The 144,179-nt window shown below is 40.7% G+C and overlaps 2 protein-coding genes and 2 long non-coding RNA genes across 8 annotated transcripts in view; 2 read left to right on the forward strand and 2 right to left on the reverse strand.

Moving 5' to 3' along the window:
- Nucleotides 1–20,101: 20,101 nt before the first annotated feature.
- LOC137211868 (uncharacterized) lies at nucleotides 20,102–21,838 on the reverse strand. The gene is made up of 2 exons (XR_010937248.1): nucleotides 21,655–21,838; nucleotides 20,102–20,311 (listed from the first exon to the last, which is right to left on the reverse strand). It is a non-coding gene; the product is annotated as an uncharacterized lncRNA (long non-coding RNA).
- Nucleotides 21,839–23,818: 1,980 nt separating this feature from the next.
- Nucleotides 23,819–54,813, reverse strand: LOC137219785 (uncharacterized). Its single transcript, XR_010941244.1, has 3 exons — nucleotides 54,519–54,813; nucleotides 51,282–51,393; nucleotides 23,819–24,132 (listed from the first exon to the last, which is right to left on the reverse strand). It is a non-coding gene; the product is annotated as an uncharacterized lncRNA (long non-coding RNA).
- A 5-nt stretch (nucleotides 54,814–54,818) lies between these two features.
- NPL (N-acetylneuraminate pyruvate lyase) lies at nucleotides 54,819–92,195 on the forward strand. 4 transcript variants are annotated; one of them, XM_067728860.1, is made up of 13 exons: nucleotides 54,849–54,918; nucleotides 56,192–56,286; nucleotides 59,157–59,241; nucleotides 68,749–68,822; nucleotides 69,961–70,048; nucleotides 73,180–73,237; nucleotides 79,273–79,348; nucleotides 81,000–81,092; nucleotides 81,858–82,006; nucleotides 82,139–82,185; nucleotides 84,750–84,834; nucleotides 88,589–88,628; nucleotides 91,592–92,195. In XM_067728860.1, exons 2-13 carry the CDS (start codon nucleotides 56,244–56,246, stop codon nucleotides 91,774–91,776), a joined length of 1,023 nt encoding a protein of 340 aa, XP_067584961.1. In that variant the 5' UTR covers nucleotides 54,849–54,918; nucleotides 56,192–56,243; the 3' UTR covers nucleotides 91,777–92,195. The 4 variants fall into 4 exon arrangements, with proteins under 4 accessions (XP_067584962.1, XP_067584961.1, XP_067584963.1 ...); XM_067728861.1 differs by lacking the exon at nucleotides 56,192–56,286 and having other exon boundaries at nucleotides 54,819–54,918; XM_067728862.1 differs by lacking the exon at nucleotides 88,589–88,628 and having other exon boundaries at nucleotides 91,592–91,769.
- A 9,219-nt stretch (nucleotides 92,196–101,414) lies between these two features.
- Nucleotides 101,415–144,179, forward strand: part of DHX9 (DExH-box helicase 9) — a 54,777-nt gene continuing 12,012 nt past the window's right edge. Inside the window, exons 1-17 of one of the 2 annotated variants that reach the window (XM_067728856.1) lie at nucleotides 101,415–101,555; nucleotides 104,102–104,234; nucleotides 105,544–105,684; nucleotides 117,924–118,038; nucleotides 121,062–121,174; nucleotides 121,776–121,924; nucleotides 124,303–124,349; nucleotides 125,875–126,011; nucleotides 126,297–126,386; nucleotides 126,492–126,653; nucleotides 126,792–126,869; nucleotides 127,403–127,594; nucleotides 135,597–135,738; nucleotides 136,183–136,265; nucleotides 140,416–140,572; nucleotides 142,685–142,785; nucleotides 144,110–144,179. The exon at nucleotides 144,110–144,179 is cut by the window's right edge and continues 144 nt beyond it. In XM_067728856.1, the coding sequence (XP_067584957.1) occupies nucleotides 104,124–104,234; nucleotides 105,544–105,684; nucleotides 117,924–118,038; nucleotides 121,062–121,174; nucleotides 121,776–121,924; nucleotides 124,303–124,349; nucleotides 125,875–126,011; nucleotides 126,297–126,386; nucleotides 126,492–126,653; nucleotides 126,792–126,869; nucleotides 127,403–127,594; nucleotides 135,597–135,738; nucleotides 136,183–136,265; nucleotides 140,416–140,572; nucleotides 142,685–142,785; nucleotides 144,110–144,179 (1,888 nt within the window). In that variant the 5' untranslated portion in view covers nucleotides 101,415–101,555; nucleotides 104,102–104,123. Of the gene's footprint in view, nucleotides 101,556–104,101; nucleotides 104,235–105,543; nucleotides 105,685–117,923; nucleotides 118,039–121,061; nucleotides 121,175–121,775; nucleotides 121,925–123,329; nucleotides 123,458–124,302; nucleotides 124,350–125,874; nucleotides 126,012–126,296; nucleotides 126,387–126,491; nucleotides 126,654–126,791; nucleotides 126,870–127,402; nucleotides 127,595–135,596; nucleotides 135,739–136,182; nucleotides 136,266–140,415; nucleotides 140,573–142,684; nucleotides 142,786–144,109 lie in introns of those variants that run through there. The other variant, XM_067728858.1, reaches the window with a different exon arrangement.

The following is a 144,179-nucleotide window of genomic DNA, read 5'->3' on the forward strand; positions in this document are numbered from 1 at the left end:
CTCTCTTTTACAGAAAGTCTTCTTTCTATAGTTTTAATCGCCATAGTATGGTGTACTTATAAAAATAAAGTGACCCAAATAAAACTGGGCCATCTTAAGGGACCCTCCTCTCACCTTGAATCCAATCTCCACATATTGACAAATTAGAAAAACAGGTGCACATTCACAAATCTGACTGTAAAAGCATCAGATGGAAATAAGATGTTTTTATGGGAAAGTATAATGGATTCAGAGGTAGGTGTGACACCTTTTATCCCAAATCAAAACTTCCTTAAAATTGCTTTTGAAAAATCATTCTTCCCCACTCCGGATTCCTCTGGCAGTGACTGAAATGTTCCCATGTGTCCCACCAACCCAGGTTCTCTCTGGTCTCAACATTTCCTCTTCATTTCCCATCTGGCCCAGGTGTCTCATTATTATACCCAGCCCTCTGTTCTCTCTGTCTCCATCCTTTCCTGCTCGCCACCATCAAGGCCAGGAGCTGAGCAGCACCAAGCAGCCTTCCTCCTGGGAAAAGAGTATTAACACTTAGGATCATTTTTCCTCGACCACAGAAATCAAAACCAGAGAAAACAATTTCCTCTGAGAAGAGAATAAAAAATTAGACTCTTTCTAATAATTCATTTACTAAAAGGAAATGCATTTTTACAAGCGATATCACAAAAAGAAGAAGAAAATTGATATAGATGCAGAAGAAATAGCAGGATACCTTGAGACAAGAAATATAAAGTTTCTGAAAATTTTCAAAATCCAAAGGAAAAAACTTTTTTTCATTTATGTAGATCGGGGAAAGAGGAAAAAACATGTTGCAGAGAAATCAAAACTAAAAGGATATGTTTCTACAATTCATAGCCACTGTTGTTAATGAAGGGTATAAAATGTTACATACTCTAATTGAATTGCTCACAAAATTGGCTTTTCCCTCTAATCTCCCTGTCTAATCTGACCACACCTTATTTTTTCTGGTCTAATTTATTTCACTTACTCCAGGCTCCAATCAGAGTAGGCATAATTGGTCTTAGTTTCTGTGCTATTCACGCAATTTCTGCTTCTTCAGATGTTTCTCTTTTAAATCATCTGATAGTTTTATCATTGCTGAAAACTTATCTTAAATATTTTATTCATCATTTAACATTTTTCCAAAAGATAAAGGAGACCTGAAGAGAAAAAAGCCTTTCTTCACTTTTCTTGTTTTTCTTTCCTTTTTCTCCCTTCAGGCCTTCATAATTTCTATTTCAGAGTCCCAAAAGTTGCGAACAGGTTTTGAGAAATGAGTGAATTTAACCTCAGATTATCACAGGAAAGTGACTAGTCATAAGACAGCAGTGGGCCTACCTGGTGTAATTTGAGACTGTTGAAAGCTCTTTCACAAATATCTTCACTAACCTGCTCTATGACCTTAAATTCCTATTACGTAAGAGTATTTCCTTATTAAGCATTGGGTTTTCTCTTAAAATGAAACTAACCGTGGAAGGGATAATATTTCATTTCTCTGCTCAAAAATCATCCATTGATTCCTCATGAGCTACCAAATAAATTCCAAGTTCCTCAACTGGTCATTCAAAGCTCTCAGAGATGGGCTTGCCCTGCCCCCTGCCTTCTCAGCACCATCCTCACCCCCTCCCTCAGAAACTCAATATCCAACAGGATGGCTGCACTGCCTCCATTGTCATATGGGCTTCTTGCCTGTGTCTCTGTGTGTCCTCTCCTCTACTTATAAGGACACCAGTCACTAGATTAAGGACTCATCCTACCCTAGCATGACCTCATCTTAACTAATTACATTTGTAAAGAACCTATTTCCAAATAAGATCACAATCTGCGGTCCTGAGTGGGCATGATTTGGGGGAAACACTATTCAACCAATTACATGCTCCAAAACTTAGCATCTTAAAATGATCAATATGTGTGATTTCACATCCTGGTTTCATGATGATCAGGAATCCAGGAGTGGTTTATCTGGATGGTTCTGACTCAGGTCTTACAAAGTTACAGTCCTGCTGTCAGGCCTCAGGCCTCAGTTTTTCACCACATGGGCTTGGTTTCATAGGCTGCCTGAGTGTTTTCATGACAAGGAAGCTGGCTTCCCGCAAAGTAGTGATCCGAGAGAGATTGAGAGAGAGACAGAGACAGAAAGACAGGGAGAATATGAGCAAAGGAGTAAGAGACTGCCCAAGGCAGAGGCTGCAATCTTTTATAACCTAATGTCAAAAGTGACACACCACGACTTGTGCTGGATGCTACTGGTCCCACAGACCACCTCTGGCCCAATGTGGGAGGAGACTACACGAGGGTGTGAAAACCAGGAGGCTGGGCTCCTTGGGGGCCATGTTGGAGGCTGCCAGCCATAATAGTAATGCAACCCAATATATCATGAGACGATTTTTAAATGTATGTAAATTATTCCTTTGGGTGCCTTAATTTCAGATTAATTTTGCATTTTATTTGGAATTGTTGACGATTCTAAATTTTAAAATATTATGGAGGTGTGTCATGAAGTTAATTACAAATACAGACCCCAAAATATACCAGATGCGCACTATACTTCCCTGCAGGGCCGTTGCTAACTTCTGTAGACCCAGACTGGATGTGTCTTAACAATTCTTTGCACACTTCTTAGGCCAAGAAGAATACCTGAACCTTTCCACAGCTTCAAAACTAGGAAAACCAGGGGCTTCCCTGGTGGCGCAGTGGTTGAGGGTCTGCCTGCCGATGCAGGGGGCGCGGGTTCGTGCCCCGGTCCGGGAAGATCCCACATGCAGTGGAGCGGCTGGGCCCGTGAGCCATGGCCGCTGAGCCTGCGCGTCCGGAGCCTGTGCTCCGCAACGGGAGAGGCCACAGCAGTGAGACGCCCGCGTACAGCAAAAAAAAAAAACTAGGAAAACCAGCTAGTCACCCAGCAGAGCCCTGAGAAAGAACACATAAGAAGGGACATGCTGATAGGAATTCAGGTGAGTGATAGGTCTGGGATCCAATAGCCCCTCATATGAGGGGGAGCAGTAAAAGGTGCTAGGGTGGCTATGGGACCCCCTGAACCCTAGCAGTGGGGAGAAGGACATAAAAAAGAAACTTGCTGATATATGGCACCGTGTTGCAGGGTGGAGTCTGTATGGCTGGTATTCTAGAAGTAGTGTGTTTTCAGTAGATTCTACGTCTAGAACTCTGGTGGGCTCAGCTACACAGCGACGCCCGAAGTTAAGGTCGTGTGCCTTAATCAGCCAGGCTTTCCCCAGTCCCAGGCAAAAGAAAGACACATTAATTGAGCTTTAAAAATAAATAACATATAACCCCATTAAAGTAACAGAACATTAATGTTAACAATTCATGAGTAACTAACATTTGCACACGTTTTAAAGGCTGCACTACAGAGAAGGTAGTTAATAAATTATGAACGCTTAGGTACAAGTTAAACAGCTGTCTCAGCTTCCACAACTGCTATTAGCACTGCTTGAATTTCCTCGGGATCTTTCACATCTGGGCCCGAGACTCCTACTCAGTGGCTTCTCAGTAGCTTGCAGTTTGCAGTTCTTTGTTAACTGCAGTAAGCTGGCAGTGACTGCCCTTAGGAAAGAATTTCATTTATGCCTATGCAATGCCAATCCCAGAAAAACCTTCAGGTTTCTAAACCTTTGTTTTAAAGAAAATGGCTTTGGGTTTTACTAAGCTTTCTCGGCAGAATGCTTACAAGTATCCACCCTAAGTAACCCTCTTTTCATCTAAGGGTAGAGCTAAGTCTATGAAGCGCCCCAAGGCGCCCCAATGCTAAAATGTCACTCCACTGAAATTTCCATTCCATCACAATCCTCCCCAACAAAGCCAGAAAGTAATGCACTCAATGTTAAAGAAACTCTAAAGTTGCAGCCATTTTCATGGTCACTCTTCCAAAGGGAGAAGGAACCTGGTGAAGGAGCCCAGCTATAGCAGCCTGTGCATTGCAGCAGGTCCTTGACCTCCAGGAGCCCCTACAGCCAAGCATGAGGCTTTTACTAGGGGCATTTGTTATCTTGGACACTCCTGGCTGAAGCTGGCTTCTTGGCTACCTGAGACCATGCACCTTCCTTTAGAAGTTGGAACAGTAAAAGGTGAATCTCCCATCGGTTCCTCCCTCTCCCTCATTCCAGCATCCCCCACCCCACCCCAGCAACTGAAGATAAGAGCTAACTGTTACTGGACGCCTTCCATGTGCCAGGAACCCCATCTAAGTAATTTTCAGATGTATCTCATTTAAGAAATGACACCTTAGCTAAAAGCATGCATTCAAGTCAAATTGTCTGAGTTCAAGTCCTGCTGTGCCGCCTCCTAGCTGTGTCACCTTAGATAAATGACTTATTCTCTTGCAGCCTTAGCATCTTCATCTGTAGAATAGGCTAATCATACCCATACTTCGTAGGACCATTGAGAGAATTAAGTGAGTTAATATAGAGAAAGTATTAGAGCAGTGCAATTTAAGTATTGGATTAATATTTCTGGACTGAAGATGGTTTATGATGAATTTTGTTTTTTATGATTTGGAGTTTTTCTCTTCATGACATTTCAAGGCAGTAAAATCGACATTCTGCTTTTTATTCATTCTCATAAAATGTGAACAATTTCCAACCTTTACTTGAGAGACTCATGACCTAAATGGAATTAAACAACTAAAAAATAATAAATACAGTTCTTACAGGCTATTTTGTTTAATGTTACAAATTTTAGAACACCAAATAATTCTATAAAAATTGGAATTCTGGGGGCTTCCCTGGTGGCACAGTGGTTGAGAGTCCGCCTGCCGATGCAGGGGACACAGGTTCGTGCCCCGGTCTGGGAAGATCCCACATGCCGCGGAGCGGCTGGGCCCGTGAGCCATGGCTGCTGAGCCTGCGCGTCCGGAGCCTGTGCTCCGCAACGGGAGAGGCCACAACAGTGAGAGGACCACGTACCGAAAAAAAAAAAAAAGAATTGGAATTCTGATATCATCTATTCTATATTTCTCTACCTTGTATTATAATTTATTTGATGTTATAAATATTTGTAGGTTCTGAAAGCACATGGTTTTCTCTAAAGTAATTTAGCTAATATGTCCCATTATTATACATATTGGCATTCTTTCAATTTTAGTAGCTGTTTTTATGTATAAAATTTCTCAGTAGCTGTTTTTATGTATAAAATTATAGTTCTCACAGTCATGTTAGTTTTTTCAGAATTTTACTCTTGCAGAAATAAATATATGTTTATACTTCATTTGACTGAGAGATTTAACTGAATAAAGCACATAAAGAGATTTTCTACTCCAAGTCACATCTGGAATAAAACTTACCTTTATTTGAATGTTCCAATATCTTGATACTCCAACATTAACAACAAATCCAAAAAATTTGACGTGTTCCTTTTACAGATATTGGTATGCTGACATTTTATGACGGTAAATAAGTGATTACACAACCACTGTTCACACACAAGCTCAGGGACATCACAAATGATATTGAAGTCGACATTCATCTATCAGAGCTTCAGAGACTAAACCTGAACCAAAGGTGAATAGCGTGTTTAGCTAAATACTAAAGCCAGTGTGTCTCTAATATATTAGAATAGCCTTCAGTCATGAAGGATGATAGTTTAAAACTTAAAGATATGGGAAAATGCTCACGATAGCATCAGAGTACATAAGAAAAAAGGATATTTAATTAAATAACTAATCTGATCCAGATTATTTCCATTTGAACTCTCTTTAGATCCTGAAGAATACTCACCCTAGTGGGCACAGGTAAAGGATATTTGGCATAAGGGTAAACATTGGGCAATACAAAGAGAACCAGTGAAATCCAAGAGCTGAAACTTAATGGAGCTAAAAAAGAGGAAGAAAAAGCAAAAGGGTAAGTGTGCTAAAATCTTCATCTAACATGGCAGGGTATCAAGAGGTAGTGTCTAAAATTGACCGAACCAGAAGAGATGTAAGGATAATCTTTATAAAGATTCAACAAAGGAAACCAACAGAAGAACTAACAATAATTGCATTAAAATTAGAAGAAAAAGAGAATGGTATGATATTCCTTTTAATAGAGGGTACTCAATAGATAGATCCTAAAATAACCAATCAAAAATTAGCATGCAAATGTATTATTTAGAAATAGAAAGGTAACTATCAAAAACACTAAAAACAGAGTCACTTAAAGATGGTTGCCTCTGGGAGGTGGGAATGGGATGAGGCAAGACACCGTGGCCTCTTTTATAAGGCTTTCTGCACGATCCTTTGAAACTCAAAGTTCACGTATTACCAGGATAAAAAATTTTACATGAAATGGCTAATTGTACTAGAGATTTTCTTCCCCTGGGACATTTATGTCTGCACAGATGATAAAGATGTTGGCTTGTTGTAATTTCATCTCTCTTCACCCCAGAATACCTCGAGATGAACAAAAGTGGTCTGGGTGGGTGAGGTCCTGACAGAGATTTCTTCCATATCAGAAAGCAGCTCTTTTGCCACAACCGTCCAGTCTGCTCCCTTTCACTAGCTATGTTAATTCTGATTATGGGCAAAAGTGGGAAACTTCCATTTATATTTAAAAATCACATCCTGTCTCCAAAGACAGTACAGCGAAATTGTTTCTCATTTACATTTCGTAACTCCCTCAGTCACATAATAATTCATTATTCTATGAAAATGTGCAGTAGTCTGTAAACGTGAATGGCTTCAAAAACAAAGCATTCTTAAAAAATATAATGTCCTTCCTTGCCACATAAGTCAAACCCTGATAAAGCTACATTAACATACTGATCAGTGAATTTTGCACATCAAAATTTTTATATAGATTTAACACAATTTTCAGCTTTTGTTTAATGAATATTTAATTTGGAAAGCTATGAAATAATAGGTAATTATAGCTCTACAAGAACACATATTGACATGTAGTTTAAAAGACTACGAAAGGTGCCTTGTGCTTGCAGTGAGTTTATAATTTAAACACAAAGAAAAATTTTAAGGTTGCCAATCAAATATTCATCAGAAGAATGAATGCACAGAGGATCTCACTTCCTTAGGGCATGTCTGCAAAGGAGATACTAAAAATAACATAGGAGCAGGTTTGGCAGACCTTGCTTAGGCAAAATTCCAAACACATCCAAAAGGAGCTGATGAAGAAAAACAAAGTTTCCCTATCTTGAAAGCAAAGGCAACAGCATATAAGGGTCAGGTTTGGAAAAGATGGTGAGGACAATACACAAAGGCCTCAGAAGTAGGACAATATGGGCAAGCCCAAGAAACTGAAATATTATTTCCCCACCCTTTCTTTTAATATCTTTTTCTTAACATGAGCTGTCCTCCAATATCTTCAACCCTGACTCATGATGGAACCCAGGTCCCTCTTGCTGTCCATAAGAAACTCATTCACTCTAATGTGTAGGGAGTAAATGGGTTACACCCCTTAGGTGGGCTTTACATTTTTAAAAAGCCCAAACAATGCAGTAGTAAAGTTGAAAACACGTATACCCTATCATCCCCATCAGTAATCACCTTTTCTTGCAAAGAGTATGGTCAGGTTTAAAAAAGAAAACTTTAGAGTCCTTCCAGCAACTTGCTCCCTACCTTGCAAAGGAAGTCCATAGGCCAGAAGATCTTAAATTTTTCACATGCTTTAAAACTTTCTGGAATGCTACAACCGACCAGCCCCATTCCCTGAGATTCTGAAATTCTGATTCAGCCCCAGAAAGCTGCATGTTTACCCAGCACTATAAGCAAGTCTGACATAACCCATCCCCTGACCCACATTTGAAAATCACTGCATTGCTCTATTTACAATAGCCAGGACATGGAAGCAACCTAAGTGTCCATCGACAGATGAATGGATAAAGAAGATGTGGCACATATATACAATGGAATATTACTCAGCCATAAAAAGAAACGAAATTGAGTTATTTGTAGTGAGGTGGATGGACCTAGAGTCTGTCATACAGAGTGAAGTAAGTCAGAAAGAGAAAAACAAATACCGTATGCTAACACATATATATGGAATCTTAAAAAAAAAAATTGTTCTAAAGAACCTAGAGGCAGGACAGGAATAAAGATGCAGACGTAGAGAATGGACTTGAGGACACGGGGAAGGGGAAGGGGAAGCTGGGACGAAGTGAGAGAGTGGCATGGACATATATACACTACCAAATGTAAAATAGATAGCTAGTGGGAAGCAGCCACATAGCACAGGGAGATCAGCTCGGTGCTTTGTGACCACCTAGAGGGGTAGAATAGGGAGGGCGGGAGGGAGGGAGACACAAGAGGGAAGAGATATGGGAACATATGTATATGTATAACTGATTCACTTTGTTATAAAGCAGAAACTAGCACACCATTGTAAAGCAATTATAATACAATAAAGATGTTTTTAAAAAAAAAGAAAGAAAGAAAATCACTGCATTGCACTAAAAGACAAAGGGGTTAGAGAAACCTTCATTTCTCTCTGCTGCAGGAAAATCCACCAGGGCAGGTTTTCTGAAGAATTTCTCTGTCTTGCATTCTATCTTCCCATCCTCGCCCATGACTTGTTTTGAAAAATTCTCAAGGATCCTTAATTGTCCTTTCATTCCCCATCACAGGCACTAATCCTCTTGCAAACTGGCAGCTCCTTCCCACACACTCAGAGACACCTGTAGCCTCTGGAGATCTAGATAGGAGCTAACCCAATAATCCTTCATCTAAGAGACATAGCGCCACACTAGTATTTTTAATTTCTCCAATTTGTTTTTTCCTGGTTGACTGATTGGTAGTTGGGTTCCATCTTATTTCTTGTTTACCAGATACTATAAAATCATTCCCTTTTGCTTATTCCCCAAGCCTTGTGTCACCCATCTGTGCCCAACCTACCTCAAAGAAAGAGGGTAAACCACCAACTATAGTTAAACCATTACCTTAGAACTAGAAAAGGTGGAAAAGTTTTCTTCCAGATGGAGACTCTTGAAATTACTGCTGAAAAAATACCCCTCAATCTGCTTTTTTCCCCCAAATCCGTCCCAGTTAAAGTAGCACTCCTTGTTCTCAGCATTACAATGAGCACAAACACAGGCATACTGAAACTGTGTCCCAGTCCTCAGTTATGAGACCGTCACTCGGGTGGTCTAGCATATTCTCATGATTAACAGATTGCCATTTAAAGGAAAACATATAATTTATAAATCCTCTGAAAGTTACTTGAGAATGTCTTTAGACTCCCAGGGTTCTACAGATCACAGTTTGAAAACACCAGTATAAGAGAAAGAATTCTTATCTCTGCCACTTGTTGCCTATGTGACCTTGTTTGTGGTACCTAATCTCTCTGAGCCTCGCTTCCAACTAAAGCAGATTGCTCAATAAAAGGCTGCCGATATTAGTACAGTACAGAGGATGTACTGCATTGGGAGACACTGAAGTCTGGAAGATGAGTTGGAAAATTATTGCAATGGCCTCGTTGTGAGCAGATAAGGGATGGGACTAGATTACCAGCAGTGGAATGAAAAGGGCTAGCTCCAGAAGACTAATTTAGGAAGAATCAACATTTGTGACTGACGTGGATGTTTTCCCCAACTATACTCCCAGGATGTTAACTGGTGTTTTGTGAAAACTATGATTCCATCCTTTTTTTTTTATTGGTGGAATTTTTTATTCCATGAAAGCACTAATTACACATGAAACTAGCCAAACAACAAATCAGTTAAATTACTTCATCAAATGCTAAAAATATGATTCCATCTTTGAAGACATTTGGGAAATTTTGCTGTAAGGTAAGCAAAGAAATCCTGATAAATCTTATTCCAGAGTAATATTTGCTGGCTCTACAACTCCTAACCCCTATGAAATTAGAAGTAAAAGTCTGTTGCAGTTCACGCTCTCTCTCTTCTCTCTTTTACACACACACACACACACACACAAACACACTCAACCCTATAGCAGTACTTAGGCTGTCCTAGTGCTCTGAGTTTTCTTGTAGGATGCTACATTCCCCATGCCTCAGTCAGAACCTGCCCAGTGGCAGGCACTAAATAACTATTTTTTGAATTAATAAACAATAAGGCAACAACAAGGTGGTGGAATTTTAAGAGTCTAGGAAGGACTCATACCACTCATTCCAAATTCTTTCTTCTGATGGCTAATGTTAAAATGTCAACAATGGAATTTAAATCCTTTGGCCAAAATCTCTCAGGAGAAGATATGGCTTCAGCAAAAGTATTCTCAGACTTACCAAGATGGCAGAGAACATGCAAGTGATGATGTTCATTGTGAAGCACCTGGGCTAGAAATAATGTTATTATTAGAAACAATGTTATATGTTGGTTAGATTGACAAATATGGATGTGCTATAAGAGAAAAAAAGAAAGGCTGCTTGAGTAGACATCCTTGGACCAAAGCCTTTGACGACAAAAGCAAGATGGCAGCCATAGCAAAAAGAATCAAGGTTTCCTCACCCTGGCAACTCCAAAGATGACTTCCTGTGCTGCATGCCTCAGGTAGAGTCCTGGCTAGACAGCCAAGTGTTACTGTGGCTTCCCAGAAATCACAAAGTGAAGCCATCAACAGCTTAATCTAACCAAGTTGAAAGGTCACTCTGGGAATTTAAAATATCCATAGGAAAGCTGAACTCCGAAGCGAGTACATCTCATGGTTCCAATAGTCTGCTCTATAAAAGGACTTAACAACAGAGGATGCTCAGTATCCAAATGCTGTGGTTATAAGCAGTGACTCCTCATAGTGTCTGATCCATGTGCTATAGAGTGCTTTCTGTTAATTAAATCTCAATACAAATTTGTGGCGAGATTATTTGTCCTGTGTTTCAGAGAGTCCCAAATGTGTTGGGTAAGAAACGATATGCCATGCTCAATATTCTAGGAAATTAATTACCTGGGGGAATTCATTAAAGGCTGTAGAGTTGTGATGCTGAATTTTAATATCCATTTGCTATTTTTTCATTGGTTTTGTTGACTACCTAAACTTGTTAGCTGACACAGGACCTCAGGTATCAAATGCGTAAAGGATATTGGCAGGATAGGACAAATAGAGCCAGCAGGTAGGAGCTAAGCTAGGACTGGGATTTGGGCCCAGGTGCAAGCTTGGGCCAGGACAGGACTGGGACAATGCATTGGAGTGAGTCTTCCGCATTTCTCTAAGCTGAGGCCACAATGCAGCACCAGGAGGCTGGAGACAGCTTGAAGATTAAGGAAGCAAAGCAGATATTGCTAAGGATGATGTCAAGGGTCAGCCAGGGTTCAAAGTAAGGAGGAGAGGAATGAAGTCAGATCTACCTCCAGTACCAGGTGTTCATCTACACTGTCCAATAAAATTAGGAGTATATACAGTCACAGCATCAACAGACTAACAGAGATGCATAAAGCCAATAGTATTCTGTTTAATGGCGTGGCTAGAACAAAAGACACAGCCTGAATACCAAATGATTTATTTTGGCTTCAGATTTAGGTAAACAAAAAACAGGTCAGTCACAATATAATCTGATTCTCTACATTCATAGATAGGTATTGATTTGACTGGAAGCTATTCAATCATAATGATGATTGTTATAATTTTTAATGCCTGATTTATGATACATGCAGCAGAAAGAGCTTTATGAGGTCCAAACATCCCACCTGAGAAGAGGTGATATTGCCAGTTAAAAAGATTGGAAGATTCTCATCAATAAGCCACAGGAAAAATAACTGAAGGAATCTTGGGCTTGTTACAAATATATTTTCAATAACGTGATACTCCTACATCCTTCTTTGACTTTGTGGTTGATCCAAATAATTTTTCATGCATTTTAATATTGTCTCATTACAAGGTATGGTTTTGTAAAAATTAGGCTTGACCAAGATGATCTCTCTGTAATAGAATCTACTAATATTAACTAAGGAGGTAAGGGAATAGACCTAAATATCCAAGTTAGGAAACAAAGGCTTATTTTGTATTGTCAGCACTCAGAGGATGTTAGGAGGTTCAGAGCCTATGATTACTTAGTGCCAAGTCCATAAAAGGTCAGGATTTATTGCAAGTTGAACTTGGTATTTTCTAAGGCAATGCTGTCTATAGAAATATGTGAACCACTAATATGCTAATATGAGCCACATATGTAATTTCAAATTTTCTAGTAGCCACATTAAAACAGGTTAAAAAAAAAGAAGTGAGATTAATTTGTATGGTATATTTTAACAAAATATAGCCAAAATATTATCATTTCAACATATACTCAATATTTTAAAATTATTAATAGTATATTTTACATTCTTTTTTGTTACACCAAGTTGTTGAAATTCAGTGTATATTTTGCGCTGACAACATATCTCAGTTCAGACTAGCCCCAAGTCAAGCGTTCAATAGCTCCATATGGCTAGTGGCTACCATAAGGGCAACAGAGTCCTAAGACCTCAAATGGGTAGTGAAATTCAAAAAGAAAAAAAACACTTATTGAATGTATATGACAAATCAAATTTTCAAAAACATCAAATTGTTTTAACATATATTGTATTACGTTGTTTAGAGACTATTGTAATTATCTGTAAGTAAAGTCGCTGCTTTATTGTTAAAAAAAAAAGAAAAAGGAAGGGTTTTTTGTTTCCAAATTAAGAAAATATTAGTTAATTTTTAATTAGTTAATTTTTGTGGTAGAATGTGTCAATCCGACAGAATTTGAAGACCAATGGTTTGGAATATTGTGGGTCATACACAACTCTGAAAACCCTTGAGAGCCAAAATGGATGGGGCCGGGTGGGAGAGAAGGAAGGAGGGAGCAGTGGGTGCTTTGACAATGACAAAGAAAGGACCTGGGGTGGGGGGCATGGGAGGGGCTTCATCTCCACTGCATTTTGCCAAGAACCAGTTTTGATGTTGAAGAAGTTTATGGCTCTACACAGCTTTATTGCACCAGTTTGCAATTATTTATTGCTCTGGCTCTCCTTATTCACAAGAGACACATCTGAAAGCGAGGCTCATCTACTCATTCTGATTCGCTTCATGACTGAGGCAGATCACCACGGCCCACCCCACACAAAAGTATGGGCAGTGACCTACAAAGGCCCTTTCTGACCCCAAATGCCTCTTCCACTTCCCACTGTGATGCCTGAAATCCACAGAGAGCCTTCCTTTGGGTAAGGAGAGGGTTTCCCAAACTTCAACCATTTGATTACGTTGGTCCTTGTTTCTGCCAGGTCTGGATACCACCTGTTCTATTATTTATTTAACATGGTTTTTTTAAACCAACTCCTTTTTTTTCTCACAGAAATAATCTTATGAAGCAAAGAAACTCTATATCACTACCAAGAAGTAAAACCTATAAAATTGGCCATAAATACTCTAAAGATAACAAATACCACTGTTACACTTTAAATGGTCACATATGTAACACCCCCAAATCATCATGCCTACCACCAGTGGTAAAATTACCACTTATTAGGAAATACTGGGTTAAGTATTTCCAAATGCTTTAGAAGGTGACGGCAAAAGCATGAATATCATACAGCAGATGTAGCATTCATAAATAGTTAGGAAAACTGCTTGAGCAAGGAATTTTGTTTATGTTAGCATTCTCATCTTTATTGTGCCTAAGAATCGCCTGGGAAGCTTATTTAAAATATAGGTTTCTGGGTCCCACATCAGATTTTGTAGATTTAGCAGAACTGGGTTGGGTGTAGATATAGGCATTTTTATCAAACCCTTCAGGTGGTTTGGATTTAGTTGGTCTGCAAAGCACCCAAAAAATCCTGGGACACAGCACTACAAGTCAGTAAGAGACGTGAAGCTATGTCATGGACAACAGTACCCTGGGGGACCAGCAGGACGCTAATAGAGAACAGATGCACGAGGAGAGGGGAGGGATCTGAAGAGCAGCTCCATCAACTCCCTATTTTGTGGAAGGGCCCTTTCAATATGACCAGAGCTTAATGCAACAAATCTATTCCCTTCAGTATAAACCCAGCAACAAAAGCACTTCAATAGATATAAATAAATCATATATATCAGCCCTAGATGGAACCTCTCTGTGGGTGTCTTGGATTTTCCCTCTTTCAGAAAAGATAAAGGTCATGTGTTTATTATGTTTAGGGTATTGGGAATCTATATAAAACTTCCACTTGATCATGATAGTTTACGTGAAAGATGTGAGATTTAAGGTCAGTGTAAAAAGGAGGGGTAGAGATTACATGCTTGGACTTTTCCCGCAAACTGTAATGAATCAGAATGGATCCTATAGGAAATAAAGTCATTCCCAACAAAAGCCCTCCAGGTAAATGCTGCTTTGGCAAATGAAGGAAACCAGAGACAGAAAAACCTCAACAGGGACCCATCTGCAATTTGAGATACTTTCTGGTTTCCCCTTATCTCACACCAAATATTGTAGGTTGTTGTGTAGGAAGCTTCTAAGATGGTGCCCAGTGATGCCTGCCTCCTGGTATTCATGCCCTTGTGTAATCCCCTCCCCTGAAGTGTGGTCTGAACCTAGCGACTTGCTTCTAATTTATAGAATAGAGCAAAAGTAATGGGAGGAGAAAAAAAAAAATGTAATGGGAGGTACAGCTGAGATTAGGTTCTACAACTGTGACTTTCATCTTGCTAATGCTCTCTCTCTGGTTCTTCCTGCTTGCTCAGTCTGATGAAACAAACTACCATTTTGTGAGATGCCCTACAGAGAGGTCCATGTGGCAAGAGACTGAGGGGCTTATATCAGTTCCTATGGCTGCTGTAACAAATGACCACAAACTTGGTGGCTAAATACGACAGAAATGTATTCACTCCATTCTGGAGGCCAGAAGCCTGAAATCAGTTTCACTGGGCTGTAATCAAGGGGTCGGCGTAGCTGTACTTCCTCTGGAGGCTCTAGGGGAGAATCTGTCCCTTAGTTCTTCCAGCTTCTGGTGGCTGCCAGCATCCCTTGACTTGTGGCTGCATCACTCCTGTCTCCGTGGTCACATTGCCCCCTCCTTTCCTGTGTCTAATATCCCTCTGCGTCTCTCTTATAATGATACTTCTGATGGCATTTAGGGCCCACCCAGATAGTCCAGGAAAATTTCCTCATCTCAAAAGTCTTAATCTCATTCATTAAAAATTTTACCATATGGTAAATTTTATGTCATGTATTTTACCACAATTAATTTCTTTCTAATTTTAAGGTAACATACACATATTCCAGAGATTAAGACCTGATATCTTTGGCGGCCACCATTCCACCCACTACAGAGGCCAGTTCAACAGCCAGTGAAGAACTCAGTCCTGCCAACGACCACATGAGTGAGCTCAGAAGCAGATTCTTCCCTAGTCGAGCCTAGAGATGACTGCAGCCCAGATGAAGCCCTGAATGCAGCCTGTGGAGACCCTGAGCCAGAGAACCCAGCTAAGCTGTGCCCAGAGTCCTGACTCACAGAAATTGTGAGATAATAAAGGCTTTTGTAACCAACTATGTTTGCAGGTATTGTTATACAGCAACAGATAACTAACAGTTGCTTTGCTCATGGCTTGTAAAATGCCAATTCATTACATTGTATTCACATCTATCTAGGATGACAAGCAAGCCAAAACTATCTTATTAATGGAGGCAACTTAAGACCACAAGCTATAGAGTTGGAAAAAGCCCACCTTCTGCATGACCTTAAGCAAGGTCTCTGAGACTTTGTTTCCACTTGTGTTAGATGGAGTTAATGATACTTTCCTCATTGTGTTGTTGATAATATTTCATGACATATGTAAAGCATCTACTTTAGGATCATACTTTGACATATAGTAAGTGCTAATAAATAGCAGCCTATACTATTTTTATATGCCTTAAGAAAAAATATATATTGGGACTACCCTGGTGGTACAGTGGTTAAGAATCCGCCTGCCGGTGCGGGGGACGTGGGTTCGATTCCTGGTCTGGGAGGATCCCACATGCTGCAGAGCACCTGAGCCCATGCGCCACAACTACTGAGCCTGCACTCTAGAGCCCACGTGCCACAACTACCGAAGCCCACGCGCCTAGAGCCTGTGCTCCGCAACAAGCAAAGCCACCGCAATAAGAAGCCTGCGCACTGCAACGAAAAGTAGCCCCCACTCGCTGCAACTGGAGAAAGCCCGCGTGCAGCAACGGAGACCCAGTGCAGCCAAAAATTAATTAATTAATTAATTAATTTTTTAAAAAAGAAAATATATATTAAAATGAAATAGAATTAAATATATTTTAGACTTATCATCTCAAATTTTTTAAATGAAATAATCGTTTCTCCAAGGCCAATTATTTGGTGTTACTTAAAAATAAAATCTAACATCTCCTACGATGTGTTCTCTCATCTCCATAGGCCATGCCGGGGGCACTCTGAGCACCCTTTTTATGGTTGATCCTGTTTGAAACATTAAAAATAATTAATATAAAATATGGAATCAGGAAATGGAAGAGATAAAGAAATCAAGACCAAATTGTTTTAGCTGGAGTCAGTGAAACATTTCTTGACAGAGAGAGATGGTGCAATCACTCACCAAGAGAAAACTAATAAAGGACCTTGAAACCAAGCATAAGTCTGGGAAACTGTTCAGAGATGGATGGCAGGTCCATTTAGGTGGCAGGGTCAGAATGAAGAGGCTGTAACATGCCTTGGAGGGCCAGGAAGATAGTCTCAGAAGCAGTCTGTGGGGAAAGAGACTGAAGGTTAATGATAAGGGACATGGAAAAATGTGGAAGATGGAGAGTTAAATGGACATCCTCTCTCTTTCATGGAAGGTTTAATCTGGAGTCTCATCCCTGGACTTGATAAGCACCTAACCTCTGCTCTCTCCTCATCCCTGAAATAAGGAATCATCTGGATCATCTCCCAGGTCCCTTCTAGCTGACATTCATGGCCACTGCCCATGTGAAAATGGATTATTCCCTCACACATGTGCTCGGCTTACCGATGAACAGTGAAATACGCTGGGGACAGTCAGCTGCTATTCTGCTTCACTTTCTGCTCTTTTTCTGCTGTAAGTTATTACTCATTTAGGAAGAGAATCAGTGCTTAATATGTGAGAGAAAAAGACTCTGAGACATGGCTTTCCAAGGAGCTCTGCAGAGTCTGGGACAATTTATCTTCCCCCTAATGCTGACGGTAAGAGTCACTGGGACAGCAGACCTGAGTACTGAGATGGAGGACTGATGTGCTTTGGACGGGGGGTATGATAGCACCAACAGTCACATCCATACACACATGTTTTCTGGAATTTGGGGGGACTTATTTTTAAAGGAGAAAGGAAAGAATAAGTCAAATTGTTTATTCCTTTTCCAAAGTATTTTATATTTACTAGCTTTTTATTTGTGCCAGAGATGAATATGCATGCGAAAAGGAGGTGCTGAGGATTTCCTTGTTATCTCCGTGTTTTTCAGGCCTCCCCTTCTTCCGTAAGCCTAGAGACCATCTCAGCAGCCCTGGTTTTCCTTTCCTGTCAGCCTTGACAGCTCCCTCTCAGTCACCCAGCCATCGGGCAGCCAAGCGCTGGCCGCTCCCCCAGAAGCCTTTGCAGGAGCCAGCAGTTACCTGGCAACAGCGACAGTCTTCGAACAGGAGACAAAACAGCAGCGGACACCAGAAAGAGCAGTTCCTTCCAGAATCTAAAAGAGGAAAAGAGAAGGGAGGCAAATGGCTCTTTTTATCAATGGCTTTTTATCCCCGCCCATGCTGTTCTCCTGAATCCCCAACTCCCAATCATCACCTGGTAAAAATAGCCTCCAATTGGAGAGTTTAATAACAGCCGCAGAGGTTCATATGGAAGATTGTACTTGGGTAGACTCAGTAATCACACCCTCCCTTAAACCCCCTGTAGAATGCTCAGGAGTTAATCAACCTAGTTTCCATCTGTGCACATGCTGTGTTCCAATCCAAGGACTGGAACCACCTAATTGTCCCTCCATGGTAGCATCCGAAATTCTGTGTACTGAGAAGCACTGACAAGCAATTATCTCATGTCTTGCCTCCTTAGCCACAACTCTACGGTGAGTGGTACTGGGTCGGGGAGGGGAGGTGCAAGTGGATAAGCATACTAGCTAACAATAGCTAACATTTACTGAATGCTTACTCTGTTCTAGGTGCTGATCTGAGCACCTTTAACTTTCAAAACGGTCCTATGAGATCAATAATATCATTATCTCCATTTTACCGATGGAGAAACTGGAGCTCAGAATGACTAATTGTCAAATGTCATACATCTATTAAGAGCAAGGCTAGGATTTGAACTCGATTCAGTGTTTGAACTCATGTCCTTCATCACCTTGTTATGTAGCTAAGAGGTGAGAGACTGTAGGATTTGCTAAGAGGGTGCCTGGCTGGATGGTAAGGCAGAGATGAAAATTACTAAACTGTAAAAGTCAGGGATAAAAATTAATTATGCTAAATTCACCTAATAGAATATACTGATCAAAACTTTCTCCTCAGTTAAAGTGGGATTGTGTAATTATAAGAGAGGCTGATCAACCCCTTTTAGCAGAGTCCTGTGAAACTACTGCGTAAACTCCCACAGGCCTCAGAACACGTAAACATAAACCTATGGGGAAGATACCCCCTGAGGACTCTGTCATTCTCATCATTCTGTGATTCGATGGGAAAAGTAACATGGCCGCATGAGTCAGCACAAACAGAATAGGGTGTGGAATGAGATGACCAGAACTTCAGTCTTGGCTTGGTTGTCCATTCACTTTGTGACCTCAGAGAAGTCAATTCCATAAACATTCTATGTCTTGCACCAAGTGCTGACGTAGGGCCTGAGAAAACAGGAATTCCCAGACATGTGTCATGTTCTGAAGCGGGGTCACAGTCTCATGGAGCAGGAAGAATTGTGGACAATTTCTCACATTTTCCTTATCTCTAGACTGAGAAGACTAATTGCAACTTCTTTTGTTGTGAGCATAAGACAAGATAATGGTTGTGAGAAGGACTTTATGGACTACAAAAAAGGCTTGCAAAGTTAGTAGTGATTATCAATGCTAAGACTGAGCTCTTAAAATAATTCACAGATATTATCATCATGGTTATTACCCTGCATGACCTGACTCCTGCCAACCTCTCCAACTTTATTTCCCACAAGTGCCCTGTTCCGCTTCTTGGCTACACAGGCCAAAAATATTCCTGCCTCAGGGTGTGCACTGCCTGAGGTGTACTTACTCCAGTCACCTGGATGGCTCATTCTCGGAGGATCCAGAGAGGTCCTCTCTATTCACCCTATCTAAAATAGAGAACATGTGTGCACACACAGACACACACATATACACACTGTGCACATACACACATGCATACACACATGCACACATACAGACAGGTATGCTATAGCTATATACACTCAGACACACACACACAAACACATATACACAGATGCATGCACACATCACTCTCTATTTCCTTATCCTGCTTTAGTTTTCTTCAGCATGCTATCTCTTCCTAAAGTTATGTTTTTACAGGTTTGCTCACACATTTATTACCTGATTCTCCCATTGGAATGTAAGCTCTCTGAGGGCAGGGACTTAGTCTTGTTAACATTCTATTTCTAGTGCCCAGAGCAGTTTCTGAAGTCTTGTTAACATTCTATTTCTAGTGCCCAGAGCAGTTTCTGACTCATATCACAGCTCCATAATTTTTGAGATATAATTCACATACCATACAATTCACCTATGTAAAGTATAAAATTCAGTGGTTTTCAGTGGTATTCACAGAGTTGTGTGACCATCACCACAACGGATTTTAGAACATTTTCATCCCCTCAAAAAGGAACCCCATATCCATCAGAAGTCACTCTGTTCCTCCCCTCAAAGTCCACACTCCATCCCCAATCACTACTCATCTACTTTCTGTTTCTATGTATTTGCCTATTTCTGGACATTTCGTGTAAATAGAATCATATAATATGTGATCTTTTGAACATTAAAGTTTGATGAGTGAATTAAAAAAATGTTAAATCCAATTTTTGCCACACTCTCTAGATATCAGTAGCTCCTCAGAAAGTTTCCTTCCATGAGTTTTGAGCAATCTATTATCCAACCTAACAAACAGAATTCGTCTGGCAAAAATATAGCAAAAAACCTCATTTATTCATAGTGCACTTTTTGTTTGTTTTTTAATTGTGACTTTTTGATATAAGCTTCCCTTTGCACTATCAACAGAAAAAAAGGCAAAGCTGACAGCAAATAAATACTTGAAATGAAAATCTGAGGGGCCTCTTTATTTACTTAAGAGACCAACTGTTTCCAAACATTCTGAATTACAAATGATTTGATTCTCATCTAAGAAGAGGCCAGCAAGTCTCGTGCCCCGATACGTTGATTACAAATCATTCTCTATTCATTAAAGCAGGACCTTTATCAGGCAACTTCGGTAGACATAATTCCACACATCCATGGACCTGAAAGTCGTAAAATAGCCTTTTATCATTTACAAGCATTTCATAATCAACTTCACCAACCAAACTGCCTTTCCCCTTCAATTATTTTAAAATAGTGAAGTTTTAGTGCATAAATACACTCTTCTCCAACGTACACTGTTAAATGATTTCTCATATTTGATTCACGTAAGAGTAACTGACATCAGTGTCTCAATCGAACTGTGAATTAGAATTGGAATGGAACTTAAGGTCATTGGGTATAACCTCTCACCCAATGCTGGAGTCCAAGCCATAGCTTCCCTGGCTTGAATGCACCCCAGTGATAGGGAGCACATCATTAGGTATGGAGGTATCCCCCTCCATCATTCCAAACAACTTTAATGCCCAAGCATGGTTCCTTATAGTAAACTCCCCATGCATCCTGATTTAAAGATTTTCCCCACATGACTGTCTTCCTTCATCTACCTTCTTTTAGTCCAAGTTCTGCCCCCTAAGGTAAAAGAGGGGAAGCCTACTTCTTTCTGCCCAGGGAAGTGAGTCCCCTGAGTATCTGAAGACAGCTTGCCTCCTTCAGAATTCTTCCCTGAGCTAAAACCCCCCAGGCCATCTTACAGAGTGGTTTTTAGACCCCTGTCTGCTGCCACCTCCCACCACCCTCACCTTTCTGATCACCCACCATTGAAGCAATTCATTGCTGTGTGTCAGTACAAATATGCAATATAGGCACCTATGAACCTTCCCAATGAAAAGGGGGTCAGACATGCCTCATGTTCATAGCTGAAATACCCTCTTAAATGCAAACACCATATATATGAATTGCTGAGACCATACAGATAAAATTATCCATATTGAGGGACTTCTATGGGCTTTTCATATTCATTTGTGGGTCAAGGACTTCTTTGAGCTAAAATGAGCAGATCCCATTTAAACAAAGGACGATATCCATTCAGGAGCTCTGACCTGAATGTCCTATCTTTAGACACATGTAATTTCAACCAAAGTTATCATGAATCAAACCCGGAAAGCCAGAGCTATTTCAGCAGCTGTGAAAACAAAAGCAATAATACCAAGCTACTTGTACCCATTTAATTTGGAGCTTTCCTGAGGAGAAAAAGTAAATTTTGGTATGCTTCCCATTTAAGGATGCCACACAGAGAATGCTTTGCGTCTTCACAAGTCCTTCCAGAGGGTATCAGTGCCAAAATATAAGGGGAAGAACTGACAGCCTATTTTTGTCAGGGCCACAGAGACACTATCTTCATGAGAATACTGCAGTTCAAGGTCTGATCTGGTTCCATCCTATCCATTCAAACACAATAACAAGTTCACCCACAAATAACCAGTTTGGGAGGCTTGAGTCTCACCAACTGTGGCCACTCCTTCATTTCCAGCCAGGGAGACAACTCTGGTACAAGATTAGAAAACCAGAAGCATCATGGAGTTTCCTTCCAATAGGCAGCAGCATGCAGAAAAGAAAGAAGGCATTGAAAGTTAGTCCAAGCAGTATTAAATCACAGCTCTACCATTGCTGATGAGTAACTCTGAGGAAGTGACTTAACCACCCTTAGTCTGCTTCTTTGTCTAAAAATGGGGTTCTCAATACTTACCTTAAAATGTTGCTGTGAGGAGCCATGTATGAGAATGCACATGAAATGTATGTAGTAAGCAGGGCCAGGCATATAGTAGGTGCTCATTAAGAGTGATTAATAAACAAATTACAGATCACAAAGTTGTTTGCTGAAAGAATTACAACAGAGGATGTGGAATATGTTTAATGGCTCTTTTTCTTGGGCTATAAGAAAGAGCTTAATGAATTGTCCCCTTTCCACTCTGTCTAAAGAACTGGGACCAGTCAGCTAGAATGGCCTGCCCTCTTTCCTGGACAACAAAGAAGACATAGTGACACTTACCAAATTTTCTATTTTTAAGCTCTGTGAAGACCAACACCCTTCTCTGGCACTTGTCATGGTAACACTACCATCTTGACATCAACAGTAGTTTCAGACCACTGACTTTACAGAGGATTTTTCTTTCTTTATAATCAAAGCCCACTGGCTAAACATTCTTTATATATTAGGCTTAATTGCTTCCAAAGGTTGTCTAGGCATATTTTTTAAAATTCAGTCACAAGAGGTAACATTTTTTCCTTGGAGTATCCTGTTCTTTCACCAAACTCATCTCTTTGGGGACTTCTCTGTGGACTGATGGCCCCCTGGAAATCCACCATCAGTAAATAAATGTAGATTCTCAGTTTTTTTTAATTTTTATTTTATATTGGAGTATAGTTGATTAACAACGTTGTGTTAGTTTCAGGTGTACTGCAAAGATACATATACATGTTATCTATTCTTTTTCAAATTCTTTTCCCATTTAGGTTATTACAGAATACTGAGCAGAGTTCCCTGTGGTATACAGTAGGTTCTTGTTGGTTATCTGTTTTAAATATAGAAGTGTGTACATGTCAATTCCAAACTCCCAATCTGTCCCTCCCCACCCAGTAACCATAAGTTCGTAGACTCTCAGTTTTATCAGTCAACACAAATGCACTCTGGATGTCTTTATGCTAATGAAATAGGCCATATAGTCCATGCTTTTAAGTGAGTTTGTCCTCTAATTCCTGCCCATCCGTTCTAGGTCATTAACCCCACAGATGAGAAAACTAAGACCCAGGGAGTTCCTACCCACCTAATGTCATCTGTTAGGCTAAAGTCTAGCTAACATAGAGACAAGACTTCCAGGACAATACTCCCTCCATTCTGTCCCACCTCTTGCCCTCACAACACAGTCTGGGCTGAGCCACCTGATCGGACACTCTTTTCTTTTTTTTTTCCAAAGATTTTTTTTTTTTGATGTGGACCATTTTTTTAAAGTCTTTATTGAATTTGTTACAATATTGCTTCTGTGTTATGTTTTTTGGTTTTTATGGCCGCAAGGCATGTGGGATCTTAGCTCCTTGACCAGGGATTGAACCTGCACCCCCTGCACTAGAAGGCAAAGTCTTAATCACTGGACAGCCAGGGAAGTCACTGATTGGACATTCTTGAGGGATTACCTTGCTTCCTTGGCAACCAGAGGAGGCGGCACATCAATCAGGCCTGCTCAGGGATGGCCAATGATTCAAGGCCCTGATACAGAATATCCCCAGGTGGCTCCTCTCAGGAACTGCCTTTCCTGGCATGGGTGGCCTGTTGTCTCGGGGGATGTTTGGTCAGACGGGACAATGTCAGCTTTGTCTCGTCTCCTTCATTAGAATTTCCTCCTATTGTGCATCTACAGAAGGGAACTGACTATATGGCAGAGTGACTAAAGAAAGATGCTAAAGTTGGAACTGGGGACAGTCCAAGTTGGCAGCCGCTGAATCATGAGGAGATTCTATGCTGCCACTTGTTCCCCCGTCAAGTTCGAGTGACTCGGTTGTTTAAATCTTGTGGCAAGACACCTGGAAGCTATTTATCTTTTTCCTAAGGACTCATTCACAGGGTAAAAATGTAATAATGTTCATTTACCATCACTCTATTGCCCTGAAAACCAGATTGCTGCTAATTCAACGTGGTGCTGATTCAGTCATCATATCACTGAGGCAACATTCTTCTGCAATAGCTATTTATGTCCCAGCACCATTTGAAACACCCTTCAGATCTTTTTTGAAACGTTCGAGCCCCACAGAGGCAGCCTGATCTGATGAGAACAGTGTCGGATGTGAGTCTAAGGACCACATGTCTGAAGGTGAGCCAACCACCTTGGGGTCATGCCTTCCCAGCTCGAGTGATACTTGCCTTTTCTCCTCAGACTTGTTTCAGGACAAACCAGCTCACCTCAGCTCTGGAACCGTCCCCTGCTCACTATAGGCAGGAAGAAGGTGGAGAGACAGGTCAGTAGCTGAACATCTGATAACATTTGCTCCAGAATTGTCAATGGCCTGGCATGAGAACTCAATCATCCTGCACGGCTTCTCTGTGCGTCGGTTTCCCCAATCAAGAATGAGGATATTTACCCCACGTTGAAATGAGGCAAATAAATGATGGAATGAGGATAATTACACAGTAGTGCGTAATTATTAAGTGGGCTGGACACCCAGCCAGCATGGAGCCAGTAGAGGGGCAATACTGTGAGCCCATTTATACGATGAAAAAGTCCTTGGGTTTGCTTCCCCCCCCACCCTCTCCTTCCAAGGTCCTGCTTCCTCCCCCTTCCCAGTTACCACCGTGAGAGTAGCTGATAAAATGCTTATGGAGGACTTCAAGCTCCTGGTAGATCAATGCTACATGAATAGAAAGTTTTATTATTATGCAAAACACTGGAGAACCGGCTTCCCCAGAAATCATCACACACCAGGCAGAGAATAGATGAAATAATTTCCTTTTCTTACTTCTGATCTCTGGCTGAAAGCTTCTCAGTCATTTAAGGAGGATTTAATCCACTAGTGGACTGTCCCCATTTGAGGACTGCAGGGCTAAAGTTAGTACTGACCTGAACATAACAACCACAAGGGGGAAGAGACCACAGTTTCTCTCTACTGCTGCAAACCAGTCACCTGCCAGTTTGCACACTTGTTCCTTTCCCAGAGTTTGGGGGACACAGTCTTCCACCAGGATTTCTCCTTTGAAATACCTTCAAGCCAAAGCAGGCTTAGGAAAAACTGCTCTCTGGCCCTTCTCCCCACCCTTGATTTTCACTGCTTTTCTTCAAAGGACCTACTCCTACTCATTGGCACAGGGCTTCACTCTCGGCAAGTTATACTGTAGCCCCTTTAAAGACCCTCTTGTAAACAGAACCAATTTTAAGGCTCTGGGGAAGAGTCTTGCTAGGGGCTGAAGAAGAACTTTGGAGGCTAGCGGACCTACTTTTTCCCTTCGAATTGCTCCATAAAAGTAGCTGCCAGTTCCAGCCTTCATGATAGTCCATTTTTAAAGGCTACAACTGTATGGTCCAGAGAGGAAGGACCAAGAGAGGGAGTAGACACAAGGGATGAAGATTAACTGATTGAATTGGGGGTGTTTTGCTTAAGAGGGATCTCTCAAGGAGCTGCATGGGTGTTTTCAAGTATGTGAACGCATGTCATTGCAGTTTGGTTTTTATGATAATAAACAACAGAAACTCATTCAAGCGAGCTCAGGTAAAACAGGATTAGTACAGAGCTTCTAAGGAGACTCCTAGGGATATCCAAGAGATGGAACCATAATAGGCTTGGGCCTCCTAGAAGAATGGTGAGAGAGTGGGTTTGAACTTAAGGTGGTCTAGACACTACAGGAGCAGAAGCTCAAGTGCCTTCTTATAGAAAAGTCACCTTTCACATGACTCATCTGGCCCCATCTGCTTCTTCCTCTAATAGCTAACAAATGCTTTCCAAGTGGCTGCATTTAAATACCATTGAGTGAGAATCTCAGTGGCTTGACTTACTTTTTTAAAAAGACTTTCTTTTTCTAGAGCAGTTTTAGGTTCACAGCAAAATTGAGAGGAAAATACAGATATTCCCCATACACCCCCTGTCCCCACCCATGCATAGCCTCCCCCATCATCAACATCCCTCACCAGATCAGTACATTTGTTACAACTGATGAACCTACATTGACACATCATAATCACCCTAAGTCCATAGTTTACATTAGAGTTCACTCTTGGTTTTGCGCATTCTATAGGTTTGGACAAATGTATAATGACACGGATCCGTCATTACTGTATCGTACAAAGTATTTTCTCTGCCTTAAAAATCCTCTGCATTCTGCCTATTCATTTCTCCTCTCCCACCTCCAACCCCTGGCAACCACTGATCTTTTTATTGCTTTCATAGTTTTGCCTTTTCCAGAATGTCATATAGTTGGAGTCATACTATATAATTCCAAGTGTGTAGCTTTTTCAGTTGACTTCTTTTACTAAATAATGCGATTTTAAGCTTCCTCCATGTCTTCATAGCCTGGTAACTCACTTCTTTTTAGCGCTGAGTAATATTCCATTGTCCGGAAGTACCACGGTTAATTTATCCACTCATCTACCAAAGGACACCTTGGTTGCAAGTTTTGGCAATTATGAATAAAGCTGCTATAAACATCCATGTGCATATTTTTGGGTGGACATAAGTTTTCGACTCCTTTGGATAAACACCAAGGAGCAAGATTTCTGAATCATATGGTAAGAGTACATTTAATTTTGTAAGAAACCATGGACTGTTTCCCAAAGCAGCTATACCATTTGGCATTTCCACCAGCAGTGAATTAGAGTTCTTGTTGCTCCACATCCCCGCCAGCATTTTGTGTTCTCAGTGTTCCAGATTTTGGTGATTCTAATAGATGTATTTAATTTACATTTCTCTGATGATATATGATGTAAGCATCTTTTTGTGGAGTACAGGCTCTAGGCTCGTGGGCTTCAGTAGTTATGGCACACGGGCTCAGTAGTTGTGGCTCGCGGGCTCTAGAGGGCAGGCTCAGTAGTTGTGGCGCACGGACTTAGTTGCTCCGCGGCACGTGGGATCTTCCCAGACCAGGGCTTGAACCCATGTCCCCTGCACTGGCAGGCGGATTCTTAACCACTGCACCACCAGGGAAGCCCCCATTTTTTAATTAAATTGTTTGTTTTCTTATCCTTGAGTTTTAGAGTTCTTTGTATATTTTGGAAAACAATCCTTTACCAGATGTGTCTTTTGCAAATATTTTCTCCCAGTCTGTGGCTTGTCTACTCATTCTTGTGACATTGTCTTCACAGAGCAGAAGTTTTTAATTCTAACAAAGCCCAGCTTATCAATTACTGGTTTTTAGCAGACCACCCAAGTGGTAAGTTATAGTCTAGTTATAGATTGCCTGGCTATGAATCAGGGATTCATCTCTCATCCAATCAGCTATAGCAAGAGGGTGGGGTTAAGTGGTATTAAAAAAAATTACCCTGCCCTGGCAATCTGGGCTATGAGCAAGGCAGCAACAAGTTTTTCTCGAAAGAAGCACAGAAGGATGGGCGAACTAGCACGGAGGTAATGAGCATATAAGAGGTACAAACTATTAGGTATAAAATAAGCTACAAGGATATATTGTACAGCTTGGAGAATATAGTCAATATTTTATAATAACTATAAATTAAGTATAACCTTTAAAAATTGTGAATCACTATATTGTATACCTGTAACTTACATAATATTACTGTACTTCAATTTGAGATAAAAACGAGCATAATAGGTCCTGGAGTCATACTGCTTGGTTTGAATTCCTGCACATCACTTCCTTACTGGATAAACCTTGAGCAAGTCACTCATCTCTGTGCCTCAATTTGCCCATCTGTAAAATGGAAAAATAAATAAGGTTATTGAAAGTATTAATTAGGCAATCCACATGAAGCACTTAAAATAGTGTTTAGCATAGAGTAGCACTCAATAAATATTTGCTACTGTTTTTCTTGCCAGTATAGTGCTTCTCCATAATGTGAATACCCGAAGAGCTTTTAAAATGCAGATTCTGATTCAGTAGATACAGGGTGAGACCTGAGATTCTGCATGTCTAATCAGCCTCTAATCAGGCGATGTCAATGCTCTGGTCTATGGCTCACACTTCAAACAGCCAAGCTCTTGTACCCAGGACACGAGGAAGAAGGAAGAGACAATTTCTAGGGAAAAGAACTAGAATAAAAGTCTTTAACGAAAAAAAGCAAACTTCAGCTCAAAATAAAAAAGAACTTTCTATCAAATAAAATCATCCTTAAACGGAATATATAGGCTGTTTTGTAAGAATGAGTCCCCTCTCTGGAAGCAGGGCGGACTTCTCCAAAGTACAGAAGGCAAGCGCCAAAGGCCCGTGATTCCTTTAGGGGCCCCCAAAAAATGTTTTAATTTTGATTTCTTTTAAAATCATAAGAAAAATGTGTGTGATAATAATAAATATATAATAATGAATCCAGCCTGGATTATAGTCGGTTTTATTCCAGTGGAATCGTAAAATATAATTTTAAATATTTTTTATGAAGCAGAAGGACTACAAAGCAAATATGCCTGGGGCTCATGAAAGTGATAATGTGGCCCTGACTGGATGTTTTCACAAGGATTTAAGCATGAGATAAAGAATGGAACCATAAGGCTCCTTCCAACTTTAAGAGTCAATATTTCTTTAAAATTCTATGACCTTGCACTAGGTCTGCTAGTCACAAACCTCACACCAGCAAAAGTTCACTTCCTGCCTGTCCCACATTCTCACATAGAGACTAACATTGCTTACTTACCATTGTCAATGAATTAGCATTTTACAAGCCACCCCTGGAATTTATCGTCTATCTCTACCTTCTCCCAGTTTGCTTCCAAAATAAAGTATGATTTTTATTTTTACAAAATACATTTGATTCCAGAAGTATTTTGCAGATATTTCCTCATTTATACATAAATCACTTTGTTGAAGGAGGTGGAGTTTTGCTTTGTTTTCACTTTTAAAGAGGGAAACGAAGCCAAGAAAAGATTGAGACCTGTGCTTTGAAACTCAGTGGGAGATAGAAAATATGTGTCTAAGATGATAGCTATGTTTATGATGATTATTTTTAAAGCTGTGGGTGTAAAACATAGATTAAGCACTCATCAGTCACTTAGGAAGTGATTCTCAACCATTGATACAAAATGGAATTATTTGTGTAGCCTGGATCCTCCTGCAAACATTCTCAGAATATCTAGAGAACAGAGCCCCAGACCCACATTTTGAAAAGGCTCCCTGTGTGAGTTCTGCCATTATGAGGGTTTAAAACCACTGTGTCACAGACATGAAGAATACTGCAGAAGCCCAGGAAGGAGAAAGTTCCAAGGAGGGAATGGTTTGGCTTCTGAGGCTGCACAGAGATGCAGTAATAATGAAGATGGAAAAACATCCTTTGAATTGGAGGGGACATTTGTGACTTTGGTGAGAAGAGAGACCGTGGGCCATGGGAGTAAAAGCCAGATTATAAAACATTGCTTACCCTATACACAGTCGGCACTCAACAGATATCTGAGGAATCATAAACTTGACAGATGAATGGAAGATGAGGAAGTGGGCATGGAGTATAGACTTTAAACCAGGGGTTTTAATCTGGGGTCCACAGATTCTTCCCACCAAGGGATCCATGGATAGAATTCAGGGAATCCATGAACTTGAAATGGAAAAAAAATTGCATCTTGATTTTCACTCACCTTTAACTGAAATTTAGCCTTTCCTTAGATTATGATTGTAGGTGTCACACTTAGATGGTAGTCACAGCAGCGCCTATTACTTTGTCACCTATGACAAAGCTATTTTAATACCACATTACAGTTGATATAATGCTGCAAAACGTTGTTTACAGTCATCACTACTACTTTGACATTACAGGAGTCATTAGACCCACTTCAAGCTTTGGTTATTTAATATATTAATAGAAAACATATAATAGAATGAAAAAATAAAATATAAAATAAATACACTCTGTGCCAGGATAAGTGTCTAACTTAACTGACAAAAGTTTCCTTCTAGACCTTCCGTCCTGAGCCCTCAGACATGAGACAGGGGATATTCTGTTCCTACGCTACCCAAATGGTAACGTTATATTTGGTCTCCTGCCAACTCTTTCTTATTTCTTGAAAGTGAGGGCTAAGGGCAGGGAGTAGTGAACAAGGAACTCTGGAGGAAGGAGGAAGGAGAATCAAAGGCAACCCATAAATCCCAGGGGCTGACAACATCCACACTCCCAAATGCTGTATCTCCCTGCCCTACTCCAGCCCTGCTCCATCTCACTGTGCACTGTTCACTTCCCTGCCCAAATAGAAAAAGGCCACTGGAAGACAGAGCAAGAAGACAGCATCATACGGTACTCCCCAAATTCCAGCCACAGATGAGGCTCTTCTGGGCAGAGCTTTCACAAGGTCCCAGTGAACTGGGAAAATTAACGACAAGGTACTGAGTATGTTACAAAACTAACATATCCAATTTCAAAGAATGTTCTTTGTTTTGAAATTATGGCTTTTCTATATTTTTATATTAAAATGTCCTTTTGATCAATCAGTACTGATATTAGATAACACTTTGTTTTATATTTTAATATTCTTATTTAGTAGAATAAAGTATTGTAAAGTCCTGTGTCTGTTCCCCTATTTTTAAAACTATTGTTATCATTCTTGAAATCCACAAGGCTGGAAAGCACTATCTTATGCATTCTGTTTGTTTAATTCACTCTTCTCCTTTTAGAGATGAGTTCCCAACAAGCAATGGGACTTCTGTGCCAGCACGTGGGTTTAGAAGCATACGATTTACAGCCTAGTTTTGAGACTTGGGTTTGACCCCTGCCTCCGCCCTTCTCTACTTGTGTGACCTTGGGCAAGGAACTTAATCTTCCCAAGCCTCAGTTTCCTCATCCATAAGTTAATATACATCACTTTGTATATTGCTAAGTAAAGTTGTTATTATGACTGTTACCACCATCATCATTTTTATTATTATAACTGAGTATCACCTGGTTAATAGCAGAACTTGTCTTCTACACTGGGTTTTGGATTCCACACTGGGCTGACTCCCTGTCCAGTAATCTTCAAACCATCCAGTGATTGACAATTCACACTTAGAGAATCTATGTCAGATCGTGTCTTCTATTTAGCTCAAGAAACATTAACCACTTATTTAATATTCCTGCCAAAACTGCGTAATCTGACTCTAGCCATGAGGGAGCATCAGACAGAACCCAGTTTGAAAGACCTCTAAAAAATAACTGGCCTAAATTCTTCAAAAATGTCAATGTCATGAAAATCAAAAAAAGGCCAGAACGCCATTCCAGATGTACGATTTTGCATTAGATTCTGGACCACATAAAAAAGCATCACTGTGAAAAGAATTGTATAAAAAATTATGGAAACAACTTGCAAAATGTGAGACCCGTAATTAGATAATAGTATTCATTGTTAACTATCCTGAGTGAATATTCTTCTTAGAAAATATATGCCGAAGTATTTAGGGACAAAGGGGCATGGTTTCTGAAAGTTGCCAAGAGGTTTAGAAAAAATGTAATACATAAATATAAGAAGATAGGCTATATAAATAATATATATATGAAATATATATACAGAGAGAGAGAAAGAGAAAGGTATATATATAGAGAGAGAGAGACAATGATAAAAACAGATTTGGCAAAATATTAAAAGTGTCTATTACATGTAAGTCACTATGTAGAACAATAACACCTGATATCATACAGGACTTTACAGTTTACAGCATACTTTCACATGACTTCCCATTTGATTGGATTCTCACTGAATTACCAGCGAAGTACGATGAAACCACGTCTGCACAAACTATGCGAGGGTGCCCAACGTTGACCGGGCTCAACAAATAGTAAGTACTCAAATTATTATTCTACAGCTTTTCTTCAGGAAATTAAAGCAAGCTTTCCTTCGTTATCTGTTCATTTTTCACTTCCTAAGGCAAGAAAGAGAGGGGAGGGCTCCAGACAGAAATGAATAGGGGTGATGTTAACTCTCCAGATTCCATCATGATGAGCAGGGATTCAGAAAACACTCAGCAGGAAATTTAACCAGGAGCAGGGGCTCAAAACCCAAGCACCCATAAACAAATGCAGCTTCTATCTTACTTCTGAAAAGATGAAAGGAGGATAGGTAGATAATGAAGGCAGTTAACACTTATCCAACATATCAGGCTCTTACTCAATTTTCAGAACAAATTTAAGAGGCGAGTAATATTATTAACACCATTTTCTGGGTGAAGGGACTCAGGCTCAGGTGAAGTGAAGGAACCACTCAAGGTCACACAGCTACTGAATATCTTAACCAGCTGGAGGAACGAGTATCTCAGCCCAGGCTTCTCCAAGATCTATTTCTTTCACCCTTTGCCACATAATGCAGCTCTTCGGTAAGGTGAATGATTGCCAATATTTTTTCCACTCCCCAAAATAGTGTTTTCTAAGCTGAAATAGATAACCATTGATTAAATCCAGCAGCCCTCATTAATCAGTTTCTTGAGTGAAAAATAAAACAGCAGGTTCCAGCATTTTTATTCTTAGCTCCCTTACTAGGAGAAAGGAGAAGGAAGGGGAAAGGAAGGAAACTAGCGTCCAAACCCAAGATGACTGATTCAAACCCATCTTTAGCTGCCCCTGGATTCCCACCCACACAGCCCTTGACCAGTTCCATGGCACCAGAACTTCGGCAACTCACTCCTGAATCCGTGCAGGATTTCCATGCCCTAGAACCATTTATTCCTCCACAGTGAGAGGGCCGTAGGATGTTGTGTCCCTAATATTAACAATGCATTTTCCCTCGATGGCAACTGGCTAAAATTCACAGGTGACAATGACAGTGCTCGGCCATGCGAGCCCTCTGACCACCTCACTGGCCCCTCACTTGTCCAGGTGCTTCTGCTGTTCTTGATTACAATACCAAGGTCTCGATACTCCTTCCTGCCGCCACACAAATGCCCGGTGATTCATTCAGAACTGACACCCAAGCCTTCATTGCTCACTGCTGGAAAAAGAATCTCGGGATTCTCTCTGGGAGTTCTAACGTTTCCCCATTTTTCTTTTGTGCTGATAAATTCTGGAGAGCAGTAGGGAGAGCAGTAAGACATCCATCATCTCGTGGGATTTAGAAGCAGCATTCTGAGCCAATACAACTGCACGCTGACTTTAACCACTATCTGTGGATCTCAGCTTTCAGGAATATGGTCTGGATGTCACCTTCTTTCCTCCTCTATGCTAAATGCTCTAAGGAAGGCATTCTGGGTCTCACCATCTAAACCCCAGGAAAGGGGAAAGCTATGACTAAATCCCACTGACAACTGTAGATTCTGGAAGGAATGCAGAGAACTCATTTCATTTGCTAAGGTAAGTGGAAAACACTTGGGTCTTAAAAGTCCATGGACCTTGAAAGAAGACAATTTAAGCTAAAATCTGAGGCCATGAAAGTATTTGCAAAGGTTAGCAAAATCTGTGCCAAACAAATGTTCTATCTTGCTGAATTTCACTAATAATTTCTGAATTTCTTCTAATAATGTTCACTGAGTATTTCCACATTTTCTAACATGACCCTTGGATTACCAATAAGGCTAGTCGCTTTTTATCATTAATGGCAATCTGAGTTTGTGAGTCTTCCTAAAACTTTCAGTTCTTCAAAAACTACTTTCAGTTCTTCAAAAATAAAACTCAGCTGACTTAACCATCATTCCGTGATAATTACAGCTTTTGATTATGCGAGGGGATGGCTTAGAAATGGCGAGCTGCTGTACCCTGCGTCTGACAGGACAAAACAACCCTATTTCATTTGCATTTAGCAAGTCCTTAAACTAGTGTCCTCCAAATATTTTTCACAGGCACCCCCCCGCAAATGTTAAGCATGCTCCCTGTATGCTAGGCTGTAATAAAAAGGAGACCCAAATATGTACAATGGCTCAAACACACAAAAGTTTCTTTCTTCGTTTGATAATAGCCTGAGGTGGACGTTCCTTGTGAGTGAGTGGCTACCCTCCCAGCAATGTTTCCGGGATGCAGGTTCCTTCCATCTTGTCTTCCAACACCCCCAGGACCTGGCCATTTTCTGCATCTAAGCCAGTAGAAGGGGAAACAGTGCAAAGGAGGCATGCCTGCTTCTCAAAATCCTTGGTCCATAACTGATATATAGCCCTTCAACTTACCTCCCGTTGGGGAGAACTGGGAACAGCTACTTACAAGGGGTTTGGGCAAGTTGCCTCTGGCTGGGCAGCAGCTTCCCAGCTTCTATATATTCTGGAAGGAAGGACAGATTTTGGTGAACAGCTAGCTGTCTGCCATAACTCTGTTTATTCTTTCCTTTATTCAGTCACTCTTATTTATTTATAAATGGTATACATATGTGTATATATGTATAAGGCACTGTACTAATATGTATACTGTAAAGCATACACAGAAATGTACATTAAAAAGGATGAGAAGAAAAGTTTAAATAGAAATTTTGAATGTTCCTCCTGCAGCCCATTGGGTTATTCTATGTCTCCCCTGGTCAGGATTCACCCCCTAGGTTTATTGCTCAAGACTCTAGGCAGTCCTGGAAGTCAGGCAGCGCTCTTCTAGAGGAGAACTGTAGGAAATGAAAGACATCGCCCTCCCCTAGTCTTTCCCATCTTTGCAGATAGCACCACTCACACAGCTGCTCAAGCCCCAAACCTAGATATCATCTTCAATTCTTCACTGCCCTTTCCCTCCATATCCAGTCCCCAGCTGGTCCTGCTCACTCACCCTCCCAACCAGATCCAGAATCCCCACTCATTTCTCCACCTCCATGACTCCAACCCTACCCCAGGCACTATCATCTCTTATCTGGACTCTATGACAGTCTCTTGTCCTCAAAATCCACCCTTCATGGGACAGCCAGTGTGATCTTTAAAACTTTTATAGACTAGGTGACTGCCCTTCAAACTCTCCAATGGGTTGATACTTCATATAAAATCCAGCCTCCATATCCAAGCTTACAAGGCATAGTAAGAACTCAATAAATATCTCTTAACTATTGTTGAATGTATGCATAGTAAAAAAAAAAAAAAAATGCTGGGCTTCCCTGGTGGTGCAGTGGTTAAGAATCCGCCTGCCAATGCAGGAGACACAGGTTCGAGCCCTGGTCCGGGAAGATCCCACATGCCACGGAGCAACTAAGCCCGTACACCACAACTACTGAGCCTGCGCTCTAGAGCCCACGTGCCACAACTATCGAGCACACGTGCCACAACTACTGAAGCCTGTGTGCCTAGAGCCCGTGCTCCGCAACAAGAGAAGCCACGACAATAAGAAGCCCGCGCACCACAACAAAGAGTAGCCCCCGCTCGCCGCAACTAGAGAAAGCCCGCGCAGCAACGAAGACCCAATGCAGCCAATTAATTAATTATTTTTTAAAAAGGTCTGAAGAACACACGCCAAACTGTAGTAATCTTTACTCTTAATTTGCTCAATGGCATCCTTCATAATTGAAAATAAACTTATTTACATTTTGTAAAGAAGAAAGAGGAGAGGAGGAGAAGGAGAAAAAGAAGTGAAAGAGAACTTTTTCCAGTAATCTTAGAATGGTAAATTTACCATTGGAGTGGTAAATTCCACTCTACTGACCAATAATTCCATTATTCTTGGAATTACTATTTTCCCCCTCTAATTCAAGCAGATTCTAGCTTACTTGCCTTACAAGAGGTTAGCAGCAAAATAGAAAACAGAAAAGATATTTAGCTTCCCAGCTTTCCTTTCCTCCCAAATAGCAAAACCCATTGAGGAGAATAGAGTTTGATGAAAGAATAAAAGTCTCAGAGGGAAACTGGGGAGGGGATTTCCCTCCAAGAAAAAGAAACAGGGGCTTCCCTGGTGGTCCAGTGGTTAAGACTCTGCACTTCCAATGCAGGGGGCATAGGTTTGATCCCTGGTCAGGGAACTAAGATCCCACATGCCGCACGGCACGGCCTAAATCAAGAAAAAGAAAAAAGAAATAGCCCTGGGTTAGGGGGAAGAGAGACAGATCTAAGGACCTTGGAGAAAAAGGCCATGTGAAGCCTCGGGGAAGCTGGGAGGCTGTGTTCTCACACAAGGCTCCCAGATGCCTCATGGGTTTCAGGGTCCCAAGAGCCAAAGGGGTCCTGTGGGTTCAAGACAGCAGTAGTCTCAATGGAACCAGTATAGAGAACCGTCCAACGCAATCTGTTGGCCCTGCATAAGACCTCAGAACCTTGACACACTCGTGGGAAGTGAGAGAGGTTAGCCCAGAATGAAATTTTCTGTCAGTCCAAGAGGTTGGGTGTCCAGAGTCAAAATTAAGTTGATTTATGGAAACAAAAGAAATGTCGTATTTCTTGAATAGCTTTATTTGTGTCCAGAGATTTATACCCACTATCTTCTTACACGAAAAAGTGCAAAGGATTTATCACCTTTGTAATTAGCTCCGATTCAATGTCATTTCTATAATAATGCCACTCTTACTCATGTGCATTCTAATATGCTTTCCTGGAGCAAGAAGGTGGAGTAAAAGGGTTCTGGGGTGGTGAGGGGGAGATGATGCAGAATGCCGGTGCTGTCCCAGAGAATGCATCTCACGCGTGCACATTAGCTGGCGTATGTTTCAGTGGGCAAAAGGCTGAGAGCCGGTGCTCTATACCTGTCTCATTCCGACTTGATTACAGTTTGTTGTTTGCATCCCTAACCAGGCTTACGACGTAACCTCAGACAGAAGGAGATGACACGGCACGGCAGGTTTTCGACTAAGACTGTCTGGGATGGAAATCAAGCTCTGCCAACCCAGTATGTGACGTGGAGCGGGTTTCCTAATCCCTCTGTTTCCTCATGGGGGGATAATAATGTTCTTACTTCGTGGGATTACTGTGAGGATTAAATGTGATAACAGTGTTAAGGTGCTTAGCACAGTGCCTGTCGCATGGTCAGTTCTATTCAATGATAACCATTCCTACTAGCCTTTACTATAGTAGGCACTTGGAAAAGGCTGAGTGAATGAATGAATGAATGAATGACCTACCCTCCAGTGTATTAAGAACAGAAAATTACCCAAGAAGTATGGAATTGGCCAGATTATCCTCCATTCAGGGCTGTTCTAGGCCAAATACTGCTACGTTTAGTGTTGCTACCAAAGCACGCACATTCGGTGCTTGTCATCTATCCTGAGGTGACGGTGAGATACTGCGTGGGACACACAGTGTCACTGGTGACCGACAGCCGACCCTGGCAAGAACTTCAGCCATGATCAGGAATATACTTCCCGGTTGTCCCCAGTAATTTTCTCCCAGAAATGCTATCTTCCGTGGGAATAAAGCTTGCAATTTTAGCCTCAAGTAGCATTAGAATAAATCAATTTCAAGAATAATGGGAAATCAAGACATTTGTATCTTTCTCCTGGGGATGTATTTAGAACCCTCAGCCAACAACTCAGCAGGGTGAACAGCTGGGCAGCAGCCATATAAAAAACATTCGGATTTTGAGAAATGGTGTTGACAAATTCCTTTCCTAATATCCTCTGGAAAAACCTCTGTGATGAACGAAAAATGATGCATGTATGATCAATGGCCCTGTGTTGCTTTCCCACCGAAACCCAAAACAAAATCATGGGATGTTCTCTCACGTGTCTGGGCCATTCATTGCCCATGCTGTTCCCTCAGCCTGGAATGTCCTCCACACACCCTCCTTCCCCACTCACCCCCATAATCCCAGCAAATCAGGGGTTAACAGCATGTGTTCAAATTCCAGCTCCAGGGCTTCCCTGGTGGCGCAGTGCTTAGGAATCTGCCTGCCAATGCAGGGGACAAGGGGTTCAAGCCCTGATCCAGGAAGATCCCACATGCCACGGAGCAACTAAGCCCGCGCGCCACAATTACAGAGCCTGTGCTCTGTAGCCCGCGAGCCACAACTACTGAAGCCTATGCTCCTAGAACCCATGCTCCGCAACAAGAAAAGCCACCGCAGTGAGAAGCCTGGGCACCGCAACAAAGAGTAGCCCCCACTCACCACAACTAGAGAAAGCCCACGCGCAGCAACGAAGACCCAACACCGCCAAAAATAAATAAACTAAATAAATAAATTTACAAATCCCAGCTCCACAGCTCCCTAGGTAGGTGACACTGAACATGTTATTTAACTTCTCTATTTCTCAGGTTCCTATGGGGATGATAATCATACCAACCTTGTAAGGGCTTTTGGAAAATTAAATAGGTTAATATATGGCAAATGCTTAGAACAGGACAGTTCATGGAAAATAGTAAGCACTACATAATTGGTGTCATTCTTGTTCTTCAAATCCTAGCTCCAGCTTGGAACTCTTGTGAAGGTTCTTTCATTCCCCTGGGCAAAGTAACACACCTCCTCCTCCATGCTTGCACTTTTCTCTACCGTAGTATCTATCACCTTCAATTACAACTGCCAATGCATATGTCTGCCTTGCCACTCTGCAAAAACGTGAGGAATACAAACGCCATCATTTGACCCTGAAAGTCTTCAGGACTTTCAACAGAGCCATGAACGTGAGAGATGTACAATAAATATCTGGTTAACATATGAATGCATTAGTTAAATGCTATTTAAGCTTTTCAGGCTTCCTATGCAGTCATTATTTTCCCCTCCTTGCATGAAACTGTTGAAGGACTGCTGTTTCTCAGGGTGCTTGGAAAGTCAAATGAGGTACGGTTTTGAGTTTGTATGATAATCACTGGTATCATAAAAATTCATTCTCAGCACCATTAATAATGGTGGATTAATGTTATTACTGAGACAGCAGAATGACTCAGCCTAGCACGCTCTCTCTAGAGATGAGGCTTAAAGTTTCCTCGGGAAGCTCTCAAGCACTGCATCCCTACGGCGTTGCTGGGACATGGGACCAGTCGCAGTCCCCAGTGGAGATGTGGGAGTGGCTAGTCACAGACAATCTGGGAGTGGCTAGTCACAGACACTCTGCAAGTGGCCAGGATCTTGGCAGGAATGTGATCCAAGGAGACACAGAAAATAGCAAGCCCATCGAAGGCCAAGGGAATTTCCTCCTATGAAAGTGAGAAGGGGGTGAGGAAATACGTTTCCGGGCAGTTGAACAGAAAACATCCTGTCTGAGTTGGATGTCAAGAGAGCAACCGGGGAAGTTTCTGGCCATCTTGGGATGGCCGTGTGGAGCAGCTGGGAAAGCACCAGATTTGAAAAGAATCAAATCTCCATTCTTCCATTGCGTGAGCAAACTTTCTCCTCTTCAAAATGGAGAATCAAATGAAGAAAACTGCAAAGTGCTGGATAAACGTAAGAAATGATTCAATATCGTTGGAAAAGGCCCCTTCACACAGAAACTCATGGGAAGGGCTCCCACCCTGAACAGAAACCCCTTCACCACTCTAGGGTCCAAAGAGATGTCTTTGCCTCCGTTTTACTTAAATTAGCAACTTTTAAAAAAGTTTAGAGGGACAAGAGGCTTAAAGCTTTTAAAGGGTTTATCTTGGGATAAAACTTTTTATTAGGAATCCCCTTTTTTGGCTAGTATAGCTTTGAAATATATGAAACTATATGGTATGATTTATGGCCTATGAAGTTTTTTTACCTTAAGAGCAAACATTTAAGATGCTAACTGCCAGGAGAGTGCATTGGGAGCTGTCTGCCTCTTGTTAACAAGAACTTATCTTGCACATCTCTTCCCAAATTCGTGTTTTGTGACACCACGTTGGTAACCTGAAATTAGCCATGGTGGATGTATTTAACCCTGGCAGTTGACAAATGCTATAAATTAGTTGTTGGGCTTTTTTTCTCTCCAAAAGTTGGCTGATCAGCACACCACTGACTGGAGGACTCAAGATTCCCCCAGCTATCACTCTCCACTCCAAATGCTACGAAAAGAAAACTGCAACCACACACACAAATATTAGACAGGGACGCCACACAATGAGGACTGAAAAACAAAACAAAATGAAAACCCCTGCTGTATCAACTGTACATTCTTATCACATGAGACTCTGACAATGAGATGTCTTGAGTTTTTTTTAACTGAGAGGTAACTGTAATATGCCAGAGAATTTTGAATCAGCCTTATCTGGCGTTTCAAACGAATATACTCAAAAGACATATTACAGCTGGAATTCAAACATCTCAATTGCACATTGAGTATAATATAATGATGGAGTAGCCAGCTTTTCAAAATAGGTGATCTGTTATTTATTCCAGTTAACAAATTATGTGGTGTTGCATTTATAACCTTTCAAAACATAACGGCCAAATAAATGAACAGTCTTTGTTTTCTCTTACATGTTTTATCTGTTCTCTTAAAGTTTAAATAGATTGTTCCTTTTCTGCTACAACTCCAAACTTTATGCTATGTTCCCAAGGTTGTGACAGGGGAAGAGAATAATGCCTTGCATGTATAAGGAAGGCCCTTGATGCTTTTAGAGGCCTTTCTCACATGCAATTTTTTCAATGAATTCTTACATGCACCCTCTAAAGTAAGGTGTACCCATTTTCAGATGAGGAAAAAGATGTTCTTCATGATCATAAGAGCTGTGGACTCTGTACCCTATTGTCATTACTGCTACTGGCTATTGGACACTCACTGTCATAGCCATCAACACTCTGCCACTAGAATGACTACTGTAGGGGAGCAAAATTTGCCACCCCAAATTGTGTCTCTTTGGCATGAAGATTAATTTAGGCTGATTATTTTTGAAGCCCAAAAGACTCAGGAAGAACCACTGACCTTCCCCCTAACTGCCTAAAGGGAAGTAGACAGAGGACCTGTTCCAGTAAGGAGTTATCACCATAGACACCTATAGTATGAACTAGGGAGGAACCTGGGAAATTCTGTTCATACAAATTCCTCTCTTTATCCCATTGTCTCTGCATGGCCAAGCAAACATTTATTTATCAAACATTTGCTTTTCTTTTTTTTTTTTACATATTTTTATTTATTTATTTATTTATTTGGTCACACTGGGTCTTAGTTGCAGCATGAGGGCTCCTTAGCTGCAGCTCACCAGCTCCTTGGTTGTGACATGCGAACTCTTAGTTGCCGCATGCATGTGGGATCTAGTTCCCTGACCAGGGCTCGAACACAGGCCCCCTGCATTGGGAGCATGGAGTTTTAACCACTGTGCCACCAGGGAAGTCCCAAACATTTGCTTTTCCATCTCCATGTATATTGCCTTCCTCCCCTTTGTAGGTCCAAACCACTACCCCCAACATCCTCTTTTGTCTTTAGCTAAAGATGGTATTTAAGATGAGGGCTTTGGCCATTTTGGCGAGTTATTGAGTTTTCCTGGGTCTCTTCCATGTATACATGTTATTAAACTTCTGTTTGATTGTCTCCTGTTAATCTCCTGTCAATTTGATTTTTTAGACCAGCCAGAAGAACCTAGAAGGATAGAGGAAAATTTCTTTCTCCCTGACACTACCAAACTGCCCCTGCTTCTCTGCGTCACTCTTACAGTCACAAAGCATAGGACAAGAGCTTAAGTCTCATGTCAAAATTTCAAGCAAACCAGTATCTGGTCTTTTTTTGGCTTCTGCTGTAGGTGAAGATCTTCCACCTAGCAAGACTTACAAAAAGGTAAATTCCCCAAACATATGAGGGAGTTCAAATTCAGGACAGTAAATATGATGATGATCGTGGGCATCTATCCTATTTACGACAGCCTATCATCTTTTGAGTCTCCTTCCTATATTTGGGGAAATATCCAAATTCTGAGTCATCATCACTCCAACAGAATGTGGGACTTCCCTAGTGGTCCAGTGGCTAAGACTCCCCGCTCCCAATGCAGGGTGCCTGGGTTCGATCCCTGGTCAGGGAACTGGATCTCACATGCCACAACTAAGAGTTTGCATGCCGCAACTAAAGATACCACATGCCACAACAAGGATCCCACATGCCACAACTAAGACCTGGTGCAGTCAAATAAATACATAAATTTTAAAAATTTTAAAAAAAGAAGTCAGAATGCAAATTTCCTGCCTCCCTTGCAGCTATGATTCAGGCACATGCTTTAGTTACTGCCAATCGGGGATGCCATCATAAGATTTTGATTCAGAAGTAAGCAACAAGGAAAGAAGTTCTGCATGGACATTCCATCTTTGCATCTTCGCTGGTGAGGGCGAGGCAGAGTTGTCTGGTTTTTCATGGTGGCAGCAGCAGTGGTGGCTATTTCCCAGGGACTGTGATGGTGATTTTCTGATGCAGAAGTAGCAGCTGTGGAGCAGCAGCAATTTTCCATTAGATCTGTGGCTTGGTTTGTGGCATTGTTCCACCAGGCTTACCTTCAAGCCAATTTTACAGTCCACTCAACTCTTCTATTATTCATCCAATATTTTTTAAATAAAATGCTTTTCCACTTATTCAGCAAGAGTCAGCTTCTACTGCTTAGAGAACTCTAACACAAGAAAAATTATTTTTCTATTTCTCAGATGTGGAAACTGAGGCTTTAAGAGGTTAAACTGCTCAAGATCACAAAGTTAATCAGCGACAGAGCAAAGATTTGAACCAGGATTGTCATAATCCAAAACCCACATTGTAAACCAGAAAAGTTACAGCACAAGGACGTAAAACTGATGAACCAGAGTTACTGTTGTTTTTTAAAGTTAGAATAAATTATAGAAATACCTAGTTCTAACCTGAAGTTCTGAAAAATAAAGTGTAAAAGCAGAGGTCACAACCCAAATCTTCTGATCTGATGTGTTTTACAAGGTACCTCTCATCTTCATAATTCCGTCATATTTTTGCTTTATACATTTCAAGATGAATTTTTAAGTGCAGTTGAGTTCAAGGCATACAGGGAAGCTATTATTGTTTCTTGTATCCCACACCTTCCTTCTATATCCAATGCCCATCTTACCAAAGTATATGTTTTGGTAGTTCTTTAGCAAGAGTCTAGTTTTAAAATTATTTATCATTAAATGCCAATATTTTCCCTCATTCTCGAATGATAATTCAGTTGGATATAGATTTCTAGGTTGAACATTATTTTTCATCAACAAAAAGGGTGGATATGGATAGAACCTCTCCCTGCCTCCCTAATGGCTTTCTGATAAAGTGATGTGTGTATTTTCTGGACAGTGCTTTTAAGGAAATGGGCATGCATGCCCCTTCTCCCTTCCCGGCAAACTCACCCACCACCACGACCCCTGCCTAGGATACAGACCTGAGGGCCAAGGCTAAAGAAGCCATGTGGGATCCTGAAATAGAAGCCACAGATTGAAAATAGCAGAGCCACTTTACCAGTCCTTGACATATTTTATGGGAGAGAAATAAGTTTCTATTTGTGTTTTAGGATGTCTTTTTTAAAAGCAACTTCTATTATGTCTCAACAATTGTACCTGTGTTCTCTCCACCCTCCCCTTTCCTTATGTCTTCCGTGTGTGCGTGTGTGTCCATGCATGCATCACCTTCTTTTTTAAAATTTTATTGAAGTATAGTTGATTTACAATGTTGTGATGCATCACCTTCTCATTCTAACCTCCAATCCTGCTGTTCACGTTCGTATTTTTCTGCCTCATTATTTCTCTGTGTTTCATTCGGGGTGACTGCCTTAGTTCTTTCTTCCAGTTCACTTGTTCTCTTCAGGTGTCTAATGTGCTATGTAACATGTCCCTTTGAGTTTCTAATGTCAACAAGTACATTTTTAATTTCTGTACTTTCCATTTGGTTCTTTTTCAAACAAACCTATTCTTTTCTTCATAATAAACTATTCTTTCATTCTATTCTTTCCTTTATGTCTCTGGCATTTAAAAGAAACCTATTTCACAATTTTTCAAAGTTAGCTCAATTCTTAAGTTGCTAATTTTCCTGTTTATCTTCGGGGTGCCCTTCAGGGTGATTCATTTCATTTGGTATGTCATTTTTTATTAAGACTTCACCTTCAGCAGGGCTGTTTATCCTAATGGATCCCTGTGTGTTTAAGTTGAAGAAATACCCCCAACACATTAGTTTGTTTCTGGTGAAATTCTGAGGGCTCTGGACCAGTTTTTATGGTAATTTCTCAGGTTGACATTTCTACGTCCCTTAGGTTGTATAAATTTAAATTCTATGTTTATTCATGGTAAGGCCTGGGAGGCATTTACATTTTCCCACCCATGGCCCCACCCACGAGAGTAACTACAAGCTTCCTGCTTCTTCACAACAGTGGTCAATGTTTTCTCTAGTCCCTCCTTCACGGATGAGGCACCTTGCATAGACTCCAGGATTTATTGACAGAACTCTGTCACAGGGTTGTCAGACAAAATACTGTACACTCAGTTATTTTTTTTCACTTTTTATTTTATATTGGAGTATAGTTGATTAACAACCTTGTGTTAGTTTCAGGTGTACAGTAAAGTGATTCAGTTATACATATACATGTGTCTGCTCTTTTTCAAATTCTTTTCCCATTTAGGTTGTTGCATAATATTGAGTAGAGTTCCCTGTGCTATAGATTAGGTCCTTGTTGGTTATCCGTTTTAAATATAGCAGTGTGTACCTGTCAATCCCAAACTCCCTAACTATCCCTCCCCCGCACTCTTCCCCTCTGGTAACCGGTAAGTTCTTTCTCTAAGTCTGTGAGTCTGTTTTGTAAATAAGTTCATTTGTACCATTTTTTTTTAGATTCTGCGTATTAGCGATCTCATACGATATTTGACTTTCTCTGTCTGACTTACTTCACTCAGTATGACAATTTCTAGGCAGGATACTCAGTTAAATTTGAATTTCAGGTAAATATCTTTTACTTTACATATGCACCATTCAACTTTTGGGACATACTTATGCTAAAAAAAAATATTCATTTTTTTACGTGTAACTCAACTGTAACTGGCATTCTGTATTTTCATTTGCTAAATCTGACAAGCTTAGTCACAGTGCCCTGCCTAAACCTGGCCTGAGGCCACATATCCTGTCTCTGCATGGGCCTCAACACCCCAGCCCCCAGATTCTCGGACCCACATTCAGGTCCAGCAACATTTAGCTACAGTTATCACACGGGTTCTGAGTTCCTTTTTCATACTGAGAACTAGACTATTTCCCTTACTTTTTGAATACTGCTTGTATATCTTTTCAATTGCTGCCATGTTTTATCCAGCCTTCTACATACAGGTAGTGGGAGAGAAGGCTTGTCCATGTCAGCTGTCTGCCATTTGTCAGAAATGCTTTAATTACTTGCTATATGCCACTCATCCTCCAGCTGAGCACTGTGTAATGCCACCCAATGGAAAGCCTGGAGCACAGAGGGTTAATTAACCCCAAGTAATGGGAAGACAAGGGAGTGTGCAGGGACAAGTCCTCACCTGTACTCCAGGGATGCTGCCCACAGAATTTTTCCTATAGGATGGATTCTTCAAAAGGGAGGCAGACATGCCCCAGTTTTAGCTAAGATTTGACTTCCCCCAAACCTGGGTATCCAAGGATTTCCTCTATATTTGGGAAGCATAAAAAAGGAAGTAAAATTCTGACTTTGCTGTGTTTTATTTTCACTGGGCCAACTGAAGATGAGAAGCTAGATGGTGAGGTAAAAATAGAAAATTACTAATGAAAAGGGGTTCAAACAAATATATTTGAAGACCTTAGTCAAAACCTAAAAAAATGTAAGACACTGAGTCATAGGATGAGAAAATAAAGAACTTTTGTATTGAAATGTTTCAGAGAAAGGCCCCTTTCAAAATAGTTCCAAATCAAGTCCTTAGAATAGAAAAAGAGTATTTTGTTTTCACTTTAGACATGGAAAATCCCATGGACCAAAAATTCCAAAATCCTTTCCAGACATTGGTTTTCTTGTTCAGTGATTCCACATCCTCATGTGGGTTTCAAGGCAGTGCCTGATTTGTCTTTGAGCCCACATTCACCAAAGATCTCAAGTTTAGGCTTCTGACCTAATCTCCAAATGAAGTTTTACTTTCTGTTCTTGTGTTCAAGATAAACATTTAAAATACAACTTCTCAAACTCTGTTTCGGTGCTTTTTTTTTTTTTTTAGTATTCCAGACATCTTAAAAATTGATTCGTGTCCTGGGCTTTCTGCCCCGCCTCTGAAAGGCTTTGCTATTAAAACCTCATGTTGTGTGAGCCTTAAATAATGTGCGTACCTCTAAAACATCTCCTACCTGATGTGAGTTCAAGAAATAAGGTGTATATTCTGCTAAATAGGAATTGTTTCTAATTCAAAGGAGAATGGAACAGTGCTTCTGATGCTTGTCTCTTAGCCCGGAACTCCTCTGTTGCATGGGTTCTTCAGTTCCAACCACCTCCACTTCCACTTCCGGCTGCTAGGTCTGTAGGAATCCCTATAGGATAGGCCTGCCCCACTCTAAGAAAACTCACCGGATGACAGTCCAGAGTATGACTACTCAAACTCTCCAAACAAACCAAATCAGAGGACCATGGGATTTTAATACATGTCTTACTACAGAGCAAACCGTGTAGCTTGGGAAACATTTGGAAATTACACAAAAGCATAAATAAGTGGAAATTCCATATATCTTCACCACTCAGGTAAGTTTTTCTGCATAAAACATATTTTTATCAAAAATGAAATCAGGGTTTCCCCGGTGGCACAGTGGTTGAGTCCGCCTGCCGATGCAGGGGACATGGGCTCGTGCCCCGGTCCGGGAAGATCCCACATGCCGCGGAGTGGCTGGGCCCGTGAGCCATGGCCGCTGAGCCTGCGCGTCCGGAGCCTGTGCTCCGCAGCGGGAGAGGCCACAACAGTGAGAGGTCCGCATAAAGAAAAAAAAAAAAAGAAATCATACTCTACAAGTTTTAGAATTTGCTTTTTTCACTTACCCACATTTTGTAAATATTTTCCACTATATTAAATATTTTTCTACAGTATTTTAGTAATTACACATGCCATTTTCTAAATGTGTGTTAATTTATTTCGTCAGTCCTTTATTTGAGGGCGTTCAGGTTATCCCCAGCTTCTCTCAACTTTGTGATAATTATCCTTGCAGAAAAGTTATTCTTGCAGTCGGTTGTGATTACTTACTTAGGATAAATTCCCAGAGGTGAAATTGACAAGCTGAAGGTATGCACATTTTCAAGATTTGAGGTACACATTGCCAAATTGCCTTGTGATAGGTTTGTCAGTCCCCCCAGTAGTATTCAAGAGTATCTATTTACTTGCTTTAAGGAATCTGTGTAAACTAGGAAGTGATTATCTATTATGCAAAAGTATTCTTCATTAATGAAAAGGACTTACAACATAGTTTCTTTAAACACTGAACTGTCCTAGTGTATATAACACATTATTCCATTTAAAATAAGTTTCAGAGGAAATTTTCTGTAACACAATGAATAAAGAAAATAAGGCCTTTCTCAATTTGATTTTTTTTTTTTTAATGGAGAATGCCACCTGTCAAAGAACTCCTTCTCTTTCTGTCCTCGCCCAGACTGAGAGGAGATGCCTGGTACAGCACAGTTATTCTGCTCTTAATCCGTCTTCTATTTCATATTCAGTTTCCCATCATGCACTGGATAAACACGGCAGCCTGACATGATGAGAAGCCTTTCCTGAAGACTACAGCCCACACTCATCCATCCCTTCACTGAACTCCTATTATACTTATTGTCTGTACCACACAATTAGCACTTTATTATATACTGTCTTGTTCTCTAATTGCCTACACCACACAATTTAGCACTTTATTATATTCTGTCAGATTCTGTAATTGTGTCATGTAGCTTCGTCTTGTCTCTCCATGTAGATTACAAGCACCAGGGTGGCAGGGACCCTGTCTGGTCTTGCTTCAGCATTTCCCACAGCACCAAACAAACACTGTTTCAAGAACAACAAAGTGAGCCTTTGACAAATGCTGGCTGGTTTACTGGTTGGTGGGTGGGTTGGGAGACTGGTTGATCTTCTAATGGGCTTTAAGCCAGCATCTGAGTTATCTAGAACATGGAGTAGAAAACAGAGAAGGTGCTGGAGAACAGAACACTTGGCACCGTGGTCATTCCAGTCACTATCCTTCAGTCCAACTGCCTCATCACCTAGCAAGTCATTTCGTTTCTCTCTACCTGAGTTTTTCTATGTATATAGAACAGGGAAACCAAAACATGTCACCAAACAATACCATTTTTAAGATCACGTGATGGTTTCCATCTGAAGATTTTACATGATAGCATTCTCCCATTGGGCAGGCATTGCCGTGTAGAGGAAAGAGGTCATGCTTTGGAATTAGAGAGACTTCTTACGAGCTGCGGGATCGTTAACAGATTGTTAAATAAATCTCTCTCTCTCTCTTTTTCTCTCTCTCAAACGAAACTCTCATTCTCATCTCTGAAATTATTTCAATGACTGTAATTATTTGTGATATTACCACTGAGTGTCAGTAAGCCTGCTGGAATATTCTTATTTTTTCCAATTTCTGCAAATGCTACACCTTGAAGGAAGTGTTAAGAATGATTATTATCATAATAAACATAATGAATACCTCTGTTTGTCTCACACACCAGTTGAAGAGTGTCTGCCTTTGCCGTGAATCATGGTTTTGCTTCTCAGAGAACAAATCATAGAGTTACACAATTTCTTTCTCTTTCTTGGTTGAAGAATCGCTTATGCTTAGTGGTCTATCACATGACATCAGACTTATTCAACTAAATAATAAGCGAAGAAACACCTGATACCCAGCATTAACAAATCCATGCCTCAGTCTGTCACTTTCACCTCCCGCTATAAACATGTAGGGGAAGGAGCATTGAGTTAACCTTATTTCTCTGAACTAGGAATGATACAAATAAAATGTTCTGTCCCTGTGTATCATCTGCTTTTCCCCTTCTGATCAGTATGTTTTGCCATACTGTGCCCTTTCCTGTTTTTGTCTTTGTTTTTTCGATTGGCAAGTACACAATAAAATGTAACTAGTCAAATAGTTGTTCAACATGTTATTCTCTTAAAACAAGATCAGTTTCGGACTTCCCTAGCGGTCCAGTAGAGGAATTAAGAGCCCACATGCTGCGGGGCGCAGGCAAAAAATAAAACGGAAAAAAAAGATCAGTTTAAGCCTCTCTGAAAGTGCTGCTCTGACCCTGGCTCTTCTCCACCTGAGAACGCAAGGAGCCTAAAGAGCTTTGAAGGGCTACTTTTGTAGGCTAGAGGACACCCTTTAAGAATAGCTTTCCTCCGTTTGGGTGGGTTGCCTGAGTCTCCCTTTGGTAAAGATGAGCTGTTTTCTTTTGGGTATGTGTGCTAAATGACTGTGTTCAATTTTTCTTTCAAAAGTATTTTTCAAGGTCTGCCGTGTAAACAGGCAGGGCCTGGGTGCCGGGGAGACAAAGCTGACTACCACACAGTTAGAAACTCATACTTGAGGAACCCACAGTCTGACGGGGCCAACCGTTAACTACCACACAGGGAGATAAGTGTGAATAGAATGTGTGTGGTCAGGCTGTCAGCTTGAGCCCAGTGGTGCCCACCACTAAGAGTCAACTCTGTCTGATAAATCTAAGGGAGCAGTGGACCTGGTTAGGAGCTGATTAGACTGAAGGGAAGGGTTGGCTTGAAGATGCTTTTATGACACCTTGGGGGTGGAGAAAGGATAGGAAGGAATAGTCCTGGGGTGCGGAAAGGGGCATGGGAAAGAAAAAAAATCTTCTCTCCAACTTTGGTTCCCTGCCTAAGCTCCGCAGACTCATGTCTGAGCCTGTGGATGGAGAGCCTGCAGGTAGAGAGGGAAGGGGCTCAGTGAGACACTGGGTACAAGTCATGCCGCTTTGGGACCTGGGTGAAAAACGGTGGTAAAATGGAAGAGGAGGGGCTTCTCTCCATGTCTTTAGGCCCCAGGAGAGAGCAACTTTGGCTGACAGTGGCTGTGACAGTGGCTGAGATGAGACACTGCCCCCCAATGGCTTCATGGCAGGGGACACCAACAAGGAGCTGCAAGTCTCCCAGGGAACGATGGGAGGGAGCACAACAGAGGTACCACATGCCTCCCAGGAACACTGGGGGAGACCTGGAGGGAGGGGTGTCCACTCCACAGGCAGGTGGAGGCACAGCCAATGCAATGTGAGTCATCACTAAGATAACAATCATTACCAGCAGTGCTGCTGCATAGGCAAAACTTCATTAAACACAGGTTCTACACACACACAAGTTGTATGAACACAAAAAAGTGCTTATCTCCTGGTCACAAGATTAAGCAGAGTGATACCTACACTAGTTAGTAATGGGACTGAGGTCTGGTAGGTGGAGAGATAGCAGGTCCAAGAAAAGTAACAAAAGGAGATTCAGACACCAGCTTTGGGGATGGGGGTGGGAGTTCCGCCAGGCAAGCAGAGGGGCTTATGCAAAGCTCTGGGTGGAGGAGTTTCCCCGCAAGATGGAACTAATGAAGATGGCCCCGAGGCTGTAGACAGACTGGAGTCAGATGACTAGACAGAAATGTCCAGAACCAAATTCTAAGAAAAGACTTACCTACCTTCTGAGCTGAACAAAATGAAATTCTATCCACAAGTACATGGTTCAATGGAAAGAAGAAACAAACAAAAATTCCAAACAGTACTAAAAGGCATGTTGAAAATTAAGTCCCTCCCTCCCTCAATCCCCTTTCCTAGGAGAAACAGTTGATAGCTGCTGGCATACACTAGTATAATCCACAGGTGGTTAAAATATTTAAATATTTCCCTTCAGGTTGGTAAATAGCCACTGTTTTGAGCCCGTGGAGTGCTGGCCGCCCAGAATTTCAATCAATCATTAAAGGGTTAAAGCTTAGATACTAGGGGGTCTCCAGCATCCCTCCAGCTCGAAGGCCAGCAGCCATCCCTGTCTGCCAGTGCTGAACCAGTTGTTAAGTATTCTGAACATCACTGTTATCCTTCTAGATAACTTATTTGCATATACAGGTATATCCCTACAAACACCTTTACTTCTTTTTTTTTTTTTTTTTTGCGGTACACGGGCCTCTCACCGTTGTGGCCTTTCCCGTTGCGGAGCACCGGCTCCGGACGCGCAGGCTCAGCGGCCATGGCTCACGGGCCCAGCCGCTCCGCGGCACGTGGGATCTTCCCGGACCGGGGCACGAACCCGTGTCCCCTGCATCGGCAGGCGGACTCTCAACCACTGCGCCACCAGGGAAGCCCTACCTTTACTTCTTTTAATACAGATGGAAGAATTGAATACGGTTCTGTGTTTTGCTTTTTTTACCTACTTTGGTCACCTTTACATGCCTGACCAAATATAGACTGTATGTATTACTTTCAGAGCTAACATAATTTAGCTATAACTAAGGTACCTAACCTGAGAAATGGGGCACAGGAATAAAGAGTAACACTTTGGAATAACTTATGGGAGCTTTCCAGTAGACCCAGAAGAACTTGACCAACGAGGACAGTGGAAATACCACTGAAAGCTGGAATCTGAGAGTGCTGGACCAGGATAATGATGCCCTGACGGCTTGGATAGAAAGAATAAGGAGGGACAGGACCAGCAAAACCTCCCCAAGTCCCCCTCCAGAGGCCATCTGGGCTCCTGTCTCTGCTACCAGCTGACAGAGGGGGCCTAAGCCTTCCTGAACCTGAACTATTAGCACCTAAATTCAGATATTATCCAGAATCAAACCAGCCTTGGGTAAAAAATTTTGAACTGCACTTACCTCAATGAATTCCTTCCAGGGAGTTTCCTTTCATTCAAAAGGTACATATAATAAATTTTCATAAAACAGCCAAAATGTATTTCTCCTAATTGCTCCATCTTCACCTCAAATGCTGAAAGGAAGCATAGAATTTTTTTTTTCCCCTGAGAGAAAATACTTACAGACTTGAACCAGATTTTTAAGTATCCTCTACATATCAAAAGGTCAAGACCACTGAATATACCTCTTCTTATAGTCATCTTCATCGTCAAAACCCAAAGGGCTAGTATGTGGGGTGGGGAAACAGAATTTTCCACGTCTAGTTTCTGTGTCTCTATACATCTTTTTTTTCTCATTATTTTTTATATTAATGAGAGAAACAAGGATTAAAAACATTTAAAATTAAAGATGTAATCTGCATAGATTTGGGGGAAAGGAGGATGGGGAAATGGGAGAAAGAAAAGATTAGCTAATATTTTTATTGTTTACTGATATTCCCAGAAACTTTCAGTCCAGAAAGTATTCATTAAAAGAGAAAGCAATTTCTGCTGATAGACTGCCATCTAGTGGTGAGTTTTTACCTTACGCATAATATAAGCTGCTACTGGGCTTCGGGATGCTTTGGAAGACATGCTTATTTCTCTTTGAGATCTCTGGGGAACCTTACAGACTATTGTCACAAGTAGAATAGACTCACTTGTGTGTTTCCCAAAGGCCTAAGGTTCATGTGGGGAACAGCTAATGCAGGCTGAACATCCTTCAAAAGGAAGTCTTGCCTCTGTAATTATTTGAATATTGTCGAAGAAGCCCGGCCAAGGGCTTCCCTGGTGGCGCAGTGGTTGAGAGTCCGCCAGCCAAGGCAGGGGACACGGGTTCGTGCCCCAGTCCGGGAAGATCCCACATGCCGCGGAGCGGCTGGGCCCGTGAGCCATGGCCGCTGAGCCTGCGTGTCCGGAGCCTGTGCTCCACAACAGGACAGGCCACAACAGTGAGAGGCCCGCGTACCGCAAAAAAAAAATAAAAAATAAAAATAAAAAAAGAAATGGGGGACAAAAAGAGGCCTCCGTGCCCTGGAGGCCCACAGGGCCCTGCTCGGTTTCACTCAGAGAGTGGTCAGCTGGGGAGGCATGGAAGCTCGTCAACCTTTCCCCATGCCTTGCCCTATGCATCTCTTCCATCTGGCTGTGCCTGAGTCGTATGCTTTTATAATAAAGCGGTGATTTAGTAAGGAAAATGTTTCTCTGAGTTCTATGAGCCCCTCTAGCAAATTAATCCAACCCAAGGAGGGGGTCATGGGAACCTCTGATTTACAGCCAGTTGGTGAGAAGCACAGGTAACAACCTGGCTCTAAAGTGGCAGCTGAAGTGGAGGGCAGGACTGAACCCTTGTGGAATCTGATGCTCTGGGTTAACAGTGTAAGAACTGAGTTAAATTACAGGATACCCAGCTGGTGTCAGGGAACTGCTCCTTGTCAGTGTGGGAAAACCCCCTCCCTGACACGCATACATTCAAATTGGTTCTAGAACCTTTCAGCAACCTCCCAAGAAGGTGAGGGCAACCTTTCTGGGAAACCACCCTTTACCTCAGTCCAGGAGCCTGGCTCCGCATCCTGCTCCAAGGATGGAACATGTGGCCAATCTGATCAATTACAGGGCTCTAGATCCCCCAAGCTCTTTCCTCTACATCCCCGAGTTTCAAACCTGAGTTGTAGTGAACAAAATATGATGTGGAACCCCAATATTTTTAAAAAACAAAGGAGAGTTGAAGGGAGTCAATGCCTCCAAACCCCACACTCCTGGCCTGCAGGTGGACGGACACTGTGCTCTCTGCACTGTGGGAAAAACAAAGTAATAGGAGCCAGTGCCTGCTTGGAGCACCATCACAGTGGTGTTAGGGGGCAGGAAACAAAAGCACGAAAAGTTAATAAAGGTGATTAAATAATACTGGATAACAAGAGATGAAATGTCACAGAGCCCTTGCCACTCATCAGAAAAGTGTCAGAGGACTTTAGGCCAGCAGTGAGATTTTATTGTCTCTCCCTTCTAAGGCCTACTCAATTGTCTAAGACAGGTGTCACCTCCCCCGCAGGAAGACTTTCCTGAAACACTCTCTTGCTCATCATGCACACACTTACACATAAACACACACCCACTCAACTAGCCCACTGAGAGTCTCCCCTCAGGGTTTCTTAGCATCTTTGCACAGGTCTGTATATATTTTTTTAAAATAAATGCCTTTCCCACAATTCACAGTAGAGGCTGTGAGTTTCTTCAGGGCAGATAGTGGATACTGGGATGTGCACCGCCCCCCATTCTAATGAGACTCTTTCTACCCTCCCCTCTTTCTTTCCATCTCTCCTTCCAAGGGTGTCAGCCCTCTATGACAACCTAAAGGCTCTCCCCGCCTTTTCCTGCTCCCTCTCCCCAAAAATCTCCTGCACAGCAACTCCCATTTTAGCATCTGCTTCTTAGCAAATCCTAACACATTATAATAAGGAACTGCTGTGTACTACCAAATATATATAAACATTTATATATTTATATAAACATGTTATTTATTTATAAAATATTATATAAAATATATTCAGAATACTGGCTTATTGGCTGACAATATTAACCCTAATGGCTTATATCTTTTGGGTGTTGAAATACTTAATTTTGCATATATTAAAATGTGACTGAAAAAAAATACTAACATTGTCCCCTTGGAATATAATATTCTTTTTAACACTACAAAACAAATAGGTGTCACTAGGACTTTCTTCCTTCCTTCCTTTTTTACAGGATAACAGAATAGCAGTTAATAGTAACAGCTCCCAGACTACTTGAAATCAAACTACGGCTCAACCACTCACTGGCTCTATGGCCTTTGGCAAATCACTTAACTGTCTAAACATCGGTTTCTGATCTATAAAATGGGAGAATGCTTCCTCATCTGTAAAATATGAATTAAAAAAATAGTACCCACCACACAGAACTGTTTTATGAATTCATTAATGAATTAATTTCTGGTGCTGTGTGCAATGAAAGAATTATCCTAATGGATATAAAAGCACTTTGCAAACCAGAAAGCACTTTGAGAAATTCATTTTTTTCTAAATGAAACAAGCATCAGCCACTGCCGTTTATGGAAAATTGAGGTTAATTCACATCAGCAAGAGAAAGCTGAGGACTTGTTTATGGCTGTGTTTCTGATTAACACAGCACTTGATATTAGAAAATAAACTCTTGACGTTCCTGCAAGTGGACCACAAAATACCTGTTGTTGCAGGGCCCTGGACAGAAGAAAAGTTAAGACGGAAAGGAGCCCAGGACGCGGAAGTGCTAGGAAAGGCCTAGCAGAAGAAGGGGGGCTGCAGCTGAGCCGAGCCGCGGGTGAGCACGCGCTGCGGGCACCCAAGTGCAAGTTCAGATGCTCGCAACTATCAGGAAGCTGCGACTGCGCGCCCATGTTCATTCAGGCCCCGGCGTTCGGGGGGCCCCCTCAAAAAGAGGGAGCTCCACCTTTGCCTAACGCTTTGGGAGCGCGAGGCGGCGCGGGGCGGCGCTACAGCCCCAAGGCCCCGGGGCGGGGCGGGCACGTGGTGCGCGGCCCCGGCGATAAAGAGCGCGGTTGGGAGCGCGGCGCGGAGCGGCGGAGGTGGACCAGCGGCGTCTGGGTGAGCGCGGCAACGCAGGCGTGGACTGACGGACGGATGGAGACTGACCGACAGCCAGGGAACGGGGGTAGAGGGCCGGGGCACTGGACTCGGCGGTGGGCGAGGCGCTGACGGCCGGACGCAAAGGGCAAGACAGGGGAGCTGGGAAATGGAGCCTGAGGAAGTGTGAACGCGATACTTTCCCGGCCCGGGCGAGTGTCTGTACGGGCGGGGTGGAGGGACCCACTCCCCTGGATTCTGTCCAGACCACAGAGCCGGGCCCTAAGAATCCTTTTTTCAAAATGATCAGAGGCAGCCACTGGGGGGAAGAGAGTTTAGTGATTAAGTGTGATACAATCCCTTCATTTGATGCGAAATTGTATTTCTGCATTTTTGTTTGTTTGTTTAGGTTCTCTATTTGTTTCTTCCTTTCCAAGTATTAATATTTCTCTCTCGAGTGATTCCTCATGCCCAGAGCTGCATCCTCCTCCTCCACCTTCCCCAGAGATTTTTTTTTTTTTTAACTTTTCCCTTTTAAGAGAATTTGACTTGGGCAACCTGAATTCTTTGCACTAAAGGTTCTTGTCTGTGGATAAAGGTGTAAGATTTCGAGAGTAATAGGCCCTGCCCAAGTGTTTCAGTAGTAACATTCTAAATTCACATTAAGCCTTAGGCTGGAGAACATTCTATTTGTGGGTTTTTTTGTTGTCGTTTTTGTTTTTTGCGGTACGCGGGCCTCTCACTGTTGCGGCCTTTCCCGTTGCGGAGCACAGGCTCTGGACGCGCGCGCAGGCCCAGCGGCCATGGCTCACGGGCCCAGCCGCTCCGGGGCATGTGGGATCTTCCCGGACCTGCGCAAGAACCCGTGTCACCTGCATCGGCAGGCGGACTCTCAACCACTGCGCCACCAGGGAAGCCCTCTATTTGTTTTTGATACAAACTATGACGAATTTGAAAGCATAACATTACCCAGTTTTTATTTAAAACTCGAATTTACAAAATCTGGACCATTCTCAGTTACGGTTGTTGTGATTTTTTACCCCATCTCTTCCTGTAGCAGTTTCACAGTTTACAAAGCCAGCAGTCTTTGCTCGTTTACTTGGTGTATTGCTCTGTGCAAAGACAGATTTTTGAAGCTGTTCTTGCCCCCTGATGGCTTACACTCTAGACGGACGAGCCAAAACTACCTTGCTAATATCTCTTATGTAAAGTTTTTAATGAAAAGCAAATGTTTGAGGGAATTCTGAAGAGTAAGAAGTTATTTTCATTTAGGGCCTCAGAGAATGTTCTCTAGTTTTTAAGGTGAGTTGTGAAAGTTGGTTATACTGAAGGAGCTGAAGTGGGAGATGTTGCCATTCCGGGTGGGAGAGCCGGACAAGCCAGCACAAGGTAGGTAGCAGTGGAGACCAACTGGGCTAGTGCACTTCAGGTGTGAAGACATCTGTATGGAGACCCAGACCATGGAATTTGGTATTTGTCCTGTGGAAGCCAGGAAGAAGTTAACTGGCCTTTTTCCGGCAGGGCAAAAGCAAGATCAGAAATGTCTGAGCTACTGGGCGGTTACTCTGGCAGCCTGACTATTTTGAAGCAGAGAGTTGAGATTAGGACAGTGACTCCCAGGCCCCATAGCTTTAACCAATCAAACTGTATTTAAGTGCACTTAATTTGAGATATATGGATATCTATATCTATCTATCTATCTGCCAGTCCAAGCTTTTGACCATCCTAAGAATATCCTTGTAACTGCTCTAAATATGAAAGAAATGCAGCCAAAAGCACAAGAATATGGAAATCTAGGGTGTACAGCCTAGTACTTTTCAATTTAGGAGACTTTTAATGTGGAACCTAGCTCTCTGGACTCTTATCACTTGAACTTTCTTGAGTCCCTACGGGCCCCTTGGACATGGAGTTGTGCCCAATGGTCTAGATAAGAGGTAACAAAGGGTAAGTTAGGAGAGGGGCAGTAAGGCAGGAGAGAAGGATTGCAGGGAAAGAAGATAACAGTTGGAACTGAAATGACTTAGACTCTGAATAGAAAAGAGTAGCCAGGGTTGGGGAGGGGGGTACCAGTGGAGCTGAGATGACAGGAAAGAGTGTGCTGATAAAGGAATGCTACTTGCTAATGTCCTGTGGTCAGCAGACAAGACTTCATGGAGGGGACTGAACCTGTACTTACTATGTGCCTGGCACTGCTACTAATCATTCTACAAGAATTAAGTACTTTAATTCTCTCAACAACCCTGTGAAATATGATGCTTGTTATCCCCATTTACAGAAGGGGAAACTGAAGCACAGAGAGGTTAAATAACAGTCCCAAAGTCACCCAGCTGGTAAGTGATGGAGCCAGGATATAGGCCCAGGAAGTCTGTCTGCAGAGCTGGTGCTCTAACCCCTCTACTGTAAGGAGAAAAGGAAGAAATTGTTTAGAAGACCAGGTGGCAGGTTCGCTTTGGGCTCTCGAGTTGAGGTGCATGCAGGAAGGCCAAGGGAAGATGCGCAGCGGGCACAACATCAACCTCATTTGATGCTCAGACCTTCCTCTGGGGTAGACTGGGCCTGTGTTATTGGCCTTGCATTTTCCCCATGGGCCAGGTGATTACATTTCTCTTCCAAAACTTCCAACAGGAGTTAGTCTCATCTTCAAACTAGGAAAAGTCAGAGAAACCCTAGTATCCTATATATCTGTTAAGGTTCCCTTTTATTGCCCTTCAGTACAGAGCAAAGCTACTTGAAGGGTTTGGGCTTAATTTCAGGAGCAAGCCTCACCAGGGATGTATCTGTTTATAAGGGGAGGTATCATCGTTGGCCTTTCACAAAAGCAATAAGTTTTGCCACACTGTACCCTTTCATGTTTTTGTCCTTGTTCTGCCCTGTTTCTAGCTTCAAGGGCTCACCTGAGCCAGGACTCTTGGGAGATACAGAAAAAGTAGAAGGAATGATCTCTACTCTGGAAGTTTATACTCCTATTTGGGGAGATGAGATTAACAGTTATAAAGAACAAACAAAATGAGATAGTTCATAATTATTACATTATGTGGGTAAGATGTAAGTTGCTAGTGGGCATTTGTGTTTTTAAATGTGCCAGGGACCTCAGAACTATAATATACCCTCTCTTGTATTTTCTCTAAGCCAAACATCTTTTGTACAATTGTCACCAAATACTGTCTGATTATATTTTATTTTCTTCTTCAATTGTTAGACTTTGCATTTGTGGCTTCGAATTTTCATGTCCTACAGCTCAAAAAACAACAATTCTTCTATAACTAGTTAAGTGGCAGAGCTGTGGGTTGAACCAGGCAGTCTACCTATGGAATGCAGGCTATTAACCAGGATGCTCTGTTGCCTCTCATTGCCTGTTGTGGGCAACTTCTTGGCTTTTTTTTACGCTGGTTGTGGACAGGTACACTCTCTGCCAGGTGGTGAGGGATGCTTTTGCCTCAAATGAGTGTTGCCAGGTTCACTGTCTCAGAAGCGATCTCCCCATCTGTGGAAGTCGTCATCAAGCTACAATCTGAACACCTCATTCAATCACCCATATATTCATCACTTTTTAATTGAACATGAGATTTCCAGCAAACCACTCCGTGCAGAGGAAACAAAGGCAAATGAAATCTGTTTCCTGTCCTGGGGGAGCTTGGTCTAGTGGGAGAGAGGTGAATAAATGTTTGTGATGCGATTTACTAGAGCTAGGAAAAAACAGGGAAAAACTGGTCAAAACCAGCATATGAAAGGATAGTTAGGTAAATCTGCAGATAGTCTTGTAGATCACACTGAAGCCTTAAGACTTAAGTACTGATTTTAGGGGAGATTCTTGCTTAACAGTATGAAGGTATAGAAAGAGATAAGAATGTCTCTTTTCTCCTGACCATATTTCAACTTGAGCAATAAGTAATTTTGTATATATTCGACCTCGCTGAGTTAGGTTCATATTCTTTCTTCTGCTGTTATTCACCCCTGCTCTCTGAGGTTTCAGGTTGCCTCAGTCATCCATATAGATAAAACAGGAGGCCTTTCCAATGGTATTTTCCCAGAACATTGCTCTCTTCTTGTCTCCAAATCTCCTGTCTTTAAAATATAGTTTCCTTCTCTATAAAATGAAGCTGTCACATTTTACATTCTTCTCATTTGCTCTGTGTGTTTGTATACTTGTAAGCATTTTTCACAGTTCGAAACTTTGTGGGAACAGACTTTGCCCCGGAGTTTTATCATTAATTGACATTCCTAGAAGAAGGAGAGGAATTACGCTGTATGTTTTCCAGACTTTTTCAGCAGCTCAATGGCCTCCCCGAAGAAGAAACTTCAAGGTCTTGTTGCTGCGACCATCACGCCAATGACTGAGCATGGGTAACTATGGTTTGGGACTAAAGGGATCTCCCTCCACCCCAATGGTCAGAAGGTCTCTATAGCAGCGGTCGATTAGACTCTGCAGCTTCTGCCCCTGCACTGTCTCTGACCCCAAGTCAGACAAGAGGTCTCTATATCACAAACAGTGCAGAAGGAGACGAGGTAAGATACGGCAGCTTGCCTTCCTCCCAGTGTCTGTAGCCCCACAAAGCAAATTCTTGCATTTCAGCAGAGCCCTGGCCTTCCCGAATAAGGCCAGTGGAGTTGGGTGAGGAGAATCTCATTTTAGCAGGATTTGATATCAAGTTCTGGCCTCTAGATCCTGTCTCTAGACTGTCCGTGGACGTGATGAAATTGTCCTACCGTGAGGAAAGTGGGGAAGGTAGCTGCCAGACGGCCCCCTTAGGCATGTCCTACAGTCACATTTCAACATTGGTTAAATGTTTGGGAGCTTGCAAGAGGGCGGTAACAGCAGATGATTGCTGAGAAATTGTTACCCAAGCAAGCATTTTCCAGTGAATATTATGGCGGTCCCTTTGCTGGTACTAGCAGTTAGTGGTCATGTGCCCCGGGCGTCCATGAGCAATATATAACTACCCCCTGGACATTGCCATTAATAAGTTGGGGATTCATCCAGCATCTGGATCTAAGTGTTTTAACCTGTTAGAGGAGTCAGTTTGCCAAAACAGTCAGAATTCTGGCTTCTTCAAGCTTCTCCTTTCTTCCTCTATAAAACTTAAATGTAGTCATACCTACATCATGGAGTTGTGAGTATTAAAATGGGATGATCCATATAGTAGTGTTTAGCACGGGGGCAGTATGTGCTTAGGTCAGTAAGTTTGAATTGCTATTGTGGCGTAAGAAGTAAACAGAAGATGAGGTATTTAAGGTATCTTTAAGGCTTTTACATTTTTGGTCTTCTGTTACTGAATTTTGTAAACCTTAACCCTACCCCTTTAAAGTAGATGAAATTTCTTATGACTTTTACCATTCTCATTCAAAGTTGACCATATCACAGTTTTCCTTGAGATCATTGGAGTTCAAGACTTCTGGCTTCTAAGATTCTTGAAAAATCACGTCTTTACTCGGTCTAAATAAAATTCTTGCTGAGATGGCATGTAAATCATTCAGTGGTTAATAGCATTTTTTTTTTTCTGTTGCTTCTCCATTTCCACAAGCCCTGAGAAAGACTAAAGTCAGCTCCTCCTCAATGTGTCAGCCACTTGTTGGGCAGATAAAACAGAAGGCATGTGATTGTATGAGCAGACAGGATTTACTTCCTGTTATGGAGTAAGATCCTGTTTGCAAGCTCAAAACACTACATCTGATTGATGCTACTTTAACCGTTTTAATCAGACCCCTCTTAGCCTAGAAGTGGCTTCTTCTAAGTCTTGTTTGTTCATCTGGGACCTGCGGAGTGTCACTGTGCTTTCTCTATCCTGCCATTTTTCTGGGACACCAGGACCCACACGTATTAGATATAACTAAAATGACTCTGCTTTTCCGGATCCTTCTCTGTTTGCCAAATACCTCTGGCCCTGTTGCCTCCATTACACAATTTCCTCTTTCTTCATGAATTCTCTTCTCTTCTAGGACCCTCACTTTCCTAAGGTGTGAAATAAAAATAAAAATGCATTTTTTTTAATAAGGGCCTTGTAAGAATTTAAATTAAATCAAAATGTGTGTCAGTACATGGCACATAGTAGACATGTAAGTTTTGTTAGTTCCCTTTTCTCTCCATCTTTCTGCTCCATCCAAACATTCCTATAGGTATGAAGCAGGTTTGCAGCACCCACCAATAGCAGGTAGCCATTAGCCCACTTGCCCACAAGGGAATCTGCATTTCTGACATGTTTCTAAGAGACAGGACAGAAAGAAGAGCCACATGGAATCTAACACCTGGAAATTCTGCCTGGGGACCAGCCATCATAGGAGTTTTCCTAACCTGGCTCTTAGAGTAAACCATGGCCTCCGTAATTCAGAATGGCTGAACATTTTTTCTTCATAATTCTAATGATTCAACTCTGAATATAAGTTGATGTCCTAGAGTGGGAAAGTTGTCAGCAAAAACATGGTTAAAAAGATTTTAGTTAGAGTGTCTGGGTTCTTGACCCCCAGCTTTGATACCACTAGCTGTCTGACCCTGGGGAGCTCTTGTCAACTTGTAAATTTCTCTCATTTTTTATGAAGAGACAGAGTTCAACCACATTATCTCTAAGGCCCATTCAAATGCTAAGAGTCTGAAGTCCTCTGATGGTAAATATTATTAGGGATATTGTGGTGATCTCCATTAAGTAAGAATGCCTGAGTACCTGCAACTCCAATCTATCCTCCACACTGTAGTCCAGTCCTCATAAATAAACCTAATCATTTGTTAGATTTACTCTTTAAGAGTCTGAATTCCCTTTTGTCTAAGCCTTGCTACTCGTACAGACCATGGACCATTAGCTCCAGCATCACGTAGGAACTTGCTAGAAATGCAGAAACTCAGGAACTGCTACATACCACTGAACCAGAACCTGCATTTTAACGGTGTCCCTGGATGATTCTTTAGCACATAAAAGTCTGGGATGAACTGGTCTGAAGGTTAAAGCCCAGGAGCCTGGGCTGACATAGGAAGTCCTTTACAGTCTACATCTCCTGCCACGTTTCTGTTTCCCCAAACACCTCATCCCCTTTCTTCCCTCTGTGCCTTTACACATTGTTTCCTCTGCCTTTTTCTACCGTCACCCTCTCCATTCTCTGCTCCAATTGAATACATCTATTCATCCGTCAAAACCACCCTCTGGTGATTCTTCCCCATTTTCCATAGAAAGCATTATAGAGTCCTTCCTCTGTGGTCCCATAGTATCCTGTGCCTACCTTTTCACATTACATCACAATTATTTATGAGAGTTATTACAATAACTGTTTGTTACATGCCTGTCTCTCCCAACAGGCTATGAGCTGCTTAACCTTATGCAGGTATTTATTGGGTACCAGACCATCCACAGGGACTGAGCACGTATCTTATTTATCTTTGTATCTTCAGCATCTAGCACGGTGTGTGGTAAATTTGGTTATTTCATGAGTGAAAAATTTTGTTATTTCATGGGGAAAGGAAGCTAATACTGATTGGCTAAAGATTATGTGTCAGTCTTCATGCTGGGCATTTTAATGGACATATTCCACTTAAATCTTGACAGCAACTCAGTGAGAGAGAGCTGTTATCTCTACTTTTGCAGTTGATGAAACCAAGATCCTAAAGATTAACACATAGCTGGAAAGGAAGGTCTATCCCATCCCAACTCACATCTTTCTCTACACTAGAGTGAAAGACTTGCTTTCCTTAGTTGTTTCAAGAAATCACTTTCCTTTGGGTACATTCACAGTCGTTAGAACAGAAAGTCCATTTCAGATTGGCCAAAATGTCTAGAAAAAAGTTGTGTTTTCTCCCTCAAATGCCCTTGACTTCACCATGGGAATCTTCACAACACCCTCTAGTAACAACAGACCTGTTACCCAACCACTCAGAAAGGGCCTGGCCTGCTGGATGCGGAGTTGTATAGATTATTGTCTTTGGAACTATTCTGGGAGACTAAATGACCCAGATTTCCAGAACAGGATGTTTTCTACCTCTGGCAAGGTGGGGTAGGTATTGTCCCTGCATGCTTCTCTGCCAAAGGAATTTTGAAGTAACCAAGTAGTTATTTTGCCAGAAAGGACACATAACTTCCATCTGATTTTGAATGGTGAACTATACATATAATAGCCAAAGAGATAGAACATCAGATTTTCTGATATGCATGCCAGCTCATGCCAGTTATGAAAAGAACCTGGCCTGTTGATGCGTGTTCTCAAATAAAGTGAAAGTCTTTCACCGTGTGTGATGCACCGGGAGAAGAAATGTACAGCAGTAGGGATCTTTCTCTGAAAAGCTGCTTCAGAAAAATTCTATTATCCATGTACGCTAAGAGATATAATCTACATGCAGTTTCACAATTCACCTGCTCTAGGCCTCGATTTGTGGCAAAAATCATTTGATAAACGTTCCCCCCTCTTACATAGTTTGGAAGTAAACTAAATGTCCAAGAATAGAGGCTTAGCTAAATTAATTATGTTCTTCCATACAATGAAATGCTGTGCAGCCAGTATAGTAGCAATATCTGAGAATGTGGGAAAATATCCAATTTGGAATGCTAAGTGAAAACAATATTACAGTACTATGTACAATATGACTACATTTATTTAAGAAAATACTATATTGTGTATTTGTGAATAGAAAAATATCAAACTAATGAGAGTCATAATCTCTAGGGAGATCCTGAGTGGTTTTTTTTTTTTTCTCTTTTATTGTGTGTACTTTCTAAAATATATAGCTTCTGTAATATGAAAAAAGATAAGTACTTATATTTTTAAAAAATCGTGGTCCTAAGACAAAGAATCTGAACCAATGAAAACTGAAATTAAGACATTACATTGGAGTTAAGTATGATGGTCCCGTAGTTAAGACTTCCCTGATGGGCCCGTAGTTAAGACTTTGCGCTTCCAAGGCAGGGGGCGCAGGTTCAATCCCTGGTGGGGGAACTAAGATCCCACATGCCATGGGGCATGGCCAAAGAAGAAGAACAACAACAAAAAACAAAACTGAAGCGTTAAAAATCTGTTCACGTTTACGAAACAAAAAGTATGAGAATGTCTACAGCAAGCATGGAGTTTGGTTCTGGGCCACTCTCCCCACAGGTGCTAAGAGGTGTTTGTAGCGCTCACGAAGGAAGAGATGAGGCAGTGGAAAGCCAGTGGAGCCTTTCCAAGTGAACTGGCCTATGCCATCTCTCACCTTCCAGGAGCAACAAGGCCCAAACGGCCAGCCAGTGGGGAGAATAATTACCCAATCTCATTCTTTCCACTCTCTGTGGTGACTGCCCAATAACTGGTTCAGTGCCAGCAAGAATGAACATAAACCCAGGCACCCTAGGGAGGTAGCGTAGGGTGGGAAAATAGGGAAGGGAGCAAAGTCCCCAGAGAGAATTAGCATCCTCTTACCACCCTAGCCCTGCTGTTTAGGGTGCCTTTGTGACAAATATGGTAACACCTCTGGGTGATTCCCCTGGGCCCATTTGTGACTGGAGCCCTGAGCATCTTCTGTCAAGGGCTGCAAACCTCGCACCTGCAGTCAGGCAGGTATCTGAAATCCCTGAGGTGACCCGGGGGGCTTCTGTGCCTCCAAAGCAGACAGCCACTACTCTTCCCAGCCAGTTGGTGCTGTATGGAAATGGGGGCCTGGCCTTGTTAGATCATCGGGTTTTCTTTTTTTTATTATCTAAGTTACAGGTGTACAACATAGTGATTCACAGTTTTTAAAGGTTATACTCCATTTATAGTTATTATAAAATATTGGCTATATTCCCCTTGTACAATGTATCCTTATAGCTTATTTTATACCTAATAGTTTGTACCTCTTAACCCCCTAACCCTAAATTGCCCCTCTCCCCTTCCCTCTTCCAACCGGTAACCACTAGTTTGTTTTCTGTATCTGCGAGTATTCTTTTTTTTTGGTTATATTCACTAGTTTGTTATATTTTTTAGATTCCACATGTAAGTGCTATCATACAGTATTTGTCTTTCTCTGCCTGACTTATTTCACTTAGCGTAATGCCCTCCAAGTCCATCTGTGTTGCTGCAAATGGCAACATTTCGTTCTTTTTTATGGCTGAGTGGTATTCCATTGTATATATATCACATCTTCTTTATCCATTCATCTGTTAACGGACACAGCTTGCTTCCGTATCTTGGCAATTGTAAATAATGCTGCTATGAACATTAGGGTGCATGCATCTTTTCAAATTAGTGTTTTTGTCTTTTTCAGGTATATACCCAGGAGTGGAATTGCTAGGTCATATGGTAGTTCTATTTTTAGTTTTTTTGAGAAACCCCATACTGTTTTCCATAGTGGATGCACGAATTTACATTCCCACCAACAGTGTACAAGGGTTCCTTTTTCTCCACGTCCTTGCCAACACTTATGTTCTTATTGATGATAGCCATTCTGACAGGTGTGAGGTGATATCTCATTGTGGTTTTGATTTGCATTTCCCTTGTCTGGCTTTTCAAACAAAGGTGTTTTTTTTTTTTAACATGAAAAGAAATGTTAACGTTGTGAAAGTCAAACAAAACACATTTAGGAGCCATCCCTTTTCAACCTCTGATCTCTGTAAGGAGATTTGGTAGTTCCAAAAGACCATAAGTCCAAGGACATTGTGGGGGGCTCTGCCACTGCCCCAGAATTCCACCATTAGTGCCACTCCTATAGGCTAGGGACATTTTATAAGAAAAAGCAAACTGCTTTCTTGAAGGAATAGACGATGTATCACCCATTAGCACCCCTAACCTGAGTGGAATTATCGTAGCTGTCATCCAGCAAGGCCTAAAGGAGTGGGGGAGAGAGAGTGAGTGTAGACAAAAGCACTGCTACACTGACGCCATAAAATAGCGTGGAGTTCTCTGAGGAAGGAGAAGGAGCTGGAGGGTTCACATGCTGGCCTAGATCTGCCTGAGGGTGTGGCCAGCTCTCTAGAAGGAGGACACCAGAGTAGGGCCAGACAAATAGCAGCTCTCAATACAGTCAGAGGGAAAGAGGATCATAGGATTTCACCCTATTTATTCCAGATCCACCTTGTCCTTGAAGTCTCCTTCCCAGCCTCCCTAAGTGGAATTATCAGTCCCCTGCTGAACCTCTATACTTTCTAACCAGTCACAGCCTTTGTCTTATTTTTCTCAATATTTTAGTTATTTATATATGCTATTTTCTTTGCTCAGTTAATATGGTAGTGAAATGTAAACACAACCTGCCAGTGTGGAGATAATCTGCTTTTAAAGCAGAGATTATGGGTGTTTCATCATCATTGTAAATTCCTGCATCACGGCTCCTTCACTAGCCTTTGTTGAGTGTCTGTGCTGTGCCAGGTGCAGATGAGAGATTGTAAGGTATAAAAGGCACAGTTCTTACCTTCAGGAAGTTCTTGCTCCAGACTGGAGGGTGGGCATAAACAGTTTACAAAGTGATGTTCATGATAATAGAGATATGAACTTTGCTGAGGGTGTGAGGAATTTGTCACTGAGGAATAATAACAGCAATAATGATTGAGCCTTTAACTGAAGCCAGGTGCAGTGCTGAGCACTTGTGCTGGACTGGCCGATAGAGTGCCACTTGGTAGTCCTTGCTGAGTTTAGAGTACACTTTGGGGATATACACATGCACCCCAAAAGACTAAATGTCTTCCTTAAGGACTTCTTTAAATGGAAACAAGCTCTCTAGCTTCCCTTTCCAAATAAGAAAACATTAGATTAAACCAAAAGAAAGCACATCAAAGTGACTACGGTGCCTACCAGGCCTCAATCATCTGGAGCTCTGCAGGCTCCTCCTTGCTGAAGAGGCCAGGCCTGCTCTCAGTGTCTCAGTATGTGGCCAGGGTGGGACTGGGGAGGTGTCAAGACTTCAGTGAAAGTGTGCAGGAGCCACTGCGTTTGAATCTGTGACCCCAACACAAGCTATTGCCCAGAGGCTTTATTTCCAGTTTCCAATCTGCGATTGGGAAGTTCCTTGCATGAGTAGATGGACATCACTGGTCAAAACCAAAGTTAGTGTCACACAAACAAAGCCCCAGCGAATCGTTCCTGCATCTCAGGGCTTGTTCCAAGCGGGGAAGAGCTGATGGAAGCAGCAAGGGGCTAGTGTGGTGTAAAGGTGTGGTTCCAAGTGGTCAGAAATATCTGAGGCAGAGAGATTTCAAGAAGTTGAGCGGCTCAAGCTGACCTAAATGAAGGTCCTGAGGTGGATTGTCTAGGCAGCTAACTCCCCCATCTTGGGGTCTTACTCAGTGAGACTGATAAGCGAAGATTCAGCATTTGAGCAAGTGGGACAGAGAGGGGCAGTGTTATGATATTTCAGGCATGAGCCATTATGGAGAGAGTTTGCTCCCCTTGCAGGCCTTTTAACTACATTAAAACCTACTTTTTCCAAAGTGGCAGCTTGGACTAGTTGTCTTTTGAGTGTTGTGGGCAGTGGTTGCCTATCCATTCTTTGTTTTTATCTCTATTGTTCCTATTCCCTTTGACATATACAGTTTGATGTCTTTGTTTTCTATATGCATCAGATATTTTGGTTCCATTTTGTTTTTTAAGGAATACAATAAGTAAAGATGAAAAGAATGTTAATAAGGTTAAAATTACATTAGGATTCTCTGGCCCCGCTGACTAAAATGCAAAAGTACTAGCCAACTAGTACTGAGTGTTCTTGGCAACCATGCAGTCTGCAACATTTAACACACTTGCCCCGCCATTTTCCTTTGTATTTTCCTTCTCCATCCTCCATCCTCCCCACCTGTATTTTTTTTTAATAAATTTTTTAAAAAATTTATTTATTTTTGGCTGCATTGAGCCTTCGTTGCTGCATGCAGGCTTTCTCTAGGTGCGGCGAGCAGGGGCTGCTCTTCGTTGCGGTGCACGGGCTTCTCATTGCAGTGGCTTCTCTTTTTGTAGAGCATGGGCTGTAGGCGCGCGGGCTTCAGTAGTTGTGGCTCGCGGGCTCTAGAGCGCAGGCTCAGTAGTTGTGGCACACGGACTTAGTGGCTTCGCGGCATGTGGGATCTTCCTGGACCAGGGATCGAACCTGTGTCCCCTGCATTGGCAGGCGGGTTCTTAACCACAGCGCCACCAGGGAAGTCCCCTCACCTGTATTTTGATTGAGAACAGGTCACTTTATCTGATCTGTGAGTCAGTTTCTAGATTTTTAAACTCAATATGATTTTAAGTATCAGATCTTTGCAAGGTCAGTACTCTTCAAAGGGCACAGTGCATGCAGATCACGTGGATATCTTGTTACAGTGCAGATTCTGACCAGGAGAACTGTGCGGCCTGGGACTCTTCATTTCCAAAAAATTCCCCCAGTTGCTGATACTGCTGTTCCGCAGATAACACTTTGAAAGGCAAAGTGATGACAAAGTTCCTTTTCAACTATTATCCCCCTTCAGTTTAATACTAACACATATAAATAGCTTTAAGCCTTCATTTATTGTGACAAATATTAAGTGCTAAAATTTTTAAATTACTAAGTTTGAATTTTCTTGTTTTGTAAGCCTAAGAAATGATTGCTTCTCACCACATGGAAAATGTTAAGTTCTTGTTTAACCATGCCCTCAACCATCACTCTGCCCCCAAAGGGCAAAAGATAATTACTTTTTAAGTATTACTTGTGATGAAGTTTAAACATAAAACCTTTGTGGATAACTAATAGTGCTTTTCTCACATAAGTGAGGCACATAGGGCTGAGTAGAGAAACCACCAGACTCAAGGGAAGAAAAAAACCCAAGCATTATTCAGAGCAGGCTAATAATTTCAGACTGGTTAGGTGGATTTGAATAACTATTAACACGAGAGAGCAGTTTATAATTGTGGGGATGAATTGAATAATCTAGAAAAGAATAAATACACATTTTTTTTCTAATTTTTTTTCTTTATGTCTTTCAGAGAAATCAACTTCTCAGTCATTGGTCGGTATGTGGATTATCTTGTAGAAGAACAGGGAGTGAAGAATATCTTTGGTAAGTCATCTTTAGAGATATACATATCTCTACATATCTCTAGCTCAGTCCTTAGAAAGTAGCTGTCACCAGATTACTAGCTAGGAGGTCACAGTGTTACTGTGTCACAGGTTATGGTTGAGCCTGGCTAAGCCATGTAAAATTTGTGGACTTTTAGTCTCATCGATTTTAGACCTAAAAGATGATCAAGAGATTATATAATTTGGTAGTGCACCTGAGATAGGCTGGGACCTGGGACCCTTTACTGGAGTGCTTACACCGGGACAAACGTCTCTGCGAGCAACAGACTACAAAGAAACTATTAGGGAGTAAAAATCACTACACACATGAGCAGTGGGGGCAGTTATGAACAATAAGGTTCAAAAAGGCCACAAGCCAGCTGCCACTTCTAAGGTACCGGGAGCATGCCGGGTACCGCGCATGATCCCTGCACCCAGCAGCACCGAGGGGGTGGGTAGAACACCTAAGCTACGCCTCCTGCCCAACCCACAGGCCCGCCCCTGTTGTTGCCCCTTTTAAGGAACCAGCTCGCCACCTTGGGGAGTGAGCAAGGACACCTCTTTCTTGTTCTCCCTCCCTCATGCTGCATCAGGAACCTCAGTAAAGCCTTGCCTGAATTCTCATCTGGCCTCTTATCAATTTCTATTGATTAAAGAGTCCAGGGACCCAGGTCTATAGACAGAGGTCGTTTTAGATCTGTAGTACACACCATTGTCTTCATAAGTAACTGCCACCTATGACCACCTTGACATCCCAGTACTGAACGGTATTGGTTTTCCTGCCATTCAAGCCCAAATATAGAACTGCCTGGCGTGCTCGGAGATTTGCCTGAAACATGGGCAGTTACCTCTGTCTCCATTTAAAATACTCTCTGTCCCTGAAAACAATGAGATTTGTAAATTACAAGTCATACTTAACCTTCCCACTCCTTTTGACAAGGTGAGGATGGAAAAAAAGGCTGAGTCTGAGGTGGAAATGGAAACATGGCATCACCCCACCCACCCAGGTTCTGTCCTCTGGTGTTTCTCCGTGTCCCTTCCTCTCAAGCAGGGATTTCTGCCCCTGCACTGCCAGCGTTGGTGCTGGAAGCACGAAAGGTATCGGTTGGTCCCGCTGACTGACTCTCTGTTTGGAACAGTGAATGGCACGACAGGAGAAGGCCTGTCCCTGAGCATCTCAGAGCGCTGCCGGGTCGCGGAGGAGTGGGTGACAGAAGGGAGGAACAAGTGAGTGGCTCCATCATGATAAACACATGCATCTGCGAGAGCTGCGTAGACACAGCTATACCCCAGGTGACACAGCCTCCCTGCTCTCCGACCACAAATCAGGCCTGAGGTCAGCTTGTGGAAAGAGGAGCTGAGGCAGAGGAGGGCCCTTCCCTTCCGTGTGGAAGGGCAGCCAGACACACCCGGCTCTCAGAGATCCCATCGGGAAACTGGGAACAGCCTCTTGTTTTATCTACCAGGCCAGTCCCTCCGGTTCCCTGTCCTTGGCCTGAGGGGGTGTGGAGCAGGGCCCTGGCGACTGGCTGCTGAGCTCCTAGCCCTTCCGCTGAGCAGCTCATACTCCTTCCCATCTCAGGGTGGGTCCTGGTGGTTCTATCAGCCTGTTGCTTCCTTACAGTTCTCTCTGCATGTGACTCAGCATGCTTTTTGTGGTGCTTCCTCTTGTAGTCTTAGGGAGCTTTCTGCATCCTCTAAACTTCAGCGAGTTAATGTATTTGGTTATAACACTCAGTCTGTGCCACGGTGAAACAAATAGGACAGCATCAATTCAGTAAGCACGGCAATTAACCAAGCTTGATTTGTGGTCTGTTCTGCACTGTTATGCATCGTGTGTTATGCACTGTGCTGGCGCTGGAGATATAAAACGGGATCTCTGCCCTCAGGTTGCTTACCATCCAGTGGAGATGTCAGACCATGAAAACTAACACTGATCCTTCCGATAAATAGTGTAAACAGGGATCAGAGAAGGGTGATTGACGGTGTCTTAGGTGGAGGCAAAGATTGGAGGTAAGTCTCAAGTGAGCCTGGAGCAGAGGTGGTCAGTGCAAAGCCCCTGCCCACTTTGGGGACCCTTAAATGGCTTTAGAGCAACTTGGATACTCTGAAATTATACGCCAAATGTGACTGCGTGTCCACATAGGCACCTTCTAGTGATCTTCAGTTTTCAGCTAATTTTCAGTCAGATCCTGGGCCTCAAACATTTAAAGACCACAGGCAGAGTGAGGAAAGAAGAAGGCTAAGGGTAAACATCAAGAAAAGCACCAGAACCGGGAGGGATAGGGAAGTGGGCGCAGACAGAAAACCCTCAGAAGGGTCAGAGGGAGGTGAAGAGCAGATCCTGTCTGCTGGAAGGAAGGAAGTGTGCTTCAGAGAGCGTCGGGGGAGTGTGGAGATTAAGAGCAGGGCCTGCAGAGCCGGACTGCCTGAGTTGGGTCCTGAGTGTGCCTCTAAGTAGCTCTGTGAACTCAGGCAGCTCTTAAATGCCCTGTGCTTTGTCTGTGAAACAGGAATACTAATAGTACCTATCCTATGAGGCGCTGGTGAGGATTCAAGCAGTCTACACATATAGTACTAAGTATTATGTAAGAATTCACTGTAACTATTTGCAGTGGATGCTGTGTTCGTTATAACATTTGTTGTAATCATTATTAGATGCTGTGAGAGTCAGTAGGATTGAGAAAGTAGGAAATGACCAGCTAACCTCAGAGAGAGCAGAGCCAGTTGGGTCATTGTCACGGAAGCAGCTGCCCTGAGGTTAGAATGCCGCAGACACATGGCAGGGGAACCAGTGAGGGTAGCTTATCCTCACCCCAAAAAATTTGCTGCTGAGGAGAAGGAGAGAAGGAATCATGGATTAGAGTGAAGGAAGCAAGATTAAAAGAAGGGTAGTTTTTTTTCTCTTAAAGCAGGGAAGTAATGAGCACGTTTCCGCGCTGAAAGGACAGTGCCATTGGAGAAGAGGTTAAAGGGAGTGGAGAACTGATGCCTTTGATGGCAGGTCTCCACGGGGGCTTGAAATAAACCCAAATGTAAGCAGAGTAGCTTTAGGAGACAGCTAAGAAGCTGGGAGGAACGCATAGAAGGTAACACAGCTAAGCGCAGAGGTGAGGAGGAGAAGGGAGGGAGTCTGTGTGTGGAAGAATCTTTATCTTTGGTGTCTTGGAAGCGAGGACATCTGCCAAGAACAAGGGTTTGGGTGGAACTTAGAGCTTGAGGAGAAAAGTCAAGATTTGGAGCAGCCGCTGCAGTGACTGGGAAAGGGAAGTAAGTCATGGGGACCAGAGGCTTTCGGGACCCTCGTCCTCCTGAATTGGGAAATCATAAGTTTGTGCTAAAGCCACAGACCCAGCAGCTGGGTGGAGCGGGGGAGGGAATGCATGATTGTTTTAACCTAAGCCAGGAGACAGGGGTAGTGAAAGGTTTAAGGAGGTCATGCAGTAAAGCTGCTGGTGAGGGGAAAGCAGACCAGCCAGCCACCTTTTCTCCTCTCAGAAGTCTTCTGTTATCCTTAACAAATGCAGACCTGATCATAGCACTTCCCAGCTAGGTCCCATTTTACCAAAGACAGAAGAAGTCAAGAATCACAGGAGGGCTCAATGCTTGGGCCTTAACGGGGATGTGGTGTCTCCATCCCATGAGGGCAGCATGTGTGTCACTCTGAGTCCCTGGAAGACTCGCCAGCATGACTGCATTCACAGCTGAGTTTTATTGATCCTACCCTCAGAAGACCAGTCTAAGTGTGGCCTCTTCCCACGGGGCCCCGTGGAGCACCTCCAAAGATGAACACTGAGGTCTCAGAGAAAACCTCACTCGTGGCCAAATTCTGAGGACACACAAGATAGGAAAAAACTTTTCACAGTGAATTCCTTTCTCGTATGGCTGGTTCCTGGTTGTACTCTTTGAGGAACCTCTTTATTTTTATCTCCAACCAAAAATATCTCAGCTTTACACCTATTTTCATGCACATTGTCACCGTCAAATGCAGCATCTCTAACAATGCATAGTCAAAATAAGGTACTTGACTATTGATTGATTGATCAGTTATTGCTTTCAAAATCCTGTTGCTTATATACAGCAGAAACTAACACAACACTGTAAAGCAATTAAACTCCAATAAAGATGTTAAAAAAAAATCTTATTGCTTAGTTGAACCTTAAATTTTATTCCCTGGACATTTTTTTAAAATCCCTGGTTAGATTAATTTTAAGTATACCACTGTAGAATTCAGTAGTCTTGAGATTGAGATTAGTCAGATATTAGCTAATTGCTAAAACCAGCACAAACCAAGGTAGCACAGCTCTTCCGCGTTACTATAAACTTCAAGTGATGCAACAGTGTTTTCTCTTTTGCAGGTTGGATCAGATAGTAATTCACGTGGGAGCACTGAGCTTGAAGGAGTCACAAGAACTGGTATGTATGTGGGTCCATCTGGGAGAGACCACTTGAGGGGCCTCCATCTTTATGCTTGAGTTAAAATCAATATCATTTTTGCTAAATATTGGATGCTGGAGAGTATAAGGTGTAGGACTGCAGGGAAGCCAACACAGAGCCACAAAGAGAGTAGCCCAAGGTGATAACTGCTGTAGCAGAGCGTTTAATAGGAGACAGAGGCACCTCTTCTTTTGGGCAAAGTAAGGATGGCTATGGAGCTACCTAGTTTGCAGGTAAGGAACAGAACTTGAGCCAACCTAAGTTTTCTCTAGGAAGTAAAAGGCAAGGCCATCTGCTGGGCATAAGGGAGATGGAAATGGGGTTCAGAAATGAGAAGTGGTAAAAACTGAGAATTGCTGCCTGGAGAATGGAAGAGAAAACTTAAACAGAAAAAGACTGTCCCCACCCATGTTTATAGCAGCACTGTTCATGAGGTCGAAGCAACCCAAATGCCCATGGACAGATGAATGGATAAAGAAAAGGTGGTATATACATACAATGGAATGTTATTCAGCCTTAAAAAGGAAGCAAATCCGTCTTGTCACATGCTACAATAGGGGTGAACCTCCTTGAGAACATTATGTTAAGTGAAGTAAGCCAGCCACTAAAAGACAAATACGATATTATTCTTCTTATACTATGAGGTATCTAAAGTAGTCAAATTCATAAAAACAGAATTAGAGTGAGTCCCGCTAGGGACTAGGGGGAGGGGGAAAGAAGAGTTGTTTAAGGGGTATAGAGTTTGTCGTCTGCGAAAAAGAAGCAGGCTGTAAAACAAAGAAATGCATTTATTAGGGGTCCTTTTTTAAAAGTTGACGTATAGTTGATGTACAGTGTTGTGTTAGTTTCTGGTGTACAGCAGTGATTCAGTTTTATATTTATATATATATAGATACAGATATATAGATGTATAGATTAAGCAGTTATTGCCTTCAAAATTCTGTTGCTTGGTTGAACCTTAAATTTTATTCCCTGGACATTTTTTTTTTTTTTTTTTTTTTTTGCGGTACGCGGGCCTCTCACTGCTGTGGGCTCTCCCGTTGTGCAGCACAGGCTCCGGACGCGCAGGCTCAGCGGCCATGGCTCACGGGCCCAGCCACTCCGCGGCATGTGGGATCCTCCCGGACCGGGGCATGAACCCGCATCCCCTGCATTGGCAGGCGGACTCTCAACCACTGCGCCACCAGGGAAGTCCCCTGGACATTTTTTAAAATCCCTGATTAGATTAATTTTTAGTAGACCACTGTAGAATTTAGTAGTCTTGAGATTGAGATTTTTTTTTTTTTGGCTGCGTTGGGACTTCGTTGCTTCGTGGGCTTTTCTCTAGTTGTGGCGAGCGGGGGCTACTCTTCGTTGCGGTGTGCGGGCTTCTTATTGCGGTGGCTTCTCTTGTTGCGGAGCACGGGCTCTAGGCACACGGGCTTCAGTAGTTGTGCTTGTGGACTCTAGAGCGCAGGCTCAGTTGTGGCACATGGGCTTAGCTGCTCCACGGTGTGTGGGATCTTCCCAGACAACGGATCAAACCCATGTCCCCTGCATTGGCAGGTGGATTCTTAACCACCGCGCCGCCAGGGAAGTCACCGAGATTGAGATTAGATATTAACTAACTATTAAAACCAGCATAAACCACAATAGTGCAGCCCTTCGTGTTACTATAAACTTCAAATGATGCAACAGTGTTTTCTCTTTTGCAGGATCAGATAGATATATATACATACATACATATATATATATATATATATATATATATTCGTTTTCAGATTCTTTTCCATTATAGGTTATTACAAGATATTGAATATAGTTCTCTGTGCTATATAGTAAGTCTTTGTTGTTTATTTTATATAAAGTAGTGTGAATCTGTTAATTCAGCATGGATGGACCTAGAGAATATCATACTAAGTGAAGTAAGTCAGGCAGAGAAAGACAAATACCATATGACATCACTTATATGTGGAATCTAAAAAAATGATACAAATGAACTTATTTACAAAGCAGAAACAGACTCACAGACATAGAAAACACATTTATGGTTATTTGGAGTCTTAGAATTTCAATTCAGGGAGCACAGATTCCAACAACCACAGAACAGTGTCCCCTCTGGGAAACAAAAAGCAGGAGTTTTTAAAGGAAAACAGAGAAGCACACTTAGTTTCCAAAAGTTTTTTGTGAAGAGTTGTGACTGGAAGGTATGTATTCTTTTTTTTTTTTCCTGTTACAATTTATTGACTCATCAAGTGTGTTTCACTTGTTATCAGTAAAGGCACACTTCTGCACAGTTCCGCCGGATGCCTTCCTAAACAGAGAGCTTCTTCTTTTTTTTTTTTTTTTAAGTCAGCAGGGTCAGCACAGTCACAGTGTAACAGGATGGAGCCCTAAAGTTTAAAATGGAGTTCCTGCTGACAGCTCCTTCCAAAACTTTCAGATCTGCAAGATGAAAAAGTTCTAGAGTTCTGTTTCACAACAATGTGAATATGCTTAACAGCAGTGAACTGTACACTTAAAAATGGCTAAGATGGTGAATTTTTTTTAATTTTTATTTTTTGGCCGCACCGCGTGGCTTGCGGGATCTCAGTTCCCCGACCAGGGACTGAACCCAGGCCACGGCAGTGAAAGCCTGGAATCCTAACCACTAGGCCACCAGGGAACTCCCAGTGTTGTGTTTTTCTTGGTCACAATTTTGAAAAATAAATTTAAAAGTAATTAATTTTTTTAAAAGGATTGCCCCAGTGGTGCTAAAAACCAACCAAAGTTGTAAGTCATAAATTTGTCATACCACCACTCCACACAGGTGTGGAGATTTTCTTCTAGGTACACTTTTCAACCAGAACATAGGAGCAAGAACACAAAGATTGGATTGCTCTGGGGTTAGAAATGAGCAGGTTAGGTGGAGTAATATTGTGGCGAGGGAGGAAGGAGTTCAAGTTGCTAGCAGAAAAGTAAACCATGTGGTAGTTTTGAGGTCTCTGTGAATCAAGTAAGAAAAGAAAGCACAAAGATGTTGTAGCTTGGACTGTCGACTGAAAAAAAATGTACAACCTAAAAGTTGAGAATTATGTTTTATTCAGCAGACTTACTGAGGACTTAAGCCTGGGATACAGCCACTCAGCAAGCTCTGAGGGACTGTTCCAAAGAGGTAAGGGAGGAGCCTGGATGTATAGGAGTTTTCGGCTGGAAAAAAAATATATATATATAGTTGAACATCAAAAGATTATTGCTAATCATAAAAACACGCATCTCAAGTTAATGATTTTAGTGTTTCCTTGTATGGTAAGGTGCAAGAGATTGGGCTTATTGAAACCATTCCTTTGATATGCATGTTTTTCTCCATCCTGAGTTCCCCTTAGGTCGCACCGTCCTGGTGCCTGCAGTGGCTGATGGCTGTTCGGCCGAAGCATCCTCTGTTTACTGAAATGGCAGGGACATCCTTTGTCCACAGAACCATGTCCTCAGAATTTAGATATTCTAATTCCAAAGAGCGCAATGACTTGATCTAACCCCAACATCTGCTTGTGGGTTTTGTTTGATTCTGTTTCCTATTAATTGAATTTAGAAATGGAATGTATAAAACCTCAAAACCTCAATTCAACACTCTTAGGCAAGCCACTAGGGAAGACGTTCCTAGGTGATTGCTTAGTAAGCCTAGAATCAGAACTTGGAAACTTGATTTATCCTTTTTACACTTGATTTGTTCTTCTTAACAGTAGCTCTTTCAACTATGGTAGTGTAAAGGAGGAAATTTTTTTTCCCCTTCTCTTTTCAATTGCTTTCTTCTATGCATCATGTGAGTTTTAAAATATTCTCATGTATGACATGACAGACAGTGTCAACCATGGGGTTCAACACTAGAATAGTAAAAAGATAATCTTAGTATAGAGATAATCCCCTGCTATAGGGATAATCGCCTGCTGTGGGATAATCTTGCCAAGGAGACAGTAATATTGGCATCTGCTTAGACATAACTCTCCATTGGATGATGCTTGAATGGGCACTGCCATCGACTGTCTCTGAAGTGGTTTCTCTTCCTTCCTTTCAGCTAAGGTTACCCTACTGCTCTTGTCCTAAACAAGGTGCTAAATAAATGATTCAAATATGTCAATTCCAATCCTGTGTCAATAAAATCCTATCCAGTGTCTTGATTGTTCTTTGGACTATATCCCAATCTCTTTTTGACTTTCCTACTTTACTTCTGCAGAAAGTTAATCACATCTATTAGATATAGTTATCACTAGCTTAAGTCTCAGAAGAAAGCCATTTTTCCCTTTTAGGTAGTGGGGCATGTTTCAAAGCAATCAACAACATCTACTGAGTCCTGCTATGTGCTCAGCACCATGACTGACCTGAACACAAGAGTCAATAAGATCTGACCTCTGCCCTCAGGGAATTCACTCTAGTTGGAGACCAGGAAGATACACAACTACCTCACCATGTGTTAGGTTTAAGTACTCTACTTGAAACAGATAAAAAATATTATGAGGGCCCAGTGGGAGGAAATGTTCATTTTTTTCTGAAGGAATGTGAGTAAATATCAGAAGAGTAGTGCAATGTATCTTCTGTGATATGTATAATCTTTTTCTTCTCAGCCTTTCTCAACTGCATTTCCAATCTGTAATATAAATTTTAAAATATGACTAATATCTTTGGAGAGGAAAGACAGTATCATCCAGTGGGCTGAACACTAGAAGAGAAATGACATCTGCAAGTTTCTCTATAATTAACAGTTATAGTTTATCAAAATGAACTGCTCGGGCTTCCCTGGTGGCGCAGTGGTTGAGAGTCCACCTGCCGATGCAGGGGACACGGCTTCGTGCCCCAGTCCGGGAAGATCCCACATGCTGTGGAGCGGCTGGGCCCGTGAGCCATGGCCACTGAGCCTGCACGTCCAGAGCCTGTGCTCCGCAACGGGAGAGGCCACAACAGTGAGAGGTCTGTGTACCGCAAAAAAAAAAAAAAAAAAAAAAATGAACTGCTCATGTCTCCTTAGCAAGTTTTTTTGTACTGACAAAGTCTGCAGAAGAATAAGATTAAATACACAGCTCACCTCCACCAGGGGTCTCTACTTTGCAACACCTGGGATTTTCCTGGTAATGACATTTATCATTAAATGTGGTAATTTTCCACTCTCTAGGGGTACATCGGTTGGCAAATTTGAAGAGTTTGTTGTTAACCTCTAGTATCTAAGCTGTAGGTGAATATAACAAATCGTTTACTCCAGGATGGTTGTGAAATTGTGATCTATAACAAGAAATAGGTATTTGGTCTTTGTCCCATTTCTGGCACAGAGCTCCAAAACCCTCGAATTCCTGGAGATAAGAACAATAAAGGTGTCTCTTGTTATGTTAATGCGGTGACTTTTAGAAAGTACCTAAGGATGGGGGCTGGTTGCCAAGAGTACCAGGCATGAAAATTAGGGGTTGGAACTTTCAGTTAGAGTTGATATGATCAACCCTATTTGAACCAATCCCCAATGGCCAATGATATAATCAATCATGCCTACGTAGTAAAGCCTCCATGAAAACGCCAAAGGACAGACTTCAGAGAGCTTCCAGTTTTGTGAACTTGTGGAGATTTGGGGAGGGTGGTGCACTCGCACTGAGAGAAGACATGGAAGTGTTGTGCCCTTTCCCCATGCCTTGCCCTATGCATCTCTTCTATCTGGCTGTTCCTGAGTCATATCCTTTTATAAAAAGCCAGTGATCTCGTAAGTAAAATGTTTCCCTGAGTTCTGTGAGCCTCTCCAACAAATTAATTGACCGAAGGAGGGGGTTGTTGGAACCTCTAATTTATATAGCCCATAGGTCAGGAGCACAGGTGATAACCTGGCATTTGAAATGGGGGTAGGGAGCTAGTCTTGTAGGACTGAGCCCTTGACCTGTATCTCCAGATAGATAGTGTCAGAGTTGAGTTGAATTGTAGGAAACCCAGCTGGTGTTTGAGAATTGCCTTTTGAGGTGGAGAAGACCCCACATTCACACACATCAGAATTGTGACCAATGGTTTTCTTTCTTCTTTTAAAGGCCCAACATGCAGCAAAAATAGGAGCCGATGGCATCGCTGTCATTGCACCTTTCTTTCTCAAGCCATGGAACAAAGGTAGGTAGATAGGTCAAAACGCACAGTGCTGTACATGGTCCGCTTCTTTATGCCTTCATTCCAAATGGTTGTATTTAACTCATGAAAGTAAAGTATTATGGACTGGAGGCATGAAGTTGCAATGGTACAGTAGTTCTCCGGAATATTCAGCCTCCCTGGACCCATAAAAGAGAAGAAAAGACTCCATTAAAGGACTTCAGCTCTTTTGTCAAGTAATCTGAGTAGGTCATCCACCAAGCCCTGGGTCAACCTACAGGTGCCTGTGTTTGGGTCAGGTGTCCACTTTTGGCCAGTCAGTTGCATAGAGTGTCAGAGTCACATGGCAAAGCATGAGACCATTGTTCTCAACAAAAGAGGAATATAAGTAATGGGCATTTTGAGACTACATGTACTATTCAAATTTGAGTAAGTGATGAATTTCAAAAGACGTTTCACAGAAATATCCATTGTCTTCCAAAATATCTAATTATTGTTTTCTCTATGGAAACTATTTGTGGTTTCCAGGTATACTGAGTCTTTTTAATCCTTTTGATTAGCAAAAATGCAGGACAAATTTTAAAAGGATTAAAAACAGACAAAATGTTATTCGCATGCACGATTAAACAAATCCATAGCTAAATGTATAACAGGTCAAAATTGTCATGAAATATTACCTGTTATCAGTAAAATAGTCGTTAATATTGGTAAGTAATTTAAATACTGCTATTTGGGAAATTTAGAATGAACATTTTTAAAGTTTTTTTCAGATGGTTTTAAAACATTTTGCATAAGACAAATGAAAAATAACAATACACAATAATTTTGTCAAAATATTTATTATCACAGTATTCAAATGTGTTCATAAGCTTCTCTCCCACTATTCAGTGGCATCCAGATGTAAGCAATTCTGCTGGATTTATTTATCATCTGTAGTAATGTTGCTGCTGAAGCTCAAATTGGATGATGTAGAAAATCCCAATTCCTCAGTAAACCAGAGTGAACTGTCTTCCGATATATGTGAATTTCTCTCCAAAAGGGAAAGGTACCAAACTCTGGTTGAGATGTGCCACTACTTTTATGACTTCCCATTTTGAGCAGATGTTGTTTATCTTTTTGTTGTAGAATTTACTGTTAAAACTTTATTCTGATCTTAATGCAAAGTCTTTGCTGTTCACTGACCACACTTACCCTTTTGGGTAAGAGGAAAAGGATCCTGCCTGATGGGCTTCTGATTTTTGTAAGAGTATTTCATGAGCTTCTCTTAATATGTGGGAAGATTTGCACCAGTTTTTTAATAGCTCTTTAGTATGGTAGGAAACTGATCCTCTTATTTTGGCCTTTCTACAGAGAGGAAAATAAAACTTTGAATAAAGTGAATTGCAAAGACATTGCAGTAGCAGTCTCAGAGATGGTAAGAGTGTCAAGAATTTTTGGCTTCCAAAAAGGATGGTTGCATTTCATTAGACGGTTCTTTGTTTTTTTGTTTTTTTTTTGGCTGCGCGGCCTGTGGGATCTTAGTTCCCCGACCAGGGATCAAACCCATGCCCCCTACGTTGGAAGCGTGGAGTCTTAACCACTGGACTGACAGGGAAGTCCCAAGGTTCAGTTTTTACTGGCGAAAGCCAGTGTTTTACACTTGTTCACACCATGACTTTTCCTGCTGTTCTTTCAGATGTCCTGATTAATTTCCTAAAGGAGGTGGCCGCTGCTGCCCCTGCACTGCCGTTTTACTACTATCACATTCCTGCTTTGACAGGGGTAAAGAGTAAGTACTGCTTCTTTTCATGTTTCTTCACCTTCACCTCTTACATCGTATCCTATTTCACTAAGAAACCCCGGCTCCACCCCACCTCACCCTGTGTCACGAAAGCATAAGACTGTTGACTAGATGGTTCCAACAGCTCCAAAATAAGTCACTCTTATCAAAAATAAGTCAGCCCTTATCAATCATTGACACCACCTTATAATGGAAGATTTTTAAGTATGAAAGACGAGTTGACCCCTACGTACTTGTAGCAGACAACTTGTGTCTGTCACACACACCTCTCCGTCTTATGTGGGAAGACATAGCCTGTAAGCCCCACTAAGACAGGGATTGGGTCTACTTTGTACCCTACTGTGTTCTCAGCACCTGGCACACAGGAAGGTACTGCGATCTCTTCTCACTTTTCTTTTAGGTTTTCTTTTATCATTATCATACTTCTCCAGCAAGAAGATTGTTACAGTTAGATGAAATTTATTAGGTTGTTTTTAAAATGCCATTCCTTTCTAACTTCCTTAGAAGAAAAAATAGAAGTTGTGCTTTATAAATATCCATCTATTGTCTTCAAGGAACAGAAGATTTAGGGTTACAATTTGATAAGTACAGAGGAACTAGGAGGCAAGGGCAAGTGATTATGTTCAATCTGCAGCCAGTTGCAGCTGAGAGCAGCCCCTGGCAGCTCAGTGCAGATGTGTGGCACTAGATGAGATGTCCTCTGTTATTTTCTGGGGGTGTACCGGTGAATGAGACATTTATTGTTTTGAACAGTTCGTGCTGAGGAGTTGTTGGATGGAATTCAGGATAAGATCCCCACCTTCCAAGGGCTGAAATTCAGTGACACAGATCTCTTAGACTTCGGGCAATGTGTTGATCAGAATCGCCAGCAACAGTTTGCTTTCCTTTTTGGGGTGGATGAGGTAAGTTTCCCCCTGGCATATCCCAGCGGGTTAGTTTCCCTCTGCAACAATTGATGTAGCCACTTATATAGTAGCATCTTTTTCTCTTCTCTTTTTCATCAAAGTTAACACTCTCTGTCTGTTTCTGATCAGCAACTGTTGAGTGCTCTGGTGATGGGAGCAACTGGAGCAGTGGGCAGGTAAGCAGGACTCATTTTTCCCAATGCTTATTAGTGTAAAATCCCCCACAGAGGCAGTCATCACCTGCGCAGTTGTATTTCTTGCAAGTACACCTTTTCTGATAGAAATTGCCTTTCTTTGCCACATTCTCTTAGTGAAAAGGAATGAACTAGGGCTTAGCACTTTGTTAGCGACTCAGTCACTCTTATAAGAAGCATCTGTTGCAGTTAGGGGTGAGGCACAGAAGCTGAGAGCATGCACAGAACTTCTTTATCAGAAATTATTTGGTTACAAATAACAGAAAGCCATTCAAACTAGCTTATGTGAAAGAAGGTAAGTTATTATAAAATACTGGGAAATTTCATAAAACCCAAGGGGAGGAAGTGCAGTGAGGTCTCAGAGAAGATGAGAACCTAAAACTGCAAAGCTCTCAACAGCCAAGGCAGACCGTTCTCCACCTGTGGTCCTTTGGACATCCCTTTATTTGCCTTTCTCTCCAGATGGGCTTTCTCTGCTTCAGCATGCATGTGGCCAGTCATGGGGCCCAAATGGGGCATCTCAGGATATCACTGGATAGCACTGCCAAGTCAGGTGTCCATGTAAGGTCCAGTCAGCTGCAGCTAGGAAGGTAGAATCAGTGGCCTGATGTCTACTCAGCAGAAGGCCTAGGGACGTTCAATTTGGCATGTCCACTGCACATGTTAACCTAGTTCAGTAGTAGTGTGCCTGCAAGCAGATTGACTGAACTATTTACATTAACTGAAAGTGTATTTCCTCCCTGTGGGAAAAGTACAGGGGAAGCAAAGTAATACTCATACCATATCTCGGTGAGCATGGCTTTGACGAAGAGTAGTTGGGTTGGATGTAACGGTAAGTAATGGTTTGTTCACTGAGCCAGGATGCCTGCAACATCCATCATCACTACAGGCCATTTCCTCCAAGGAACCCTGAATGCCTGGATCTGCTGACCTTGGAAATTCTTTTTTTTTTTTTTTCTGGCCCCCATACTAGGCATTTTTATTCTGTCAACAGAATCTGAAAGTGAAGTACATTTGATTACACTTCACTTCTCCTTAATTATGATCACATTCCTCTCTAAATGAGGATACATCTGAGACCCCTGGGATTCAAATTAGAGTATTCTGAAACCCCTTAGACATTCATGCACATATCGCAACTTTGGGTGTTTCACATCTGCAGGTAACTTATCTCAATGATTATATTTTATTCTTCCCTACTTTTTTACGAGAAGATAATGTGAACTTCACGTTCTCAGAATGCCTTGTATTGACTCCAGGGACTACACTTATGAAGTACCAACAATATTCTGTTCCTGGTACACCAAGATGAAACTCTTTTCTGATCCTGAGTTACTGTAGGAGAAGTCATTAGAAACTGGGGAAACATCTTTGTTCTGAATTTCTAGAACCTTCTGCCTTGCTGGTTTCTCTAAGAACACAGTGATTAGTCTAAGATATTTGTCTTTATTGGTAGAGTTAGAGATTCTTTTTTAAGTCAGCAAGAACATTTTATGATATCAAATAACATTCTCATCTCCATTTTTTCTGAAATGTAATAGAATAAGCAGTATGAAGGGATGGTAAGCTTCTCGACAACTCCGTTGCCCTTCTTTGAGACATAGTTTCTTCACAGCAAAATGGAAACCACACCTACCTCACAGGGCTCTGAGAGGATTAGACATGGTTTATGTCAGGCACCCGGAATACAACAGTCAATAAATGGTCCTTGTATTATTATTATCCGTATTAAATTATTACTAGAAACTAGTCTCTGGGTAACATATAACTTGGCAAAGAATTTAGGTAATCTGCCAGTATTTGCCCCTTTTACTGTGGTGCTACATTCACCCAGTTCCTCAGCATAGGGTTTTTGGGACCCGCCTCAGATGCTACATTTTTTTATTTTTATCTTTATTTATTTATTTATTTGTTTTTGGCTGTGTTGGGTCCTCGTTCCTGTGCGAGGGCTTTCTCTAGTTGCGGCGAGCGGGAGCCACTCTTCATCGCGGTGCGCGGGCCTCTCACCATCGCGGCCTCTCTTGTCGCAGAGCACACGCTCCAGACGCGCACGCTCCACAGTTGTGGCTCACGGGTCTAGCTGCTCCGCGGCATGTGGGATCTTCCCAGACCAGGGCTCAAACCCGTGTCCCCTGCATTGGCAGGCAGACTCTCAACCACTGCGCCACCAGGGAAGCCCTCAGATACTACATTTTATCCACAGTTCTTACCTGGCATTGCACCTCTGTGTGCGCCCTGGGCCAGGTGTTGCCCTCAATCACTCCTTGCCAAATACACCTCTGTCTTTCACTTTTTTTCTAACTTTACCCTTTTCCTATTTTTCTCCCTTTTCTTTATTCCTTTTGGTGTTCTCTGCGTCCTCTGCACTGCTTAGTGTTGCTGGAAAACTCAGAACTGAAGACACCTGATCCTTTAATAGATTAGGGCCTAAAAATAGACTTCTGGAAGGCTTGGTAGATTTTTCCCTTTTGAGCATTAGAGGGGTTTGAGGAGCTGGACCTTCTCGCTAAGTTATTGATCCTGAAGATGTGCTGTTTTCTTTCCAGCACCTATAACTACCTGGGAAAAAAGACAAACCAGATGTTGGAGGCTTTTGAACGGAAGGACTTCTCCTCGGCCCTGAACCATCAGGTAAGCTTTCTTTTCCCTTCGTATAAATCATAGCCTTTTTTCTTTCCCACTTGAGAATTCTTATTTTCTCTCATCAGCATTCCTACCACACCTGCCCTCCTTAAGATTGCCTAGCTGCTTCTTTCTGTATTTTCCTTCTTTTTCTTACTTTTTCTTGTTTAAAACCAAACCTGTGCCCATTATCCATGTTTCCTGCATGTCTCATCAGGACAGGCCCCACACAGGAATGACTCCTTTCTGTTCCTCCTAGAAATGATCTTATTTTTAGTCTACATTCAAAGTATTTTTATGACTGTGAAATAATGGTGATAGATTTTTGGGGAAATGACCACATGCCATCCCCTTGAGAACTTCACACCTGAGTCACCAGAGTATATAAGGAAGCTATGAGGCTGGTGATCTACAAAGGGGAGACTTAATCCAAAGTCAGAGCAGGTCAGTCCTCTTTGCCCTGGAAATGTGCTGAGAACTGAAAACATTCACCAGACAGGAAACAAGAGCTGAATAGGTGATCCAAAAGGAGACACTGGCTTTGAAACAGGAAGAGAAAAGCAGCAGGATCTGAAGTGTTCCAGGGAAGACCCCTGGGGGAAATGGTGGCTGCTGTTAATGTTACAGGGAGGACAGCCTAGCTGTCCAGAGAAGGAAGAGCCTCACCGAAGGGAACCAGCCCCACAGCTGGTAGTGTGTATACGTTAGGTAAACAGAATAAGGTGGAAAGAAATAAGGGTAGGCACTACAGAGAAACTTCTGGAGGCCGAGAGGCCCAGGAACTTTCAGGATCATAAAAGTGACTGAGAGGAGTGTCCCAAGAAAATGACTGAGAATGAAAGGCATAAGCAAGATCAGAGCAGGTGGTCAGTCCCAGTAAGTTTAGATAAGGGATCTTTTGAACAGGACAGGCCACCATCAGGGCAATCAGAAATTACAGAGCAGAAGTCGCAAAGCATCCTGGAGGTTTGAGGGAGTGACCTGAGCTCCAACCAAGAAGAGAACAGGAGGAAGCAGTTGCCAGCAGTGATTAAATACATCCCTACCCTTTAACCCTGAACACTGAGCAAGCCTAAATCTACTTCCTACTTAACTTAAAGTTTAAATAGCTTATTTAATATTCACCTTTATTCAGCCCCAGACCAGGTGAAGCTGAAAGCAGGAACAGCGTAAGGACTTAGGAAGCTATGTCAACTAGATTAAACATTGGCAAGACTTTGGTTTAAATTAAGATATGAAGTCTGAATTGGGCGGACTCTGCCATCTCTTTTCTTTTTTCTCAATTAGTTTTATTTATTTATTTATTTATCTTTGGCTGCCTTGGGTTTTCGTTGCTGTGCGTGGGCTTTCTCTAGTTGTGACAAGCGGGGGCTACTCTTTATTGCAGTGCGCGGGCTTCTCATCGCGGGGGCTTCTCTTGTTGCGGAGCACGGGCTCTAGGCACGCGGGCTTCAGTAGCTGTGCCATACGGGTTCAGTAGTTGTGGCTCGCGGGCTCTAGAGCGCAGGCTCGGTAGTTGTGGTGCACGGACTTCGTTGCTCTGCGGCACGTGGGATCTTCCCGGACCAGGGCTTGAGTCCGTGTCCCCTGCATTGGCAGGTGGATTATTAACCACTGCGCCACCAGGGAAGTCCCTGCCATCTCTTTTCATATACGATTTTCTTTTTCCTAAATTTCCCAGAAAAAATTATTTCTGAAAATTTCAACCTGTTCTGAGCTGAATGATGTGAAAATCATAGGATGGCGTAAACTGTGAAACAGCTCTGATACGGAACCTTTCCACTTAGTGGTTTCTTTTATTGGTTGATTCAATTTCCATCTCTTTTTCTTTTTTTTCTTTTAGTCCTACTCAAATAAATCATCTCACCCAAAACAGTATTGGTAAGCAGTTTAGTTTACCACATTCTGTTTTTTCTTACAGAAAGCAAGTGTGAGCAGGTCTCATTTACTCACTTATTTATATACCATGGGCTGAACTGAATATATAATTTCAATAAAACTGGTCTCTGCCCTAAAGGAGTTTGCAGTCAAGTGAAGAAACAGAAAAATAAAAAGTTAGGGCTAAACTTACTCATTCTCATGGACTTTATTTTTGGCTGTGTTGGTCTTTGTTGTGGCGGCGAGCGGGAGCTACTCTTCATTGTAGTGCGCGGTCTTCTCACTGCAGTGGCTTCTCTTGTTGCAGAGCACGGGCTCTAGGCGCGGGGGCTTCAGTAGTTGTGGCACACGGGCTTAGTTGCTCCACGGCATGTGGGATCTTCCCGGACCAGGGCTCGAACCCGTGTCCCCTTCATTGACAGGCAGATTCTTAACCACTGTGCCACCAGGGAAGTCCATCATTCTCATGGCCTTAAATGCCATGTTATATTTACAAAGTGAGATGACACATGTACAGAGATATTCCTTATAGCATTGTTTATACTAGCAAAAGATAGAAACAGCCCAAATATCCACCCATAAGGAAATGGTTAAATACATTATGTTTGAGTTATTTAATGGAATTATATACAGCCCTTTAGAAGGATGAGATACTTTTATATGCACACATCTGGAGAGATCTCCATGATACATTAAGTGTAAAAAAAGCAACAAAGTAGAGACTTCTGAATGTAATGTGCCATACTTTGTGTGTTAGGGAAGAAAAGAACATGTGCATTTCTGTTTGTAAGGCTTGATACCAAAATTTTATTCTGCATTGACTTTTTTATTACTAGTATACAATTGATTAAAACAGCATAAAAGTAAAATGTTATTGAAAATGCATCTCTTGATGAGATGAATGAGAATCTTTTTTTTTAAGAATTGCTTCATGAATTTGTGGATGAATATTCTTTAATGCTAGGATGAGTTAAAGTTCAGCATCAATACTATTTCTGTTTTTTGCTTTTATAGAAATAAGTGCTGTGATACCCTGTTTATCTATATTAGTAGATAAGAATGGAAGAAACTTTGGTATAGCAATGTCACTCAGTTCTTCGAGCAGTTTTTGAGTCATATGCTTGATCATTTAATGATTTTCAACTGACAACCTGAATCACAACATTAAAAGCAAAGTTGAAAGGAAAAAATTGAAAACCCTATGATTCTTTAGAGGACTTGTTATCCATTAATTAAAGGACTCACTCTGTCAGCTCTCTTTGTGGATGCCAATGCCAACATTTTGATTTGCTCCTTTATTTGGTTCCCAGGGGTGTCCCAAGGCAGTGATATAAGAGGTATGTCTTTATTTTTTCAAATGTAGGAGAAGGACTGTGAGCAGGGAAATATAAAAGGACAAGCTACGCCTCCATTATGTGCAACTTCTTATTCTGATCAATTTTAGAAATAGCACTTACGGAAGTTGAGGGTCTAGAAATGGCCATAAATCTTAGCCTTGACCAAGTGCCCCTGAGGTATCTTGGAAAGTACCCTAGAGGTTAGAGTACCCCAGTTTGGAAACTGCACTAGCTGATAAGTTTACCTCTGTAACCTAGGTGGGTAAAGGTTGCCTTCCCCATCCTAACTCTCTATTGTACAATTCCTTCATTGGAGCTTCTTTTCTTCATGGGCTCATTTCATAAAAGCTTATATATATGAAAAGATCCTACCTTATCCTGGGTAGATCTCAGTCATCCTCACGTGTCTGTTCTCCACTCCAACAGACCCTCAGAAAACTAAGGTGTGTGGACTTTTTAGTTTGGGGTTTCTGCAATTTGACCTCTAAATTCTTTAAATTATCACAGTTTAGTAATTACTGACTATAGATTTGTTTGTTCCTTTCCAGTTTTGTATTCAGAGATTTATCAACTTTGTGGTCAAACTAGGTAAGTTTCCCGCTTTGTCTCCTACTGGAGAGTGTAAAGGAAATAGACTTTCTCTGAGCGTTTCAGAGAAGGTGATGAGGGACTTTCATCACTTTCTCTGAGGGTTCAACAAGAACACCTTTTAATCAGCTACAAGCAAAGTTTTATTCCTAATACTAACTTTCTGGGCCAATCCTATAAAATGGTGAAGTAAACCTAGTTGGAAGGTCTTGGCAACCTTCTACAAATCTCTCTCCTCCATCTTAGCACTTTGTTCACCTCCCCACTCTGCTCACACACCATTTTTTTAACCCCTTCTCTCCTACACCGTCAACACTCCCTCCCTTTACTTGCCTCTGCTCACTAAAATTCTACTACCACACTATAGCTGATGTAAGCCTAAGTGTTTAGAGGAAGGCAGTTTGAATACAGATCTTACTAAACTGTGAATGACTGACAGCTCTCCCAAGAGTATCTGCAATTTTAAAAGAGTTTATTAACACAAGTAAGCTTAAATGGATGGAGGTTTGAATAATATGACAATGTAAAGTTTGAGGGAAATACAGTGAATTTGAGTAGAGAAACCTCTCCACAGTCTCCTAAGTCTTATCCCATAACAAATGATAAATGCCACTATTCACTCCACTTCCGCAAGAGACTGGCCCTTCCTGAGGACCTGGGTCAAGTCCAGGAAAAGTTTTAGGTTTATTCTTGGCAGACCTCCTACCTTCCTTTCAGAGCCTTTCTGCCTCTTCCTGGCAACCCCTCCCAAGCCCTAAGCACCTATTATGTACTGTGCCCCTCATTCTCACAGGGTTTTCAGACAACTCTTTATCCTTCAAAGACAATGCTTCCCATTTGCTTTTCCACTTTGATGATTTTTGTCCTATTTGTGTACCACCAGTACTATTATTACCTAATATCATTCCCTTGTCCCAAGCAATACTTCTCACAAAATCGTGGGTTTAGCATATGTTCCTAAAATGCATTAAAGTAGATTTTGAACTACTACTAGTTCTATAGTTTTTTAAAGAACTAAAAGTTTACCTGTACGTGTAAGATCACTTTGCATACCAGCAGTGATTCTGCAGTAGTTTTGTGAAGTATAGCTGTAAGGTATTAGCTGAAAGGATTTACTCTTTTGCCAGATTTTTGGCATTTAAAAAGAGGCCTCTTGAAGACAGTTTTTATGATCTAAAAGAACATATCTTTAAAGAGCTCGTTTCAGACTTCCTTGGGGGTTGGAGTTTTCATGGTTTAGTCAAAGAAAGACTTTTTTTTTTTCTTTCAGTTTTTTTGAGATAAAACTGACATGCGGCACTGTATAACCCTGTTTCTGTTTTATTATGTTTGTTCATTTTTTGTTTTTTAGATTCCACATATAAGTGAAATCATACAGTATTTGTCTTTTTCTGTCTGACTTATTTCACTTAGCATAATACCCTCTAGGTCCATCTGTGTTGTCACAAACAGCAAGATTTCATTTTTTTATGGCTGAGTAATATTCCATTGTATATAAGAGAGACTTAATCTTAGTAAACATGATAAAGCCTTATCATGAAGGTAGCTCTCAGTCTTCCACCATTCATAATAAGCCTAGGAGGGCCATTTTGCATTTAGCAAAATATATTCTATATATTTAGGCAAGCTAGTATTTTTCTTCCCAATGCTCAATTGTTACTGTAACCAAATTACCTTAGTAAAAGAAAGTTACTTCTCATACCTTTGATCCGAGAGCAATAGCCAGTTAAGAAAACAAATATCTTCCTGTGCTATATTCTGGATTACTTCCTTAGATCTACCTTCAAAATCACTAATTCTATCTTTAGCTATGTTTTCGACTGGTTAGTTTTACTGATTATATATTTTTAATTTCCAGCATTTCTTTTTGGCTTTTTCTTCCAGATCTTCCTGTTCTTTATTTATATGCCCTTCTCTTAGCCTATGGCTTCTATTCTTACGTTTATCTCTGTGAAGCCTCTTTCAGAATTTTGTATCATCTTTTCTCAGGATGTAAAATTTGTCAGTTGTGCATTTGCTGTCTCTCATGCAGCTTCTTTTTCCTTGTGTGCTTTGTAATTTTTAACTCTGATTTCATCTTCAGAGACAGCTGTTTTCTGGAGAATCCATCGTACTCTAGGTTGTGAGTTGTCCCATCAAATGATTTTACATTTGCCTCTGCTAGGACACTATAGTTTCATCAGTTCTAACCAGTCTTTAGGTATATTTCTTAGTATGGTTCCTGTACCAAGCACAGAATGCAAATACGGATCCAGCATTCATCTATGGCACAGGCTTGGGATTTCATTTATATGATTTTTTTCCTTCCACACCCTGGCAGAAGTCATGCTTCCTTGCCTCTCAGACCAGTGGGCCAGTTTTTTTTTTCTATTTCTTTTCATAGAAGGCTGGCTACCAGTTTTATATGGGGAGTTTAATTCCAGCTCTTTGCTGTGTACAGACTCAAGGCTTCATCTTGCATTCCTGCCCTAGTCTAAAACAGCAGCATTGAGTCATAAACTACCTTAAATAGTGCATTTCTCAGGTACTTCTTAGATTTGTTTGAACTAAATTGTGACCTAGTGACCAAGTCCTACATCATTCAATCCACAACAGTGTATCCCTGAATCAGATTATCCTCATGGACCACTGGCTTCAGCAACTCCTTACTACTCTGACCTCTTTATTCCTGATACTTCTCGTTCCTCCTTCTTGCTTCTGAGGTTGACTTTGAGTCTCACTTTGTTTTGTTTTACAGTTTGTCAATTTGTTCAAAAGTTTCCAGCATTTCTATATGTTTAAAGCAGGAATAGGGATTTCCTACATCTGCTCAGTCTGCCATATTGACAAGAAATGTTCCCATCTTTTAGTTCCACTTTATCCTGTTATAGTAATCACTGTAAGAATATGATCTCTTCTTTCGAGTGTTTGTGGCAAAGTGGACAGTGCCAGCCATGTTTCCTCATTTATATTTTCCTGTCTAGGTTTTGGAGTGTCGCAGACCAAAGCCATCATGACTCTTGTCTCTGGGATTCCAATGGGCCCACCCCGGCTTCCACTACAGAAAGCCTCTAGGGAATTTACTGATAATGCAGAAGCTAAACTGAAAAGCCTAGATTTCCTTTCTTTCACTGATTTAAAGGATGGAAACTTGGAAGCTTGTAGCTAGTGCCTCTCTATCATATCAGGGTGTGTACGTTGAGATATAATCCACTTTGAGTACTGCATTCATTTCTCAAAAACTTTTTAGATGAGTTTGAACTAAACTTTCCTAGCAAATGAAATCTTGCATCAATCAACAAGTATTTAAATACCTACTATGATCTTTTAAAAGTTTTAACTTATGATGGGGCAAAAACTCTAAAAGGAGTTATGAGCCCTAAGTCATTCAATATGTCACAGAATTTTGGTGGAGAAGTTTTTGCATAAATGGATAATATGGAATCAAGAGGAAAATTGTAATTGATTAATTCCATCTGCCTTTGGGAGCTCCCATTATCTTGATTTCTGGTTGTTAATCCTATTTTAAAGTTTTCTAATTTTAAACCACCATAATGTACTTTCATTTTAATAAATATTCATTTGGAATCTAGGACAACTCTGAGCTATTGCATTTAGGCAGACATGCTAACTTTAATGCCAAATTACAGTGAGACTCAACTATGCACAACTGTTAACAAACCAGTTCACTTGGCTGCTCAGTCTAACTCTAGAATATCTGCTTTCAGATTAATTGCGATGTCGCAGTTTTCCCCAAAAACATTGGGTTAGGTGAAGACTTGCTTCAGTTACTATAACTAAAGGGCCATTAGGGTGGTTTTCACATAACAAAGAAAAGGCCTTCCCCAAAGATGAATTCAAGTCTCTAATTGTTGCTATAGAGAACTTCTCAAAGTTTCAAAGAGCTCTCTGCTCTGGGCACCACAAACTTCCCCTTTCCTCACTGAGAAGAAAGTGTCCCTCAGCAGTGCCCTGAATTATTGGAAATGAAAGCCAGCATCCCTTCTGCCGTGAGCCCAGGGGCTACTTACTGTTATTTCCCAGTCACATTTTCACACAGTCACTTTTCAGTGATAAGAGATTTAGGGAGGACCTAAAGATTTAACTTTAACTTTCTCTACACACCTTCTTTACTTTTTTCTTTTTCTGGACTATATAACTGGCTGCTCAGTCTCCTCTCTAACAAACCCTGGTACATGCCTTCCAGTGACAAAGTGTACTGATGGTCAATCCTTAGTGATTTTAAACTGGACTATCCAGTCTAATAACTACCTAAGATTTTATTTTGTTTCTTATCTAATTAGTCTGCTCATTGGCAGAGGAAAAGTATTTGAAATTCATATCAGTTTACTCTATTTTTTAATTTTTAAAAATTAAAAAGAAAATGTTTGCAAAATGAGAATTTGAAATGATCAGTGGATTTAATTATCTTTGCTACCCTTCTCTTTATATCTCCTCACTCCTTTTTTGCCCAGGAATAAAACACACTGTTTTCTCCTATTTCTCTCACCTTTAGGAGTAAGGTGTCTGAATTAGAAATTGAACCACGGTGGCTTATGTGAGCTTACATTCTACCTCACTGAAACTTTTCTCTATAGCCGTTAATTTCCTGAAAGAGGAACAGTGAGGTTTTTGTTAGTCTTTGGTTCTGAGGATGTCATATCCCTACTTAATGATACTAAAGCCAAATTAATTTTTCAGTGAAGATAAATATTGGATATCCACTAAGCAATGAACTCTGCTTTTCTTTTTTTGCTCTTCTGAAATTAGTGCTTGGAGGGCTTTTAACATGATTAATGAGATCTTGTGAACACAAAGTTAGTTAAACAAAATGACCAAGGGCTGAGTTTAGCTCTATGTATTTTAACATCCAACTCCGTAGAAACAAGGGGCTTCTCTGGTGGCGCAGCGTTTGGGACTCCATGCTCCCAGTGCGGGGGGCCTGGGTTCAATCCCTGGTCTGGGAACTGGATCCCACATGCATGCCGCAACTAAGGAGGCTGTGAGCCACAAATAAGGAGCTGGCCTGCTGTAACTAAGACCCAGTGCAACCAATCAGGGAAGCACAAAAGAGAAAACCATTCTACAATTTAATACGTACAGTGTCATTAGTGGTTTTTTACAGTTTGCTTTTGAGGATAATCTACTGAATTTTTCTGCCAATGACATTTCAGAGTGAAGTTGTCTTCAGGAGTACACTTCCACAGAGAATCAAGAGTATAACAGTCCAATATATTTTACAGGTGATACCTGACAGTTTATGAGCAGCTGCAGATCACTTTTTTCTCCATTTTTTCCCCAAAGTCTTGGATGATGAACAGGAGTCATGACTTTCACCACCACTATAGTGCTCATATAGTTTTAGCAGCTTTCAAAATGGAGTCAGGAGAATTCAGGCCAACAAGTTGGCCCAGAACGTATTTCATTTCTTTAGTGGTTCCCTTAGCCATCTGGTTACCTGGATGAGTTTGAACATATGGTTGTGCCAGAAGCTCAGGAGTGGATACCCTCTGTTTAGGGTCCCTTAGTAAACAACACTTTAACACATCTTGAAGAAGGTATAAATGGAAAATAGGGAAAGGTGTTTAGCAACGTCACTGGGAAGCCTGTGCAGAGTGCACCTAAATGCAAGTCACAGCACACTAATTTGTTTGTGTTGGCCTTCTAGAGGAAGGAAAACCATTAGAAAACTTCCAGGTTTTTTTTTTTTTTTTTAAAAAAAGAAAGAAACAAATGAATGTTATACAGCAGTGGGTTGCTAATAATGCCTTTAAACAAAAGTAAAATTTTGGAATATTATGAATTTATTGTTATCTTTGAATTTAGCATTTAATGTCAAAACTACAGTAATGATGTGAAATACCTTATTTATCACAGTACTAAAAGCTGATTTTTAACACCTTTTCCAAAGTGGAAATCTGAGATTAGTTCATTGGAGATGGTTGGAAGGTCAAAGTGATTTCAGGGACTGGTTTTGTTACTGAGTCCAACAGCACCTCTTAGCCAGTGTTATCCATAAGATTTCAGTCCAAGGAGTAGTAGAGAGTTGGGTTCAATATAGTATGAAATGGAAAACAGTATAACATGGTTTTGTGGGAGGCAGGGTTGGCCTTATGCTTCTATGTCTGACCTCAGGCTGTGTGGGTTCAAGTCCCAGCTCCACCACTTACTATCTGTGTGACTACAGTGTTATGTTTTTAAATATAAATTTATTTATTTTATTATTTTACTTCATTTACTTTGGGCTGAGTTGGGGCTTTGTTGCTGCTCGGGAGCTTTCTCTAGTTGTGTCGAGTGGGGGCTACTCTTCATTGCGGTGCACGGGCTTCTCATTGCCTTGGCTTCTCTTGTTGTGGAGCACGGGCTCTAGGCACGCAGGCTCAGTAGTTGTGGCACATGGGCTCAGTAGTCGTGGCTCACAGGCTTAGTTGCTCCGCAGCCTGTGGGATCTTCCTGGACCAGGGCACGAACCCGTGTTCCCTGCATTGGCAGGTGGATTCTTAACCACTGCGCCACCAGGGAAGTCCCTACAACATGTTATTTAACTTCTCAGCCGTTCATTTATCTCATTGATAGCATGAGAATTATAATATCTATCTTCTGGGGTTATTATGAGGATTACACATAGGAAGAAGGTCTCAGAATAGTGTCTGGCACATCTTAGGCACAGTGAAGTGTTAGTTATTGTTAGTTTTTATAGCTATCCAAGGCATTCAGTGTATGTTCTTTATAGAACAGAGAGAAGCATTACATTGCTGCTAAACCTTTTAACTCAATAGGTGCCAAAATAAAGTCGAAAATGATATGAAACCCAAGAATTGAAATTTGCATTTATTATTACTGGAGTCCAGATCATAGTGCCACCCTCAGATTTTTTCGTAGGTTGGGAATTTCTGACTGTGCTTCTAACAGCAGAGGATGGGGAATGGAAAATATCTGTGGGTTCTTGAATGATCCATGTATCACTATTTGGAACAAACAAAATGAGAGAATGACTTTTGCTAAGTGATTTCAGAGGAACAAGCAGGTCAAAGAGGCATAGATGAAAAAAGTCATCATCATTGCAAGATTTGAAGTATTTATGTGTGTATGGGATAGGAAGGTATGTGACATGACTTTTTGTTTTAAAAATGACACTCTTGAAGCAGTGTGATGAGTAGATTGGAAGACAGACTGGGAACAGGTAAACCGTTAGGTGGCCTATTGTGATAGGTAACCAATGGTGGAGCCACTAAGGAAGTGGCAGCAGGGATGGAGGGGAGGGAATGGAACGAAAAATATTTAGAAAGAATCAACAGAACCTAGACATGGAAGATACAGTTGGCCCTCTGTATGCACGGGTTCCACATCCAAGGATTCAACCAACTACAGAAGGAAAATATTTAAAAAAAAAAAAAAATTCCAAAAGGTTCCAAAAAGCAAAACTTGAATATGCCTCATACTGGTAACTATTTACATAACATTTACATTGTAGGTATTATAAGAAATTTAGAGATGATTTAAAGTATACAGGAGGATATCCTATAGGTTATATGCAAACACTATGCCATTTTATTTAAGGAACTTGAGCATCTGTGTATTTTGGTATCTGCAAGGGTCCTGGGACCAATCCCCTGTGGATACTGAGGGACGATTGTACTTGCATTTGTTCTTTATTTCATGTAACAAATCACCCCTAAACTTAGCAGCTTAAACCTGGAAACATTTATGAATTCACACAATTTCTGAGGGTTGGGAACGAGGAGCAGCTTAACTGGGTGGTTGTGGCACAGAGTTTGTCAGAAGGTTGCAGTCAAGCTATCGGTTAGAGCTTTACTCATCTCAAGGTTCAATTGGAGCTGGAGAACCTGCTTCTAGATTCACTTACCTGTAGTTGTGGGCAGGCCTCTGTTCCTTGCTGGCTCTTGGCCAGAGGCTTCAGTTTCTCACAACATCATGGCAGCTTCCTTCTCCCAGAAAGGGAGATCTGAGAGAGAGATCCACGAGAGAGAGAGAGATGGCACACAAGTGAGCTCAAAATAGAAGCCACAGTCTTTTAAAGCAATCTCAGAAGTAACCTACCATCCCCTTCTGTATGCTATTAGTCAAAAAGGACAACCCTAGGACAATGTAGGATGGGACTACACAGGGAATGAATTCCAGGAGGAGAGGATCATTGTTGGCCATGTTGAAGGTTGCCTACCACAATAATAAAAGAAACAGAATTGACACCCAGGAATCAAAGCCTGTGGGACATCATGTAGAGAGGCCCACCAAGCGTTTATGTATATTGATCTGGAGTTCAAAAGGTTTGGATAGGAGATAGAGGTTTAGAGGGTATCAACACATAGATAGTAGTTGAAACCATGGGAAGAATAAGATTGTCCAGGCAGAGCATATATAGAGTGCTAAGAACAGAAGGCATGATTGGCATTTGGTGTGCTTACAGAGGAAGTTGCATAGGAGTCTGAGATGGACTGATCGGAGACAAGAGAGCAGAGCTGTGCTCGGAGGAACTCCAGAGTCCTCAAATGTGAGGGGTGGTGATGCTCAGAGAAGATTTGCTTCAGGAGTCTTATCCTTAGAGGAGAATGCAAAGCTCAGAGGAAAATGGGCAGCTGGCAAATGTCACCAGTCCCAAAGGGCCAGGGTCTCCCAGCCACCGCTGAAGTCCTCTTTGAAGCGTGGAAAGCCCTGGAACCTCAGCAGTTGGGTACTATGTAGGTTCCATTCCCAACCACCTTGTTGCTCGGGACACAGACCCTAGGGCAGCTCAGAAGCAGCACAACTCACCATCGACTTCCCAAGCTGCAGGGCAGGAGGCTGGAGCTGGAAGACCAGCATCCACCCCACCCCTGGCTCAAGGGAAGGGAAGACTAAACCCAGGGCAGCTGAAGGACCTGCCCAGACCAGGGCCAGTGGTGAGCTGGTAAATGGTTAACAACTGGCTCTGGCAGAGGATGTGGGAGAAAGGGCCCAGACTTGTAGCATTTGCCTATTTCTATGGTTAGATACTCCCACCATGGGATGAGGATCAAGATGGCAGAGTAAGAGGATGTGGAGCTTACCTTCCCCTATAAATACATCAAAAACACATCTACGTGTGGAAAAAGTCTCACAGAAAACTAACCGGAAACTGGCAGAAGAACTCCTGTGCAACTAAGGCTGCAAGAAAGATTCGCATGTAATCAGGTAGTGTTACCGAGTCCAAGCTCGCTCTGCTTGTCGCACGACACGGCAATAAATCGGGAGATGAGGTGCTGAGGCAGACCAAGAAGATGGCTGACTAGTGTCTCAAAAAACCATCTTATCAGGGTCTGGATGCCAGTTTCTTTTACAGAACAGAGAGGGGGAGGAGGTGAGGAAGTAAAGTATAAAGGCCACAAATTTTGCAAATATCCCCTGGAATGGCCAGCCTAGGGGAGGGGATGTGTTAATTTCTTCTTTCTAGCAGCCATTCACAGGTGGACAGGGTCGGGATGTTTCCCTGAACAAAGGCACTTTGTTTTAACATTCAGGCAGAGGGGCAGGGTTCCCTGAGGCAGACCATTGTATAGATAGTATCCTTTTAGTGAACAATTAGCAACAAAAAGCAAACGTTAAAGTAAAGAAGCAGGGCTTCCCGGGTGGCTCAGCCTGCTGATGCAGGGGACACGGGTTCGTGCCCAGTCCGGGAGGATCCCACATGCTGCGGAGTGGCTAGGCCCATGAGCCATGGCCGCTGAGCCTGTGCATCCGGAGCCTGTGCTCCGCAACGGGAGAGGCCACAAGAGTGAGAGGCCCGTGTACTGCAAAAAATAAAATAATAATAATAATAAATAAAGAAGCAGATCCAACATAGAGTCAGGGTTGGGTCTTCCCTGTTACAGTAGGATGGGAAGAAAGGCATCGGGTGGAGACCTGTGACTTTGGGAGGGGACTAAGGAAAAGGGATATCGCACAGGTGGACACTAGCCCTGAGGAGTGATCAGGTTGAGCCACACACTGGGCATTCGAGTCCTGGGGTCCTACGCAGAAGGATAAGCCCCTTTGGCTGCTTGGAGGACCACTGGGACAGATAAAAAGGCTGGAGGAGCCTAGACTCCACTTGTGAGGAGTGTGCAGGTGCTGGTTTGCCATCAGACACGGTGGAGAGAGGTCTGCCCTAGCGGCTGCCTCCTTGCTATGCTCCCCAGTCTGAGCTAAGAGAACACCCTGGCCCCACTTATTCCACACCACAGCTTGGCAATGGACCTAGGGCAGCCAGGACCTGGGAAAAGACTTGATCTAGGGATGCCTAGGTAACCCAGGGGCCTGAGGTGTGGTCCAGGAGGGGCAGCAGTGGCCATTGTTGGCACTCACTCAAACAGCACCACAGAAGCAGTCCAGACTTATCATGGCAGCCCAGCCACTTAAACCACTATGACCCTCAGTCCCAGCCTGGTGAATGCGCTGGCCCCAACCACTCCATACCGTAACTTTGCATTAGATGTGGGATGGCCACAACTGGGGAAAAGACATGACTTTGGGCTGCTTCTGAGCAGAGCAGTAGATGCCTACAAAGGCAGCACATTGAACATCTGTAAGCACACGAGCCCCATTTACTTCACCACTCCCCTCCTTTGAGGCAAAGGCTTCAGTGCAGGGAGGAGTAAAAACATACACTTAAAGAGAACAAAGCCAGCCTGAGTCCGACCCTCAGGGCTCTCGCTCCAGCAACTGGGAGCAGAGCCCACCCCTGACAGTGTGGTGACAGCCACTGAACAGAGAGGAAGTCCCACCTCACACCGTGCACAGGCTCTAGCTCCTCCAGCACCAGTCACACTCCCTATCAAGGTGATAGTGGCCAGCACACCCTGAGAAAAGATGTGGCTGGTGTCCGCATGAAATCCAGTCCTCACACCAGAGACACTGGGCAAACAGCCTACATAGGGATGCTCCCACATAAAAACACCTATTCAAGACTACAACAGTTACCTGTTTTCACCTAAATTCATAAAGACAGAGAAAGTTAAGTAAAATGAAAAGACGGAGGAACTACTCTCTGTTAAGGCCAACTGGCCCGAGGCAGGGGAACACAATCAGATTCACAGGTTGCATCAGACCGAATTCTCCGGACCACCCAGTTCCAGAAACTGCCCTGGAGACATTCCGGACCACCCAGTTCCAGAAACTGACCTGGGGACTTTGAACCCGGCCCAGCCTTCCCGCCTTTCGAGGGGCGGGACCAACGGTCCCCCAGGATACCCGAAAAGACCACCAAATAAGGAATACCCTGCGCCCTCCCAGATTCACCACAGCTCTTTCCCTTCTTCCCCTATAAAATCTTGCCCAACCCTCTCCCGGGTGCGACTTCTCTGGCCCCTTTCTCTCGGACCAGTGAACCTCGCCCGGGAGCGCTCCCTAATAAAGCTCACTTGAAGCTTTCCTCTGTTTCGCGGTGCCGTTTGTTAAGATCCGACCTTACACTCTCAATTGAAAGAGCAACAGAAAACCCCAGAAAAAATAATGAAACATATAATCAGTCTACCAGACAATGAATTCAAAAAGTTGGTAATAAAAATGCTGTGTTCATTATCTGCTACAAAACACTTGCAATTCACTTATGCTAGTTGGGTTTCACTTATCATAAAAAAAAAAAAAAACCTGGGGCTTCCCTGGTGGCGCAGTTGTTGAGAGTCCGCCTGCCCATGCAGGGGACATGGGTTCGTGCCCCGGTCCGGGAAGATCCCACATGCCGCGGAGCGGCTGGGCCCGCGAGCCGTGGCCGCTGAGCCTGCGCGTCCGGAGCCTGTGCTCCGCAACGGGAAAGGGCACAACAGTGAGAGGCCCGCGTACCGTAAAAAAAAGAACAAAAAAAACCTGCTGCTTTAAGCACCCTGGAAGGGGACAAAGAAACAAAAGATTAACGTGTTTCCCCGAATGATTTTGTTCCTATTTGAAGAGAGCAAACACATGGAGAAAATAAAAGAATGAGTAATGCTCGAGAATGCTGTGTTATTCTGATCATGGGAGCAACAGAGTTTTAAAGGGATTAATCACAGTAAGCTAGAAGAGTTGGGAAAAAACGTAGTGAAAGAGGTGAAATATGAGGATGATAGGTGTGATGGGGCCTGATAATTGATTAGCCTGGATTCTGTGGAACAACCCCAGGTGAAATATTTTGTATTGTTGCCTGCGTGGGAAGCACTAGAGTTCAAAAACTTAAGTGACTACTACAATCGTTAAGAATCCAGTTTATTCCAAAGACTGAAGACAAGAGGCTATCCAATGTGAGCAAAAACAACCTTGCAGTTTTTGTCTATTCATTAAACTAGTTTTTACTGAGCACTGGATGTACCAAGCACTGCAGCGAGCTAGCCAGGCAGGGTTCCTGCCTTCACTGAGCTTATGTCTTTCAGGAGACGTTCACGTTAGAGTATCTGACTTACTCCACCACCACCTACTGAACACCTATTGTGTGCCACATACATATGATAAGCTCCCTTCACATGCCATCCTATTCAATTGCCTCAACAACCCTATAAAGTTAGCACCTGAGATTTCCAGTTCTGTCTTCGAAGGGCACCTCATCTATCACAGGTCCCTATGACAGAAGCTGCAAAACATTTTGCTGCATTAAAATGCTACAGGTCCCCAACTCGCAAAAAACTTTCAAAAGTAGGTATTGCACTACAGGAAGAAGCAGGGCTGGGGCGCCCGGGGCCAGGCGCAGCGGATCTCCCAGCCGACGAGACTCTACCAGCAGCTTGGTAGCTGCAGCCCCGCCCCTCCCTCTAGGCGCCCTTTGTCCCAGGCTCGCTTTCTGCGCATGCTTAGCGCACTGACCCCGCCCTCCTTGGCGCCGCGACCGGAGCCATTTCGCCGCCGCCGCTGCTGCCTCTGACTCCGTGCGTGTGGGTTTGCGTTCGCTGTGTGTCCGTTGCTAAGGCCGAAGCCACGGACGGTCCTAAGAGGCCTGTGCTCTCGGGTACCAGGAAGCGGACACCGGTAAGGGAAGGACGTCCTTGTCACTCGTTGGGCCCCGCGGCTCTGCCGCCTGGCTTTGTTGCCAGGCGCGGGCGGCGGGGGCGGGGAGGGGGAGGGGAGCCGCCCCGCCGGGTTCCCGGATTGCGCGTTGCGTGCTGCTGGCCGCGCCGCGCTTGCGCTGTTCGGGGCCGCGAGGTGGCGCCCGGTTCTCCGCGCAGCTGGTCACGGTCCCGGCTCCGGAGCAATCAGACCCCACTTCCTCCTCCGCGTTGCTCGCGGCGGTGGCGCTGTCGCCACAGAGTGAAAGGGGGTGAATCGTCTGAGGGTGAGCCCGTCGAGGCGCCACCCACGCCTAGGGCCCATGCCACAAATACTGGGTGCTGTCCTGCGGGTGCTGTGGACAGAGTAAACAGGTTAGGCGCAATCCTTGCCCTTCCCTCCCAGAGGTTGCGGTCGTGGCGCGGGGGTGGCAGTAGGGAAACAAATGTCTGCAGGTTTCGGTAAAAAGATCATGAGGAATTAGTGTAAAGGGAGGGAGCTACTTTAGATAGGGTGGCGAGGGCAGGCTTTTCGGAAGAGGCAGACCTCTGAGCCGATATCTCGGCCATCGGGCGGAGAATGCGTCAGCTATGAAGACGCGGAGGAAAAGCAGAGCTGCAGAGGCAGAAGGGATTAGTTAGTGTTTACTGGCAGGGATTGGAAAGAAACTGAAAGAAGGCCATGTGATTGGGGTGTGGTGAGAATTTAAGAGAAGAATGGATTTAGGGGTAGCCAGAGTGGAAATGGGAATTATTTAGGACGTTCTTGCCGTACTCCAGGTGGGCAGTAGTGGTAGCAGGGAGAAGGGAGAGAAGCGAATGGATTGGAGACATGTTTTGGAGGCAGAAGTGCGCAGTAAATCAGTAGTAGATCAGGACTACCTGGCTTGGAATTCTGGGTCCCCCAGTTAGGAGCTCTGTCTCCCGGGGCAGGTTATTCTTTGGCTCAGTTTACTCACCTGTAAAAAGGGAATAATAGTGATGTTTATCTATACAGTGTTGTAAGGGTTAAGTAAAAAAGTTCACATAGATGCTCCTTTAAGGATACCGACTGGCACATAATAAGGGCTCTACAAGGGATAGCTATGGAGGATCTTGAGGGACTGGGAAATTCCCACATGGTGATGTGAGTAACTTGGTGGATGGAGGTGCCATTTAGGGAGATGGGAACACTGGGATTGGCGGGAAGAGGAACAGGTTTGAGATCCCAAGTTAGCATTCAGATGGGTCCGTTAGTGCTGCAGTTGGATGAGCTTCATTTTGGAGCTTAAAGAGAAAAGACTGAACTTTCAATATATATTTGGGCATCATTAGCATATAGTTGATATTTAATATTATGGAGTTAGAAGAGACTACCGAGGGAGGAAGGAATTTGATAGTGTAGTCCTTCATATTTCATGCTACTCATTCACGCTGAGGGCTTGTTTTTTAATTATTCATGGTTGGAATTTGTAGATAGACATCATCAGCGTTCCACAGCTTTTCATTAATAGAATGTCCCCAGGGTTAATCTATGACTACAGAATAAATTTTTTATACTAGGGTGAGGTTGGACGACACAAGGCTTAGGTGCTAACAAAATGCACTACACATTAACAGAAGACAGAGACAATGCTCTAGCAGTGGGGTTTCTTCTCACATCACAGCAAACTAAATTCGTAGCATATTTTCTCTGGTTCTTAATTTACTCTCAGATACCTTGCTTGTAACTCAGACTCAGGCTCCATATCTTTTGCTATCTTATAATCTGGAGTAGAGGGAGAATGCCAACAAGTATGGTATGTTGCACTTCAAAAAGACATAATATTCTCAAATTTTAATGAATAACAAGGCCTAAAGGAGAGATTTGGCACAGGATATTTAAGTTAATTGATTACTGTTTCCAGTTGAAGTGCTGTATTTGGACTTACTAACATATTGCCTACAACTTTGAGGGCAGTCTGTTACGAGACATAATCCAAATGAGGATAAACTATTGGCTTTATATATAAAATGATTGATGACCATTTCTTAATATAGTAGTTTGGGTTTGAATTTAGACCTCCACAGTGGATAACTTAGAAAAGTTACTAAAACTTTCTATGCCCTAGATTCTTCCTCTGTAAAAAGATGATATAGTAGGATCTACTGTGTATAATGTTATCTACCATTGTTGTAAGGATTAAATTAGTTAAAACACATAAAGTGCCTTTTGTGAAAAGTAGGACGTTCCATAAAATGTCTTTCAAGAAAAGATAAAAACCACTTGTAGTTACCTGAAGATAACACTTGGGGGGATATGTCTTTTCCAGTCTTGATTTACCTATGCATACTTTTTGTGTAGTTCAGATCATAATTTAGTATCCTGCTTTTTCTTATAACATGTCGTAGTCTTTCCAGTTATGTCATTAAAATTTCTTCATAGGCAGTGTTAATAGCAGCATGATAGAATATCCTGTACTTAACCTAGATTTTCAGTAAATTCCAGGTTGGTAATTTCCAGTGTTTGTTCTTATAAATAATGCTGTTTTTAACTAACTTGTTTCTTAGGTCTGAAGAAGACACTTGAATCATGGGTGATGTTAAAAATTTTCTGTATGCCTGGTGTGGCAAAAGGAAGATGACCCCAACCTATGAAATTAGAGCAGTGGGGAACAAAAACAGGCAGAAATTCATGTGTGAGGTACTAAAAAAATACAGTTTACATTTATGTGACTTTTGAGGCTTATTTTATTATTAAAAGAACAATGTTTTCTGTTTGAAAATGTTAATGTGTTGTACGTTGGGGAATCTTCTTTACTGTGACTTGCTTGTTATGTCTACTTCATTATGAATCATTTTCAAGTGAGCATAACTGTTTTTGGGGTTTTTTGTGGCTGCACCACGCAGTTTGTGGGATCTTAGGTCCCCGAGCAGGGATTAAACCTGGGCCCCCTGGCAGTGATAGTGCAGAGTCCTAACCACTGGACCTCCAGAGAATTCCCTGAGCATTACTTTTAAAACAATCTGATAGGTAAATTATTCTAATTAGAACGTGAAGCTTCCACAGCTTCCACAGTACCAGTAGTGCAGATTAGAAAAGTTGGACCAACGGTTTGTAGTTTTACTAGTTCCAGTAGAAAGTATATCAATTCTTTTTTTAAAAAATTTTATTTTATTTTATTTTTTTATACAGCAGGTTCTTATTAGTTATCCATTTTATACACATCAGTGTATACACGTCAATCCCAATCTCCCAATTCATCCCACCGCCACCACGCCCTTCCCCACTTTCCCCCCTTGGTGTCCATACGTTTGTTCTCTACATCTGTGTCTCTGTTTCTGCCTGGCAAACCAGTTCATCTGTACCATTTTTCTAGGTTCTGCATATATGTGTTAATATGCGATATTTGTTTTTCTCTTTCTGACTTACTTCACTCTGTATCACAGTCTCTAGATCCATCCACGTCTCTACAAATGACCCAATTTCACTCCTTTTTATGGCTGAGTAATATTCCATTGTATATTTATACCACATCTTCTTTATCCATTCGTCTGTCAGTGGGCATTTAGGTTGCTTCCATGGAAAGTAGATCAATTGTTGATTGCTTCAAGTCAGAGTACTTTAAAATAAATACAAGTAGAGAGCTTGTTCTTGGGTCTTATAAAGTCAGATTTTAATGTGGAACATTCTGTTACATGAGACGAGATTGGGCGCATTCAGGGTGGTAATGGCCATAGACTGGAACATTCTGTTACGTGAGAAGAGAATATCTGAGCCACATAAGTTAACATTCTTGTTTTTGGATTAGTTTATTACTAGACAACACGAATTAAGCTTTTTTAAATAAGACAACTGGTGAATTCTCTTGTGTGTTATTTTCAGTGTGTTTATAGAGTATATTTCCAATAGCTAACTGTAGTCTCTTAATGGACTAGTGAATTATGATTTTTTTAAATACCAGAATTACGCAGGTCAGTCTCTCAAGGTATTTTTTTCTTGACTGTTAAAGGTTCGAGTGGAAGGATATAATTACACTGGCATGGGTAATTCCACCAATAAAAAGGATGCACAGAGCAATGCTGCCAGAGACTTTGTTAACTATTTGGTTCGAATAAATGAAGTAAAGAGTGAAGAAGTCCCAGCTATTGGGGTAAGTATGGCCAAGCACTCAGACATATGTTATAAGGTTATGCTAATCCAGTATGTATGGAGGCCCAGGGTGATAATTTTTCAATGTTGTTTCCAAATAGTATTTTAATGTGTTCCAGAGTGAACCTTGGCATTTTGTTTTCTCGGAGAACTAGGATGATTTCCTGAAGATTTGGATTTTATTCTCATTATGTACCTGACTTGTGGGCTTGGGAGATCCCTTTAATCTGTATGTCTTAAGGTTTTATATATTTCATTCATTCAAAACTGATTTTTCAGAGCCTGTTGTATTCTGTGTACTTACAAAGATAACATTTTAAACAATATAAAAATCAGTAACTTTTTAAAAATATTTATTAATTGGCTGTGCGGGTCTTAGTTGCAGCACGTGGGATCTTTAGTTGCAACATGCAGGATCCTTAGTTGGGCATGCGGGATCTAGTTCCCTGACCAGGGATCGAACCCGGGCCCCCTGCATTGGGATCTTGGAGTCTTAACCACTGGACCACCAGGGAAGTCCCAAAATCAGTAACACTTTAAGATACATTTCCTCCCATTGACATTCCCTTAGATGGTAGAGACAAAATAGTATTTGGTGCAGTGGAATATCATTCTTGTGTTTTTGATACCATGATCATTTTAATTATATTGGGAGTGTGCAGCAAAAACCCCTTTCCAGTACTGTTTTTAAGAAATAAAGTTTGTCATTTAATTAAAAAATGAAAACTTGCATTTTCACAAAAATTCAGGTGGTGTTGATATTATAAAAAGATTCACATTATGATTTAAGTAGATGCCTTAGGTAGTACCCAGTTTTTATAAAACCTTTAGGAATAATCTATCAATTTTAACACTTTTCACTGGGTTTTTGTATTCTGACTTGCTTATAAAGGTAAAAATACATGGTTTTTTTCCTTCCATTGCTTTTACCCAGAAATTGAGTCTTACTTTCTAGTCTACTGTACCACTAGATAATTACAGGATTTTTAATTAGATTGGTTGAGCCGTCTATAAAATGAAGGGGTTGGACAAGATGACCTTGAAGACTCTTTCTGGCTATGAGAAGAATGTTGCAAATATCTTTCAAATGTTTGAAGCTATTGGCCTTTGCTCCATCTGTTATGACCTATTCTGTTTCTTGTAGCTTCTTCCTCCCTCTTGTAGTGTAGGTCTGCCTGTGGCAAATTCTCTTTAATTCTTTTATGGAAAACTATTTTTATTTTACCTTCTTTCTTGAATATTTTCACTGGATATACAATTCTGAGGTGCCAGTTCTCTTTTCTTTCAGCACTTTAAAGATAACGTTCTGTTGTCTGATGAGAAGTCAGCAGTAATCAAATCATTTCCCCCATATGTAATGTTTTCTTTGGTTGCTTTCATTTTTTTATCTTTGGTTTCTAGCAGTTTCACTGTGATATAACTATGCATGGTTTTCTTTGTACTTATCCTGCTTGGGGTTTGCTGATATTCTTGAATCTGTAAATTTATGTCTTTAACCCAATTTGGGAAGCTTTGGGCTATTATTAAAAAAAATTCTTTTTCTGCCTCATTTTTTGGTCTTCTTTTTCTGGGACTCTTATGTTACGTGTATGTTAAACTTGCCGATATTATGTCAAAGGTCCTGGAGGCTCTCTTCTTTTTATCCTCTCTCTACTCTTCAGATTAGATGATTTCATATATATATGTATGTTCAGTATATGTTGAATATAATCAGTGTATTCAGGTTCACTGATTGCTTTCTCAGTTCCATTTTGCTGTTAAGTCCATCAGTGATTTTTTTTTCAAATGTTTTTTCATTTCTAGAATTATCACTTTTTTTTAACAAATTTCATTTTTCTGATAGTATTTCTTACCTTTTCATTTATTATAAGCATATGTTCATAATATGACTGAATTTCCTTTATGTCACTGACCATAGTTACAATAGCTGCTTTAAAATCCTTGACTGCTAATTCTAACATCGGGCCATCTCAGCTTGGGCTCTGTTGATTGTGCTTTCTCTTGAGATTTCTCCTCTTTGTATGTCAAGTAATTTTGGATTATATCCTGGGCATTGTGAATACTATGCTGTGGAGACTCTAAATAATGTTATTCCTCCAAAGAGTATTTATTTTGTTATTGTGTTGTTAAGCAATTAATTTAGTTGGACCCAAACTGCAAACACTGTCTTTTGAGTGATAGCTCAAATCTCACTTCAGTTTTCTGATCCTATGCTAGGAGGCTTGGAGTCTTTCCTGTATATATGTAGTTCAGGGGTTAGCCAGAGATTTGGGGAGAGTTTATACACAAAATTTGAGATTGCTCCTTTCCTTTCCAGGATTCCTTTCGCACTTTTTAGCAGCTTTGGTTTCCCCAAATTCTTACCCTCTGATATGTCAGGCCAGGAAGACTGGGTTTTCTGTTGAGTTTTAGCTGCCTCACATGGTCTTCCCTAGAGCTAAAAGGCATAATAAACAGGAATTATACCCTTGCTATTTCTTGCTTTCTCATTTCAAGTTCCTTCCAGAATCTGCCAGCTTTTGTTTACTTTTTAGTGCCTGTGTATAGTCGAGGGGGTTTTAGGGGTGTTTTAGTTCTTGTTTTTATTTTCCTAGAGCTCACGTTATCTGCAGGAGTCAGTCTAGTAGAAGCTTACTTGGGCATACCATAAACAATATCCTACTTTCAGTTTTTTCTTGTTAGCATTTTAGCACATTCAGATTTTTCCCATTAAATGCTCTGAATATGCATTTTCTGCTTTCTCCCTCACTTCTTCCAGCTACACTGGCCTTCTTGCAGTTCCTCAAATATGCTGGCATCTTTTCCACCTCAAGACTTTCGTACTTAACTATTCCTTCTGCCTGTAGTGCTCTTCCTCAGCCATCCTGTTTAAAATTGCAAATCTGCCGTTACACTGGTACTTCTTATTTCCTTTCACTGTTACATTTTTCTTCATAGCACTTACTAACTTATAGCCTGCTGCTTCTCAACTGGAAGTCATCTTGTCCCACAGGGATGTTTGGCAATTTGTGGAGACATTTTTGTTGTTACAACTGGAAGGGAGTGGTGGTGACACTGACATCTAGTAGGTGGAGGCCAGGGGTGCTGCCAAATATCCTACAATGCACAGGACAGCATCCTACAACAAAGAATTATCCAGCCCAAAATGTCTGTTATACTAAGATTGAAAAACCTGCTTCTAACCTAGTTTTTCCCCCTAGATCGTCATATTAGAATTAAATTCATGAGAGCAGAGGATTTTTTGTCTGTTTTTAGTTCATTGCTGTGTCTCTAGCATCTAGAATAGTTCTGGCCCATATAGCAGGCATTTAATATTTTTTGGTTAGATGAATGAATGAATGGTGAATGGATGAATTTGGAAAAATATTATATCACAAGCCAGTCTTTACTTTTAGATACCATCTTTATTTCACCTCCCCATCCCTGCCAAACCCTGTTTGTGTCACTTCACTTGCGTTTTCACTCAACAGAATGCACTTGCCAAAAATGACCTGTTTCTAAATGCAGAGGATACTTAAATTTTTTTTATTTTAATTTTTTTTATTTTTTGCGGTATGCGGGCCTCTCACTGTTGTGGCCTCTCCCGTTGCGGAGCACAGGCTCCGGACGCGCAGGCTCAGCGGCCATGGCTCACGGGCCTAGCCACTCCGCGGCATGTGGGATCTTCCTGGACCGGGGCAAGAACCCGTGTCCCCTGCATCGTCAGGCAGGCTCTCAACCACTGCACCACCAGGGAAGCCCTACTTAAATTTTTTATTGTGGAAAGTGTCAAATGTGTATCAAAGCAAGTATAGGAATGATATGAACCCCTATGTTCCCATAATCCAGTTGCAACCTTTTTCAGCATGGCCAATCATGATTCATCTCTATAATTTCTATCTATATTTTTCCTTCTGGATTATTTTGTAGCAAATCCCAAACATCCTGTGATTCATCTGTTACTGTTTCAGTTTGTATCCCTAAAAGATAATCCTTTAAAAAACATAGCAATTCCATTATCAAACCTAAAAAAAAAAAAAATTGAAGAATAGTTTCTTAATATTCCCAAATACCCTCAGTATTCAGATTTTCCTTGTTTCATAAATCCATTTTTAATAGGTTATTTAAATCATGCTCCAAATGATGTCCATATACTACAATTGATATCTAGTCTTTTAATCATTAGATTCTCTCTCCCTCTTCCTTTGTCTCTAATTTTTCTTTGGAATTTGTTGTTGAAGAAAGCATGTTATTTATTCTTTAGTTTCCCACAGTTTAGATTTTGCAGCTATATCCCTCTGGTATCATAAAACATGTTTCTCTGTTCCTCTATTTCCCATATTTAGTGGTTAGATTAGAGACTTGATCAGATTCAGATTTGTTTGGGGTAGAGGGGCAGGAGCAAGAAATTTCCAAAGGTGATGGTCTGTACTTCATCAGGAGGAGGTGCATGATGTGACATTAGCAGCCATTGATATCACCGTGTAGATTTATTTCATTAGCACATTCCTTTGATTTCTGGCTGGAATACTTTTATAACAAGAAACCGCCTTAAAAAGCAAAAACAGAACCTCTCCTTATCAATAATTTAGTCACTCTGAGATATAATTTATACAGAAAAAGCAAGATAAATGTTTTGATTCTTTCCCTTTAACAATTAAAAGAGGGCTTCCCTGGTGGCGCAGTGGTTTAGAGTCTGCCTGCCGATGCAGGGGACACGGGTTCGTGCCCCAGTCCAGGAAGATCCCACATGCCGCGGAGCGGCTGGGCCTGCGCATCCGGAGCCTGTGCTCCGCAACGGGAGAGGCCACAACAGTGAGAGGCCGGTGTACCGCAAAAAAAAAAAAAAAAAAAATTAAAAGAAATAAGTTTGTCCCTAGCATCTTCCAAAGGTTACCAGCTAGGTTTTTTCCCACAATTATTATGAACTCATTGATTCAAATATATAACATTTTAATCCATTATTTTTATTGTTGATGTTTATTTTAAGTTGTCCCATTTTGGACCAGTAGGACCCTCTTCACATTGATTTCTAAGTTCATTTAACCTTAGTCTTTGATCACTTTCATGCTTTGTGGCATACCATATGTTTGGCTCAACTTGAATTTTCCTATCTCAGATCTGGAATCAGCCATTTCTTAAGATCCCTGGTTCTTTTCACTGGGGGTTGATTTTTAGAGGCCACAAACTGAGTGCCAAGAAGTTACTACTAAATTGGTCATTGTTTTAGCTTTTTCAGTGTACACAGCTTGGGAAAAATTTTTCCAAGACAAGATATATTTTGAGTTCAACCTGATGCTTCCAGTTTAAATTCAGAATTGCAGGGCTTTTGCTTAACTTCAGTGTAGATCTGTATGTCCATTTTCCCCCAATCCAAAAACCATGGTTCCTTGCAGTGCCCCAACATAATTACTCTGTTGCTTTATTCAATATACATGTACAACAGTCTCCACTGTAAATTCCACTGCTACCACCAATAATACGATTACTGAAAAGTTTAACATTTTTTGCAATTTTTTTTCATATTTAGGGTGTATCCTACTATAGACATACAAATTACTGCACTTTAAAGTTTGAAATAATTCCTGTTCGTGATCATACTCTCAGCTCTATACTCAGGTTCATCTGTTTCATTTTGCTTTTGATTTTTAGGGATCACCTTTTTAAAATTGGAGAACTGAATTAAATAGTTACATAGTTTTGATGTTAAATTAACAAAAGAAGTATATTTAGAAAAGTCTGGCTTCTGTTCCTGCCTCCTCCATCCTTTTTCCTGTCTTTCAGTTTTTTGTTTTTGTTATATAGTTTTGGGTCAACCTTTTTCTAACTATAAGCAAAAAAAGAAAAAAATGTATATGTATTACTATCCCTTATCCCAACTCTTTCTTAAATTAACGCTATCTTATTCTGTACACTTTTCTTTTTCTTTTCCTACCTGTTTTTTACTTCCATAGTACCATAGTTTATTCAACTAGCCTCTATTGATAGAGTTTTGTACTATCTTTTTACTGTTACTTACAATGCTGACATGAATAGCCTATATATTATGTATATGTATGCATATGAATTTTTGTATTTTTGCTAGTCTGTCTGTGGGACAGATTCCTTGAAATGGGATTGCTGGGTCAAAAGATATATGCCCATGTGATTTTGCAAGCTATTACAGTTTTCTCTCTCCATAGGATAGGAATTGTATTATTTTGCAATTTTCACCATTTCAGTCATTTCCAGTGGTTCTCAATAGGGGCAGCTGCCCCCCACCGGGGTGGGGTGTCAGTGGCAATATATAGATAACGTTTTTGACCAAGGGGGCAGGGGTGGGCTGCTACTGGCATCTAGTGGGTAGAGGCCAGGGACAGTCCCCCACAACAAAGAATTAACTGTCCAAAATGTCAGTAGTGTCGGGGTAGAGAAACCTCAGTCTACCACCTCACCACTGCTCTATTTTTGTCAGTCTGTGGTAGATATCTCAGTATACCTTTAATTTGCCTTCCTTTTATTTTGAGTGAAGTTGAAGATCTTTTGGCATTTAAGGACCATTTGCATTTCTTTTTCAATGAACTTGTTCATATGTTTTACTCATTTTTCTGTTATTTTTTAAGTTATTTGCATATTAGCAATAGTAATCCTTTATCTGTGATATGTTACAAATATTTTTTTTTCCAGTTTGTCCTTTATATCTTTGTTTTTGCATGTGGTATTTTCTGCCATACCAAAAAAAGATGTTCTTAATGTAAACTGAATACTCCCCCACCCCTCCCTTTTTTTACCGGTATTCAGCTTTGTTTTTCACATCCTCCATCGCAACACACTCTTCCTTTGTCTTCTCTATTACCCCGTCTTCGTGATTTTCTTCCTGTCTCTGACTGCTCCTTAATTTTGTGTTCTATCATTCCCTCACTTAGTAGGGTATGGTCCTATACCCTTAAGTATTCCATACCATAGTTATCCCATCCTTTGTTCATACTACTCTGTAAGCTTTGCATTCTATCAGGTATTGGTACTTGAATCTTTTTTGTAATGAATGCATCAATCCTTAACTTTTACTTAGACTAAACCATAATTAATCTTTTGATATCACTTGACATGGAGCTTATATTTCTTCATCTTGAACAAAACCGTTCACCTCAATAGATCAACTTTAAACAAACAGGCATTCCCCAAAAAAGTGACAGCAGTGAGAATTTATGAAACTTCCCTGTACAACTTGTCTCTTTTCCTAAACTTGAATTTTTAAATTATGTACAGTAAACAGTTTTTCTGGCCTTGCTTCCTTCTATTAGATGAAAATCTTTTTGTTTTTTGATGGGGATTTTGTTTGATTTATTCATAGGAACAGTATGCCCTCTGAAATAATGAACCTATTTTGTCACCTGTGTTGGGTGGGGGGTTGGTCACATCAGTCTGTAGGTGAGTCTACGTCGAATACTGTGTTGAATTCTTAATGTAATATTGCAAGATTATCAGAATGCTTGACCCATTGTACATTTCACTGTATCACCTATATCAACAGATTTAGTAGTTTTGGTATTCTTTTTAAAAATTATTTAATTTAAGAGAGAAAAAGTGATAGTGTTTTAATTTGTTTCTTTCGTTATTAATAAGTAGACCATTTGTTCTAAATGTTAATTATTTCTAACTTCCTTCTTTGAATTGTCTGTTTGCTTATCTATTGGTAGTTCATGTTTTACTATTAGTTCTCGAATTTAAAAAAATAACATTTTTTACAGTGTTTAATACATGTTCATTGCAGAAATTTTAGAAAACAACTTAAATTTTAGAAAGACAACATAAATAAACCATAGTATTGCCAGTGTCGCTAAAATCTGTATTTTTATTTAGATATTTAAATGTGTATTTTAACACGATAGGATACAAATTGCGTATTCTATTTTATAACCTTGTTTTTTCGCTTATCTTAATATAATAAACATTTTCTCATGTCATTAAACCTTCCTTAGGGCAGAGCCAAGTTTATGCACGATGACACGCCTTTTAATACCCCTTTCTGCATCTTTTTTTTTTCCCTTTCTGCATCTTAATCTTAATAGATCAGTAAATGTAAAAAAGGAAATTCTTCCTGTCTTAGTGCTGCTATAACAGAGTACCATAGACTGAGTGGCTTACTTATCACACTTACGTAAGCTGCGAAGTGTTAAGATAAAGGTTCTGTCTGATTCAGTGTCTGGTGAAAGAGCTCTCTGCTTTGCTTTTTTTTTTTTTCAGTAAGGGCACTGTACCCTTTCAGGTGGGCTCCACTCTCATGGCCTTATCACCTCCCATAGGCCCTGACTTCTGGTACTATCACATTGGAACTTAGGATTTCAATATATGCATTTTGGGGAGACTCAGGCATTTAATCCATAATACTCCCCATCACTGGAAAGTAGGAGGTTGTCCCACTAACAAAACCTCAATCTTGAAGAATCTTTTTCTTAAGTTGATGTAGATAGAGAGTGAGGTAGAATGGAATTGTGGCCCTGGAGTGGCAAGGTGGTGGAAAGAGGAAAGACAAGTAAACATTGTGGCACCAGTGCTGCTCACTGGTTTTTTGCTGGGACCTGGCTATTAATGGTGTCCCAGGAGTAGGCTGTACTTTGCCTCAAGCCCTATGCTATCTGTATAAAGAAATCTTTCAGTCAAAAAGATTGAAAATAAAGACATAAATAAAGCTGTACCAGGCAGATGAAGTACAAAATAAAGTAGGAGTAGCAATATTAATATCAGAGCAAACTTTAAGGAAGGAAGCAGCAAGGACAACAAAGACAAAGAAACATCAATTCACAGTGTATCAGTCTGTCTAGCATTAGAAATACTAATGTTTGTATTGGCAAAACCAAGATGGTAATGGGAGACAGTGGCAAAGGGACCAAAAAATTCCAAACACTTGGAAATTTGAATTCTTAGTTCTAAGTGAAAATTTAAAATTACAATTACAGACTGTTTAGATAACATTTTCTATCAAAACTCTGGAGTGCCAGAGGAATATTCTATTCAAAGGAACATCATCGAATGCTTTTATTTTTATACAAGGAATAGTTTTTTAAATGAATGGGCTAATAAGTTTCAATTCAGGAAGATAACACCAGATAAAACAGGAAGAAATTAATAAAGGCAAAATCAGAAATTGCTGAATTAGAAAGGAAAAAAGTATCAATAAAAGTGATAAGTAAAAATTTTTGATGTTCTTTGTAAAAGATAAATAGTCCATCCCAAGTCTAATTAAGAAAAAAGTAACTAGATTCACAGTCCTTTATCAAAAACTCACGTGGTTAGATGGGTTTGAGAATGCAGCATGTTTCGTATTTGAGAAAAGTAATTTGTTGCACATACCATATCTTATGACACCTCTAGCAGATCTGAGTCAGAACTCTGTAATCCGACTTTTTTACTATATCACATTGATGAGTCTAGAAGAAATATCTACTCAGTGATCAACTTAATAGAGGTTTTAAAAAACACATGTGACAGGATTAAGTGCTTATTACCAATAAGGTACTTGGGAAATGGAGTAGAGAAATACTTCCTAGACATGCTAAGAGGTATCATCTAAAAATAATAGTGAACACTGTATTAAAAAAGTGCTGCTCAAAGTGTTTGTTACAGTTTGTGAGGAGGTAAATATAGAAATGAGTAAGAATTTAGAAATACTTAATGATGTTTTGACAGTAAACTTGTATTTGTTGAATCTAATAATTAGAAAACTTGGGTTTGTATTTTATGTTTTTCTATTTCATATTTCTAGGAATTTATTTTTGGTATATTTTACAAAAATATTGTTCCCAGTGGATTAGGGGAAAAAACTCAAAGCCAGTTCTTCATTGTGGATAGTTGGAGATGCCCTGCTCTAGGGGAACTTCTGTAAAGTTAAAACAAGACCAAGGTGTCCACTGTCACCACCATTACTCAGTGTAATGCAGTAAATAAAAAGGAATATGTAGAAAGAAATGAGGTGTAAATATTATAAAGAATCTAATTGGACACATATCTTACTATAATAGTAAAAATTATAAAGAACTTGTGCATATGTAGTTTGTAGGACCTGTAAGAACAGTGCAATGGATTTTCACTGAAGGATAGCATCAAGAACTCTTAAGAGTCTGAGATTTTACCACACTTGCAAGCTAACAGTTCAGACTGCCACAGTTTCATAGATACTGACAGAAGACACAAGACTTCTGAGTCAGAGACAAAGGATGTTACTCATGGGATAGTAGGCACCATACTCTTCATGTTTGCCTCAGTTCCCCCTTGTCCCTGAACCCCTTGGGGGACGGTGTGGAGTAGGTCCAGGTGGATGCTGAGGACACAGTGGGTCTGTATCACAGCTGAGGCACCTGAGCTTAAGGAAAGCCCCTAGTGTTGGGGGGCTGCTGGCAAACCTGCCGGCTATCTTTATCATACTTGTTAGGAAACAAACCTGCCTCCTACCCTGGAGGAAGATATTGTCTTCATCTTGCAAGTTTATTTGCTCTCCAAGCATCCTTGAAAAAATGTTTAAATAAAACTTGAAAAAGCTTGAGATATCTGTGGGGAATTGTCTCAGCAGATAGAAAAGTGATGAAATGTAGAGCCACATATTTGGGCGCGCGTGTTACTGGAAGATGTCGGCCGGTGGGAGTGTTATTGTAAGACAGCAGCCAGCTCATTGTCAGGAAGTCCGTTCTCCCTGAGTAAGTTCTATAAATTTAACATAATATTTGGTAAAATAGATGAAAAGGGTAATTTGGAAAAATTATTGCTGAAGAATTTGAAGAAGTTAAAAGTATTAGCCATCCCTACTATATATTAATAAAGATTTTTAATTATTTTTAGTTTGCAGTAACTAAATTTGCATGATACTAGTTTCAAGATGGGGAGGGATGGTGTATGCATACATGTGCCTATGTGTGTATGCAAATAACGTAGAACAGGTCTCAGGATAGGAAAGGCCATTTTACTGAGGTGTCACAGCAGAAACTAGATTTGACTGCGGAAACAAAAACAAAATAATGTTAAGCAGCGTTTAACAAAGTTAAAAGGAAAAGGACAAATTATTTTGCAACGTGTATGACACAGTGAATAGCACTGAAATATTAAATTCTTAGAAATTAGTGGGAATGATGAATTATCCAGATAGAGTAATGGGCAAATAAAATGTAAATGAAAATAACCGGTCACCGTAACAACAAAACAGAACTAATACTGGTAAAGATGTAAGACGTATGCTGTAATTCCGAGGATTGGTGAGGCTGTGGGGAAGTAGGTTCTCATATAGAGTGCAAGCTTGGAAGTCAGCCTTTCTGTAGAGCGCTATGATGCTTTTTTAAATCTTGATGCCTTTTAACCCAGCAAGTTGCCTTTCGTGAATTTTTCCCAAAAGAAATAAGCCAAAGTACAAAGAGTTTATGGTAATGCTGTTTTATGATTTAAGATTGGCTACAATCTGAATGTCTGCTAACATGGAGACTGATCTCTAACAGTTCCTACTTTTCTTTTCTGGTAGTATTGTATTATACTTGACATACTGTGTAGTTACTTGTTGTTTATTTAGCTCTGTAAGAATACAGAATTAGAATGTAGCTGTTTGAATATAGCTCTGTAACTACAGAACATCTGGTTGGTTCATTATTTTATCCTCAGTACCCATGATAATGTCTACCACGTAGACGTCTCTTAACAGATGCTTCTTGGAAGTTGAACATATTTATAAAGGTATTAAGTGGAGGGACTTCCCTGGTGGTCCAGTTGTTCAGAATCTGCCTTCCGATGCAGGGGATGCGAGTTCGATCCCTAGTCGGGGAACTAAGATCCCCCGTGCTGCGGGGCAGCTAAGCCCATGCATTCCACAACTACTGAGCCTGCGCGCTCTAGAGCCTGAGCACCACAACTAGAGAGAAGCCCATGTGCCGCAACTGAGACCTGACACAGCCAAATAAATAAATAAATAAATATTTTATTTTAAAAAAGATATTAAGTGGAAAAGGTAAATTAACTATACAGCATAAACTTTTTGTGGAAAAACGATCCCACTTTTTGTGGAAAAACTGTATTCATCTACATAATTATGTAATCTCCAGATGGAAAATTATGAATATTTTTACTGCCCTATCCTTTTCTGCCTGAAATGAGAGCATAACAGTTTTATAATACTGAAAAAACAAAGATGTTAATATTATGAGGAAAGGAGGGGTGACACGTGGACCTCCTCTAAGAATAAGAATTTAATATTTTCTGAAGGCGAAATTACTGACACTGTCTTGACTTTTCAAACTCTTGCAGGTAGCACCCCCTCCGCCCCCAATTACTGATGCACCTGACAGCACAGCAGATACTGGTGGAGGTTTACCAACAACCATGGGAGGACCTCTTCCTCCACATCTGGCTCTCAAAACAGGTAAGGGACTTGAATGTGTGCACATGACTGAGAATAAGATACACGATCTTGCATTCATCATCTTTCTTTCTCACTTGGATAGATAGAAATAACTATAGTAAACTCATAATTTTCAGAGAACCTAAGAACCACATAATACCACCAGATTATTTAATCTCTTTTATAACTTGGTACAGCTCAATTCCTTGCTGTCTTTAGCTTTTACTAGTTTTTGATCCCTGGATAGATTTTGCACAGGCTAGAACATTTGGTTAAAGGGGTCTTATTTACTGCTCTTTCTTGTTTCTAACTTATTTCTACCAAATATATTGTAGGCTTGTTTGTTTGCCCTATGGATCCCAGTCATTGCTGAATTCTATATATACCAAAACTTTATTAGTGTGTCCGCTGTAGGGTAGATTAAGTGGAATATTTGTCAAATTGCCTAAGTCTCAGATCCAGTGTTTATGAAACAAGAATAGCAGTAGTACTTACTTATAAGATTATCATGAAGAGTAAACTTTTAAAAAGCATATAATAAACTTGATAAGAGTTTCAGTCAATATTAACTACTATTTTTAGTTATTCTGCTTTCTCGTCAAGATTCATCACTTTTCAACACCTTTTAAGCTTCTCCTTATTTCCGTCTCTAGCACTAGTAGTTAGCTTTCTTTCAGGATCATACTTAGCAAAGAAACCATTTTATCATTTAATCAGCTATTATTGGGTTGGCCAAAAAAGTGCCTTTGGTTTTTAAGTAAAAATAAAAGGCACATTTTTCATTTTCACCAAGAACTTTATTGAACAACGTATCCACCCTTTTTGTTCCACTACCTTCTACCATTTTTTAGGCAACTTCATAATTCCATCTTCCCAAAACTTTTTAGCTTTTTGAGCAAAAAACTATTCTAGGTGCCTTTTACAGTCTTCCAGGGAATTGAAATTTTTCCATTAAGAGAATTTTATAAAGAGGTAAATAAATGGAAATCTGAAGGTGCAATGTCTACTGAACACGGTGGATGAATCGGAACTTCCCAGCCAAGCTGTAGCAGTTTTTGCCTGGTCATCAAAGAAACATGTGGTCTTGCATTATCCTGGTGGAAGGTTATGCGTTTTCTGTTGACTAATTCCAGACGCTTTTCGTCGAGTGCTGCTTTCAGTTGGTCTAATTGGGAGCAGTACTTGTTGGAATTAATGGTTTGGTTTTCTGGAAGGAGCTCATAATAGAGGACTCCCTTCCAGTCCCACCATATACACAACATCACCTTCTTTGGATGAAGACAGGCCTTTGTTGTGGTTGGTAGTGGTTTCGTTTCGCTTGCCCCATGATCTCTTCCGTTCCACATTATTGTACAGTACCCACTTTTCATCACCTGTCACAATTTGTTTTAAAAACAGAATGTTTGGAGACTTCCCTGGTGGCGCAGTGGTTGGGAGTCCGCCTGCCGATGCAGGGGACGCGGGTTCGTACCCCGGTCTGGGAAGATCCCACATGCCGCGGAGCGGCTGGGCCCGTGAGCCATGGCCGCTGAGCCTGCGCGTCCAGAGCCTGTGCTCCATAACGGGAGAGGCACACAGTGAGAGGCCTGCGTGCCGCAAAAAAAACCCCAAAAAAACCCAAAAAACAGAACGTTTGGGACTTCCCTGGTGGTACAGTGGTTAAGAACCCGCCTGCCAGTGCCGGGGACATAGGTTTGAGCCCTGGTCCGGGAAGATCCAACATGCCATGGAGCAACTAAGCCCATGCGCCACTACTGAGCCTGCACTCTAGAGCCCGCGAGCCACAACTACTGAAGCCCGTGCGCCTAGAGCCCACACAGTGCAACTAAGAGTAGCCCCCACTCACCACAACTAGAGAAAGCAGCAACGAAGACCCAGTGCAGCCAAAAATAAATAAAATAAATTTTAAAGTAATAATTAAAAAATAAATAAAAATGGAGCATTTTCATTATGTTTAAGTAGAGAATCACATGCAGGAAGTACGGTCAAGAAGCTTTTTCTGCTTAATTTACGTGGAACCCAAACATCAAAGTGATTAACATAACCAAGCTGGTGCAAATGATTTTCAGCAGTTGATTTGGATATTTTGAGCATGTCAGCTATTTCCCATGTTGTATAACATTGAATGTTCTCAATTAATGTCTCGATTTGATCTCTGTCAACTTCAACTGGTCTACCTGACCGTGGAGAAATCTCCAGCACGAAATTTCACAAACCGCTTCTGACACGTTCGCTCAGTCACCGCACCTTTTCCATACACTGCACAAATCTTCTTTTGCATTTCGGTAGCGTTTTCGCCTTTCTTGAAATAATAAAGCATAATATGCCGAAAATGTTGCTTTTTTTCCTTCCATCTTCAGTATTAAAATAGCTACACAGGGCTTCCCTGGTGGCGCAGTGGTTGAGAGTCCGCCTGCCGAAGCAGGGGACACGGGTTTGTGCCCCGGTCCAGGAAGATCCCACATGCCACGGAGCGCCTGGGCCTGTGAGCCATGGCCGCTGAGCCTGCGCTCTGCAACGGGGGAGGCCACAGCAGTGAGAGACCCGCGTACCGCAAAAAAAAAAAAAAATGACTACACAAAAATTCACCAATTCTGATAAGTCTTTTATTAAATGCTCGCTGATATGACAGCTGTCACATACAGTCTTAACAAAATTGTTTTAAATGAAGTTAAAGGCAACTTTAAGTGCTCCTAGAGCCATCTTACAGGAAAAATCTGAATGAACCTTTTGGCCAACCCAATACATAAGCAACAACTTAAAGCTACATTGATAACGTATGCTGGGTTATCAGTCACTTATGATCATTACTTGTAGCACCCCCCTGTATACCATCTTTGGAATTAGCAATTTAGACCTGTATTCAGTCATGTAACACTTTTCAGGTAAGTCATAGAGGTTTCAGGCCCATTTCCAAATAACTGAAACGTTGGATTTCTAATAATGGAGTGCTAAAATCTAAATTAGGAGTATTTTTTAAAAATATTTAGGATCTTCATACAGTTTGATTTATCAAGGGAACAATCATTTTCTTCCCGTAATAGAAAATAATTCTGGAATTGGGGCCTCTGGCTATGGTGCTCCTGGGCCCACCTGGGATCGAGGAGCCAATTTGAAGGATTATTACTCAAGAAAAGAAGAGCAAGAAGTACAAGCGGTAAGGCTGTAACCCTGTGTTACACCTCCTGGAATGTGATTTAGGACTTGGTTCATGGCAAGGTTTAAGATATTTGCAACTTAATAAGTTGGTGATTGTTTTAAGTAGTTATTTGAGACTGATTGTTCACCCAAAACACCATAAACCTAAGCTGCCTGTTAAATCTGGTCATTAGAATTGCCTATGAAATAAAACAATTTTTCATGGTGTTAATAAAAGATCTCTTCATCTGCTTTGTAGGAAATGTAGGTGCCTCAGTAAACATCCTTTCATGAGCACTCATGGTAAAGGCGTTTTCATAAGACAGAACACTTACTTTTCCACTTGATATATGTAAAGTGTTAAAACCAGCGTAAAAAATTTTGTCAAAGGTTTCTTTGGAACAGTTTAAATACAGTACATTAACTAATAGCTTGTTTATACAATAGGGCCATCACATGGAGTAAAAACTAAATTCTGGCTCAATTTTGACTAGGATTAGAAACTATTAAACAACTTTTGCATTATAAAGCATGGTACAAAAAAGTTATTTTTGTGCGTTAAGTGTACATAACTAAACTAAACTTAGTGGAGGCAAATTTAATTATCATTGATTCAACAGACCCTTGAATCCGAAGAAGTGGATTTAAATGCTGGGCTACATGGAAACTGGACCTTGGAAAATGCTAAGGCTCGTCTGAACCAATATTTCCAAAAAGAAAAGATCCAAGGAGAATATAAGTACACCCAAGTGGGTCCTGATCACAACAGGTTTGCTTGTTTCACTCTTTGCCTTCTGTAGTAAGTTAGGGTTTTGTATAGTCATTCTATTTTTGTATGTGCTATCTGGTTCAGTTTGTGGATTAGCAGCAAATTGAGAAAAGATATGTTATTTTGCCCAAGAAAAATTGTTATTGATTTGTAATGTGCAGTTTACCATGGTCTTCACTTAGGAGTGTGATTTTAGCTGTGTAAGAAGTTATGCAAAAATCTGCTGTTTGTGTTGCTAGACTTTTAGGTTCTCGTATGAATCTGAGAGGCAAAACTCGTAGCCACAAGTAGTGGTTTGTCCATAATTGACTTAAAAATCAGCCAGAGGTAGTGAGTTTATTGTTCACTGTGGTATTAGAGGCAGTTATAATGTTTATTTCTTCCGCGCATCAAGTTAGACACTTAAGTTTAGAGTGGTCAGAGGTAGATGGCATTGCATCTAGATCCAAAGTTCCCATCAGCTTGGAAAGTTGCCAGCTCTTCAGTCCTATTATTGAAGTTTTAAGGGCTTATTGTAAAGCTGAAGGAGAGCCTCAATCTTTGTATGAGTTAAATTAGCACACTTTTATTCTGTTAAATTTATAAAACTGAACATAAAGGGAGGAGGTTGTTCTAACAGTGACAGTATGTTTCTCAGCCTGCTTGCTGTTCTTCCTGAGAGCATTCCAGGGTGTAGTAATTATTACTCCCAGGAAGGCTCATATGGATTAGACTCTTCTGGGGGCACTATATTTTATTGGAAGGGAGGGAATGTTACAATGGAAATCTGGATGATTTAATTTGCTGTCCTTATATGAAATAAATTATTCAAAATACATCAAAAGTTTTTCCCTTGAAAATCAAAGGGTTCTTTGGTTGCATCTAGCAGCCCTAAAATAATTATAACTAACAAAAAACTTTGACACTGGTCAAAATGATGTTCAGAGCATGGTTCCCCCTGCTTCGCACTGTTTTGTTCAATCCTGAATTCTCAAATACTTAAATTTAACGTCAGACTTTTTTAAACCCTCAAAGATCATAAAGGAAACATTCATTTGTTGATGATTTTTTTAAAAAATATTTTGTTTTTCTGCACTGATTGGGCTTAGTAGCAATTGGTGACTTTAAGAACAGTTAGATAATTTAAGTATGCCTCAAGCTTATTATAAACTTTTTTTTTTAAGTGTCTTATTGGCTTCTGATACAAAGTTGAAGAATTCAGGCTATGATGAGGAAGGCAGAGAAGTTGGGGGAGCTAGGACAGCATTGCTCTTTATATGTCCTTTATTTAAAGGCATAACAGACAGCAACACCAGAGGTCTGTGTTCATACACACATGTGCTGCTGCTTAGGCTGAACTAAGCAATCACATGGGAAACTATTGTAAACTGATTTCTGGTGTTGCTGTTCCCCCTAGGTGGAGGAGAATGAGATTGAGTGCTGACTTTAAGCCTGGCTGAGAAACATACTGGCATCGGTGTCATTAATGAAAGGGTGGATGTTGTTCCCTTGAAAGCCAGTGGCCTTTGACCCCTGAAGCCGCTGTGCCTGAAGGTCAGTTCACATGAGGTATAGGAAGGAATCTAACATTTATTTTTTTTCTAAAGTCTCACCTAACCTTTTATTCACAGCACAAACTCAAGGTTAGAATGTACATGAGTAGTGGAAGGGATCAGAAAGCATAGATTTCAAAGGGCATTTTTGCCCTTGTTAAAACCTAAATTTATTCCCTAGAATCTGCTAGAAATTTTAGCTATAATTTTCAAAAATATTTTGTTCTCCAGGACCTGATTTAAATAAAGTGTGATATAAGTAAGCTAAATTTTTTGTTATCAAGGGCTGCTTCCAACTGCAGGCAGATATCAGACCCCCCGCCTCAGGAACCACTGACATGTGCACAGTGGTTGTACACCCATGTGTATGTGTGCATACCTGCATATATTTAGCTTATCTTAGCAGATTGAAATCATTAGTGGGTGGCCCATGCAAAGGAATCTTAAAACAATCACAACTATAATTTAAGGGGTTTTAGGCCTATTTTATTTCTCGGCCTCAAGCTGAGTGGAAAATTCCTTTTCACTGAATGTATTCTAGCTATTCAGACTGCAACCTGTGAAATAAGAGTTAAAAGTAAGTAAATATAGAACCAAAAACCCTAACATTTTCTTTTCGTGAACAGTTGGTTCATCAACTTTGATTACAGCTGTCTCGTGCCATGTTGTGCATTATTTAAAGTTTATGTACTTCATTTGTTCTAGGATTGAACAGATATAAGTGTTTACAGTGGTTTTTTGCTTTGATTTGCCTAAGCAGTTGGAAAGCCTGCCTGATTGGGGAGTCCTGGATTTAATAATTTCTAAGAGTGAAATTTCTAACCTTGTTTATATATATTCTTACAGGAGCTTTATTGCAGAAATGACCATTTATATCAAGCAGCTGGGCAGAAGTAAGTGCTTCCCTGATACTCTGAGCCTTGTATAGTGGAGTAGTATTCGCTTTAAAGTCTTGAGCCACATATATGTAAGCTTTATTAATTTGATGGAGTCCATGATATAAGGTAGCATTTAGGGTATTTTAGAATATTAGAAGGCCCACTTTCCCATTTTTGCATGTGAAAAGAAAGATTGTGTTAGTTTACATTTCAAAGGGTAAGAGGTGGTAGGCTACTGAAGAATCTGCCACTGTCAAAGAACTTTAAAATGTTTTTTTATCTTTCTACATAAAAGATATAATTCCTTTGGGTAAGGCTAGCTAGGTGACATTTAGAAAGGAGTTAATCAGATGACAGGATTGGAGGCCTAAAAGTGAATGTGAGCATTTATAAGAGTCACGGAGTCGAGAAGAAAAGGTGAGAAGTTTACCCTGAGGAAGCACTTAAGGAATAGGTTGGGGTTATTCATAAAGGAAGTAGAAAGGCAAAGATATATTGCCTTTATTCTTAGTAAGTTTAAAGCAAGCAGTGTGTCATGCTTGAAAGTACGGAATAGCCCTGTGTACCTGGTTTTGTTACTAGCGAGTATTGTGACTTTGAATAAATCACACCTACATTGCTGGGACTCAATTTACTTCACTAAAAATTAGGAGAAATGGCTGAAGATTCTTTCCAGCTTGAGAATTCTGCAACTAACTCTGATGACTTAAATTTAGTATATCAAAGACTTCTAATAGAATCAAGCCTTTGAATGAATCACGAGGAGATGATGTTGAATTTTTTTATCCTAGACCTTAAAGATAAATTACTCAGTGTGAATGGGAGTTTATTTTAAACTTATTGGAACACAGCTACAGTCATTTGTTTATGTCAGGGAAGAGCAAACTTCTGTAAAAGTCCAGATAAATATTTTAAGCTTAGTGGGTCACATATATCACACATTATTTCTGTCTTATATTTATGACTCTTTAAAATTTTTACAACGTTTTTAGTTCCTGGGCCCATAGGTTCGTCAAACCCTGGTTTAAGTATTGTCAGTGAATGCTTTCACACTTGAGAGACAGAGCTGAGTAATTGTGACAGACGATGTGGCCTACAAAGCCTAAAATATTTATTTTCTGACCCTTTATAGAAGAAGATTGGTGTCTCCTGGTCTAGGCACTTTGGGCCCATTTTCTTTCCTTTGATTTGCTTTTTGATCCTTTACTTTTCAGAAGCTAAACTCTCTTTTCTTCCCCTGTTTTAATGCCAAATGATGTTAATAATAACAACTTTGTTGAAATAGGTTATTTGCTTTGATAATGATTTGTATGTGTCTTAGTGTGTGCCTGTAATCAAGATGGTTGGCTACTTAGTTGATAAGCTGTTAAAGTATGGCTTTTGGTTAACAGTTAGAATGAAAAGGAACTTAGAACTCATAACGTACTCTGTATTTTAGGGCAGCTTTTGTACCTTACCTCCTAGTTGCTTATGTTGAGATGTTTTCTTTACTTAGATGATTTATCCTTCTGTCCTTGATAATCCTGACCTTAAATTATAGGGATTTTTGCACGCGAACATGGATCAAATAAAAAATTGGCAGCACAGTCCTGTGCGCTGTCACTTGTCAGACAACTCTACCACCTTGGAGTGATTGAAGCTTACTCTGGACTTACAAAGAAGAAAGAAGGAGAGACAGTGAGTCTTTAGACTTAGTAGCCCAAAGAGATATTGTAAGATTCAATTTAGCTTCTGTTTAATAGTTGGCTAAAGAAGTTTGATAGTTCTGGGACTCTCGCCTCAAGAAATGGAAATGGCCCTACTAATCATCATTAAGTAATTCGTTCACGAGGGAACTGACTTGTTGGCTTTAGGACTATTGTAGACCTAATGTTGACTGCATACTCTTAACCCTACTGTAGTAGATTTGAGTAGTGTTTGGGTGTATGTTACATGATTTTCATGGCCATCCCTCTTCTGCAGGTGGAGCCTTACAAAGTTAACCTTTCTCAAGATTTGGAGCATCAGCTGCAGAACATCATTCAAGAGCTAAATCTTGAGATCGTGCCCCTAGTAAGCATACAGCTATTTAGTTTACCTTTGTATTGTACTTCTCTAGTCAGACAAACAACTAGTATTGTTTTTTGGTTTTGTTTTGTTTTCTGTTATTTTTAATAGCCTGATGATCCTTCTGTGCCTGTTGTACTCAACCTTGGCAAATTGGCTCATTTTGAGCCATCTCAGCGACAGAACCAAGTGGGCGTGGTTCCTTGGTCACCTCCACAATCCAACTGGAATCCTTGGACTAGTAGCAACATTGATGAGGGGCCCCTGGCTTACGTGAGTGCAACATTATTTTTGAGATCAGACTCTCGTGTTTTACTTTTGAATATATTTCATTAGGATATCTAGATAAAAAATGATTCATTTTGAAGCTGAATTACGCTTTTGTGTGATTGTTGCCTTCTCATTTTACAGGCTACTCCAGAACAAATAAGCATGGACCTCAAGAGTGAATTAATGTATCAGCTGGAACAGGATCATGATTTGCAAGCAGTAAGTCTGTGAAGTATTTAGACATAAGGTGCTCGCAGTCTCAGAACTTTCTAGGTATGGGCAGAAGGACAGCGAATAATATGTTTTTGCCCTTTCTAGTAAGGTAGATCAAAGATACTAACCTAACTGCTAATCCTAGTTACCTCTGAGGGTAGTTGTGAGTTAAGGGCCTGTGATTCTTAAGGTGGAAGATGTGGGATAATAACTTTTTTTTTGGTAGTTTTTTTGTATTTTCTGAATGAAACAACTTAAAATGTTAGAAGAAAGGGAATGTATATGTAATATCTAGGGAGAAAAGGAGGAAAATAAGGGTGTGGATAAGGCCAAAAGATATTCTTCAGAAATTTAATGGAAAGAGACCGTTCAACTAGAGGTATAAATATATACATTCTTTTATGAAAAAGTATATTTTGAATATGCAGCCAGTGGAAAGGAGTAACTTTTTATAGAGATGGCAGATTTTTTTAGAATTAAGATAGTTGTTTCTAATATGTATATTGGTAGAAATTTAAGGTGTAACTTTTCTAATACAGATCTTACAGGAGAGAGAGTTACTGCCTGTGAAGAAATTTGAAAGTGAAATCCTGGAAGAAATTAGTCAAAATCCAGTTGTTATTATCCGAGGCGCTACTGGATGTGGTAAAACCACACAGGTTCCCCAGTTTATTCTAGATGACTTTATCCAGAATGACCGAGCAGCAGAGTGTAATATTGTAGTAACGCAGGTAAGTAGCAAGCCAGCTTACGAGGTGTGTGCCTGGTGTGGATAGGGTTTGAGAGGTGGAAACACCTAGAAGCCTGACCATTCCTAATTCTTTGATCAACTCCCCTTTGTAGTGACAAATTCTGAAAGTGGTAGAGTATTAGGCCCTTTTAAATTAAAAAAAGAAAAAGGTGTGAAAGGAATTTAAGTCTGTGTTAATCTCCAGTATAACTCACGGATAAGCTAAACTGAACCATGTGAAGGATTCTTTTTGTCTGGGCTAGAGGGAGTCTTTGGGCCTAGAATTGAACAAAACAGAGTACTTTCTCCTTAAGTTTACATCCAAACCTTGGTTCTCTTTATCTTATCACCTTAATGTTCAATAAAAACCAGTCAGAGCAAGAGTAGACAAGATAGAAAAAGATAGAAAAACATAAATGGTTGGCTTTAGCTGAATGCTTACTATACACCAGCTTCTGTTTTGTTTGTTTATTTGTTTGTTTTAACATCTTTATTGGAGTATAATTGCTTTACAATGGTGTGTTAGTTTCTGCTTTATAACAAAGTGAATCAGTTATACATATACATATGTTCTCATATCTCTTCCCTCTTGCGTCTCCCTTCCTTCCACCCTCCCTAACCCACCCCTCCAGGCGGTCACAAACCACCGAGCTGCTCTCCCTGTGCTATACGGCTACTTCCCACTAGCTATCTATTTTACGTTTGGTAGTGTATATATGTCCATGCCACTCTCTCACTTTGTCACAGCTTACCCTTCCCCTCCCCACATCCTCAAGTCCATGCTCTAGTAGGTCTGTGTCTTTATTCCCGTCTTACCCCTAGGATCTTCATGACCTTTTTTTTTTTCTTAGATTCCATATATATGTGTTAGCATACGGTATTTGTTTTTCTCTTTCTGACTTACTTCACTCTGTATGACGGACTCTAGGTCCATCCACCTCACTACAAATAACAATTTCGTGTCTTTTTATGGCTGAGTAATATTCCATTGTATATATGTGCCACATCTTCTTTATCCGTTGATCTGTTGATGGACACTTATGTTGCTTCCATGTTCTGGCTATTGTCAATAGAGCTGCAGTGAACATTGTGGTACATGACTCTTTTTGAATTATGGTTTTCTCAGGGTATATGCCCAGTAGTGGGATTGCTGGGTCGTATGGTAGTTCTATCCAGCTTCTGTTTTAAACAGTTGATATTTTTTTTTAACTCATTTAAAGTTTATGACGCTAAGATGTAAGTACTATATTATTTAATATTTCTCTTTTAGTAACTTAAGGCACAAAGAGATTTAAAATTGTCCAAGGTTAACACAGGAAGTTGTTGAAACTAGGATTCATAACCAAACAGTTGGCCTTCAGTATTCCCCCTTTTGACTGCTGCATCCTGTTGTTACCTTGCTAGCAGTAAGCAGTGCCTGCAAGTTTGTTGCAGTGCTTAGGGAAGAGCAGTCTTCTTAGGTTAAAGCGGTTCCTGTCAGCTCTAACCCTGTACTTCTGGCACTTGAAAGGAGAGCATTGCAAGTAGCCAGATACTACCTCTCAGGCTGGCTCAGACCTTGACTTAGGGATTCCTAACCTGGGAAGCTTAATTGATACTCAGGGTAGAGTCATGAATCTTGAAATAGCAAAAGATGTTTGTACACGTGCATTTATGTGGACATGTATAAACCATATTTTTTTAACATGTCTGAAATGAAGTATATCTTAAAATTGTCCTCTGTATTTTATAGGAGAGTTGGGTTTGGCGGGGCCTTTAAAAGATGACTGAAGGAATGCATTTAAAATGGATGATATTATAAGCTTGAAAAAAATACGATAGGTCTCCATTTTTCTGGGATAGGACCCTTAGCTTTCTTCTTCTCAAAATGTTCTTTGATTGCCCTTCTCACTCCCAAAACTGGTTATGATTTCTTTGCCTCACAGCAGAAGTTCCAACCTCAAGTACATCAATATAATATACTTGCTCTTAATGCTTATCTGGTTTTTCAGGAGGTTGTATTGTTCAGGAGGGCGCCATTTTACAGAACTTTGAGCTCTGCTCTGCCCTCCTTCCTTACTACCACTCTGCATTTTTAAATTCAAAACAATTCAGCCATATACACAGAAATGCTGACTTCACCAAATGAGCTGAACACCTATGGTCTCACTCAGAAGTTGTTTGCATGTCATGAGTATGAAAAAAACTAACTCCCGCCCAAGTGAGAAGTGATTTTTTTTCGCCTGCTGTCTGACATCAAATCCAAATGGTTCCAGACAAAAATGGCTTCTGTTTGTTCCAGACAAAAATAGTTTTTGTACTGTGGTCTTCAACTTTGTATAATTTGCTTACTAACTTGTGTCCCTTCCCAAATAATTTGGACATTTCTGGTGGTTTCATCTGTAAAATGAACAGATTTCTATACGTAGGCTGTAACAAACGTACTTCTTTTGCGTATAAAACAACTTTCACTTATCCACTAGTTCTTTATTTATATTGCTTCATAAAGTGATAGATTTATGAAATTGAAAGATACTTCACAGAATTATTCCATCTTTCTACTCAGGGTGGAATGTTTATAATAGATGGTCACCTTACTTCTGCTTGAAAATTTCCAGTTGTGTGGAGTTGTAGCCTGTGTCTTCTGATTTTGGACAAATGACTGACCTGTCACATGAAATCGACATTCTGTGGCTTCCATCTTTTTGTCCTAGTGCTTGTCCCCAAATCAGTCTCTGATTTCTCATACCTGTAGTAAGTCTTCAAAAGTTTGTATAGTGTCCTAGTATATCTCCTTTGTTTTATAAACAACTGTAGTTTAGCCATGAAGATAGAGTCTAAGGTTGTTAAGCACATTCGAAGCATCAGCATCCTACCTGAGAAGGTAGGCCTGAACATACTGATTGGTCATTGTAGAATACAGTTCTTAATAATTGTGGTATTATATAGTACTTCTGTTAAGGCAGTCTGAGACAGCATTAATAATTTTTGTAGTAATATCACTGTTGTATCATCTTTTGATTTATTTATTCATTCATTCATTTATGGCTGCGTTGGGTCTTCGTTGCTGCCTGTGTGGGTTTTCTCTAGTTGCGGCGAGCGGGGGCTACTCTTCATTGCAGTGTGCGGGCTTCTTATTGTGGTGTCTTTTCTTGTTGCGAAGCGTGGGCTCTAGGTGCGCGGGCTTCAGAAGTTGTGGCACACGGAGTCAGTCGTTGTGGCTTGCGGGCTCTAGAGTACAGGCTCGGTAGTTGTGGCGCGCAGGCTTAGTTGCTCCACAGCATGTGGGATCTTCCTGGACCAGAGCTCGAACCCGTGTCCCCTGCATTGGCAGGCAGATTCTTAACCACTGCACCACCAGGGAAGCCCTCATTTTTCCTTTTTCCTCCACTTGCAGTCATATATAGGAAACCACATGAAGTCATTACTACCTAAGTTTTTTATGTGCTTGGTTAAATGTGTTATTTCAAGTCATAGAGCACAAGTTGAGAGATATTATGAACTAGAATAAAATAGAATGAGTAGCTCAAACCTTAACTCGTAACCTTACCACCAGCTTTAGTGTAAATTCTATACCAAACTCACTGTATCCTTTTTGTGCCTTCAGGCTATTCATACTCAAGCCACTTAAAACTTAGGGTGTGAGTGTGCAACAATTGAAAATAGGAAATAGTTATTTTCTGACCTTAAAGATGTTGAGAGAGGTGAGTTAAAATTGCTAGGATGTTGGGCTTCCCTGGTGGCGCAGTGGTTGAGGGTCCGCCTGCCGATGCAGGGGACGCAGGTTCGTGCTCCGGTCCGGGAGGATCCCACATGCCGCGGAGCGGCTGGGCCCGTGAGCCATGTCCGCTGAGCCTGCGCGTCCGGAGCCTGTGCTCCGCAACGGGAGAGGCTATAACAGTGAGAGGCCCGCGCACCGCAAAAGAAAAAAAAAATTGCTAGGATGCAAATCAAGTATGTTAAATTAACATCTGTGAATATTTTGGCAGTCCTGCACGTACCCCAAGGTACCATCATTTCAGGATACAGCTGTCTGTCATGTAAAATAAACTCAGAACTTAGAAAATAGAGAAAGTGGAGTCTGGTATATTTTGTGATATCTGATGCCTTAGAAATCTTGTATTTTATTGCAGCCTAGTTTTATTACCATGTATTTAAATACCCAGATGAGAAATAGGGGTGCAAAGTTCTGAAAGCAGTACTCTTTCAGTTACAGATTGCTAAGAAGAGAAATTACAGTTCTGGATAAATGTCAGGAGGGGTATAAAGGATGCAGATTTTGAATACTGCAAAAGAACACTTTGAGACAGGCCTTTAGCTGCTTGTGGTATGGAAAGTTTTACCGGTAATATTAGCTGTTTTAATTAATTAAAGTGAACATAGAATTGTGAAGAAGAGGTAATCACTTAGAACTAACTACTGCTATGGCTGGTCTCCAGGCAAGAGTAATAAGATTGTACAGAGCAAATGAGAGCAGATACATACGCAGTGAAAATGTGAAGAAAAGCTCATATGCTGGAGGATAATTTGAAGTATTCTGTTGGAATGACTTAACATTATCCCTTGCTTTCATCACCACTACTTTTTACTAGTCTCACTTAAATGGGTTATTCTGTTACTTAATCCAAATACAACATAAAATTATAACAAGAGGCAGAATAATTGGGAAAAGGCTTAGTTGGAAGTAAAGAAAATTTGTATTACATCTGAAGTCATGTATATGAATTTAGGCAAAATACCTTTACCTGTGAACTTGTGTTTTTATCTATTAGAACGGGAAAAAAAATCTCATTGTTATTCTGAAGCACAAATAAAATAGTACATGCAGTCATGGTTTTTACTGTTGTTACACAGATGTTAATTATGATTGTTCTGGGGGGTCTCTGTAGTCTTGAATCTTTATATTTATTTATAGAATATAGAATATTTCTATATACTATAGAATATTTAAGAGAGGATAAGTTAAACCATATGTGGAAAGGTAGTTCTGCGGGTGTAGAAAGAAGGTGAACCTTGCTTTGTATTTATTCATTGTAGGACAGTATGTAAAACAGTTATTGAATATCCAAGGGAAAAGAGAGAAAATATTCAGGGGATAAATAGAGCAACCTATTTATAGGTTATTAGGTAGCATGCAGTCTGAGAAGTGTTTAAACATTAATAGTCTTTTACATTAAGCATTGTTCTCGCACACAAAATGCCTATCCTGCGGATATTTATAATGAGCTAAGAATTATACTGAGAATAAGATTTTATTTTTAGTTTCTTTTTTCTGACTCTAAAAGTATTATATACCCATTGGGGAAAAAATTAGAAAATAAAGTAAATTTTAAAAGAAACCAAAGCCCATGCAGAATCCCACCATCCAGAAGTAATCATTTTTACTTTTGGCCTTTATGCTTTCAGACTTCATGTACATATACTGTATGTACACCATCCTAACTTGTCCCCTTTATGTAACAGCACACCTGCTATTAAAGCAACAGAATAATTTTCTGATGACTTCATAATTTTCCATTTTATGCGTATACGTTTATTTTATTCTTAAATGATGGAGATACTTTAAGATTGTTTCCAATATTTTGATATTTATGTATGCTGGGATGAATATACTTGTACATACATTTTATACTCTCATTGGATTATTTCATTGGAATAAATTCCTAGACCTGGAATTGTTGGGTCAAAGGGTATGCATATTTAAGTTTTATGCATTTTGCCATACTCCCCTCAGGAAGAATCATACTGATTTCCAGTTGGATCAGTTATGAATAAAAGAAGCACTTCTCTTTTTAATATGTATTTTAAATGTTTATTTTGAAGTTAGGGCTGTTGAAATTGGAAGGCGGTAAGTTAGAGAAGCATACAAAACATGGAAAGGAGATTGTAGGGTCATTTGTTTCTTTGCTGTTTGAATAGTCATCTTGATATTGATGTTTTCTACTTTTACTCAAGGAAATTTGGCCAGTAGGGCTTCTGAAGATGGTTGTTTTAGCACTTCTTATGTTAATTTGTAACAGCCTCTGTCGTGGATGTCTTGGGAGGTGAGGACTGTACCCATATTCACTTTAAAAGGCTGGAAACTACAAAGGTGATTGACCTGAAAGTAGCCTCAAGCTGGTAAAAGCAATCCTTGAGTATCCAGTAGCATAGAAATACACCTCAGAAGAGTCCAATATCCTAACTGAGTTGAAGTTTTTCCAGAAGCCAGCTATTTAGTAGAAATGTTGAAAACTATAGGAAAGACAAAAGGAGAGAAAAGCGATAATAGTGTTGAGCATTTACCTATTCTTTGTAGAATGCAAAGAACTTCTTGAAAATGCCCAAAAACTTTGTATTTTATACCTTCAGTGGAATATCATCTTCACATTCCCTGACATAAGTATATAGCAGAATGCTTCTCTTTATGGACAAATGCATAACTCAGTCCTTCATGTAACACTTTTATTCAGAGTTAGTGAGGTACAGAGAACTGGTTGGCAATGGTCATTAAAAGCTAGCTAGCATTGTTCAGCAAAACAAGGCACATAAACCAAAAAGAATATAAGCTCAGGAAAATGTACAGTATGTTCGAGATGGCATCTTTTAATCCCTTACCTTGCTGGACAGGGTAAATATGAACTAGGTGATTGTACACTTCACCTGTATGTGTTACTAGCCACATACCATAAGAGACTCTTGTGTTAGGGGATATAGAAATTAATATATCGTGTTTTATATTAATTCAAAGGATGTTGAGGGCTTCCCTGGTGGCGCAGTGGTTGAGAGTCCGCCTGCTGATGCAGGGGACACGGGTTCGTGCCCCGGTCCGGGAAGATCCCACATGCCACGGAGCGGCTGGGCCCGCGAGCCATGGCCGCTGAGCCTGCGCATCCGGAGCCTGTGTTCCACAGCGGGAGAGGCCACAACAGTGAGACCGCGTACTGCAAAAAAAAAAAAAAAGGATGTTGATAGCTCTAGTGAAGCTACTGGTTTTTTGGTTTGGGGGTTTTTTTGGTTTGGTTGGTTTTTGTTTTTTAAGATTGTATTAGCCTCTGATTTCCTGAATGGTCATGTCATATAACCTGGGGTATAATCACATAGGTACTTAACTAAATATGGAACTCGGAAAAAACTTTCTTAGTCTAGGAACTAAAATACAGTCTATCATCAGGAACTTTTTGACAAAGTCAAATACAAGGCAACCTGGAAGCATTTAGTCTAAATCTGCATGTACCTCCATAGCTATACATTCAGGATATCATAATAGCCATGGTATCCACCAAGTAAATGCTGTTTTGTGTACTTAGAAGACAGGGGACACTTTGGAAGTTTTCATAAAAGTTAAGGTCCAACACTTAAAATTTTAACCCATAATTGTCCTTAGGGTTCAGCATATTTATTGCTAACAGCATGTATATTGCTGGAAAAGGTAATATACACTCAGTTTTCCCAGCTACATAAGCTCATCAAAACGAGGAGTGATTTCATTGAGGTGTTTTTTTTACCTCTAGCACCTTTTGTGGCACGTGATATCAATACAGATAAGCTATGACTGCTTTATGAGTTAATAAGTGAATGAATCGTAGATATGGCAAAGGAGGTTGTTCACCTTCCTAATAACCCGTACATCTCAGTTAAATAGTTCTTTAAACACAGTGCAGTGTGCCTGCACTGTGGTAGGAAGTTATAAGAACAAGCTCTCCACGTGTGATCTGTCTGCTTCCCTACTGGAAAATCACTTGATACCATTTAAGAGTTAGGGCCAATGGTGAAGAAATTTTATTTTCTATAAAACCTTGGAATCACTTTATATACAAAATGAAAAACAGCATTTTTAACTGTCTACAATAGAATTAAGTGGTATTTTTTTTGTTTCTTTAATAAACTTTGGAGCTTCCTAAATGTTATCACTACTATTATTGTTTCTGTTGATTACTGAGCTGGCAGTGGGTCAGATTTACGACAGTGATTTAATAACCCTAGTAAACAAGTGTAACTAATTTTGTATCTTTTAAATCACTTTTTTTTTTGTCTTGTCTCAGCCCAGGAGAATCAGTGCAGTTTCTGTGGCAGAGCGAGTTGCATATGAGAGAGGAGAAGAGCCTGGAAAAAGTTGTGGCTATAGTGTTCGATTTGAGTCTATACTTCCCCGCCCTCATGCCAGTATAATGTTTTGTACTGTGGGTCAGTAATCTGTTTTATTTTGGCCTTTCACTTGGGGTTTACATTGTGTTTGTGAAGAAAACTTGATAATAGCACAGAATGACTGGAAATAATAAATCAAGAACCCAGTTTCAGAATTCTTGTTTAAATAGAACTTTTGGCAATTTTTTTCTTCATGGAGGGTGTTATGTACCTGCTGGCTGTTGTAGTGCAGAGCAAATGAAATCAGCTTAGGTTGCTGGAACTGTTAAATATGTTTTCGTTAGACAAATGTGTTACAGACTACATGATCACTTCTTTAATAATTTAAATATACCAATGATTATTTATTTCCTAAAACGCTGGGGTTATAGTAGTTGAAGCATAGTTGATTGTCTAGAAATCGGTTTCTTTGCACTTTTCCTTACCTCCCTACTTTAAACATAGAAACTCATCTCCAGTGTTTACTCTGATTTTCTTTTCAAGGTGTACTCCTAAGAAAATTAGAAGCAGGCATTCGAGGAATCAGTCATGTAATTGTAGATGAAATACATGAAAGAGACATAAATGTAAGTAACTTGAGAGTGATGGTAAGGTACCAGCGCTAAAATTCTGAATAAAGAGAAATGAAGTAGAATGTCTTTATTTTATTTCCATTTTCCCATAGCTTACAACTTCTATCAAAATTATGAACTTCAGTCACTAAGATATTGGACACCTTTTTTAGCAAAGCCATTAAACCCTTTTTTTCCCTTTGTTAAAGCACAGAGTTCTAAAAGTAAAGACCTCTTCTTATTGTAAAGTAAGTATTATTGCAGTGATCATTAAGTTAGCATAATTCAGCAACTGAACTAATGATTTATCACTGAATAGCTGATGGAATTTTAATAACCAGTTTTTCTTTGAATTGAAAATTTATCTGTGATAAACTTCACATTGTTTTCCCCCTGCCGCCTGGCTTGTGGGATCTTAGTTCCCTGACCAGGGATCAAACCCGGGCCCATGGCAGTGAAAGCGCCGAGTCCAAACCACTGTACAGCCAGGGAATTTCCACAGTTTTAAATTTAATATAGTTAATGGTGTGTTTTCGGATGTTTGCAACTTTAGTCTTTTCCAACATTAATGATAATCATGCCAGAAATAAGAAAAAACTAGAATTTTTTTCACACCCTATCCTCTTTTTTTTTTTTTTTTCACCCTATCCTCTTTTGGTCCTTGGCAAACTTGTATAGAATTAACTTATTATACAATTGTATAATTCAGAGATTGATACCATAAATCAGTGACTTGTTTTTATGGCACTGTTTTACATATCCACACGAAGGTATTAGTGGGTGGACAGTATGTCATTCAGACTGTTTCCAAGCTACTGTTACTTAAAACATTCATTGGAGCTCATCCTCTTTAGAAAATAATTCCATAGCCGTTGTTGTTCATCATATTTAGTTTTAGCAAAATTTTGATCTTTATGGTTGAGCTAAAGCAAGTAAGAAAGTTTGCATGGTCTTTCAGATGACCTTTTTAAATCAAATCTGTTCCGTAGGATAAAATTTTTGCTGCTTTTGTCATTCAGAATCTTTTGAAAACTAATGTTTTCCCCCCCAATTAACTTAATCATAATAAATGTTTCAGTATTTTCTTTACTAGCATGGTAACATACCAATGTTCTTAGAGTTTAAATTATTCCAGGTCACACTAGAAACATCATGGATCATCATTACTAGTTTCCCCCAAAATAAGTGGCTTTGGTCAACTTTTCTTGAAAGATTGTCTATATTAATGTATTATTCACAGTAAAAATGGAAAAACACCTTTGCAGAAACATATGTTCTTTTTCAGATGAACCTTATCTAAACGTCACTTTACGGGGAAAACCCAAGAGAACTTAAAAGACCAATTATTAGAAATAATAGGGGACTTCCCTGGCGGTCCAGTGGTTGGGACTCTGCACTTCCACTGCAGGGGGCACGGGTTCAATCCCTGGTCGGGGAATAAGGATCCCACATGCCGCACGGCCGAAAAAAAGAGAAACACTTAGCAATATGGCTGGGAGAAAAAGTTAATATACAAAAGTCTGTTGCATTGTGTACATTACAAACAGCTAGAAAACAACTAAAGATACCACTGCGCTAGTCAGAATGTCAAACACCTAAGACTAAGTCCAACAAAAAGATATGCAGAACCTATACAGGAAAAATAAAACTTCATTACAAGACATTAGAAAAGACCAGATTGTGTTCACGGCCAATATAATATAGATGTCAGTTTGCCTGAAGTTGATCCACATCTGAATGCAATTCTAATCCATTCCCAGTAGGTTTTGTTAATAGGCTGATTATAAATACCTATAGGGAAGATTTATGGCCAAAAATAACAAGGACTCCTGTAGAAGAGCAGAATGAAGGGTCTTGCTTTACAGATCTCAGGACTTAATTTGAACCTATAATAATTAGTATAGTAGATGAGATGACAGTTTGACCAACAACAATACAGAGTGTAGAAACAGATTGTGTGTTGCATGCAGCTTCGGTATAATAGAGTGAGTGACAGATGGCATGTCAGATCAGTGGAAAGGGAATGGACTGTTCAGTAAATGGAGCTGGAAACAGTTGGTCATCCATAAGGAAATACTTGAACTTGGATCCTTACCTTATAACCAGATACAGAAATCAGCTCCAGATAAGGACTTAAATGCCAAAGCAGTTTTAAAACTCTTGAGTAGAATATATAAGTAGACATCTAGACAGCACTATCCAGTAGAAATATAATGTGGCCTACACATGCAGTTTTTAATTTTCTAGCATCATATTTTAAAAGGTGAAAAAAACAGGTAAAATTAACTCAGTATATTTTCATCATGTAGTCAATATAAAAAATATATTGACTTTTTTTTGCGGGTTTTTTTCATATTAAGTCTTCAAAATCTGTCTGTGTATTTTACACTTAGAACACATCTCAGTTTAGACCAGGCACATTTTATGTGCTCAGTAGCCACAACTATATTGGGCAACATAGTTCTATACTTTCTGGAAGAATTTCTTAGAACATGAAATGCATTAACCATCAAACAAAAGACTGAGGTATTCACCTATATTAAGATTAAGATCGTGTATTCATTCGAAGGATACTTTAAGGAAAACCACAAGCTAGAAGATTCCAATATAGCCAACAAAGGATTAGTATAGAAAATATAAACACCTCCTACAAATCAGTAAGCAAAGTACAGATGACTCAGTAGAAAAACAAGGAAATAGGCATTTTACAAAGAGGAATGATATTTGGCTAGTACATATGATGGGGTGTTCAGTCTCATTGGCGAATAGGAAAGTGCACACCAAGACCATAATAAGGTACATCTACTTTATATCCATTTGGTTAATAAAATTTTAAGTGATGATGTCAAGTATTGGAGAATATAAATATCAGCAGGATCTCTTATCCATTGCTCATAGTGGTTTATGAACTGGTGGAATGCCTTAGGAAAACAGTTGAGCATTATCTGCAAAAGTTCAACATTTACACATCCTATGAGTGCAGTTCCATACCTACACTTACCCACAGAAACTTGGCGAATGTACTGTAGGAGACATGAACTAGGATGTTCAGAGTAGCAAATGTTTGTAAGAGTAAAATCCCGGAAACAACCCACATACTTGCAGTAGTTACCACCAGAAATCTACTGGTGAATTAATGGGTACATACACACAGTGGGATATTTAAATAGTCATCAGAAAGAATAACTCTGGTGATTCACACGTGGGTGAGTCTTAGCATCGCTATAGGATGTGAAAAAGGAAATCCCTAAAGATTACATAAAATATCATACCTTCTCATAAAGTTAAGAATAGGTAAATCAGGGCTTCCCTGGTGGCGCAGTGGTTGGGGGTCTGCCTGCCAATGCAGGGGACGTGGGTTTGTGCCCCGGTCCGGGAAGATCCCACATGCCGCGCAGCCTGCGCATCCGGAGCCTGTGCTCCGCAACGGGAGAGGCCACAACAGTGAGAGGCCCGCATACCGCAAAAAAAAAAAAAAAGAATAGAATAGGTAAATCTTAAAATATATGTATGCATGCATATATATGTATGTATGTCTAGTTAGATATGCATATAAATCAGAGGAAAGGTATATGAAAAGGACTAAAAAAATTCAGGATGGTGGATTTCTCTATTTGGGGAGACAGAGTGATGGACTTGAAGACCCCATAGCTAGAGAAAGGTTTTATTAGAGTTCTAGCTTTCATGTTGTTGTTTGGTGGGTTGATGGAAACTTTACATTATTAAATAATAAATGTCTCGACCATTTTGTTTGAATGGACTAAATATAGCCTTTTCAGCATTTGTAAGATTCACTTTACAGGTGATTGGAAAACTGATTTTTGGCACATCATGGCTTTCCCCTTTTCTCTAGTAGTTTGTGCAACTGAAAATATAAATTTCACTGAAAATTTCCTCTCGTTAATGTTTGTTTTTTTCTCTTCCCTTCCCTTCCCCTACCCTAGTAGCGCTCATTTCTAATTCCCACGAGTAGGCTACAACTGTTCTTAAGAATACTGTTACCGTATCCCACTGTAATCCTTCATCTTACTTCTACAAGCCGCCCAAGAAACTGAATTTCACTGATATCTTGTGGCTTATTAACACAAGAAATCTTTTAGCTGTACCTTGTGAGCAAGGACTTTTCAATGCATTTATTTTTCCATTTGTGTTTGTGTTTTAATAGACTGACTTCCTTTTGGTAGTGTTGCGTGATGTCGTTCAGGCATATCCTGAAGTTCGCATTGTTCTCATGTCTGCTACTATTGATACGAGCATGTTCTGTGAATATTTCTTCAGTTGCCCAATCATTGAAGTTTATGGGAGGACTTACCCAGTTCAAGGTAAATATCGTGGGGGTGGGATGGGAGGGTGAACATTTTTTGTAGTGTGGATTTTCTTAATCCTAGAGATTGGAGTAATAGTTTAAAGGATATTTAAAATAAAATCCAAATCAGGGTATCAAATGCATCATAGCGTTCTTGGGGTTTTAGTCAAGGAGTAGTGAGTTTCGTTTACAACTTGAGGAGTTTGCATATCCAGTGAATTTCCTGTCCTTACAGCTAAAGTTAACTTGTAAGATTTTATAGTCGAGTGTAAATTAATATGCCTATAGATGTTCATGGGAAATAACTGTTAAAAGTTCAAGCAGCCAGGGTCAAATTAACTAGAGAATCAATCTTTCCTAGAGCCAGAGCAGGCAGATTTTGAAGTGAGATTAAGATGAGAGTTTCAAGGTCAAATATTTCTGATTGTTAAGAGTTTATTTAGAAGATTTTGTCATTACCATTTTCTAGAATAGTCATCTAGTAGCTTGGTTTTAAAAATTACAGCACAGTTTAATTGAGGGCATGAAAATAAGCTAAAAATTTTTCAGTGTACGTATGAAATGATGAATGGCTACGTCAGGATGCTAACTTGAAATTCAGAAGGTGAGGGTAGCTCTGAAATAAAAGTCAGTGCGCTCATATCTCACGAGGGTTAATAATGGTTAATAATGCTGCAACTGCTTTGCATGCGTACTGGCGTTGAAAAAATAATTAAATGGATGACAGATGGTGGGAACCAGGTTTACTGCTGGAGTGGGAGGTTACAGGTAAGTATGAGGGAAGGCTTGAGTGAACCCTGTGGTACTGGATTACAATTGGAGACATTAGTGAGAACTCGTGATTAGATAGAAATGGATAGATACAAAACTAAATATACATGTGTATGGACCCATGGATTAGCATACATAGATATATTTTCTAGCTCTGTCTGCTGAGCAGGCCTAGAAGTAATGACATCCCAGTAGCAAGGATCATGTTTCCAACACGCAGATCATGTTTCCAATACCATTCTCCAGTTAAAGGAACCAGATGCCCTTGAAGAAATGACTGATTCTGAAGTTGAGGCAGGGAATATACAAGATGAGCCTGAAACATCTTATAGTGACAGAAAGTAAGGAAGTGCTTTAAAAAAATAAAAAAACAGTGAAGGGGACAAAGGGACATAGGAGTCAACATGAAAGCTCTCAGTGCCCAAAAATGGAATGGTTGGAACAAAAAAGTAGAAAACGTAGTATTGGATTATAACCTAAAGTATAGAATAGATACCCATGAATTTATATGGTGGTTGAATAAATAAGTGGGTAATAAAGACAAAGCTGTCATATGGAAGAACTAGAAAAAAATTACGTAGATACTCTCTCTTAGCAAAGTGATGCTTAACTCCTTCAGTGTGTGCTGTGCTTAATGAATTGCTTCCAAAGAGTAGAGTATGGAAAGGGGGAAACGAGTCACTCAGCGATGGAGTTAACTTGGCAAACACTACCTCAGGTTGATCCAGTTTAATGTCATCAGTGATGAGTCATGTTGATAGTATGTACCTTTGATATAATGAGATGAGAATGGTACTTTAGGGCTCTAAGGGTATAGAGGGGGAAGTGTTTAGATTATGAGATACTTCTGAAACACTTCTGGAACACTTCAAAGAACCTCAGGAGCATAATTGATCAGTAGATGTTCCAACCTTCGCATTGAAGTCCTTTTTTAAGAGTAATAACTAAAAGGAACCCATTTTTACCTGTACATCCTGATAGAGGAAGGATGGACTATGGTATATTATTGTATTGATAGTAATTTTTCTCTATATATAACACCCACACTGGGAGTATACAACATAGAGCACAATATGCATTCCATGAATGTTTGATTGAATATTGTGTATAGCGGATACCCTGACTGGCTTTGTGGGAACATGTATAAGAGATACCTCACCCTCCTCCAAGGTTCAAGAGATGGAAACACTGAGTTTGATTGGAAAAAGAGTTTATTGACACTGAAGTTTCTTGGCAGTTGTGAAGAATCAGATGGAAGGGTATGAAGTAGTTTTGAATTATGAATTAGAAAATGAGTTTTAAAGACTGCTCCGTTCTGCAAGTTGATAGTACTTACCTGACTGCATTGTCCTGCCAGAATATTTTCTGGAAGACTGTATTCAGATGACCCACTTCATTCCTCCACCAAAGGACAAGAAGAAGAAGGATAAGGATGATGATAGTGGTGAAGATGATGATGTAAGTGAATTTCATGAAGAATTTTCATTGTGGGCAAAATTGTTATTGCAGGGAATGATTTTAGTAAAAACATGCAATGAGTTAGCATTACAAAAAACTTCTAAAAATTGACTGTAATGTCTATCTTCGAATTAATTGATATATTTCACTCCAAAGAATTCCATGTTCAGTGAAAAGCGCTTTTCATACCATGAGTTAAATCATCTCTGGCATAAAGGTTAAAAAAAAGAGAAAGGAGTAAGATATTTAATAACTCCCATTTTGTAAGGCTTTGCTGCTCAGAGTGTTTTCCATGAGCCACAGCACCTGGGAAACTGGAAGAGAGGTGGAATCTTGTGCCCCACCCCAGATCTCCTAAATCAGAATCCACGCTTTAACAAGACCTTCGGGTGACCCATATGTACAATAAAGTTTAAGCAATAGCAGCTACAGCCCTAGGTTACAGAGACTGTATGGTAATGACATTAGCAGATGGAGAGAGTATTAAAGTGGGGGATGATGAGGGATTTCCTAAGAAACAGGAAAGAAAAGTGACACTTACTTCGTAGTGCTTCAGAGTTGGACCAGTGATATTTAAAAATGCATCTTGAATCTGGAAACATGAACAGAATGAATGCTACAAGGCAGCCAGCAATGCAGAATATGATAAACATAACCTAGGATTCGGTATTTTTAATCAGATTTGAGGATATAAATGAATTATATTATGAATTATATCCTCAAATCCGATGAATTAAAAAGTTTCTTAGGGGGGAAAAATCAATTGTAACAACTTCATTTCCCGTTACTGAAGGTTTGGTTTATCATTGGTTCTCAGGCAGACTTTTTGGAAAATACAGACCACATTATTTCAGATGTAGATGAGGTGATCAAATACCCTGTCTGCCGGTATGAGTGAGCCTGGGAATTACACAGGAAGACATTGTGTATATATAATTACATGATAATTGATACAAAGAGAGGATCATAGGAGCATTTTATTAATCAGTAAGGAAAATATTTTTGAAAAACCAAGAGTTTATAGTCATAAGAGAGAAATAAGCTTGGTAGAAGGAGCCATTAGAAGTTTTAGAGTCAAATTTAAGAGTTTGTGCTTGAATTTTAGTCATGTCCTATGGGAAGTATTGGTCAGTAGAAAAATTCAGTATGTCAGCGTGCAGTAGTTTTTGAAAATTAAATTTCTTCTATATGCCAGATAAGACTAATCAGCTAGAATCAATAAGGACATTAGGTGTCATGTGAACATTAAGTAAAATGTAGGAGACTTAACTCCTGGGCTGTACTAATGGAGACAGTCCAAAATATGTCTCCCTGTTTTTTGCAGGCAAATTGCAACCTGATCTGTGGTGATGAATATGGTCCAGAAACAAAGATGAGCATGGCTCAACTGAATG

Source organism: Pseudorca crassidens, chromosome 2, assembly GCF_039906515.1.
Source record: "Pseudorca crassidens isolate mPseCra1 chromosome 2, mPseCra1.hap1, whole genome shotgun sequence".
NCBI classification, from domain to species: domain Eukaryota; kingdom Metazoa; phylum Chordata; class Mammalia; order Artiodactyla; family Delphinidae; genus Pseudorca; species Pseudorca crassidens.

Bases quoted from the DNA above. Each gene is read 5' to 3' on its own strand.
- NPL (XM_067728860.1), top strand. From the start codon at position 56,244: ATGTTGCCATTCCGGGTGGGAGAGCCGGACAAGCCAGCACAAG. The intron at 68,823-69,960 runs GTAAGTCATCTT...TGTTTGGAACAG, and splicing joins GGGAGTGAAGAATATCTTTG to TGAATGGCACGACAGGAGAA. The intron at 88,629-91,591 runs GTAAGTTTCCCG...TTTCCTGTCTAG, and splicing joins CAACTTTGTGGTCAAACTAG to GTTTTGGAGTGTCGCAGACC.